General features: G+C 32.5%; 1 protein-coding gene across 2 annotated transcripts; it reads right to left on the reverse strand.

Moving 5' to 3' along the window:
• Window positions 1-25290: 25290 nt before the first annotated feature.
• On the reverse strand, window positions 25291-117391 carry LOC141491374 (ephrin type-A receptor 3). 2 transcript variants are annotated; one of them, XM_074192270.1, is made up of 12 exons: window positions 115732-117391; window positions 107830-107989; window positions 102364-102466; window positions 101708-101775; window positions 96700-96825; window positions 83515-83700; window positions 71987-72048; window positions 69215-69424; window positions 55978-56127; window positions 53360-53553; window positions 34014-34169; window positions 25291-28286 (listed from the first exon to the last, which is right to left on the reverse strand). In XM_074192270.1, the coding sequence occupies exons 3-12, from the start codon at window positions 102429-102431 to the stop codon at window positions 28181-28183; spliced, it is 1326 nt and encodes a 441-aa protein (XP_074048371.1). In that variant the 5' UTR covers window positions 102432-102466; window positions 107830-107989; window positions 115732-117391; the 3' UTR covers window positions 25291-28180. The 2 variants fall into 2 exon arrangements, with proteins under 2 accessions (XP_074048371.1, XP_074048370.1); XM_074192269.1 differs by having other exon boundaries at window positions 107830-107992.
• Window positions 117392-144179: the final 26788 nt, after the last annotated feature.

The raw sequence follows: 144179 nt of genomic DNA on the forward strand, positions 1-144179 counted from the left end.
GTATAGAGAGCATATACTGCTTCTCCAGATGAGCTTAGTACTAGGTCTTAAGTTCCTCTTGGTTAAGTCTTCTACTTCATGTTTGTTTTCCAATACACATGTGCCCGAATATCAATGTTGAGATAAATGTTTACAGCCTTGATACCACTAGAGTTCAGAATTCCAGTGTCTGGATGCTACTTTCCTAATAGGAGTTGAATTCCACAACAATCTCTCAGAAGTATGTAAACCACTAAGAGGATTATGCATACCTGCATTCTCGATACATATTTGAGGTGAAAATTAAATGTCCGGTCAATGGTTTCTACAAAGTTGTTTTGTGTTTTACTTTTTAAGTTTCAATTTTCTAAAACTATATAACAAAAATGACAACTTGCTATTCTATGCTTAATGTGTTTGTCAATGTACATTTGTGAATCTGCTGTATTTAATTGTGTCTTTGTTGTTTAGAGGGGGAAAAAACTGTTCAATATCTCATTTTTTGAACATTTGACACCTTTCTAATAAGAGGGCCTGTTAAACCTTTTAAAGACACGGCTATGAGTTATACATAGGTTTTTATTTATGGTTTTTTCAACATTCTACTTCGAGGTGTCAATATAATGAGACAGATCATGTAAAAAGGGCCTGATTCTCTTGCTTTGAATTTAGTCCACTTGAGTCACAAGTATGTGTCATTTGTTTGGAAAGACATAATTGTTAACTGCCAGGTTTTATTTTCCTATGGATCCTGATAGTAATCTTGAAATTTTATGGCAAATATATTTTTAAAGATTAAAACATGCAATCTGGTGATGATGATAGCAAAGTTTTATTAGAAACTTTAAATCAGCAATTCAAAATATAGGATAATTACCCTCTGAATCTGAAATTCATATGTATACTAAATTGTAAAGGCAGAAGTTGATAGATGAAATAAAGTCTATTTTAAATAAATACCTGCCTGTTAAGGCAACACGTATTTGAAATGAAAGCAAAATTACATTTTATTTATCCCACCCAAAAAGTGCTTCATCTTTTAATTATGAACCTCTTGGGAGACTCTAATAGGTGTTACATGACAGGAAGACATTTAGTCTAGAGCAAGTATGCAGTGGAATGATATGCGATTTAATGATAAAAGTGTAACTAGATATTATCACACTTAGAATCCACTATATACTAACCAGTTGATAGAAGCAGTTCATATATTGAAAGATGATCATTCCAGAGGAAGAAAAAAAAAGCAAAACAAAACACACAAAAAAACCAACCCTTCAGAATCTGATAAACATTTTATTAAAATTATCTCATATATCTCTTTCCCTTAATCCTAATTCCTCATACTGAAAATAACTAATCTGTAAACATGTTTATTAAAAATAAGTATGTACAATGTTAACCTGACTGTTCACTGCTGAGGGGATGGGGGTGGGAAGGGAGGGTTGAAGAAAATTTTTTAACTTAAAAAATATATATATATATATATATGCATTTCAGTGAAAACAAAGAAAGAGAAAAAAGTGGGAAAAAATGATGATGAAATTGCAAAGACTTCAAGATTCTAATTGCAAATAGCTCCTGAAAATTTACTATTATATGGATTATGGAAGTAAAGTAAGATGGTTCCACTGAAAATAGAATTTCAGAGCTTGGAAAATCTTTTTGACAGAAAAGACTGCTTACAAAACCATTTCTTTTGGACATATAAAGGAACAAGGGATAGGAAAAAATACAGGCTTGTTTAAAGCAATTATATCTGATGACCAATAAAAGAAACAAACATGTCTGCTAATGTATTTGTTATTTTGATGACTATATAAAATGTTGGTTGGATTTTCATGTGAAGAGAACATATTCCTATTTTTCTAGAAGCTAAAGTCTGCTGAGGCACCTTTGGGAAATAAAAAATGAGACAAGAGAAGGAATTTCCCCCAATTTCTCCCCAAAATGTAAATATGACATTACTGGGCAATAAATCAGAAGTTACCTTCATCCCACAATCCTATCAGAGATAGTTGAGGAAAATAAAGTCAATGAAAAGAATTGACATATTAAATGACAGACAATTAATATCTTGGATACATCAGGAAAAACATGATGTTTCTTGAGTGAGTTGTTTTGATCAACAAGAAGGTAGACATTATGACTCACATGCTCAAATATATCAACCATTCTTGGAGTGTCAGTCCTAATTAGAATCAATTTAGTTTGTTTAAAGTGCTAACATGCCTTTGCAAGCAACCAGATAGCATTCAGTATTTGAACATTTGTATTATTCATGCAAACAAATACCAGAGAATGGAGACCCTGATGGCAAATGATGTCAGTGAAAATTGTGAGGGCCCCACTTGTTAACCTTAGAAATAATTTTGAGAAATTTGATTCTCCAGTGCTATCAGAATGAAATAATTGATTGAGATTGGAAGCTCAGCATTAGGTTGGACATAGTTTCACTCTTTGGATTTGATGAAGAATTTGAGTATATGAATTGGATATAGAATATGCCTAATGAGAAATTCTTAGAATCTACATCATTGATTTATGACTATTCAAAAAATGATCTAGAAAAAACTTCTTTATCAGAAAACATCTCAAAGAATTTCTGGTCAATGGTGTTAGCAGAATCCAGAAGCTCATATGTATAACCTATAAAAGTGGTACATGAGAAGGGGGGGGGAGATGAATATAAGAGGATAAAATGGACCAGTATACTATGCAAAGAATTCATGACCTACATTGTTCATTATGCATCCAATTATTTTCTGTGTTACTTATAGTGACTAATCAAATTCTTATGTCAGAGGAGAATAAGATGCAAACTACTTTCATATGGCCAGTTGAATTTTATAATTTTGATTGCATGCACCAAATCAGAACAGAAGAACCTACCACTTTCTAATGAAAATGGAAGATTTTATTATACACATGAAATCCATGGAAGTGTTAGTTTCCTTTGATAGCCTTGTTTTCTTTAGGAAAACCCTGGGAGAATATGGGATGAGATTCATATAGTGTTAAGTTGCAATTTCCACTAGATATTATGATGTGAAAGTTTGCAGAGGAGTCCTATCTCCTATACACACTTTAGCAAAGATATAGAAGAGATAAGTCATTTGATGATCCACAAGTGAAAAAAGAAGCAATGCTAAGCTTCTGGATCTTTTCCAGGACTGTATAAGAATATAAGTAAAAGTCACTAATACTGGAATACTTTTCCTTATCAGGGCAAAAAAAATCCGAGTTTAGAAAAATCAGTCTTTATACTGCAAAAAGACTAGTCAAAGAATTCACAAGGTTTTAGAAACCCATAGTGAGCTAACAGGGGACATGGTATGGTGAATGAAAGTGTAATGTTATAGGAGGACAGAAAACTGTAAAGTTCTTATCTTGGACACTGAAGTCTATTAGTGCTCTGAAGCACAAGAGAAAGTAGAATTGAGGAGTAGGATTCCTCAGGAAATCTGGAATATGACCAAATTAATCATGACCATACTTTCTGTAAGACAAAATGGACTATTAAGCCAGGAACTTATGGAGATATGAATAAACAGAAGAAAATATCAAGTACAATATAGAAATTTAATGAGTCAAGAGATGCTCAAGGTGTTAACATAGAAGATGAAAGTCATTCCATAACAAGAGCAAGTAGAATATCAGAGGGAATAAAAGTTTGACCAAAAGAGGAAGAAGAGAGAAATATACTATAAATGATCCTGACTTTGAACAAGAAATGAATAGATGTGAGATGAATGTACCCAGCTGTAGGATGAGAAGACCAAAGGTCCTAACAGAAGTTGCTTTGTGAGATCGTAACTGAGGCATGTACTCAAAATCCAGAAAGACCAACAAAATATGTAAAGGTTAGTCAAATTGGGCACTCCACCCCCATCAAAATGAAGGCCTTAATTTACAAATGAAGAAACTGATATTCAGAGAGAGGAAATGAACTTTCTTAACGTCATTTTTAAGACTGGAACCAATGAAATTTGAATGAACCTCTGGATTATTTTTTCTATATTCTTTGACTTTAATCTAATATTCCACAAATCCTCCAACCTCCACTCAAAATATAACAAAAACATTTACTATAATTTTTATTTTAATGTTTAATTGATAGTATTGTACATTTTTATCCTTTCCTCGTGGATTTTCATGGATGCTTATTTTTTGCTGGTACCACTATGAATTAGAGAAGTTGTAACAAATGTTCTTTATCCTGTGTTCTTTTTTCTGAACTTCTCTATTATTTTTAGAGGTTACCACCATCCTTTTATTGATTGAGATTTCTAAGATCTGTGCCATTCTCATCTCCAAACTCATTTTTTTAAAGTTTTTGCAAGGCAAATAGAGTTAGTGGCTTGCCCAAGGTCACACAACTAGGTAATTATAGTGTCTGAGGCTGGATTTGAACTCTAGTACTCCTGACTCTAAGGCTTGTGCTCTATCCACTGCACCATCTAGGTTCCTCCATCTCTAAACTCTTATTCAGTTTAAATACCAAATCAATTTTCAAAATTTGTCATTTCTATCTCTGCAAAATTTCTCATTTTCACTTCCTTCTGATATTGACTGGAATTGCCCTTCATTCTTAAAATCCATGACATCAGGGAGATAAAGTCATAACAAACGAGTGAATTAGATTTGAATGATGGAGTGCTGGGCTAAGTCACCAGCCTCACTTTCTCTTCCAGAATCATCTGGGTCCAGTAGCCAGATATAAATCAGCATAATTGGAGATAGTCCTGGATGTGAAGTAATAAGGGTTAAATGACTTGCCCAAGGTAACAAACAAATATTAGGTGTCAAGTGTCTGAGTACAGATTTGAACTCAGGTCCTCCTGACTCCAGAGTGGGCACTCTATCCACCACATAACTGTCCTAAATCTCATTACTTAATTAATTTCGATGGCTTCCTACAATTAGATTAACTTGAATAAATTAAATAATCAAATACATTTACTTGATATAGAAAATCTATCATATTCATATATTTAAAAAATACTTTAATATCTAATAAATGCAATCACATGTTTTATATTATTTTGTGTTGAGTTCACAAAATGTTGACATATATCTTTAATTCTTCATACTGAATTCTCCTTACATAAGATAAGAAATATATCTTTTGTTCTTTTTCTCTATGGCATCTAACCTTTATGACTGAATGTTTCTTCAAATATGTTTCTTCAGGCACAGTTAGGTGGCATAGTGGATAGAGCACTGACCCTGGAGTCAGGAGGACCTGAGTTCAAATGTGACCTCAAGCAATAATTACCTAGCTGTGTGACTTGGGCAGGTCACTTTACACCATTGCCTTGAAGAACAAAAACAAAAACAAAAAATAAATGTTTGTTCAAAAAAGATAGATTATTTTACCAAACCATTAACAATTTGTTGTTTATATCTAAGAAATATCAGTATAAAAACTTCAAAAATATTTCCACAACTATGATTGAAAATTATTTCCACAATTATTACTATGGTTAAAAAAATTTGAAGAAGAAAATAATTGTGGGAAACAGTCATTCTTTGGCTCTTTAAGTTAAACTGGAAGGAGGAAGGTGAAAATAACTTGTAGCACTGAGCATGATAGGCTTTTTCCTTGATTATTCAGATCTTTGTTTGGAGTATGGTAGAATCCCTAGAAAAATTTTCTTTGGGCAGCTCTGTGGTGAAGACTATGCTATTAGTTGTCCCATTGAATAATATAGTGATTTCCTAAAGGCAAACCTAAGGGCATGGAACACATGAATTTAATCATAGGAGCTCATCGTGAAAATGCACACCACATGTCTCACGACATGCCACAATGTGTCCCAGCTGTCTGAAAAACCAAGAGCATATAACCAATGGTGACCAAGAGGTAGTGACACTAAATGGCATTGTACTGAGGGCAAATTTCTGGTCTAATGTTTGAGGGTGGCTCAAGTTTTGAATTGTTTTCACATGAAAGAAGTCATTCATCTGTTTATTACTCAGTCCGTATATGGTTGGAAGTTAAAGGGAAGAAGAGCTAGAATTCTGGAAACTATTGCAAATGTTAATGCAAATTTCCTGTTTGTTTTGTTTTGTTTTGTTTTGCATGCATGACTGGGTATAAGTGGGGGGGGTTAATATCTTTAACATATTTTTAAAAGATAATTATTTTCAGTCATTTGAACATGTTCATCATGTGAATGTCCAAACACAGAATAAATATGAGCCTTATAGGACAAACTCAAGAGGGCTTTCTGCAAAAGACATTTTAATCTATTTTTCCTAAAATAAGTAGGTATTTTGATAACTAATAAGAATGGTTTTTAGCCACAATTTATAAGAAGAGCTTCACTCTGTATAAACAAATAGTTATAAAGCTTAAAAAGGATTAAGGACTACATTCCAGTCACAAATCTTTAGTAACTATTTGGTATCAAATAGCCTGCCAATTCCTTTGCAAGCTTACTGTTTATGATCAAACAGTTCTTTCAATCAGACTATGAATTGACTTAAGTAATCAGTTTTTGCAAGAGCTTTGCCATTTTGCTTTTAATTATCAAGAGAAAAAACCTCTGGAAATATTTTGATACCTTTAGTTTACATTTAATAGTTTACTATCCTGCATTCCAGATAGGAAGCTCACTTTTCTGGAAAAATTTTATATAGACCCCTAAAAATGTTCACCACTTTACAGCTAGAGTTGTTCTTGCATAATTAAAGCTTGAAATCAGCAACTATATAAAAATTTTAATATAAACCTGCTATTTAAGAAAGAGAAAAATTAACTTCATCAATTTACTTTACTAAGAATCCACACTAAAGAAAATTGCATTCAAAAAAAATCAAAATGTTGGAATTTCATTGATGGAAACAACCAACTTTTCATAATTTTAATAATCCACATGCTTAAAAGCAAAAGGAAAGCATAGCAATTTTATTTTGTCTTCTTTTATTTGCTATTATAATGGGAGCAAATTTTGTTTAATGCAGTGAGCAATCTAAGAAAAATAATGACCAGTTTTAATGTAAAAAAACCAGTAATCTGGATTCATCATATTTTAATTTTCTGAATGATTAACCATTTTTGTCAACTTGAGAAATCATTCAATTATTTCTACATAGTCTAATCATGAAAAACCAAATAGAAAAGATAGTATTAAATGATTCTTAAAGAATAAATGAGAGATGGTGGGGGTGAGGGAGACAAAAGGTGGACAAGAAAGGAGGGGAAAGCATTCCAGTTGGAAAAGCAAATGTTTGACAGATGCCATTTGTCATTACTATTTCTTATATCTGCTTCCTGGTAATTCACACTTCACTTCAAGGTATTTCATTGAATAATTGATAGTGACAATCTTAGTTATGAACAACTTTCAGAAATACACTTCCATTTCAAAATAAGAAAAAAATGTTTATGTTCCTGAAGTTATCAATTTTTGTGAAGTCCTAAAACTGAAAGTCATCTATCCTTTCCTATTAAACTTCAAGATTGCAAAGTAGAAATTAAAAGACATAAGAAAATTCATTGACTTCATTAGGACCTGACTCTTCACTACCAATAATCAAGGATTCAAATTTTAACTTGAAATTCTTCATTCTGCTTCCATAGTTAATTTATTCATTTATTTGTTTGAAATAGAGAATGGATTATCATACTACCAAGTTTGTAATTTTTTTCATCTATTTAAGGTTTTATTTAATCTGTTTGTCTATATATCACAAGTATTTTTTAATATAATTTTCTCCCTTACTTTGCTTAGTTCACTTTCCCTTGTACTTTTAATTTATTTTTTTAATTATCAATCATGTATTTTCTCTCTTTCCCAATCTACTTCCCAATGTAAAAGAGAAAAAAAACTCTTGCCATCAATATGAAAAGTTAAGCAAAACAAAATTTTAAATTGTTTGAAAATAAAGAAATGCTATTTTGACAGTATCTTTTTCACCACAACAGATCTTAGGACAATTTGATAAAGATTATTATCTCCTTGTTTGTTAAAAAAATAAAGTGATAGAAGAAAATGTTGATATCTAGTTCTTGATCTTGAATTTATAGTAATTTCAAAGACAGGACAAAATTATTTCAAGAGGAGGAAATTGAAAATATAAAAAAAGTTCTTTTTAAAGTTAATCCTAGATACAGCACATCTCCTTGTAAATTTAGACTTTCCCAGTAATTTGGTGTCTTCTAATTAATCATAGAATTTTGAGCTAGAAGAATCTTAGAAGTATTCTAGTTTAGCATTGTAAAGCTCAAACATAGAGATTCCCATAGAGATCATATTGTTTTAGAAAATGATAAATTAAAATTATCTATGGTGTTATAATAAAATTTTTATCAACTAATTTTATTTAATTCAATTTTTCCTCTGGTTCCATGTAAAAACTAGTCTGAACATTCACTTCCAAAACCCTGAGCTGAAAATTCTTTTCCTTCTTCTCATCCTACTTCCCCTCATTGAGAAATCAAGTTGTTTTGTATAAGTTAAAAATGTGTTGTTATGAAAAACATTTTTATACTCGTCATGTTGTAAATGTAAACATAAACCTCTCTCCCCCCACAAGAAAGAGAAACCTCAAGAAAAATAAAATATGGTATGTTTCAGTTTATCTTCAGATACCATCAGTTCTATCTTTCAGATGGATAATTTTCTTTATCATAAGTTCTTCAGATTGCTCTTGGGTCACAGAATTGCTGAGAAAAGGTAGGTCATTAGTCATTCCTACCTTCATCCTCCAAGATTACTATTACTTTGTATAAAGTACATTTCCCTTTGCATTTATTTGTGTAAGTTTTTTTTTTTTACTGAGAGCATCCTGTTCATCATTTCCCATAACAGAACAGAATTTCATTTCAACCACATATCACAAATTGTTCAACTATTCTCCAACCACTGGGCATTTACTCATATTTGCTCATTCTCTAGGTGCATATTAACAGAAAAGAGTAGCTATAAACATCCCTATACATAGATATTTTTTTCTTCCCATAGTCCATCTCTTCTAAAATGGTTTTATAGCCCTTTAAGCATAATTCCAAAAGTACTCTACAGAATTGTTGAATTATTTCATAACATCTCCATGAGTGCATCAATGTCTCAATTTCCTTACATCCTTTCCAACATTTGTTATTTTCTCCTTCTGTGCTATTAGGCAATTCACTGGAAATAAGGTAGCACCTCAGAATTTTTCCAACCTTCACTTCTCCTATCAATAGTGAGGTAGGGCATTTAAAAGTGATTTAAATAGATTGCATTGATAACCTCCTCTGAAAACTGTTCGTATCTCTTGATCATTTATCAATTGAGGAATGGCTCTAATTTTTTATAAATTAGACTCAGTTCTCTATGTTAGATAAATGAGGTCTTTATCAGAGAAACATTTCAATATTTTTTCTCACAGTTGCTACTTCTAACTGCAATTTCCTCCATCTTATTCCCCCCGACCCCCTATTTATTCTATTCTCTCTCTCTCTCTCTCCTTTTACCCTGTCCCTCCTTGTTTTGCATCTGATTTCACCCTCCCAAAATCATCCCACTCCTTTATCACCTTCACTTCCCTGTCCCCTTTCTCTCATCCCTTTCCTCTCTTACTTTTCTCTGTGGTAAAATAGATTTCTATATCCAACTGAGGGTGTATGTTTTCCCCCTCTGAGCTAATTCCATTGAGAATAAGATTCACTCACTCCTCCTCAACTTCCCCGTCCTCCACTCCACTGCACAAGCTTTTACTTGCCTCTAATATGTGAAATAACTTACCACATTCTAGGTCTCATTTCACTTTCTTCCAGTTAGCTTTCTCCGATTAGCTACATTTTGAAAAATATTTTAAACCGTTAAATTTTTTAAAAAAAATTATTAAAGATATTATTTGAGTTTTACAGTTTTCCTCCAATCTTGCTTCCCTCCCCCTACTCCCACCCCACAGATAGCACTCCGTCAGTCTTTACTTTGTTTCCATGTTGTACCTCGATCCAAATTGGGTGTAATGAGAGAGAAATCATATCCTTAAATAGAACAGAATTCTCAGAGTAAACCTTTAAATTTAACTTCCACCTGTGCCTTGTCTAAATACGCTCCTTCTAATTACCTTAATAAATGAGAAAGTTCCTCTAAGTTATTAGTATCATTATTCCATACAGGAATATAAGCAGATCTATATCTTACAGTCCCTTATGATTTACCTTTCACCTCTACCTCTTTTTATGCTTCACTTGAGTCTTATATTTGAAGATCAAATTTTTTGTTCACTTCTGGTTGATTTATCAGGAAACTTTGAAAGTCTCCTACTTCATTGAATGGTCCATCTTTTCCCCTGGAAGAGTATATTCAGTTTTGCTGGGTAATTGAACCCAAGATCTTTTGCCTTCCAGAATATCATATCCAAATCCTTCAGTCCCTTAGTGTAGAAGTTGATAAATTTTGTGTTTATACAGACTATGACTCCATGATATTTGAATTGTTTCTGTCTGGTTACTTGCAATATTTTCTCCTTGACTTGGTAGTTCTGAAATTTGACTATAATATTCCTGTCAATTTTTATTTTGGGATCTCTTTCAGTACATAATCAATGGATCCTTTCAATTTCTCTTTTACACTCTGTTTCTAGGATATCAGGGCAGTTTTCCTGGAGAATTTATTGAAAAAGGATGTCCAGGCTCTTCTTTTTTATCATGGCTTGCAAGTAGTCCAATAATTTTAAATTATCTCTTCTGGATCTGTTTTCCAGATCAGTTGTTTTTCCAATGAGATATTTATTATTTTCTTCTAGTTTTTCATTCATTTGGTTTTGTTTCATTGTTTCTTGATTTCTCACAAAACCAGCAGCTTCCCTTAGCTACAGTCTATAATTTTAAGGAATTATTTTCTTCAGAGAACATTTGTATCTCCTTTTCCATTTTACCAATTCTGCTTTTTAAAGGCATTCTTCACTTCATTTGCCTTTTGGACTGCTTTTTCCATTTGGTCCAAGCTGGTTTTTAAGATCTTATTTTTTTTTTTTAGGTTTTTGCAAGGCAAATGGGTTAAGTGGCTTGCCCAAGGCCACAGAGCTAAGTAATTATTAAGTGTCTGAGACCTGATTTGAACCCAGGTACTCCTGACTCCAAGGCCAGTGTTTCATCCACTTCACCACCTAGCTGCCCCAAGATCTTATTTTCTTCAGTATTTTTTGTATCTCCTTCACCAAACTGCTGACTTGGTTTTCATGATTTTCCCTCATTGTTCTCATTCCTCTTCCCTTACCTCCCTTATTTGATTTTCAAAATCTATTTGACCTCTTTCATAGTCTAAGACAATTTCATGTTTTTCTTGGAGGCTTTGAGCATAGTAGACTTCAGTCTGTCTTCAGATCCCATCAGTTTTGTCTTTTGGGTGGATGATATTCTTTATTGTAAGTCCTTCAGAGTACTCTTGAGAAACAGAATTACTGAGAAAAGGTAGGTCATTCACAGTTTCATCCTGCAAGATTGCTGTTACTTTGACTTTGATGTCTTCTTCTGAGTGTGCGTTTTGATCCTCCAAATAATCAAAGTAATGTCTATGGTCAGATTTTCTTTTCTTCTGTTGTTTGCTAATTTCTTCAGTCTATGACTTGTTTTTGACACTTTCTTAAGGTGGAGTTATGCTTCCTGGGTGAATAATGCACTGTCCCAAACATTTGAGGGTTTTTGCAACTCTTTTCAGAAATACTCCCAGGGACCTGAAACCTCTAAAATCCTCCAAGATCTTATGAGAGCACAGTGCTACTCTCCTGACTTGTGCTCTAACTTGTGGGTTCCCACAAGCTCTCCTTTCTGCCCTAGAACTGTGCTGAGGGTCCCTGTTCCATTGCAGGCAGTAAAACTGTCATGCTTCTATTCCTTTTCCTGAGACTGGGGCCCCAGACTGCAATCTGGATCTGAGTATGGGTAAAGTAACCCTGTTTCAGGGATAGCAAAGAGACCTCTGAGATCTCCCCCAATCTCCTTAAAAAAAGATGGACCAAACCCTCTGGAAGTATATATTTGTCTCCAGAGGCTTGCTCTTGGTCCCCTAAGGTGGATCTGTACCTAGGTCCTAGCTGGACTGCTCACTCTGGTTCCCTCTCACTTGGGTATGATAGACTTTTCTTGCTGATCTTCCAGGTTGCCCTTGGTAATCCCTGGACTAGAGCTCTGAAACTGCCATTGTTGCCTCTGACCCAGGCTAATTGCCATATATTCCTGTATGGGTGGAATTGGTTCACTTAGGTGCAGCCAGGTTTCACAGTGAGTCCTTTCTAATCCCAGTTTAACAGATCCTTCCCACAGATCTTCTCAGTTGTCTTGGGCTGGAAAATTGTTTCACTCAGTCTTTTTGTGGGCTCTGTCACTCAAGAGTTTGTTTTGAACCATTATTTAAGGGTTTTTGGAGTGTTTTGTGGGAGAGCTCAGAAGAGTTCCTGCCTTTGCTCCGCCATCTTGATTCTGCCCCTACCATCTTTTTTAATATATGTTTTAAACATTTCCCTTTTTAAAGTTTCCATTTTAATCTGAAACCCCATGCATTCCAAAGACTTTTGTCTGTATGCTGCCAAAATGGCCATATCAATTCGATACCTTTTATCTAGTTCACATCCTTTAATTTATGGATTAAACATCTGAGGATGTGAGAAATAAATTGACTTGTTCAACATCAGAGTTAGTAAGAAGCAAAGCCAGCAAAGCCTAGGGTTTCTGGTTCTAAATAAGATAATTTTAAATCTTAAAACCCTAAATAAATATGAGCCAATTTATCCTGCCTATTCTTAAGTGAGTGTTTTAGTAATCTATCTGTGCAGATGCCAATGAAAATGTTATATTAACATCTAGCTTTGCCATTGAGAAATTTTCTTTACTATAGTTAGATTTAGCTAAACTATTCAAGTTGCAATGACATTTTAATATATTCTTTGTCATCTCAGAGTTAGAATATAACTTCATAAGCAAAACTGTTCAACAGTCTTGTTCAAACAATTCTTGCTAATATTTTTGCAATTAGAATTTTTTATTTTGTTGTTGTTATTGTTGCCATCTCCCCAACTCAATTAGATTGAAAGTGGAGCAGCCATTCATGAACTCAATACCACTACTGATTGGTAGAGTCCCACCAAATTCCTTTTATGACACAAAAATGGTGCTGATACCAATGCCAGGAAGAAACAAATTAGAGAAATAAAATTATAGAATAATCTCCTTAGTGAATATTAATCAAGAAATTAAATATAATACTAGCAAAGAAATTACAACAATATATCGCAAAGCTCACACACTATGACCAGGTGTAATTTATACCAGGAAAGCAAGTTCGATATCAGAAAAATTATGAATAAAATGGATCATATCAATAACAGAAATCATATGATGCTGAAAAAGCTTCAGACAAACTGTAAGACTCATTCCTATTTAAAAATAGGAAAAATCAATGATTGAGCCTTACCTTAGAATGATAAGTAATATTTATCCAAAATCATCATCAAGCATTACCTGTAGAGGTGATAAGCTAGAAACCTTCCCAATACAATCAGATATGAAGCATGGATGTCCATTATCACCTCTGGTATTTAATATTGTACTGGAAATGTTGCCTATAAGGAATTAGAATAATCAATGTGGAAACAAACTGTAGTTGATAAAATTTAGTCTTTTTTTCAATTACTCAAGTTTATTTACTTTCTAGGTTTCTCTTGACTCATATTTGCATTTCAAAGTATGAATTGAACTCTTTTTTAAATCAGGAATTGTTTAAAGTTCTTCTATTCTAGTTCATTTGAATCTCTGTAGTAATAGATCATAGTAACTGTTTTACAGGATAATTCTTTTTTATAACTCTTTATCTTCTCCAGTTGAGAGTTCAATTATTTTTTTCCCAGTGAGGCTTTGTATATTCTGATTTAAGTTATTTATTTTCTTTCTTTTTTTTCCTTCTAGAGTCTAATTTCATTTTATCCATTTCTCACTGTCACTTTTTTTAGTCCATTTGCCCCAGTCATTTTTTAAAACTTTATGACTCTGCTTGTACTGGTTGTGGAGATATTCTTTTATTCTGATTTTACCTTTTATGCTTCTTTTTTCTCATAATATTTCTTAATTATGCTTGCTGGCTTCTTTTGCTTACTCATATTTTCACCTTTGGTTCCTGTATTGGAAGATTATGTTCTTGATTTTTATCTGTCTTAGATGAGTTGCACAGGCCTAGTTTAATCTCATGTTCCTGTAGTCTAGATACCTCTGCCAATCTGAATGGCATAGCTGGTAATAAATTACACATTCTATCTCAATACTTGAATTCTGTTCCAGTAATCTGATGTTTTATAGAATATTTGGGCCTGTGAAAAGTACAACCATTCAGCAAAGCAATTTGGAATTATATACAAAGAAGTTATAACACAGTACATGTTTTTTGTCCCTCTACCATTAACCCTATAGCCAAAGGGCAAAAGAAAATGCCCTTTTTGCACAAAAATATTTATAGCAATTCTTTTTGTGATAGTAAGACAAACAAACAAAAAATACCAGAATGACTGAATAAGTGATGGTAAATGAATGTGATGAAAACTTAGTTTTAGATTAAAAATGAGGAAATATTTCCATTCAGGGATAGAATATATACTTAATAAAGGTGGAAATATTCAAATTATCTCATACAAAGTGAAGTAAACAGAATCAGGAGAACAATTTATACTTCTACTTCAATAATATAAAAATCAGCAATTTTCATGACTTTTATAAACTAATTAAGAGTTAAATCAGAACTAAGAGAATAATTTATATGATAGCAGTAAAACCAAAAATAGACTTTGAAGTTGTAAATATTATGCTATCTTCAACTGTTTTTGTATAATGCATTCACAGTGTACCTTTCCTTATTTAGTGAATTCATATTCATCTAAAAGCATCATCATATAGCATAACTCAATATTACCTCTACCATGATCTTTTTCTTATCAATAAATACCCTTCCCATTTGCTTTTCTCAAAGTGCCTTTTTTGTATCTAAGACACATGCATAACTTTATAGTTCTCTCAATATTCAGATAGCTCTGAATTAGTGTAAATAATGAATTTCATAAAATGTCTCCATTATTTCAATCTGCACTGCATATCCATATGCCATATTTTATGTATGTATAATTTTGAAGTGTAAATTCAAATATATGTGATCACTTCTTGGTATTATTTACACTGATTTAGATCTATCTATCTATCTATATATATATATATATCTCATATCCCCTTATCAGTTTATAAATTTCATCAAAGTGGCAGTGTTTGATCAAAATATATTACTTAAGTTGGTCTTGAATTGTGCTCTGCACAAAACAACATACTGCTGGGTGAACTGAATATAATTTGCAGTTATATTGAATAGATCCCTGACTTTCTTAAAATTCCAAAAATCAATTACCAAAATTACACATTGACATTTTATGTAAATGAATTATTTTGTTGCAAACTAGTTGATAACCACACTGTCCTCTTCAAAATGTTTTGTATTAATACATAAACTTTGTATTTTGTATTTACTAATCTGTGAACATATTTTATCTCCCCAGGAGAATGTAAGTTTCTTGGGTCTGGTTTTTTGCCTTCCCCTTTGCTGCCAATACCTAGATGGCAGAGCAAGATGTAGATGTAATAAATACTGGTTGAATTAAATTGTTAAACATTAGTACAGGTGCAGAAATCTATATGGAGAAAGAAGTGAAGATGCTATAAAACTGATGTAGAACTGGGATTGGTCAATGAGCAATGTAGGCCAAGACCAAAGTGATAAATAAATATATCTCATTCTGAAGACTGATTTTCTGTAAACCATTTTTGACATAGTTCTGGTAGGTTTTCTCCCTGTTCAAGATTTGGACTCCTATTAGTATTTGATTCTGGAGTATACCATTTCACTTTTAATAGTACTTTGGCTTATCTGGATATCAACCATCTATGACCTGGAGCATAAAATATCCTCAAGAGATTTGTGAACTTGAGCCTGATATTGAGGCTTGGTTCTGGCTTTTATATTTCCTGACTTGGTGATACTTGACAAGTCAGATGCTTTACTAATATCTACCTCATTGTCCCACAGTGATTTTTTTTATTAATGACAAATATATGCATTCTAAACTTTATATATTGGTAAGATACTAATTATTAGAGGCACTGGATCTGTATTTTCTACCCCTATCATTCAACTATATTGACTTGATATACTTCAGTAATTAAATCTCTTTCAGTAAGATAAAGTATAATAAATTGTAGACAATGCAGCTGACCATGTTCTGGTGTGTTCCAGACTATACAAAGGTTCTTAAGAATTTGCCACCTAAAAAAATTCCCTGAATTCAAAAACCCCTGAAAATAGCATTAATTCCCTCCATATGATCACTGTCAAATGTAAAATCTAGCAATTTCTTAAAAGAGATAGAAAATATTCATCATTGGCACAATGATGTACAATATGATTAAGTTTTCAATATTGCAGGTTCTACAAAGTAAGGAAATACCACAAAAAGGAAAGATCTATAAACGTAAACAAATTTATCTGGAGAGAGAACTGTGATGAAGCATTCCCAGGATTGAAGGAGAACATGAATCTGAAATGTGAGATAGTGGTGGTGAATTGAGAGATCCCCAAAGAGCAAGACCCATGTCTTTTTGCCATTCAGCAGTTTGTGTTGTAAAAAGAAATCTATTCTATAAAGTATACCTATGGCAATAGGAGTTAGATAGTGGTATCTATAGCAATTTGTATTGGCTTTTTCCCAAGGCTTTTGTCATATATGAGAATAAATGAAAACCATGTGAAAGTCAATAAGTTCTCAATTGGACATGACATTCTGTGCTCTCTCATCCTTAATTTTAGCTAACATTCCAAAGCTTTGGCTTCTATCATTTTGTACTATGAGTCTCAAACATTTTAAGGATTATTCTTTTCTTTAGATAAGAAACCAAAGCTTAGCACTTTTATATAAATCATTGGTGTGGAAAGAAGAAGAAAAATAGCATAAGAATATTCCTGCCTCTGATATTTTGGCAATTCTGAATTTTACTGTTGACAGTCTTAGGGAAAGTGCATGTTCTAGATTTTTGCTCCACCCCAATGACTCATATGGTTTTCATTCTTTAAAAGTTCACATTATTACGATTTATTCTACAAACCCAGATTCTTGTCACTGTCATTTATTAATCCTACAGGACATCTTCCCATATTTTTTCCAAGTCATCAACTCCTAGTCTTCCTTTCCAAATCATCCCAAATAATTTTTATGAGGCAATATGGTATAGAAAAACAATGACTGAATTTGGAATCAGAAGATATTGCTTCTAATTTTAGTCTTAGTATCTACTGTGAAAAAAGAGAAAATTGTTTAGCATTAATGAACATCAATTTTGTGTTTTGTAGAATGAAGATTAATCATACTTAAACTACTTTTCCAAAACAGATTTTTATATTGAAATGTTATAGAAATGTGAACTTTTGACAGTCACTTTTAACTTTTGTGATGACCTTACTTGGTCATCTTGACTCTGTCTCCTAAAAATTTCAGTCTTACAGAAGCTGTCTTGGTTCTGTTCACAAATGGTCTACAATATCTACATTCTGAACTGGCAGTCTTTTCAGTCTGCTGAAACCAGACTAGTGTTGAGTCAGGAAAAAGATCCTGTGTCTGCTTTCTCTCAATGTAGCTGGTAAGTAGACTTCTATTACCTCATTTGTTCCTGTCTTTTCAATCCCACTACTACTGCAAAATTAACTTTACATTACCCCTTAGAAGTAACTGTCAGTAGGATTAGAAAGGGATTGGAGATGAAAGATAGTGCTGATTAATGCAAGTAATAAAATCTTCTTCTATTCAGTGGGCACCTCTCATTTTTTCAGTGTCCATTGGTTCAACCTCTACTTTCCTCTACTGTAATTCTATAAAGGGAGAGGTGGGAGGGAAAAACCTTTCATTTGTTGTGTACTATGTGCCAGAAATTGTAATGCATTCCATTTTACAATACATTTTACAATCTATTTTACAATCACATTTTTAATTGATCTAAAATCTTAGTAACATTTGAATCATCAATTTGTAAATGTTGGATCATTCCATGGAGTTAACAGTGGAGTGTGGAAATGATTAAGAAGGGATTTATATCTGAAATGTGATTTGTTTTTCCCCAATAGTCATGACAAGATTAGATTTAGAATTTAGAATTCTCTCTCTGTTTATATATATATATATATATATATACATATATATAATATATATACATATATAATATATATTTATCACAACTTTGATCCTCTTTCATAACAATGATATGACAAGCTGACATTTTTGTGGCACATTAAGGTTTTCAATAGAAAGACCCTGAGGTTTGAGAGAATTTGAGTTACTTACATATACTTTTCAGTGCTTCATAATTTTTTTTCCAGATCATTACTCTCTGCTCCAAAAGTTTTCCTAATTTTACACATACTAGAAAGACAAAAAATAGTAACCCCCCCATCAAAAAAAAGGATGAGGCAATACTAATCAATCAACAGTAATCAATCCCACTAAACATCAATTTCCATTTTATTCAATTAAATAACTAAATTCCCTTAAAGGATTTTCAGAACTCTTCACATTGCTAACAATTTCATTTCCACGTTTTACTGACATGCCATTTCTTACTTTTCCAAGTCACACTAATAGAGGACATTGGCATCCACCTCCTTTATCCCGTACCAGGGGAGTAGTTTTCAATGGTCATATTAATCATATATGTACAGAATAAAAAAGGGGAAAGGATCAGAAAAATTGTGGTATTTGTCTTGCTAAACTTTTACAGAATAAGTCTTGGATCCAATAACTTAAATGCTCAAAGGAAAATGGGAGTTTTGAGACTAATGAAATGAATATCTGAAAGGACCAAGTAGCTGGATGAAAGTAAATCCTTTCAAAAAGAAATCTACAAGTTCAATAAAACCAGGTTAGACAACTGGAGTATTGAATTTGTTTTATTGACCCGAAAAGAAAGCTTCCTTCTTCATGGGAGTCAAATAATTAGGAACTCCTTTCTTGATCTATATCAACTGGTATAGTTTCAAAAATTTTAATGTACAACCCCTAGTTTTAAATTTATTTTCCCTAAGATTTGAAGAATAACATTCTATTATTTAGTCCTAACCATAAAGTGGACCCAGTTGTAAAGTGGAAGAAATTATTTATCATTAACTATGGCATGCCAGGATTTCCAAGTTAGATATATAATCACTGGACACACACTCAATAATACTGGAGTTAGATAGAACCAAGGTAAGCTGAAGTTTTCTCTGAGGTCTATCATAGCATGGAATTCTCTGTTAATCTTTCTTGTTTATATATACTTGATGTTTCTATGACCTCACTGAAAAAGATTTTACCTTCAGTTGTATAGTTATAAATGATACATGCCTTTTGATTCTGTGAGGATTTATCTAATTCAATAGAGGTCAAGTACTAAGTCTTTTAAGATGTGCACTAGTACAGTGCTTGCATTGCTACTCTGTTATCCTTTTCCCTTAACTTCATGACTTTTCCATCATTTTTTCAAGACACTTCTCACACACATCATTATTGGTAACATGCTGCAGCTTATTGATTACTACAATGAATTTGTCCATTATTTATTGCTATTGTCATTGTGGTTCAGTCATTTAGTCATATCTGACTCCACATCATCCTATAGACTTTGTCCATGGGGTTTTCTTGTCAAAGATGCTTGTGTAGTTCATTATTTCTTTCTCTAATGTATCCTCATTTTATAAATGAGGAACTGAAACTGATAGAGATTAAGTGACTTGCCCAGGGTCATATAACTGGTTTATTTGACCTCAGACCTCCCTGAGCCCAGTTCTTTATCTACCTGAACCACCTATCTGTTTTCTTTCTTTCTTTTATGTTTTGGCAAAGGGGTTAAGTGACTTGCCCAAGGTCTCAGTTAGATGATTATTAAGTGTCTGAGACTGAATTTGAGGTCAGGTCCTCCTGACTCCAGGACACCAATCCTATCCAACATCCCACCCAGCTGTACCTACCTTTCAGTTTTCAATACACACACAAATATATAATATATATATATATATATATATATATATATATATATATATACATACACACATACATATGAACACATACATGCATACACATGGGATGAGAGCTAGATATATGCATGAATTATATATTTATATATAATGCATTTATATATGTGAATATGCCTGTGTATGTATTTGTGTCTCTGTGTGTGTGTATATATATATATAATATATATACATAAACACAAATATATTTAATTGATATCCATTATTCACAGATTCTTTATTTTCCAATTTGCCTACTCACTAGAATATATTTGTGACCCCCAAATCAATACTTGAGGTACTTTTATGCTCTTTCATGAACATGTTCAGAGTTGCAAAAAATTTGTGTCACTACTGTCCAAATTCCCACATAAGGCTGAACAAAGCAATGCTGTATCCTTGTTTCATCTCTTACACTGAAAATAGATACTTCTTTTGAAGCCTATCAAGAGACATGGTTTTAACATTTTTGTGATTTTTGATGAGGATTTCACAATTTATAGTAACTCCCAAGTCTAGTGGTGAAATTCTGGCTTGTGTTCTTATGTTCAGCAAAGTAGTGATGTCCAGTCACACAGGGATATCCCTGGTATAAGGATCACCCTGATTCTCACATAGATGAGTTCCTCCTGAAGTCTCCATTTTGTGAAGGGGCCCAACCTGACCTGTCTTCATTCTCTTTCTGGCTCTGTTCCTAACTTCCTCTAGACTTCAAAAACCCCTTCTTCTCCCACCCCAACAAGTAGCTTTATTTCCCCCCAATCCCAATAAATTTTCAGCTTCCCTTTATGTAGTATCTTCTTACACTAAATTGAAAGCTCCTTGAGGGTAGAGACTTTCTTCTTTTTTGGTTATATTACTTATATCAAAGCATTTATTAAGTGCTTTCTATGTAAGAAGTGGGACAACCAGGTAGCCCAGTGAATAGAGTCAGGAAGACTCATCTCCTTGTGTTCAAATCTGACTTCAGACATTTAATAGTTGTGCAATATTGAGCAAATTGCTTAAGCCCATTTGTCTCAATTTCCACATTTCTAAAACAATCTGGACAAGGAAGTGGTGAGCCATTCCAGTAGTTTGCCAAGAAAGCCCCAAGTGGGGTTATAAAGAGTTGGACACTACTGAAACAATTGGACAATAAATGTGACAAAAACTCCACTGGGTGCTGAGGATAAAAATAAAGGCTTAACTATGCCTTGATCTCAAAGAGCTCACATTCAAATGAGCATGATAACATGTAAATAATGGTTAATAGGTTATATGAGAAGAAAAACATTTGTGTTGAGACACTAGGAAAGACTTCCTGAAGATGGTATTTTCAGAGTTTTTTGAAATTCAAAGGAAGTTAGGAGATAATTTTAAGGAGTGAAAGAATTTCTTTTTTTCATTATTAGCAGGTTGGATTTTTTTTTTAAAAGATTGTTTTTTTATTTTGAGTTTTACAATTTTTTCTCTAATCTTACTTCCCTCCCCCTCATAGAAGGCAATTTGTTAGTCTTTACAATATTTCCATGGTATGCAATGATCCAAATTGAATGTGATGAGAGAGAAATCATAGAGTAAAAGAATTTCAAAATAGTCAGTAAATATCTTCAGAATTGGAATATGGAGTGATGTTTTTGTGAGAAATATCAATGAGGTTAGCATCATTGACTTGTAGCAGTGGACAGAAAGTGTAAAAAGATTGGAAAGGTATAAAAGTTTAGTTTATAAATGACTTTTAAAAGCAAAATAGGATTTTATTTGATTCTGGAAATAATAGGAAGCCATTCTATTTAATTTAGTTCAGGGCTTGAGGATTACATCATGTAGTGACATCTATACTTTGGGAAGATAATTTTAGTATTTAAGAAGAGAACAGAGGAGAAACCTAAATTGAGAACTGCCCTGAATCAGCCTAGAAGACTTTGTAATAGTCCAGGTATGAGATGATGAGTGACTGAATCAAGGTGATAACAATGTCAAAGGAAGAAAAATCACATAAATGAGAGATATTGCAAAGGTAGCTACCAGATTTGAAAACAGTTTTATTGAGAAATAGTGGTGAGAAAGAGGAATCATTAATGACATGAAGGATATAAACTTGGATGGAACATCTATTTCAAGCTGTCTAAGAAGCAGAGAGATATATGAGACTGAAGGTTAACAGAGATAAAGGACCTGGATAAATATATCTGAAAATAATCTGCAAAAAGATGATAATTTCAACTATGGAAACTGATGATATAACCCAAGAGAAGAGATAATATATGCATGACATCTTCCATATTTATGATCTAAATAAAGATCCAATAAAGGAAATGATGGAGGAACAGTTCTATAGATAAGAGCAATGGCAGATAATAGTGTCATGAAAAGCTATAGATAAGAGAGTATTCAAAACAGATGATTTATATTATTAAAGTTTGCAGAGAATTTAAGGAGGATGAAGACAGAAAAAGCATTAGATTTTGGGAATTAAGGTAGGGACTATTATTACTTTGGAAAGCATAGTTTCAGTTGAATTATGAGATCAGAAACCAGATTATAGAGAGTTAAGAAGAGACTGAGAGGGAAAGGAGGAGGCACTGAACATAGCTAGTTTAGGAAGGAGGACTTGGGAAGGTAAGGGTTTTCCAGTAGTTTATCAAAAAAAAAATGAAGTTGGTGATAAGACTGATAAAGATTTAGAAAAGAGTTAAACAAATAGTTGGAGGATTGATGTATTATCTTTGTTGCTAATGGAGTATGGCAGGAGGCAAAAAAACAAAAAATAAAGCAAAACTAAAGTTATGTGCCAACTATAATCCTTAATATATATTTCACAATGGTTTAGTGCAGTGTGGTACTGTATACTGATGTGCTTGATTAAAGCAAAAATGAACCAGAAAAAAAAAAGTTGGTCTACAGTCCCAAAATGCTCTGACACATTCTTAGTAGCAGCATTGAATAAATTTATTTAGAAAAAATAAATAATATTGCTGCATTGGAAAAAGAATGAAAGGAAATGTACAAAGGTACTTTGATGATGAGTGACTAAATCAAGGTGATAACAATGTCAAAGGAAGCAAAATCGCATAAATGAGCGATGTTGCAAAGGTAGGCACCAGATTTGAAAACAGTTCTTTCTTTTTCCTTCCTTCCTTCCTTCCTTCCTTCCTTCCTTCCTTCCTTCCTTCCTTCCTTCCTTCCTTCCTTCCTTCCTTCCTTCCTACCTCCCTCCCTTCCTTCCTTTCTTCTCTTAGAAAGATGATATATTAGTGATGTACATGGCATAAATATGGAATAAATATGAACCTTTCCATAGATGTTTGCAAGTAAAGAATCATTTGGAATTCAGAAGGGGGATTCTTGTAAATTACATACTTAGTGAGATCAACAACAGCATGAATGGTAGACAGAACATATGTATGCATTTATATATGTTTGTGTATACATATACACCATGTAAATTTTCTTTTTAAAACATTCAGATTCCATATTTCAGATTTAATTGATTATAGAAAGAGGTTTGTTTTGGAGAGAAAGTCAAAAGCTTTCATGATGCAATATGCTAATTTATACAAGAAAAAATATGTTATTTTGGAATTAGCTAAGAAGTGTTAATACCATGTTACTTATGATTATTGGAGACATCCTACTAGTTTTTCATAGAATGCTATAGACACTTTCATATTAGTTTCTGATCAGCCAATACGTGACTTGTGAGTCTGATGTAGCCTTCAGGACCCTTTTAGCATTAACTGTTCTGCCTAGGTCACCTATATAAATTTGTAGGCCAAGAAGATCTAATCACACATTCGCAGCTATCTTTATAGTCAGGTGTGATGCTAGTAGGACCATTTAGTCCCTGTAGCTAAAGCAGAATGCATTTGATTATATGATTAAATTTTTGTGGTCCAAATGTATTTGAATCACACATGTGTCCTAATGTTGTATGTTATGGCTAATCCTATATTAGTTCTTTTCATAATTAGCTTCAATGATTAAGAATTTCAATAACAAATAGGTTATGAATTGTAAGGTATTTATTGCTGATCAGTTGTGTCCAATTCTTCATGACCCATTTTGGTATTTTCTTGGCAAAGATACTGGCACAGTGGACAGAGAACAGGTCAAAGACCAGTGGATGGGAGTTTGAATTCAGCCTCAGACACTTGCCATTGACTAGCTCTGTGACCTTGGACAAATCATTTAATCCTGACTGCCTTGCATCCAGGTCCATCTCCAGTTGTCCTGATTCATATCTGTCCACAGGACCCACATGTCTCTGGAGAAGAAAGTGAGGCTGATGACTTAGCACAGCACCCTCTCGCCTCACTCAAATTCAATTCACATGCATGTCATGGCATCACCTCCCTGATGTCATAGTTTTCTTCAAAAATAAAGGACAAAACATTATTATAACTGGAGTGACTCACCATTTCCTACTCGAGTTTATTTTACAGGTGAAGAAATTGAGGCATATAGGAGTAAGTTCTAATCCAGGGGTCTAATAACTAGTAAGTTTCTGAGGGTAGATTTTGATCTCAGAAAGACTGAATTTAAGTCCTGACTTGAGACCCAGCCCCTAACTCACTGTACCATCCAGGTGCTCTTCTAATGTATACTCACGTGTAATAGACTTCCTAGTTTGTAGATGGTTAGCTCTGTGAGTTGAAAGATTACACTATAGACCTGAAAGTCATAGATTGATTCCCTCTTTGAATTAGATGGCTTTATTTCAAGTCATGGCAACTTATCCTGAAGATTTTATATTTATGTTTGGAGGAGAGAGGAAGGTAAATTATACTGTAATAGAGTGACTGTCACATACATATTTACATGAATGCATCTATAATATTTGTTGATGTCTACATGTGCATATGAACATATACAGACATGTGTTCACACAGAGATTTGTATGTGCATAAGTTTACTGTGTGTTTCTACACCCATGAAAATATGCTACATATACATTAGGTGTATATTTTTATATATATATATATATATATATATATATATGTATATATATATATGTATACATACACATTAACTATTTGTGAGTCAAACTCCAGGCAAAACAACCCTACCTATATATCCTAAAGCTGGGAATCTTCTTTTAACACAAACGTATATTTTATATATATACACATATATGTGTGTGTGCATATATCAATGATATGAATGTACACATACATAAAAAAGAGAGTTTAAATTAGATAATGAAAGGAATCACTTCTGTATTACAATCTTTAAAAAATACTTTCATTATGTTTATTATAAAAATATAAATGTTTCCACTACAAATCATTTTACATTAGTAAGAGGCCATCTACAATTGCACAACATAAAACTAATTGAGTAATGCTTTGAAAATACAAGTTAAAGTAAATACAAATTGCCAATCAAAACACATTTATACATTGCTTATTGAATGCTAAGTATGGCACAAACTAGGTATGTTAACAGAAATAAATAACATATGTAAATTATATTTAAGATATAAAAAACAGATAATATGGTACATAACTTTGTGAATGGATTTCTCATCCTGTGTTTGCTGGAAATCAATGCAGTTGTGTACAAGGAGATGGCCACAAGCAGTCTAGTACCTCTACTCCACAGTTAAGAATTGTACACTGGTATGTTTACATATGTACAGGGAAGAATTGTGTAGAGTAATTTCATAAGAGTTCACTTACAAATAAAATGTAGAAAGGAATAGGAAGATCTTGTGTAAACAATTTCTACTTGGAATTATAAATCAAAGTCCACATAAATGAAATTAAATAATCATATGCCAATTTCTGAGACTCCATGAAATGAAACAATTTTTTCCTTTAATATGTCCATAACAATTTCTAAGAAAGGAAATATAAGGAATATGAGGTTTAGTACAAGTTTGGAAATCAAGCAGTCACCTGATAATAGAAAATGCTTTTTATCCTCTTTCAAAATACCTAAGAGAGCAATAAGCTGTTCCTCTTCCTAAGAACCTTAAAGAAGATTTAAGGTAATATTTTCAAGGTGTGGGGGGAACAATTGTTATATGCTCTCTTCCATCCAATAAAGCATTCTAATAAATTTAATAAATTACAAGTAACATTGACAGAATTTGAGTATTAATCTCAAAGCCAGAAATAATGGTAAATTGACCCAGCTCACACCAAAAGTAACACAAATCTGCATTTGTACATTTTGATCTAGGATTGTTTTCTTGTATGACATCAGTACATTTCCATTCTGCATAACATTATACTAAAGGACAGAGTTGTTGTTGTTGCTCCTGCTGCTCCTATTTCTTCTCTTGTTGGTGTTCAAGGGGCAGGAGTTTTTGCGTGCATTTTATTTATTGTAAAATAAGTGTTTCTTTACCCTTGACATGCTTAATATTTCAAGTTTAAAGCAGTTAAAAAATCACAGATATTAATATCATCTTTCAGGACATATTTTTAGTTTTTCACCAGTAAGTGTTCTCAAATACTTCTGAGTTCATAGTCACCCTTTATTGCAAATTTTAATATGTCTACAGGGAGTGGTGATTCTTAATTCTCTATGGATTTTGAGCCATTGGATAGAAGAATGAAAGATGGAGACTTAGATGTTGTTTTACCAAAAAAATCATTTTTGAAAAGCTTCTTTCAAGCTTGCTATTTATTTTTGGATCGTACAACTTATCAACATAACCACAGGGCTATATAGTGGAAGACACTTTACTGAAATAATATTTTGCAGTGATGTCAACACTGATGAATTAATTGACATAAAAGAAAAATGAACCATATTTGCTTAATTACTAGCATTTGCTGCTAACACATAAACTGAAGCAATGAGAGTAAATGATCTTTTCAAAGTTAGAATATTTTTGGCCAGTTTGGCCCATTGGTTTGTTGCCTTAAATTGGCATATGATAAAGCTCTATTATTTGGGAAGAAAGGTTGTAAATCATCATTATTATTGTGAAAGTCTATTTATGGACATAAAGACACTGTGTTTATAACTGGCAGATAGACTTTATGTAAGCAACTGTGACTTGAATTCCAATTCCAGTCCAATTCCAATGTCTACCCAGAGAACATGGACTCAGGGATTGTAACTTTAGCAATTAAGGGATTCAAAGGTCAGTGTTATTTAGTAGGAAATATACATATATATATATATATATATATGTATAATTACAAGCCTGTATAATGCACTGAGGAGCTAGGAGCTTAAAATATCTCATCAATAAATTGAGAGATAAAACTCTCAGAGATTATTTTAATGCATGAATTGGAAAATATTTTTTATTTTTCCTTCTTAATAAAGACATATATATATACATATATATGTATACACACACACACATACATATATGAATTAAGGAGAGGAGTGGATGTTCCATAAATTTAGAAATGAAATCATGGTACTATTTGCTTAGTTAAGAATGTTATTTAATACTGACTTTTTGAGGATGTTTTTGGCACTTGGCAATAACAATTCCAAATTTAAACATCAAAGCATAAATATTAAGCAACAAAAATGCAAAAGAAAATAAATACTTTTTTCCAAAAATTAAGACACTTTTTTATGAACATATTTTGGGAATCTAACATAAGGCCAAGAAAACATTTGTAAATTATTACTTAAAAGCACTACAAATTTTATTTCTGTATTTTTTTTAACAGCTGAAAGAGAGTAATAAAAGGGAAGATAGTCATTATGGTCAGGTTGAGGTATGGATTCCTCTATTTTGCTTGTTTTTGAGAAAACAAAATACCTGTTACAGTTCTCTTTTGTGTATAAAAATACTGAAAGTCTTTTTTCTTCAATTTTGACTGCTGTTTTCAAACACAGCCCATGTGTCCACTATGAATTTCACTTGTATATCTTTTACGGTGATCAGTTTGTTTTCAATGGCTCCTTGTTCAAAATTTTGTTCTGAGGACTTAAATGAATTTTTCTTAAGGAATCAGCACTCATTTACTATAAGGGGAAAAAATAATCCATCCAACCATCCACCAAATGTTAAAAAACAGTTTATCACTCCGATTTTAAGGCATTTTTTTTACTCATATTTGAGTGTCTTTGTGGGTATGGAACTTGCAACAATATTCTCAATGCTGAAATGTTAACTCCAAATGACACTGCACATTTGGCAGCAACCACTTTTGTCAGGGTCTCATCAATTTGTTGTTCTACACAGGAACAGGACCATTCTTGGTATGAGTTTCTAGGGCTTTAATACTACTGATGATTTTCTTCTGTGGCCCAACAACTGTGACACCAACTTTCTTCATGTCACTGTAAGAAAAGCAATAAATTCAGTGAATTCTTTGAGTGTCACAGACACACTCATACGATCCCTTATGCACACACATACACAGATACATATGAAATCGACAGAGTAGGTGACTGTAGAGGTCTTGGAATCAGACAGACCTGAGTTCAAATTCTGCCTTGTATATTTACAAGTAAGTGACTAGGGAAATTGTCTGTGAAATGGGATAATATAAACAACTACCTCTCAGGGTTCCTGTGAGTTCCAAATGAGATAATACTTATAAAACATTTCACAAATTTTTAAATTGGTATGTAAATGTTAGCTCTTAATCCAAGTAGGATTTAAAAAAAATAACTAATTCAAAATAGTACTGATTTAAACAGGTTATTTTCAAATTATGGTCCTTTAAAGTACTTAAAAGAAATATATCCACAAATTTCATTCACATCTCATGAACTGGAACAATAATATATATTGCTGTATCCATATGTGTCACTTCTAGTATGTTATCATTTTTCCAGTCAACTTTAGTCAAACATTTAGCATAATCAGGTGTCGTATAAATCATACCTCAAATAATTTATATGATCAATTAAATTTAAATATTTTAATGAACTGATATGTTCTGTGTTTGATTTGAATAAAATACTACTTTATGAATGCTTACATTACACAAGTAATTCATCTTGAGAAAGGTATTTGGTCAATAAAACCAAATTGGGTATTCATTTAAGACAGCAGCACAAAGGAAGGAATGTTTTACACTATTACACTATTAAATTCCATAGTCTAGAAACATAGATCAAAAAAACTTCTGGGTTCCCTGATAACACACTATAAATTCACAGATTCGTCTAAGTATATTTTGACTAGCATTATCAAGTTCATGTGTGTTATTGAAGATTTATTAATTCATCATTAATCTCCCCTCCTGTTTCAGGTGCAGAAACAACATGCACTCTTGGCTAATCCCTCAATTCTCAATTTCATGGGTGGGCAGGGTCCTAAGAAAAAGTACTACTTTGTCCTTTGGGATTTGCTGAGGAATGGGCTTGAGGCATATTTGCATAATTGCTCTTGAGATACCATCTTGTTTGCTCCTCATTAAATTAATCTGTTAACATCTTTCCAGTAGCAACCAATAAGTTAATATCAATTAGTTTTTTTTAAAGGGATATTACTGAATATAGAAAGAATAGGTGTTATAAAACATTGCCCTACTCCAAATGAAAAGTATGCTGTCCCATCTCTAACTATATTATCATTTCATTTATAAAGAGTGAAAGCATTTTTCTCATTGCCTATATCAATTACTTTTTAATTTTTCATCTCTTATTGCTAAAACTATCATTTCTAATACGACATTGAATAATAGTGGTGGTAATGGACATCCTTGATCATCCCCGATCTTATTGAGAAAGCTTCAAGCTTAACACCATTACATATAATGCTTCCTGATGTGTTAGACAGATACTACTTGTCATTTTAAGGAAAATAGCATGCATTCCTATGCTCTATAGTGCTTTCTTAAAAAGAGGAATGGATGAAGCATTTTGTCAAGAAGTTTTTTTTTTCTTTGCATTTATTGAACAATCATATGATTTCTGTTGCTTTTGTTATTGATGTGGTCAATTATGCTGATAACTTTCTTAATATGATACCAGCTCTGCATTCCTTATATGAATCCCACCTAGTCATAGTGTATAATCATTGTGATATATTGCTGTAATGTCTTTGATAGTGTTTTATTTAAAATTATTTCATTAATATTCATTAGGGGAATTGGTTTATAATTTTTCTTTCTCTGTTTTGGCTTTTCCTGATTTAGGTATCAGCACCATAAAATTAGGCCATAAAATCAGGCCATAAAATTAATCTTCTAAGCCTCTTCCTTAATCTAATTTTTTTCAAATATTCTATACAATATTTTAATTAATTTTTCTTCAAATGTTTGTTAGAACTCACTTGAAAATCTATCTGGCCTGGGAGAATTTTTCTTAGGGAGTTTACTTATGGCTTGTTCAATTTCTTTTTTTTCTGAAATGGAATAATTTAAGTATTTTATTTTGTTAATATGGGCAATTATATTTTTTATAAATATTCAAGTATTTCACTTACATTGTCAGACTTATTGTCATGTGTCTGGGCAATATAGCTCTGGATTATTACTTTAATATCCTTTTTCTTGGTGGTGAAATTATCCTTTTCATTTTTGATACTGATAATTTGATTTTCTTCTTTCTTAAAGAGAAATTGATCAATGGTTCATCTATTTTATTCATTTTACATAAATCCAGATCTTAGTTTTATCTTTTAGTTCAAAAGCCTTCTGACTTTCAATTCTATTAAGCTCTTCTTTGATTTTCAGAATTTCTAATTTGGTATTTAATTAAGGATTTTTAATTTGTTCTTTTTTCCTAACTTTTTTAATTTCATATTTATTTTATTCATCTCAGTCTTTAGAAATGTAAAATTTCCCCCTAAGAACTGTTAAATATTTGTATAGATTTTGGTATGTTATCTCTTTGATGAAATGATTGTTTCTACAAATTGCTATTTGATTCATTTATTATTCCATTATTAAGTTTCTAATTAATTTCAGTGTATCTTTCACGGCCCTTTATTATAAATAACTTTTATTTTGTCATGATCTGAAAGGAAGAATTTAATATTTTTTTACTTTCAGCATTTGATTATGAAGTTTCTATGATATACAGTCAATTTTTGTGTGGGTTCCATGTACCACTTAGAAAAATATATATTCCTTTATATCTCCATTCGATTTTCTCCAGAATTCTATCATATCTAACTTTTTGAAAATTCTATTTACCTCCTTAATTTCTTTCCTGTTTTTCTTTTTTTTTTTGTGGTTGAATTTATCTAATTCTGAGAGAGGCAGGGTGAGATCCCTATTAGTATAGGTTTGCTGTGAGTTTCTAAAATTTGAATCCTAAAATACTTGCTACATATATGTAAAGTATTGCTATTATTTCATTGTATATGGTACCTTTAAGGAAGACATAGTTTCCTCCTTTATTAGGCCCATTTTTGCTTTTAATTTGTCTGAGATGATAATTGATATCTCTCTCTCTCTCTCTTTTTTTTTTTTTAGGTTTTTGCAAGGCAAATAGGGTTAAATGGCTTGCCCAAGGCCACACAGCTAGGTAATTATTAAGTGTCTGAGACTGGATTTGAACCCAGGTACTCCTGACTCCAAGGCCAGTGCTTTATCTACTATGCCACCTAGCCGCCCCCGATATCTCTTTTTTTTAAAATATAGCTCAAGCATACATATTCTGTTTTAGACATTTACTTTTCCTTTTTAGGGTTTTGCAAGGCAATGAGGTTAAGTGGCTTGCCCAAGGCCACACAGCTAGGTAATTATTAAGTGTCTGAGGCTGGATTTGAACTCAGGTACTACTGACTCCAGGGCCAGTGCTCTATCCACTGTGCCAATAGACATTTACTTTTACTCTCCATTTGTCTCCTTTCATCTTGTCCTTGCTCATCAGTGTTTTTTATCTGACCACTGCCTTCCTCAATTTGACCTTCTTTTAATCAGCCCCTTCTCACTTTTTTTTCCTCTTTCCCCTCCTTCTTCCTATAAGGTAAGATAAATTTCTATATTCATTTGAGTGTGTATATTATTTTCTCTTCAAAACAAACCCAATCAGAGTAAAGTTCAAATAATGTTCACATCCTGCCTTCTTTCCCTTTACTGTACTAGAACTTTTGTGCCTCTTTAGGTACTGTAATTTACCCTCTTTTTCTTCCTTCTTTTATCCTAAGCCATTCATTTTTTTCTACCCTAAGACGAAAATCTTGAATGCATCCTTAAGGACAATCTGAGTTAATCATAAGATCAATCTTTTTTATTATATAAATAGAAAAAAAAATTGAGACCACCTATAACCGAGTCAAAATGTGTTTCTAGTTATTTTCCCTCACTTTGGAAATGTTTTCTTAGTTCAAAATGTGTTAGTTATGTATTTTGAAATCAATGGTAATGATAAGGAAGAAGGACAAAATGTGTACTTGATTTGTTATTTTTTTATGAAACATACAAGAAGGTTATATAAAGAATGAAAAATGAAGGTTTTTCTCTTTTTTTAACTTGAGTTTTGAATAATCATGGATTAGACTATACTCAGAGAGATAAATTCTCTGCTAAGTAAATCACACTCAGGATTTGTTTTTTCTAGTGTTATGCTGAAGGTGAGGGAAATTCAGAAACTACCACTTGAACTGGTTCCTTAAAGTAACCAATTCATTTCATATATTCCTATCACTTTATTTCCAAGATGATACCCTTATGGCTCTCAATTGAGAATGGTTCAGATGAAGTTTTGCATTTACAGTTTCTCCAAATGTTCCTTTTTAAATTCACGACCTTTCCCTTTATTTCTGCACTCTGAGTCCATTATCTCTTTATCAGGAAGTAGGAAGGTATGAATTCTCTAGAATTGTTAACCAATGAAGGTGCAATTAGCAATTATATTACTAAACAATTCTTATCAGGCATAACTTTGAATTAAATAAGATCTAATCATGAAACCCAACATGTTGTATCATCTAATATATAATGTTTATAATAATGGCACCTTACCTATTTAAAATATACTTCTACAATGCTCATTTAACCTTCTCAAGATTCCTATAGAGTAGACATTATTAATTAACTATTAATGTTTTGCTTTTTCAGATATAAACTAAGGTGTAAGAAGACTATACTCAAAGACACATTGCCAGAACTGGCAGAACTGGAAATCACTACATTTTTCTGACTTTTTTAATATGAATGGCTGGGTCCTTTTTTAGATTGCGTGTCATTGGAGGGCAAGGTCATATCTTATTTTTCAAATATATGCTATTTATCAAATAGATCTTATCAAATATATTTATTTACATACACAGCATCAGAAAATAGTTTTTAACAAATATTTATTCATATAGAATGTGTAGTGATTAATTGTGAATATTCAGAATAGATATGACCTTAAACTCTTGGGTATTTTTCCTTCTTTGCCTGAAACATCTCAGAGAAAATACTCCAAGCTGCCATGTTTAAAAAAACCTAGAGAATAAGATGACAATAACATTGGGGATGTTATATGAACAATTTTCAATTATCCTTAAATGTAGGAGGGAATATTCATGAAAATAATTGAAATAAGCAGAAGAAGGAGGATAAGATAGTATACTCAAGACCTGGCTGAGTCTCAAGGTTGATAAAGAGGGTATGTATATTGTTATTTATTTTCTGGATTGCAAATATGGAAGAAAGAATCTGGGACTAGTTCCCAAAAAGGAAGATGAATCATATATATGACTGGGTAAGAGATGTCTCATCTCAGTATATATACATCTATATATATATATGTGTGTGTGTGTGTATATACATATATAGAGAGAATAATAACAATAGCAACAACAACAATAATAACAATAATAGCAATTATATAGCATGTTAGCATCTGCAAATAACATTTTCAGGTATTATCTCAATTTTTTCCTCACAATGAGCTCCAGAAGGTGTGATTATTATTTCCATTTTACAGATGAGTCAAGTGAGGCAAAAACCTCCTGCCTAGGATCACACAGTTAGGATTTAAATTCTCATCTTCCCAGATTCTAAGTTCAGCACTCTGTCCATGATGTTGCTTTCTAATAATAAAAAGTTCACTATACTCAATAGAAAACATTCCACCAATTTTTCTGAATCTTTTTTAATAAAGATAGTTTCTTACTCTGTGGAAATCTTGGCAATGGTATCACAGGAACTGTATTCCACGCCTGTAAAGATGTCCTTGCACTGTCCTGTTCGGATGCCATTGAGCCAGTCACCCGTTGTGCGGAAGGTAGTGATGTCAACATTGCTTTGGTCCAAGAGAAGGTTTGATGGCCTGGAAGAAAAGAAACTCATAAAGTCTAGAGATATCACATCGTGTCTAAAAATTGACATCAGCATCAGCAGGGCTTCTAGGCTCCATGTGGCTTTGCTGCTCATTTGTGGAATTTATCTGCCACTTAGGCCTCATCTGTTCAAGCTGGCAGCTTGGAGGAATACTGTGTAATCATCTTGTCTAAGTAGTCTGACTACTCAGCTCACGCCTGCATTTTAAATCACTGAAGCTTTGCCAAAGCAGGATATATATGCTTATATTATAATTTAATTTGTTTAACCATTAGCAAAGATAATGCTAATTTAGAATATATTTATGTGAATAGACAAGAAGGATCAAATACTGGTCTGGTTGCTTAGGAGATAGGTACTCTTCTCATTTCATTTTCTGCCCACTAAATGTTCATTTGCAGATATTATTCACTTTGCTTTCTGAAGGGTTGTTTGAACATTCCAGACTGCACTTAAAGGAGAATGTAAAGTCAGCATAGACTGGTTGGTGTTGCTACAAATAATGTCACAAATTCCATTAAGGAATCTTACCACAAAGGGAATCAAAACTTAAATGTAAATAGTGTGATGTTAAAAATCTAGAAACCTGGAGCACATGAACGAAAGACATTTAGAGATACTTTTTAAAGTAATTTAGAGGTGAATATTTCAAAAGAATGGAAAAATGTTTGTTCTTCTAAAATAGCAAAATCTTTTACTTTAGCAAAAAATGAAAACAAACTAGTAACTCATTTACCTGCTTTTTCATCTCTATTAAATCCTTAAGAGAATGGTCTCTATCTAAATTATCAAAGGGTAATGATGAAAACATGGAAGGCAACAACAATCAGGTTTTCATGATAAGTTTTCTATGGTTACCTCCTCACTGATATGATTATAGATACCCACTGGTGCCAATTCTTGGTTGATTTGTTTAAAAAAGCTTTTGACTTCATGGAGTGAAATGATCTCAAAATGTAATAAGAACAGTAACAATCATAATATATTTAAATTATTTTTTGGTCTGGTAAAGTTACTACATATATTATCTATTTTGATACTTATAATAACCTTCTGACTGGTTATATCTCAATTTTGCAAATGAGGAAACAAAGGTGGAGAGAAGTTAAATAACTTAACGGGGGTCTTCATAGAATCTACAGCTTAAATCACTTTGGATTACATCTAGTCCAACTTCCTCATTTTACTGATGAGGAAACTTGAGTCCCAAAGAGTCAAACTAACTTGCCCAGAATAACATAGCTAGTAATGTTCTGAAGTAGATTTCAACTCAGCTCTTCTCGGCCCTAAATTCAGCACTCTATTCATCATTCATTTGGATTTATATGCTGTTCTTTTTTAAGGGGAATTTTTGTAATGAATTCTGAAAGTTTCACAAATGGCATGGTGGACAAAAGAAGTTGGTGGTATAATACTATTCTGATTTAAATATAAAAAAAAATTGCATAAGGGAAGCTGCCCAAGAAATTAAATAATCAAAAAATGAGGGGGATTACTCTTGAAGGTAGAGAGTAAGAGATGCCAGAGAGCCCCAAAAAATGATGCATTGGTACCTGTGAAATAATGAAATCTCCTAGGTTTGTGGCATGAATGAGGATGATAATTACACAGGATAAGCAATATAACTAAATCTATTTATGAGCTGTGATCTGCACTATTGGAGAGGGTATCCAATTCAATGATTTGGAAATCCACAAAAAGTCTAGAAAAATTATTGTCATAATGCCAACTCCTTGACTATTCCCAGGTTGAGAAATAAGTCAAATCAAAAGAACAGAAAAAAATAGCTTTAAATGTCTACCTTTCAGTCAAAGTGTAGTATATGAGTCTATTGGACATTGTGTGCTAAAGAGAATGACTATAACTCTCTGAGATGTTTTGGATGGGAAATTAAGCCAAACATCACTTCATAGGAAGCTCTCATTTATCAAGAAATGAAACATCATCCATTACTTCTTGGCGATATGCCTCCCCACCCATATACTCCCATCACCAACCAGGCCACAGCTCAGGGAATTATGAAGCTAAGTTCAGGGGTGTTTTTGTCTATCACTTTCCCACCATAGAAATGGAAATGGAATTAATCAATTCATAAGATTCTGCTGAACTGAGTCTGATGAACTATCCCAGTCCTATCCATATTTGTACTATCTTATGGGTGAGGCAAAATACAAATAAAAAAAAAAATCATTTTTTTTTTACTGAAATAAGCTGTTTTTAATATAAGTATAGATTTAAAGCTAAAAACGATCTTAAGTGGTATCTTGTTCAACCCTTTCAATTTATCAATAAAGAAATCACATCCATAAGTGGCAATACCTTGCCAAAATTTACAAAGGTACTAAGGAATATAACTATGATTTGAACCCATGTTCTCTAACTCCAAACCAGCACTTATTCTATTGCTATGTGTATTTTTTTTTTTTTTTAGATTTTTCAAGGCAATGGGGCTAAGTGGCTTACCTAAGGCCACACAGCTAGGTAATTATTAAGTGTCTGAGGTCAGATTTGAACCCAGGTACTCCTGACTCCAAGGCTGGTGCTCTAATCACTGCGCCACCTAGCCACCCTATTCACTGCGCCACCTAGCCACCCTACAATGTGTCTTTGATATCTTTTCTCAGAAAAGTATCTTCTTATTCATTGATTTTGCTTTTCTAATTTTTAGAACAAGACTATGCAAGTATGTATATATGTATAAATATAAGATATAGATACACATAATTTTTTACCCTTAATGAAACTAATTTGAAGAATTTCAGTTTCCATTTCATCTACACAAATGTTCTAAATTAATGGATATATAACATTCATGGATATTTGAAATAGGGGGGAAAAGGATCCTCTAGTGATTCCAAATGAAAATGTTGAGCAAAAGTGAGAAAAATAATGGTTACTATTTTAGAATTCCAGAAAAAAAAAAACAGAGTATTGAATCGATTGAAGGAAATTTATGAAAAGAAAATATTGTGAAAATTATGAAACATGACAGTTTTAAAAATCATCTAGACACACAATGCTCAGTATGTCCCAGAATACAAGATGATAGCGATAAACAGTAGTTGTGTAGCAACACCTCCCCTAGATCTTACTGTTTGTCCATGAATAACACTTAGTTTTTATTTATAGTCTTGCGGATGTGAAATATCAAACCTCAGAATATTTTTTCAGAATATTTATGAAGGATGCCTTATAGTAAAATGTGGGTAATTTCCCAATTCAAGATAGTTCATTCTTTCAAAGCAAACTTTAGTTAAAGCAAAGAGGGAAGGCTATCTCACTAACAGTTTAAAGGAAATTAGTATAAACAAGTTGAAATAGAACAGGATGCAGAGATTAGGGATTAGAGTGGCCCAACAGAGTTTTTATGTTTATAACTTGGATCAAAGCATCACCAAGAACAAAAAAAAATGACCTAATTTTAATGTAAGTGACCCTAGAATAACCAGCACTGTAAAGTATCATTTTTCTCCTCATAGGGTTTCTCTGAGGATTGCAAGCAAAAATTGGTTCCGTTCCTCCTCAGAGAGGACATCTGGATAGTTTATCAATGAATAGGAATTTGTCTCTCACTGTGAAGAGCCTGTGATGTCTCTTCACATGCAACAGGGGAATGTTGGGCTTTTTGAGCATCTGCATGGATAGGCATTTTTTTGGACCCATCCCCCAGACAGTGGTCTGACTGGGAAATTTATGGGTTGGATGATGTGCGCCATGAGCTCACACTTTTACTGGACAAATTAGATGGGTTTCAATCCGTGCAGCTGTAAACGATGTCCTGCAGAGTTCCACCTGATCTTTTACAGCTTTTCATAAATCAGTACCTACTAGTCACAGACTATGGTCATTAAAAAGAAATCATGGAAATTACATATTTGCTCAGGGGAAGCAAAAATATAATGTTCCTCTTATTTTCTCTCCTCCCTCCCTGTTAGTTTTATATATTTTTTTCCTTTTGCTGCTTTGCATAGTCTCTCCCCTCTAGAGTACAATAGAAATGGGCAGGGTCTGATTTTTCTTCCTCTTCTTGTTTTATCATTGTATGTAACTGATGCTTATTAATACAGAACACTCAAGGAATCTTTCCATCAGCAAATAGTTACAGATTCCAAGAATAAAAATATTGTCCTTGATGCAATATAATTTTTGCACATTAAAGAATTAAACTAACAAATGTTCTCAAACTTATACTAGAGTTCTAAAGGATGGAATCTAAGAGACACTTCAAAACAAAAAGTTTTCTGGGATACCAATCACTTCTAGTCCTTCTTTCTCTCCAAATGGGGAAAAAATACATCAACAATAAACAGTGAAGCTTTTTCTCTATATTTTCCACACCAGCAATAAACTTCATAATAGCAACAAACAATTAGTAAAATGGAGACCACAAAGCTATATATATATAAGGATCCCAGTGGGATACAAATTGACTTCTCTTAAATATTATATTATCTAGATTTTATTATATTTTCATTTATTTTATAAAATATTTCTCAATTACATTTTTATCTGATTCATGTCATACTTGGAAGATTTTCAGACCACAGGCACCTCTACTCCATATGACCCATGTTTGTATGTAGTATATGATTATATAATTGCTGTCAATAATACCACTACTAATAAAACTTCAAATAAATATTGCTGTTGCTTTTCAATTGTCTCAGCCATGTCTGATCCTTCACAACCTCATTTAGGGTTTTCTTGGCAAAGATATTGAAGTGGTTTTCTTCTCTAGTTCATTTTATAGATGCGGAAACTGAGGCAAACAGGTTGAAAAATGATAGTTTAAATGCATATTATTAATAATATCAATCACCATGATGATATTAATAATCATAACATTTATATAAGGTTTATTCCACACACACTATGTTAAGTGCTTTTAATTATTTTATGTAACTTGATCCCCACAAAAACCCTGGAAGGGGTTTTTATTCTTCATAATTTTCAGTTAAGGAAACTGATGCAAATGGAGGTTCAATGATCTGTCTGTGATCATATAACTAATAAGTATATGAAATTAGGTGACTCCAGTCACCCTGAGGCATTTAGCTATCCCAATACTATTTTAGTATAAAAATGATAGACAATTTAAAGAACTACACTTAATTGATACTTTTATATTATATTTTATGCTTTAATTATATTTAATTGCATCTAGCTTTTCTTACTTTATTCCACAGTATGTATATGAAGATAGTGTATATAATAAGTCTCTATCTGTTTCTATTTTTCAACACCATCTAGATATAGTACATACAAAGAGATTAAGTATTATCATATATTATATGAACTAATTGTTTTAAATTACAGATTAGTTCAACTTATTTGCTCCTAATATTAAAAATACAGATAGTATCACATAATTTTAATGTCATCTTTAGTTAAGAATAATTTTGAATGTCTTTCATTCCCACTATAACATTGGTAAATAAATGCCGCATTAAGAACAACTTTAGTCATTGTATTTATTTTCATTATCCCTAGACCTTCAGGACCAGAATCTTTGCAGTTATACCTATTATGGGTAGTTTAATACTTCCTAGTGGTAAAATGAACTATTTTGCTCTTTGAGGGGAAAGAAAATCAACTTGGGTTTCTGGCATATTTTCTTCCCTCTAAAATATTCCTAACCTATTTACTCAATGAAAAAGTTACCCTGTTATTGTTATTCTTTCTAATGGAGGTCAGATTTTTTTAAGCAACAAAAGTATATTTTTTTGGGGGGGATGAAAAGACAGTATTGTATCAGGTCTTCACTGAAGAACATTATCATTCCTTATCAATGCAAGGTTTGAGTGGTTTGGGTTTTAACTTTTCTGCAATGTGAACTTCACTGATACATTATGATTTCATTGGACCAAAATGTCAAATTCAGCTTACCCAATTGAATAATCATACTTTTATTACATTCTAAAAAGCATGTTTGTAATATATGTATATGTGGATATATACATATACATTTTATACACACACATATATATGTATATATGTGTATATATGTATATATATGTGTATGCATGTGTATGCATGTGTATATATATATATATATATATATATATATGTATATGTATATCAAAGAGTTCAACCAGGGATCTTCTACAAAAACAAAAACTGCCCAATATTTCCTCAAATAATCACTGGCATTATTGTAGAGCAAGTCAACTTTGGAACTATCCCAGGGAAGTTAAAACAAATTCAATGAGTTCCTTATATCCTAAGATGCAATTGAGAACCTTCCAAAACTACTTTGATTTCTCCAATAGTTGTGAAAGAGTAACTAGATCAAACAGTCATCATGTTTATGATGACTTACATTCATATAATATTTTATGATTGGTGAAGTATTTTCTTCACAAAATTTTGTTAGATAAAAGTATAATTCTTATATTCATTTTCACTCAATATAAGGAAAATTAAGTTTAAAAACGTTCAGTAACCGATTCTTGGTGCAAACAGATAACCGCAGGATGATGTCTGTCCTTCATTCTCTAGGAAGACATTGAGGAGGTGATGTCATGACAAGCAAGTGAAATGGATTTGAGTGAAAGGGGATTGTGCTAAATCACCAGCCTTACTTTCTCCTCTAGAACCATCTGGGTTCAATGGTCAAATAGGAATCAGGATGATTAGAGATGGCCCAGCATTTGAGGTTATCAGGGTTAAGTGACTTACCCAAGACCATACAGCTAGTAAATGTTAAGTGACCAAGAACATGGGTTAAGTAATCCAGAACATGGTTCCTGGATTAGAACTCAGATCCTCTGGACCTCAGGATCGAAACTATATCTGTTGCAACACCTAGCTGCCCCTATTATTCAAACATAATGGAACTGAGATTTAAATCTAGATTATTCAATCTAGTTTTCTTTCCTGTACAGGTGCCATGTGTCTGTTGAGCTCAAATTCTTATAAATAGGTCCAAACTACTAAAATTTCTGGCAGTTACAAACCACTGATAATAGTTTTTGGTAGTTCTTTGGTGTAATGAAAATAAAATGTAAGGACCTTGAGTGCAGAGATTGAAATATCTTTCTATCCACATTGTTTAATTTAACCCATTGTCCTGAAGCCTAGTAGTTTTTTTTTTAAAGAATTATTGAATAAATTAATGAATGGAACTTCCACTATTTTGGTTTTCAATCATGTATACACATACACATACATTATATGTGCATAAATACACAATCACATAAGAGAAGAGAGCCAGAACTCCTTCTTGGATTATGCTGATGTCACTCTTACCTTTTTTCTTGCTACTATCTGAGTTTTTTGGAATTAGAAAGAAGAAAATACTTTCAATGGAATATATAACCCTAAAAGTGAGTATAAAACTAGTCTTAGAATGACTAATCATATGGAAACAATATTTATCATAATTCAATTCAAGATAATGTTTCTAATGATAGAAGTATCATAATAAGCAATTTGGGGGACAAATTTATGGCCAAACAAGAATTAGAGTGCATTATAAACTGCAAAATGAATGATTTTAACTATATTAAATAAAAAGGGTTTTACACTAATACAGTCAACACTGACAAAATTAGAAGGAAAGTAGAAATCTGGGAAAGAATGCCCACAACTAGGAGTTCTGATAAAGGTCGGTCTAATTTCTAAAATATATAGAGAATTGAATTAAATTTATAAGGTTGCAAGTCATTTCCCAATTGATAAATGGTCATAGGATATAAATAGACAATTTTCAAATGAAGAAATTATAGTTATATATAATCATATGAAAAAATGCTACAAATAATTATTGGTTAGAAAATGCAAATTAAAACAACAATGAGGTATTATCTCACACCTATTTTGTGGAGGATTATACATAAATGCATTGTTAGTGGAATTATGAAGTAATCCAACCTTTCTGCAAAGCAATATGGATCTATACCCAAAAGCAGAAAAGACTGTTCAAATCCTTTTGACCCAGCAATTCCAATTCTAGGCCTAAATCCAGAAGAAATTGTAAAAAATGGGAAAAGTCCTACTTGTTCCAAAATATTTACAGCAGCTCTTTTTGTGGTGGCAAAGAACTGGAAATTTAAGTGATGCCCATCAAATGGCGAATGGCTAAGTAAGTTATGGTACATGAATACCATGGAATACTCTTGTTCTATAAGAAATCATAAGAACCATATTGTTCTATAAGAAGCTCACGAGAAGCATAGAAGGAATTATAGGCTCTGAAGCTGAGAGAAGGGAGCAGAACAATGACAACAATGTACACATTAGCATCAACACTGTGAGTTGATCAACCTAGATGGATGCAACTCCTCTCAGCAGTTCAGAGAGCTAGGACAACTGAATTAGACCAACTATGGACAATGTTATCTCAATTCAGAGGAAGAAAAAACAAAACTAAAAAAAAATCCTTTGGAATCTTAGGAACACTACATTTACTTTATAAAAAAATCTCATGTATTTCTTTCCCTTAATCTTAGTTCTTCATACCAACAATGACTAACCTGTAAACATACTTAACACAAATGTGTAAGTACAATATTAACCTGACTGTTTACCACTGAGGAGGGAGGGATGCGAAGGGAGGGTAGAAGGAAATTTTGTAACTTAATAATATACATATGTATATAAATAAATGTTGAAAAAACTTTTAGAATATGTATTTTGAAAAGTAAAATATCAATAAAAAATAAAAAAGAAATGAGCAATTTTTTAAAAAGGTGATGGTTTCAAAGTATAAATTGATAATCTTTATATTACAGATCTGTGATATCAGTGTCGCAACTCTATCTGCTGAAGTGGAATTTGCTTTTCTTGTTTATTTGATTGCTTCCAATCCATTGCAACTCCATTTGGGGTTTCCTTGGCAAAGATACTAGAGTGGTTTGCAATTTCCTTTTCCAGTTCATTTTTTATAGATGCTGAGGCAAACAGGGTTAAATGACTTGTCCAGGATCAGTTAGTAAGTGTCTAAGACTGAATTTGAACATGGGTTCTACTGACTCCAGGGGCAGCACTTGAATCACTGTGCTACAAAACTACATTCAGAAGCAAATTTTAGCATCCATAATTTAGCAGCTAAGTCTTAAAGAGTTTCCTGAGGCTCAGACAAGCAGAGAGGGATGATTTGGGTATGATCATTCAAAATTTTATGTCAGTACAATGACCAAAATTAAGTCTTTATGAGGCAATGTCCGGCACTCTGCTGGACTGGGCTAATGCTTCAAGTTGATACTCTTAACTCTTTTATATCAGAGATATATTAAATTTAAATAATTTATTTGTTTACTTTGCAGCCTTAACGATTCTGAAATCTAATATGTAAGATTTTTCACTTTAGCAAACTTTTTGTTGCTTCATTATTAACAAAGTTAAAGAGAAAACTTAAAGAAAAAGAAAAAGAATCAGAGCTTTAGAATAGTTTATGGGTTTCTATGGGAAATTAGTATGTTTTTCTTTATATATAGCATTAAATTTTAAATGCAATGACTATGAATGCACACATGTATACACACACACACACACACACACATATATATATATATATACAACTATATATATTTACAATCAAAATGTCTTGCAATACTTTAGTTACTATTTCACTTGCTTGACTTAAAACACATTTCTAGTTATGCTTTGTTTATTTAATATTGTTCAGGTAGTCAAAAAATGGCTATAAATTAGTACTTCAGAATATTTTAAATTACCACAATTTTCTACAGTGTACAGACAAGCAAGAGGAACTTTTACATTTTGTTTTTTTGAAGTATAAATCTACTTACACATCGCAGCACTTTTTATTCTATTGTATTGTCATAGAGACCTTTTACTTATTTATTTTTTCTGTTGTTGAATCTATTTTCAGTCATTTTTAGTTTTTTCATGACCCCATTTGGGGATCTCTGGGGAAGGATATTAGAGTGGTTTGCCATTTCTTCCTTCTGTTCAACTTATAGGTGAGGAATGGAAGCAAACAGGGAGAAGTGACTTGCCCAGGGTCACTTGACTAATAAATTTTTGACACCAGATTTGAACTCATAAAGAGGAATCTTGCTGACTCCAGATCTGGCCCTCTCTTCACTGTAATATTTATCTATCCCTTATTTTTTTTCTAAATAGAATCAAATCTTAAAAGATGTATATTTGTTACTTGCTCTCTTTTCCCTTTTAGAAGAAGAATCAAATTATTAGAAGGAAAGTTTACAACATGAATTTCATTAATAAAACAAAACAGTACCATCACCTAGTCTTGAGCTACTGAGAAATAAGCCAGATTTTATACCTACGCTTCTCTCTCTCTCTCTCTCTCTCTCTCTCTGTTTCTGTCTCTCTCACTCACTCTCTCTCTGTATATATACATATATATGTGTATACATATAGAAAGATAGATAAAAATATATGCGTTTATATTCTCTCTTTCTATATATATGTGTGTGTACATATAGAAAGATATATAAATATACATATATGTTTTTATTCTCTCTCTCTCTATATATATAATATATATATATATATATATATCGTAGGCTAGAAAAATCTATGTTTAGAATCACAACCTTGAAGCAGTAAAAACACAAATTGTATTTCTCAAAGAAAGTTATGCAATTATTCACTTTGCTATACTTCCAAAGTCAGAAAAATGAACCAATGTAGAGAGATATTTCACTAATAGAGCTTGAACTAATATTTCATAAATAGTTGAATACATAAAACTCAGCAAAGCCAGTATTCCTTCCCCATTTCAAAAGCATGTCAATTAATCAAGGATTCATTATAATCTAACAAGATTTTTAGTTTTGAAAAAGGTACTGGAATATACTGAATTGGGTTAAAAATTATGAAATATATATATATATATGCAATATAAATTTTTATATAAGTGAAAAAATAAAATTTGAAGGAGGGGGACAATGTGATATAGTAGAAATAAAATCAAACTTGGAATCAGAAGAGATTTTAATCCAAGATCTACTTCTAACTATTAATAACATAATTGGGGTAAGTAATATAGTATCTCTGAGTCTCAGTTTCTTTATTTGTAAAGTTCAGGTTAATAGAGAGGCAATGTTGAGTAGCATCTAGAGACTAACTTACAGTTAGGAAGAACTCCATTAATACCTGTCTCTGCTATATGCTAACTGCTTGACTCAAGACAAATTCCTTAACTTCTCAGTTCCCCAGGTAATTTTCCCAAATTCTGAATTATAGAATATTATTAGTCTGAAATGACAGAGGAAGATTCCTCACTGAAAAATTTTTATACTGATGAACTAAGTTATAATTTAAATATTTTAATTTAATCTAAATTCAAATTTTTAATTTAAAAAAATTTAAAGGTTATTTTATTTTAAAATATCAAAAGGACAAAATGAAAATCATAAAGTGCTATACAAGTGTTTTTATTTTCGTTAAAATCTTTAGAATAAACTATAAGCAAAACTGTTATGCAATCATTTTTATTGTGGATGAAAAAGATCTACACTACTAAGAAGAGCTTAGTATCTCAATGTGAGTCAACAATGTAATATGGTAAAGTAAGAAAGCACCTGAGACTACATTAAAAGAGGCATAGATTTGTGATAGCCCTGCTGTACTCAGGCTTTTTCAGATCATATCTGGAGTATTATATTTAGTTTTGGCAGTAACAAATTGGGAAAGATAATGATAAGCTGGAGAACAACCAGAGGAGTACAATCAGGATGTTTAAAAATCCTGGGTGTAGTCCATGTAAGGATTACTTGTAGGAACTAGAGCTATATAGCTTAGAAAATAAAATAAATAAAACTTGCTTGAGATATAAGAGCTATATTCAAATATTTAAAGGGTTGTCATGTGGAAAAACGATCTAAATTGTTATTTTTGCCCCATAGGTCAGAACTTGAAACAATGTGGAAAAGCTATGGAGAGGTAGAATAAGGTGATACTTTAAGGGAAAAAAATGCTAATGAGAGCTATTCAAAAAGTAAACTAGTTTGAATCAACATATAGCATGTCATGACTAAGAAGAGATCTTCAAACAAAGACTAGTTAATTATTTATTAGATACGTTGTAGGGCTTTATTTGTTTGTTTGATTTATTATCCAGGTCCTAGTCCTACCAGATGGTTCCTTAAGGTAATTTGCATCCCTGGAACTCTGTTTATATGAGTTACTACAGAGAGAATGAGAAGGTTTCTGGAATGCACAATGAGGTTATTTCTGGAATTATTAAATTATAGATATCTAATTTTTACTTAATGTTAGTAGCTAGGTGATACTTTGGAGAGTGTGCTTGAAAGACTTGAGTTCAAATCTGACATTAAACACTTAATAGCTATGTTTGAACCTGGGAAAGATAATTATTATCCCATTCTATCTCCCTCCAGTCCCAATTTCTTTATATTTAAAGTAGGGATAATAATAGCAACCTATATCATACATTATTGCTTTTTTGGTGAGGATAACTGAGTGAATATTTTTCTAAAACTTTTAGTAAAACATAAAGTCCTAAATAAATTCAATTTAATGATACTGCTGTTACTACTATTATTACTATTAACTACTACAGAATTTAAAGATATAAGATAATAGCAAATAAAATGTGATATATATATAAATATTGAAAGTGCGAATGTATGTATTTGTGTCTCCTGAAATCATACAAATATTCAAAACAACCTATTTTTGAACAAATATTTTACATAAATAAGAAAAATATCTTCCAAGTATATATTTTCAAAACTGAAAACTGAAGTAGAATTATTGCAGATTAAATAATATGCATTTATCAAAACAAAGTCAATAAATTTGTTAGACTGACTAAAACTAGGAAAATTTATTTTTCATAAAATTACAGGTATAATATAAAAGGCCTATTTCTTTTTAATCATGTATTAATTCAAGAGAGATTTAGTAATTATCTATGATATGTAAAGTACTCTGCTAGACAGACTTTAAATAAAGAATCTGTACTCAAAAAATTAGATTCTACAATTCTTGATAAAAGTAGGATAAATTAGTTTTAAAAATGTTAAAATATTTCTATTCCAATTTATTTCAATCTATTTATATTTTTCCTAGAAAATCTAAAAATTTGATCTTAGATCTATAATAAAAGAGATCATAAATTGCAAAGATAGGTATAGGTATAAAAAAAACATATAAAGTATCCCTGAATTCTTAGTACAATTTAAAGCTCTAGATGTAAAAGTGACAGAAACTTACCCAATACCCAGCATTTGAAACATTATGTGAAATATTATCATGTTTCTTTCTTTCTTTTCTTTCCTTTTTTTGTTTTTTGCAAAAAAAAAATAGGGTTAAATGACTTGTCGAAAGTCACACAGCTTTGTAATTATTACATTTCTGAGGTCAAATTTGAACTCAAGTCTTCCTGATTCCAGAGTCAGTGGGAGCCCTTAAGCAGATAATGGGAATAGAACTGAATCTTGAAGAAAAGCAGAGAAATCACATGGCAGAGGCTAAGGAGCAGAGCATTCCAGAAATGTAAGGAAAAAATTGCTGCAAATGTAAGAATGCATAGTATTGAGAGATGCAGTGTTCTATTTGAAGAATAGAAAGAAGACCAGTGCCACTGGATAACTTAGGAAACTAGGGGAATAAAGTATGTTAAAAGATAAGAGGCAGGAAGAAATCAGATTGTGAAGGACTTTAAAAGTCACAGAATTTGATATTTGATCCTTGAAGTAACTGGGAGTCATTGGAGATTGAATAGTGAGGGGGTTTGGGTGAGATCTATACATTAAGAAAATACACAAGCAAAACCATGACAATCTTATCATGGAAGGATTTGAATTAACTGGTCTTACTTCAAGGTAAGCTTGTAGCATATCATCTCTGAAGGTTCTTTGTAGCAAAGAGTCTATGGTTCTTAAACAATGACCTTTGCAATCTGTTTCATATATGCACTAGTGACCTACATTCCTACCTTATATTGAATTTTATTAATAACTCACTTTTAATATCTCCATTCTAAATTTAAAGAAATCTATGCTGTATTAAAAACTTCATTTCATTGTATAGAATCAAAATTTATGGTAATTATCAATATAATAGCAATTGATCGTTTGAATAACTATATTGAATCATCATTTTGTCCATTTATAGCTATTTTAAATTTAGTTCATAAATGGCACAGATCTGCTCAATTTCTAAATATATAGCTTATTCCTGAACAATTTTACATGCTACTAAGAACCTGAAACTTGAATATATCCCTTCTAGCATTTAGATAATTGAAACTATTCCTAATGTGCACGTTTATATTGGTACAAACATCTGCTGAGACTGGCCACACAGCTCCAGATGGATCTGAAGTTTAAAATTGTTAGCAGTTTTTTCTTCCTCTCTAAGCTAATAACAGCATGAAAATATATGATCAATGGGAATTTTTTAAAATCCCCCAAATCTTCAAAGTTTTCTTAAGACATTTATTCTAAAAAAAAGAATTTTTCTAAGAATTATTTTTTTTAATTTTAAGATTGAGGAAAATGGAAATGCTTAATTTAATACAAATGATTGCATTTTAAAATTTAATTGAGTTCCTCACTTATTAAGATCATAGCATTAAAAATTTATCAAAAATATCTAAATCTTGTTTAACAGACTTACATCCTAAATAGTTTGCATCTATTTCATAAATAAGCAAATATATTGAAATACGAAAGAATAGATATTAGACATCAAAATAATAGATGAATCTAGTAAATGAATAGAACTGAGCCCAAAGCATACCATTATCAATTCACCTCCTTTCTAAAACCAAACAAAAACTAATGTTCCAAATAATTAAGGTAGTCAATAAATGCAGGCATCAACATCACAAATTATCCATATTGGTTATAATCAAAGAAATCATTATGAGTTTAATTTTGACAAATCATCATAAAAGCTACAAAAGCTTTAGTTTCACCAAAGATGAGGGAATGCAAAGTAATGTAGATTATGGGCAAAGCTTATGGTCAAGAAGGTCTGGGTCCATGTTTTTTTTTCCCCTCTGGCACATAAAAGTTATGTTGCCTTAACCTCAAGTCACAATCACTTAGTGTCTAGGACTGGCAATTGGTAACTCTTTTGAAATATAGTCTTTAGAAACTAATATTAAAAAATTCTCTCATCTCACCTATAATTTAGATCATTTTAGATTGATAGAAGGATACCAGTCCTCAAAATATTATTAATCAAAAAAAAATAGGAGATTCGACATGAATAAAATTTGTCAACCATATTAAACATAATTTGTGGGAAGGCCAATAATAGCTCAAAGAGTATTAACAGAAACAAGAGGTAAGACAAAACAGATTTGAAATTGTGAAGCACTTGTGTAGAGCAAAATACATAGATATGTAACCTTGAGATTACCAAGAGTTCAAATAGCACATCATTCATCAAGATATTATTAGGTACAACTGTCCTAAAGATACTACATAGTCTCAAAGCCAGAAGAACTATATGGATTTTAAATCTTTTCTTGTGATAAGGGAAGGAATATTTTTAAAGGATGTATGATTTGTGCTAGCTTATATAACAATACATAACAAGTGATAAGGTTAAATAATTTCAATAATAAAAACAACCATCAGAATCTAATGGTATTAAGAAGCTTTCCTAATTCTTAAAATAAGAATTTCAAGCATTACTCAAGATGAATGGCCATTTCCTCCATTTTAAATAATATGTACAAAAATAAAAAAATGCTTATTTTTAAATAAAATATATAAATGATCTCTCTGTACTTCTAAATACATTGAACAAACATTTATCTAAGATATTTGTTCACATTATCTAAATTAAAATATGCTTAATTACAAATAATTTCCTAAATGATTCTTGATCTAATTGAGAGAATCAACATTGTATTTTTATAAAGTACTCAACTTTAGAAATTGAATTAATAAATTATACTCATATATTTTGAGCAATGCAATAGGTTGACTTTTATTGTTACCACAATCAGTAAACCATAACTGCTTTAAGAAGACTGTATATAAAATATTTTAAAATGTTTAATACATTTAAAAATTTTCTATTGTTCACAAGTTTTATGTTCTTTCTTAAGATAATGAGTCGGTTAAGAAAGTTGTTCATATTTCATATTTTCATCTTTTATCTTCTTCTTCTTCTTTGTCTTCTTCTTCTTCCTTTTCCCTCTCTGTCTCTCTCTCTCTGTCTCTCTCTGTCTCTCTCTCTCTCTCATCTCTCTGTTTCTCTTCCCCATTCCCTCCTTCTCTCTTCCTTCCTTCCTTCCTTCCTTCCTTCCTTCCCTCCCTCCCTCCCTCCCTCCCTCCTTCCTTCCTTCCTTCCTTCCTTCCTTCCTTCCTTCCTTCCTTCCTTCCTTCTTTCCTTCCTTCCTTCCTTCCTTCCTTCCTTCCTTCCTTCCTTCCTTCCTATATATCACATCTAATCATATGGAAATCAATAGCATTTAATCCCACTTTAGGAACAGGCAGAAAAATTGAAAGCACAAAGAAAAAAATGACAATAGCAGCAACAAATAATGCTATAGAGAACATTTCAAGAAACAAACACAAAACAAGAGGGAAAAGAATCATATCATCTACTTGAAATTTCTCAAATAAAACCAATGGGAATTCCTGGGAAGAATGAATCAAGATTTTTTTTAAAATTACTATATAAATAAATTGAGAGATTTAGATAAGGAATTGAAAAAAGAATAATCAGCTTAGTAGAGGAGGTACAAAACTCAGCATACAGAATCTTTGAAAATTAGATTGAACTAGTTCAGTGATTCTGAGAACTTAATTGAAAAGACTTTAATTGAAAGACTGAAAAATCAGAAAGATGTAGCATATTTGTTATCAAAAAAGAGTAAAGATAAAAACAAAAAGGTAAATACATTTGAACAACTGGACATATATAGGATGATGAAATGCTTACATCGGAATGGGAGAGAAAAAAATGAATGCCCCTTTTAGAACCACAATGCCTTCAAGAGTCAAAGAGGGTAATTTGACTCTATTTTAATATTCTTAGGAGATAAAAGAAAAGGGAAGAAAAAAGTAATTCAATAGGGAAAAAAGATGAAGAAAGGGTACAATTTAAATGTAATAAACAAGAAGCTACAAAGTTCTCACTTAAGAGCTCTAAGTAAAGGGATTTTTCATATCGCATGAATTTGCTGTAGGAGAAAAGTGAACATTCCCATACTTCAAGAACACATAGGGGTGGCGTAGTGGATAAAGCACCGGCCTTGGAGTCAGGAGTACCTGGGTTCAAATCCGGTCTCAGACACTTAATAATTACCTAGCTGTGTGGCCTTGGGCAAGCCACTTAACCCCATTTGCCTTGCAAAAACATAAAAAGAAAAAAAGAACACACGGGGGCTGGAGTCGGAGAAGTGAGAATAGTAGGAGGAAGACACAAATGTAAGGACAGAAACAAGTACCCTAGAAATAAATGGAAGAGAGACTAGCTTGGGCTGAATAGGCAGACAGGCAGGTAGGTGGAGTGTGGCCATGGTCTCCTCTCTAGATTCCAGAGGTCTCAACCTAAGCCCTATTTCTGGTGGTGGTGGTGGTGGTGGTAGCAGTTTCTTTGTGCTCTTCTGCTTTGATTTTGAGGGTTTTTGAAGGAGGTGGCGGTGGTGGTGGGAAATGGAGAATGGGAGTGAGAGGCCTCCTGTAGTGAAAGAAGAAGAGTTAGCTGGAGAAAGAGAATAGCATACTGGACAGTTAAGTTAGCAAATGCAGGGCTTTCTTTTTGGAATGTATATTTCCTTCAGAATTATTTACCTAAAGTAGAATTTACATAACGCAAATTTATGTAAAGCAAAAAACTATAAGAAAGTTTAAAATTGAAGGAATGAATGAGTGGAATGGGTTGCTGGAGAATCTATGTTTTATCTGAACCAGACACAGTAGTATTGAAAACATAATGAATCTGCTATAAAAATACTTTAGGTTCAATAGGGGAATCAGGTTAGAATAAAGAGTGACTGATCAAAAGAGAGGGTAGATTCAGGGAGGGTTTAATCATAATCTGAAAAAGCTCCATCTTTGGAAGGTACAGGGTGAAGGAGAGGGAAAGGGAATAAAAAGAAAGGTATATGAAGATTATAGGTAGAACTATGAATTATTCCAACTATTTTGGAAAAAGAATTTGGAATTATGCCACAAAATGGATAAAATATTCATTAATTTGATCTAGAGATTCTATTGCTAGATACATAACCAAAGATTGAGATTCCTCATATTTAACAAACTATTTATAACTATACTTTTTGAAGTTTGAAGAAACAAAATAGATGTCCATCAACTGATAAATGGCTAAACAAATTACATTAGAAAAAAAGGACTGAAATATTGCAATGGCAAAAAGAAACAATATAAAGAATATGTAGAAGAATGAAGAGTCTTATATGAATTTGGGAAAAGGGAAAATTAGCAGAATTAAGTAACAGACACAAACACAAAAACAGTACAACAAAGTAAATGGAAACAACAAAACCAAAATGTTTTGGGTAACAACAGTCTTTTAGGAAGGGCTCCTTGAAAGAGGGATTGTATTGCTATTGAGTGGACACTTTACACTCTATTTCTTCTCAAAGAGGAAAGGATACCATGCAAGACCTGGATGGGGGCATAGTTTTTCCCATGAAACTGAAGTTTTAAGACTCTCTTTCCAGAAAGCGAATAGGAAGAGAAGAGGATGATAGGGGGCGGGGGGGGGGGGTCCTTCAGCAAACAGCAAAATGATTGTGGTCCTTGGTAGTTGGCAGGCTTTCTCTTGATCAAACACAAGTCTATTTTAGGAACTCTAACAGGTAATAGTAAGTGTAGCAGCAGGTTTGTTAAAATGTGTTTTGTGAGTCTTAAAAGTATAATAGAGTGAGTCATTATCATCATCATTATGAAGAGGGATGACTTTTTGGCAACTGATCTATGCCACCTTTAGGATCAATTCAAATTTTTTGGAGGTGCACAAATTTCTCATCTTGCAGTCTCAATATGGGTTCATCATCCCTCTGAACCCCACCTTTTAATCACTGATAGCAAATGTCCAGTAAATTGAATGGATTTATCTGCAGGAAAAACAATTATCAAGCTCTTTCTAGCCCTGAGGAATGAGAATCACAATGAATACATTTGAGAAAGTGGGTGGGAAAATGAACACATTTTAATCACTGTAGGTGGAAAAAGCAAATGCATTAATTTTCAGTATGAGTGCATAAGGAAGAATATGATGTGTCACCTTGCTGCGGCATTGGTAATGATTTTCAGACTGCTGGGATTCCTTATAAGCTTGTCCAGAATGCTGACAATCTGCTCAAACTTGGGTCTGTTGTTTCTGTCCTTCTGCCAACAGTCCAGCATCAGCTGATATAAGGCAGCTGGGCAGTCCATGGGAGGTGGCAGTCGGTAGCCTTCATCCACAGCTTTAATTACCTGTGCAAAGAGAGTAAAGTTTTAGAAAACAGAAAAGGGCAATTAAACTTATTTTACTCCATCCCTGCAGCAGAGTCCATTAACATGGAGAGTATAATGTTTAAACAAAATGCTCCCATTCTCTAATTGCTTGCAAGGGTAACCCCTCCAGTTTATCAATAAAGTAAATGATGCAGCAAATTAGAGAGTAAGGAAAAGGGTACATAATGGAAGGTCAAAGCAAGTAGGTTATTCTGCATCCGAAGAGCTTACCCAAATGTCTGAACTTGATGAAATTCCAATCAAAAGAAATATTAGGGGAGATGGAGATAGTTATGATGATGAAGTTCAAGACAATCTACAGTTATTCAATCAAAATATGAAAAATTTAGGTAGAAACCCTCTATAACCTGATGCCATAGAAATAAGGAATGTTGGACTTAGAACTGGAGTCACAGCTTTGCTGTTTACTACTATTGTGACTTTAGGAAGGTCATTAAATTTTGCTGGTTCTTTTCTTCACCTGGAAAATGAAGAAATTGGACTACATGAAATGTTTTTAATATTACCCATACTTAGGTATTCTATGAGTGAAAGCATACTTTTCAAAACATAACAATTTAATTCTAAAGTCTTTGAGTTCAAATCCAGTCTCAAACACTTGCTAGCTGAGTGATCCTAGGCAGGTAACAGTGCTGTTTGTCCAAGTTTCCTCATCTGTAAAATGATCTGGAGAAAGAAATGAAAAACCACTCCAGTATCTTTGTCAAGAAAACTCCAAATGAGGTCATGAAAAGTTGTACATAACTGAAAAACAACTGACCAACAACACAATAGTCACATTTTAAAGCTAGAATAGTCATTTTGCATTTTAAGTTAGAAAGAATGTATTGATTATCTAGTCCAATACTCTTACTAAACTAATTAGCAAATCGAGGCTCAAAGAAACCTCAAAAAAAGCAGTGAATGATAAAGCTAGAATTTGAACCCTATATCTCTGATGCAAATCAGTACTCATTCGATTGTGTCCAATTTCTTTATTTAATCAATTAAAAAGTAAGATCCAGAGATCTTGAGGGTCTTGACCTAGACAAATGAGTCATGCAAGACTTTAATGACTCCATGCCATAAACATATACTTTCCTAGTATTTTCACAGAAATGATGATAACATTTCATACAAAGATACTTGTGCATTATAACATTTGTGAATGTACTATTTGTATGAATAAAAAGGAAGGAAAAGTACAATAACTGACTTTTAGATTACACTTTCAACAGGGGATTACTTTGATACTAAATGAAATGATTATATAATTCTTAATTTGGCATGCAGGATTTTTCTTTAATGTAATTCAGCTTTGCATATGAACTAGAATACACCTACATTTAGAGTAAAAAAAAAATCAGGGTTTTATGTGGTCAGCTATCAAAGGACAGAATGTAAAATACAGTTTAGGAGAATAAAAAAAACAAAATCTTGTTTTAAAAATAAGGCTGATTTGAACAGCATGGACAAGGTATAGAAGCAAAGAAAAAGACAAATTTGAATTTCTTTTTACTATGGATAACCAAAATGCAACACACTGGAAAAAAAGTAAGCTTGATGCAAGACTATTTTGAAAAAAGTAGTGAAAATGTTATACATCAACTGTCTATTAAATATATCTCAGGCTAAAAGTAACAAAAGCACTAAGATATTTTTGGAAACAATTACAGTTTTGATAGGAGGCTACTACTTTATTTTTGCTCTATTTAGAGAAGAGATTCATAACTTAGGGTCACTAATACCATCATTATCTTTTTGTTTACTGAATTTTATTATGATTACTTTCCTTTACAACTTTATTATAACTTAAAATATTATTTTGAAAAGAGGTCTATAGGTTTAACCAGAGAATCAAAAAGTTTATGATACAAAAAAGTTAAGAATCTATGATTTGGAAACTTCAATTTATAAATGACTCATGTGAAATAAATTTAAGTTTAATATTTCAAGGGAAACAAAATGGGATATTTTTTTAAATTTTACTTTGGGAAATGTTATACTTCAGTAAACAAAAATATTGGCATAGATATATTAATTATATCTACAAAGGATAATGTTGCCCAGAAACAATTCCCTGGCAAAAATATTTCAAACAAATCAAACTGTATTTCAATGCCTGCTATCTATCGACTTTCTAAATGGGTATTATTTCATTAAAATCCTAGTACAAATACTTTCATTTGTGTTTCATCAGTAAATTTTGTCATGAGGTGGGGGGAAATCCTCTTGAAGTAATTTAACTTATTCCTTTGTGTAACATGGAAGCATTTTCATTTCTTCTACTTATTTTGCTTCAATGTCAAAAACAAGAAGCCACCTGGTTTTACTATGCTCCACTTCCTTGCACAGTTTGATTCTTTACCTGAGCACATAACTTAGAGACTACAATATACTCACATCCTGATTGGACATCTCCCAGTATGGTCTCTCTCCATAGGACATCACCTCCCAGAGTACAATTCCGTAACTCCATACGTCACTGGCTGATGTAAACTTGCGATATGCAATTGCTTCTGGAGATGTCCATCGAATTGGGATCTTTCCTCCCTTTGAAACAATTTTAAAGCACAGAAATTAAATGTCTATCAATAACTTCCTTTTGATGAAAATACACATAATTTAACAAAATATTAATTTATAAGAAAAGGAAGTTGCAATGTCTATAATGTAGTGGGTTGGACATATGATTATATTAATATTTGTTTTCCCTTTTTTGTCATCAAATAAGGTGATTCAAAATGGTATGAAATTAATTTAAAGAAATGAAATTTTTACCTTCTCTATTAAAAGACATAGTTTCTCCCAAATCTTACAAGGTATTGTTACACACATTCATACTAAAATGTATATTTTATTTCTTTGTATTTTTGCAATATTATTTATTTTTCTAAGGTAGTATATTTCTTCATATGACTCAAACAAAATTCAGTCCCAGTCATTTTCAGCATGCTAATTTGATAATACATACTTTGATGCTTTTAACTAAGATTTTTATACTATACCCAAGAACATCATTAAAGGTCTAGATACATAATATGAATATCTACCCTCAATAGAATAATGGGTTAATAAATTCATCACCCAGCAAGTATTTATCAAAACAATCAACAAGCCTTTATTAAGCATTTACCAGGACACAGTCACTGTACTAAGTACTGAAATGCAAATACAAAAAAATGAATCAATTCCTACTCATAAGAATCTTACATTCTATTCTTACTGGGTATACAATACCGAATTAGTGATAAAAGAAAGTCTTAGACACAGTCTACCTTTAAGAAGGTGAAGGGATATAGAGAGGAAAAGAGTGAAGCAATGATATCATCTAGTAAGTAGTTTATTCATAACATATTCTCATCAGTTAAAACTTTTAGAGATAAGACATTTTTCTTAAAAATAAAAATATTCAAGAAACAAAGACCTGGAATTTTCCATTCTACCATCTCAACAGTGCTAATATGTTAAAATTATACTATCTCAACTGCCCTTTCCCACCTTGACATTGAAAAATAAAACTATATATATTATAGTTAATTCCACATTCTTGCCCAATTATATAAAAACATTAAAAATCTTTAGTTTTTAATCTTTGCTGTTATCATGCCTAGTTCTATCCTACAGACTACTGCACAGATTAATGCAACTACTGGCATGATTCCTATTTTTATGAATTTCTATTTGAACTGTAAATGAAATGGAATACTGACAATATTTCATATACTTTGGATGTCTTCATTTTATTTTGTTATATTGCTTAAGCAATGGTGAAATGGTGAGCACATCCTAATTGAATTTCTTTTTTTTATTTTAATTTTTTTATATTTTAAGGCAATGGGGTTAAGTGACTTGCCTAAGGTCACACAGCTAGGCAATTATTAAGTGTCTGAGGTCAGATTTGAACTCAGGTTCTCTTGACTCCAGGGCCTGTACTTTATCCACTCTGCCACCTAGTTGCCCCCAATTGAATTTCTAAAGGAAGGCAAAGTTCTGGGCAGCAATCCCTTTTGAAAGGACACAATCCCAACTTCGTAAGGGTATCTTGCATTTGACATTTTGAATAGGGATGTAACTTCTTTCAAGAGGAACTCTATGGGGATTATACCCTTAATCTCTTCAAAGAACATTTAAGTCTCATGAATTTTATTGATTTCACGGGAAATTTTGCAGTGTGTCCATGAATGTTGCAAACAGTTGCATGGTCAAATGAGTTGATGATGATAATGATGATGATGATGTCTGTCCTTCATTCTTGTAGACCATGACATCAGGGTCATGCCATTACAAACAGATGAATTGGATTTGCATGAGGGCGTACTGTGCCAAGTCACCAGACTCACTTTCTCTTTTGGAATCAACTAGGTCTAGTGGCCAGATATGAATCAGAACAGATGGAGATGGCCCCAGATGCGAGGCAATCAGAGTCAAGTGACTTGCCCATGGTCACACAATTAGTAAAATATTAAGTTAGTACCAGGTAAGTTATTCTTCTAAAGTAGCCCCAAATGTTCACCCAAATGATGAATAAATCATCAAGTACTTAACTGAGATTTGTGAATTGTTATTTTTTTCTCTTTGTTCAGTGTAAAGATTTAATACATATGATTGATATTTGTTGATTAGCTTATTGAAATCTTGTCCAGTGACCTCTAATCTTAAATTAAAACATAGTATTTATTTATCTTTGGATTTTTTCAAGGCAATGTGTCAAGTGACTTGACCAAGGTTGCACAGCTAAGTAATATTAAGTGTCTAAGGTTGGATTTGAACTCAAGTCCCCCTGATTCCAGGATTTGTGCTCTCTCCACTGCACCACCTTGCTGCCTCACAAAGTTGTTATTTATTAAACTCCAGGAAATTATATTTGCATTTTTGGATAGGTTTAAACCTGGCTGGCCTAATTCTGATACTATAGTCAAGTAAAAAGAATTGGATTTCATTCAGTCAATCAATAAACATTTATTAAATACCTACTAAGTGACAGTTACAGTGGTTTATCTGTCTAGAGGAACCGGTTTCATTCTTTCCCATATATATTGCTATATTTCTCCCATTGAGTCATTTGTCTTGTAAGTTTGGCATTAGTCATAAAGGGGATGGTGGGGGATCATAAGGATGGTTCAATATAATCCATTATTATTTTTGGAAAACAAATTTTGACTTTTCTACTAATAGGCATTCAATATTATCAACCTCGCATATGCATAGTGTGAAAAATCATTTAATGGAAAGGCTCCTAGAAATTATCTAATTTAACCTAAGAAGGAAAAAGGTTGTGTTAGGTTGTGATTTACCTGAGGATATATGGCTAGTTAATTACTTTCTATAGCATTTAAAACCCTTTATTACCTGGTCCCAACCTACCTTTCTAGATTTTATTATATATATTACTCTCATTCCCATACTTTACAAGCAGAAAAAAATTACTCTCTTGCTGTTTTAAATATAAGACACTCCTGGTACATCCTGGTATGTTTGCACTGTGTGGCCCCTGTTCCTTAAAGGTATTTTCCTCATTTTTACTTCCTAGATTCCTTTGTTTCCCCCAAAACAGTTCAAGAATCCCTGTTTATATAAAATCTTTCCTGTTATCCCTAGGTAGAAGAGTCTCCTTCTCCTTCCTCGAGGAAGGGAGGAGGTGAGAAGTGGGGAATATTACTTTGCATTGATTTTTAAGATATATCTGTTACATACTTGCATTATATTTTATCTCTTGAAACAGAATGTAAGTACCTGGTGCTCATAAACTATGTATTTTAAAATCCATAGTACTTTAGCACAATTTCTGAACATACTAAATATTTAGTAAATACTTATTGACTGATAGATTTATTAATAGCAAACTACTATATATACATATATCTATTTTGCATTGGTGTGTATATATATGAATATCTAATATGTCAAAGTACTATGTAACACAAATTAAGTGAATTGTTTTATTCTTTCCCTTTGTAGTTGCAGATGTATCAATTTATTTTATTATAGATAGTAAAGAAACTTGGAAAAGCCCTCAAATTCAAGGTTGAACTTTTTTTCAACAAAAGAAGTTTACTTGAAGCCATAAATTCTAGGATCGTGCATGATTCCTGGGAATCAAAATTTAAGAAATAAAATGAGACTTTACAATGAACTAAGATAGTCACAAATGCCCATTTCAGGGACACTTAATACTTCCCTAGTGAGCAGACATTTTTGAGAAATTCTAAAAATATAGTCATATGGATTCTATTCTGAGAAAAATAATTTCATTTTTAATAGAATGATATCATTTTATTTCTTGCTCTTAATCTCTCCTTAAAAGTATTATTAGTGTTATAGAATCTAATGCTTGGATAACAAAGAGGCACCTGATCTCTCTATAGATACTTGCACAAAAGACCTAAAAAATATTTATAGATGGAAATCCTTGACCATTGTGTAAGGTAGATATTGCTTAAGTTGAATGAGAATGTTTGTTTCATATTTATCTGGTAAGGGATGAACTCATTTCAATGACAGCTAACCTTACATCATAAAAAATAAAATTATATGGTTAACATAACCTTAATTCTTAGACTGTCCATGGTCTTTCTTTTTCTCCAAAAATGTGTTTTAAAGCTAAACAAAAAAGGCAATGTATTAAAAATATTGTCTATACATATTTTCTACAAAGACATTCATACACTTATACACACATACACACACATGGATCTGTCTCAAGTTGAGATTTCCCCAACTTTTATATGTATATGTATTATATATACATATAATGCATATATACATTATATATATATATATATAATGGCATGTCTGCATGGTCTTAAACAGTCTGAATATTGCCCACCATCATTATTATTTTAAAAGATATTTTCTGAAGGATTTTCTTGGTCTCTGCAGTTCCCTTTTGAAGTCACACAGTTCTAGAAATGATGAGAACATTTCCTGAGAACATTGTAAGTGGGAGTAAATCAGCTTAGATGTGTTCCCAAAGACTCTGTATTCTTTAATTTTTTTCTTGTGCATAATGAAACTCTTTGGAATTCTTCATTATGAACTCCTGTAATTCCTTTAGCTGGAAGTTGTCATGAAAACACCCAAGTCTGCCTCTCCAATTTTTAAATGAGAAAACCAATTCCCATGAGGGTCAAAGTAAGTTGAGAGAGCTCAACAACCATTTTGAGATTCCTGGAATGTGTGGGGAAAATAATATTCCATTAATTATTACTTTGTAAAATCCTTTTCTGTGAAATATGAGAGATCTTTTCTAATTGCTATTTTATTTTTCCTATGGAAGTTTTTTCAACATTCATCCATTTGAATATGTATATTTTTAAGCAACAAAATTTCCTTCCACCCTCCCTTCCCACCCACTTCCCCTCAACTGTGAACATTCATATTAACATTGCACATACATATTTTTGATAAACATATTTACAGATTAGTCATTTTCATATGAGAAATTAGGATTAAGGGAAGGAGATATTTAATAGATTCTGAAGGGTTTTTTTGTTTTTGCTTTGTTTTGTTTTTCTTCATGAGATACAATTCTAATGAAACTGTGAATTAGTTATCAAATTTATAATTTTATTTATAAAGACATTAACATCAAAGCAAACTAAAGGGATAACATTATTCACTATTGTGCAAATTTAAATCCCAATAACATGACAGAAGTTGGATATGAGTCCTTGAAGACAAAATTGTATAGCTGAAAAATAAGTCATAGGAGAAGCTGGTCTAAATATTTTAATTTGCTCAAAATTCAAAATACGACTTTCAGCTTCATTGTGAGACATAGCTAATTTTGAGAGAATCAAGTGGACACAAATTAAATATGTAAAACCCAGACTGTCAAGTTCCCCTCTGATTCATTTTAGACCTATGCATACTTTTACTCTTAATTGTGGCTACACACATATGCATATACATGCAGACACTTTTTTTAATCTCCCCTTTCCTATCCCACAAAATATCCTGGGATATGTTGCCTGGGATATATATTAAGGCACAGAAACTTCATTTCAATGTTCAGTGGAGGTCTCTAAGAATAAGATTAACTTTTAGCTATAAAATGCATACTTTAATATATTGGTAGAAAAACATCTTTGATGCAGCCAAGAAAATATTATCTGCTATCACTGATGATAGCTTCTTATTCCCCAATATTATGCTTACATTTTTTAAAAAAGACTTTACTTTGATAAAGGATGAGGTGTTAAATCTCTTGTTGACTTCATTTTGGGTGAGTAAAATGACTTCGGGGTTTTCAGCAAATTGTACATGTAAATAAGTTCATTTTTAAACTGTTTTACAGACCATTGTACAGCATTATTTTAAAAATTGTATAAATAAATAATTATTTGAGGTGGTATATGCTAGCGTATACAGAGTCCTCACAGAGCATTTTTTTAAATTGAATATTTATGAAACTATATATGGGGTATGACTAAAAAGAGAACTGTAATATTTTCTACTAATTTAAACATAATAGAGCAAAATTTGAATCAGTTTTGCTTTTCCTTTTGTCAATCAGAGGTTTGTCAATTAGATCACTGTCAACCCTAAGGTCTAATACCAATTTCTCTTTAAGTACAAAATAATCAGAGAAGAGATTTTGACCTCTTTTTTCTCTTAGAATTTAGATTATGAACTTTGTTCCTTTTTGCTAGGATCAAAAACAGGCAAAATATTTAGCTATTTCTGATGTTTTAACCTTTTACACTTCTTTATTGCTAATTTAATCATTTCCTTCATAGGGAGGTAAAAGGTATATTAAGAATGATAAATGGCAGGTGTATAAATAAGCTTTTTGGTCTGTGAAGGTGCTCTAGAATATTGAAATTCACCTCCAAGGTTAGTTGATATGATCCCAAACTTTTCTCATTCTGGCTAGCAATAGTACATGGTACTTATTGAGTATAGGAATCATAATGAAAATCTGTTTTTGAAAAATTTATAACACAAGTTTATAGACCTGATTGATTTGAATTGAATTTCTGGATAAAGTGCCCAAATTTTTCAAGAATTGAAATGAATTCTGCTCCTTCTATTTGTTTGAGGGTATCGGGGGCAAGGAACAAAAGGAGGTATGGTTTCTCAAAGGAAAAAACTAATTGATGAAATCTTTGGTGATATAGAGATAATTTTCCCATTTCTATCTGGGTTTCCTTAGGTGTTTAACTCTCTACTAAGTTAGAAGAATCTTTTCCTAACTAAAACTTACATTTCCTAATTTTGAGCAGTGCATGTACTTAAGGAACTTGATTTACTGAAGCTTGCATTAAGAAAACATAGCATTTCCCCATTACTGGGGGATAATTGAAGAAGGAGAAAAAAAGACTGGATTGTTCATCCAAGGTCTACAAATTTTAGAAATCATCAGGAATCTAGATATCATCTGATGACCCATGAAGTAGACAGTAAGATGAAGGGGAATCCAAAGAAGACTTCTCTGGGGAATCATCTTTTCTAATCTTCAGTAGTTCAAATCTAGAGTCCACTAGCAGAATGGATCCAACAGACATTGATTCCCCAAGGAATTAGAGATAAAGAGATTTACTCAAAGGCAGCAAAGATACAAACCTCAGAACTTTGAAGATTCTTCTCATTGTTTGGAATGCATGGGATTTCCTGAAAGGTAGGACAATTTTGTTTCATTGTACTATGTCATGACATTCTGATCCAGGAAATGAAATGCAAAGAAATGACTTTCCAATAACTTTTGTGGACAGATATAATGTGAACATCTGGAAATTTTAAATATTATATGCTCTCTGGAATTCCATTGTATATTTCACTGCAAAAGAGCAGCATAATTTTAACAACTATGGGTCACTCTGAGCACATTTGTTGTTACTGTCCTTTTAAATGTCCAAATTTCAGATATTTCTTTTAAAAATAGCATATTAATTTACAAATGTATTACATTTCAAAATGTCCAGGTAAATCAATTGTTTGGAACTTGGAAGAATTTTTCCAAAGACATAAATAAACAGATGTATATATTACGATAGACCTTCATCTTCCAGAATGACCTATAAAATATATTTAATTAAAAAAAATTTATAGATATGCATTAGAATCAATTCTATCTAAGAAACCAGTGCCCAAACAATTTTAACTGCTATAGTTGGATATGACTTCTTAAAAGATTTGAGGAAAGGGAATGGATTGAGGGGAGATGACTGTCCAGGAGAATAAGGCAAAACTCCAGAATCTGACAGAAAAAGTAGGAAGAAAAAAAACAATTAATTATTCCCTTGCTAGAAGGGAGAAGAGTAAAAACTGAAGGCCTAGTCAATTTTTTGTACAACAGAGATACCTATTGTTGTGTGTGTGTGTGTGTGTGTGTGTGTGTGTGTGTATCCATGCATACATACAAAAGGAAATATTAATATATAGAAATTTTCCTCAAGGAATTTATAAATTATTAGGGAGATAAAACATGTGAATAAGCAACTTCAAGTTGAAGTTCAATATATGGACAACCCAAATTAAATGCAGAAGGAGGGAACATTTCTGGCTGAGGGAAAGCCCAAAATGACTCATGAGAAGCTTCAAAGAAGCAGAGGAATCTGAGAACAGTCTTTATAAAAATTAGTTTCATAGGTAAAAATGTGGAGCATGGCACCTCTAGACAAAGGAGACAAATTATGCAAGTATGTGGAAGTATTAGTTAGTATTAGTGTTATTTGTCTGGAAGATGAATCGCTTTCAAGGTACTCACACTGCAAATTGGAGGTAATGTCAATGGAATGGTACTGAGGAGGAGGGAAAGACTCCTGAAGAAAGTGTGATTTGAGATGAAGGTTAAAGGAAGCCAAGAGAAATAGGAGACCCAGGGTGAGGAAGAGAAACATTCAAGGTACACTAGATGACTTATAAAAAGTCACATAATAGGGATATGGAGTTAATGTATGGCAAACATGAAAGAACTCAGTATCAGCTGACCATAGAGTATATAGAAGGGAGTAAAGAATAATGGAATGAATATTTTATGCTTGATTCTCTAGATATTATGGATCCACTGAAGTTTATTGAGTATGGAGGCTTTATGGTCAGACTTTGGCTATAAGAAAATCACTCTGACAGCTGAATAGTGGAAGGATTCAAGTAGGGAAACATTTGAGGTAGGGAGAATAATCATTTGATTATTGCAATAGTCCAAGTGGAATGTCATGACAACAAATTGGACATACAAACTGAATGTGGGCAATGAGTAAGGATGACAATGAGGATGTAAATCTAGCTACTTTGGAGAATGGTAGCTACCCTTGACAATAATAGGGAAATTGGAAAGAATAGAGACTTTTTGGAAGGAAAAGAAGAGTATGAGTTCTCTATAGGACGTGTTAAGTTCAAGATGTTTATGGGACATCTAGTTTGAAACATCCAAGAAACATTTGACAATTTGATACTGAAAGTCAGGAGGTAGGTTAGGACTCAGTAGATAAATCTGGGAATCATCTGAATAGAGAGCATAATTAAATTCATAGACACTGCTGAGTTCACCGAGGAACATGATATAGAGGCTGAGAGTGCAGTACCTAGGACTTGGGGGATAACACTTAGTGAATTTGACTTGAGTGAAAAGCTATCAAAGGAATAAAAAGGAAATTTTCACAAACAGGATTTTTTAATAGAAGAGTTTCTACACAGTCACAAAATAGGGAGGTCAAGAGTCTACAATAAGGGGAAAAACACAAAACAGAATGTGTGAAGACTATACAAGATTCCTTGATAGCTGCTGCTACTATGTTCAATGATATAGTGATTATCAGTAACAAAAGTAGCAGATAATGGAGAGTCATATGCTCAACAAAGTTCTTTTCTAGAGTCATGATGAATATTCCGAGCAGAAGGCAAACAGAATAGAGAATGGAGACCTCCCAGGTATTTTACTTGAAGATGACATTGACTTGTTTGTACATAAAATGACAAAGTCAAGGCTTCATCTAACATTCTCAATTCAATGAATTCAATTCAAAAAGCATCTAATAAGCACTTACTATGTTATGGTAGGTTTTAACGACCTAAGTCCATTCTCAAGGAACTTACAGGTTTTACTGGAGAATAAAACATGAAAGGTTTTCCATGGAAAAGAGAACAGAGGTTGAATTCTTCTTCTGTGAAGTGAATAGCAAACTGGAAACTCAAAGTTGTGGACCAAATAATTCACATGGTAAAATGGATTAAAAGATGTGATTATGCATAAATCATATCATCATTTAACCTCATAAGTAACATGAAGACTATCCTTATTTTAAATAAATCCTGTGTTATTGAGTTAGCTCTTGAAAAGTGAAAATAATGAATCCTAAAAAGTGGTGACACTATTCAAATTAGCATTGTATACTTTTAGTAAGCTATAGCAAATTATGATAGCTTATATAATCGTAACTTCAATAAGTGAAAATTCACATATAATGGAGACTACTTCATTGAACTTACTATTGTTGTATTTGACTGTTCATGATCCCATTTCAGATTTTCTTAGTAAAGATATTGGAGTAGTTGCCATTTCTTTCTCCAGTTCATTTTTACAAATGAAGATACTGAGAGGAGCAGGATTAGGTGTCTTTCCTAGGGTCACAGAGCTGGTAAGTTTATGAGATCAGATGTGAACTCAGGAAAATGACTCTTCCTGGCTCCAGGTCCAGGACACTAACTATGGTGTCATCTAGTTGCCCTTCACACTGTAGACAATGCCTAATGAGATCTCATCTTTGGGGGAAATATATTTCAATCTTTAAATCTTTAATTCAGTGTAATGATTAGGTAATTGATAGTTCTTCATTCAAGTCAAATTCACTAAGTGTCATCCCCCAAACCTCTGTCATAGGTACTGCACCCTCATCCTCTATGTCATGTCCCTTGTGAACTCAGCAGTATCTATGAATTAATTATGTTCTCTATTCAGATGATTCCCAGATCTATCAATTGAGTCCTAACCTCTCTCTTGACTTCCAGCAGCCTACTTGAATTTGATACAATATCATTTAAATGGCCTTCATGCTAACTTAATCAAACCATGAATCTCCTTATTCTTTTCATCCAGAATCTCTTCCAATAAGGAAAAGGTTTTTAAAATTTAATTAAATTAGCTCACAGAATTCTAATTTCTAAATCTTATTCCTTTAATATACCACATAAAAAGTGTTAGCTGTGAATTGAGATACGTATAAAAACCTTGCAACTGTTTCATTGATAAATCAATGTTGAGAAATTAGAATTCAAATATCCAATTGATTTTCTGCTTCCACATTCCTTGAAGCATGGTGGAATGGGGGAATGCTTTCATTCACTGAAGAAGAATTTAATTTTTGACAAAAGACAAAAAGAATCCATAGTCAAGTTCAGTGACTAAATTAGATGATCAAGCCTAGGTAAAATAATTCGATACTGCTCCCAAAGAGGAAGGGTTATGACATCTTGCAAGTGATAAGTGACCCTTAAGCCACACTTGAAAAAAATTTCCACTGGAGAGTTTATTTGAGTAATAAAAATATCAGTGGAATAAGTGAATGTTCTCCAAAGATGACTAAAATAAAGGATGAATGTCAACAATCAGATAAGTACTTATATTCTTGAATATGTGTGTGTGTGTGTATATGTGTGTTGTGTATGTATTTTAAGTCACATTATTCCATGATGATACCTTGTATTTAGGAGAATTTTTTTCATGAGTTCACATTAACAATGGTTTAGTAAAGTATTTTTTAAATATCTAATTATTTAAAATGTCTAAATCCAGTAAGACATTTCACTGTTAGGCAATGGGGTTAAGGGACTTGTCCAAGATCACACAACTAGGTAAGTATTAAGTATCTGAGGCTTAATTGGAACTCAGGCCCTCCTGACTCCAGGGATGGTGGTTTATCCACTGTCCCATATTTCACTGTTTCTTAAACTAAGAAATGATGCCTTCATAAGAACTATGGGAGTGTTCCAGGAATATCCTGCATTATCAGTATTAAATATCTTTGAATATATATTTGATCATATTTTCTGGTGGAGTATTTGAAAATCCTACACCCAATCCCCCCCCCCCCCCCAATATCCAACAGCAACATGCTGGACATATTTTTGCTTTAGCAAAACTAAAGAAATATAATGAAATACCAATAAGAACAATAAGATACTCTATTGCTTTTCTCTTCCTAAGGCCAAAGTACTTTAGGTATTTGTTTCACCTACTCTCACAAAAACCCTAATAGAATAGTGGGGCAACTATAAATTATTCTGTTAGAAAATAAAATCAAAGTGGTTTCTGTAGTGTTGGGGCTCCAGAATGAGATCACTGTTTCAAAGTGATTTTCTGAAGAATAGCCTTTTCTAATGTCCCCTGTAGTTGAAATTGATTAACTATGAACATGGGAGACTTTGTCCTTTAATTAGCAAGGATCTGATTTCAAATGGAAGGCAAATTTAAGATACACGGAATTTTTAAATTCTAAGAAAATGACCTGAAATCAAAAAATTTTATTGTAAGATATTACTTGTCAGGATAATATCATAAGGAATATATAGTAAACATATACTTTTCTAGGACTATTTTAGTAACTTATCTGATAGCAAAAAGTTATGAGTATCTTCCAAGAGTAGAGATATAAATGAAATAAAAAACACTCCTGTAAAATAAATCTATCAGTTTTCAATTTATTATCTTGTAGCATCAGATGTTAGTTTAGTTATTTAGTAAATTATATTGTGCTACAAAATAGTGGCTGATTGATTTAGATTTTCTATCTAATCAGTCTGGATTGACTTCCCATTGCTCTCTATTGTATTTGATTAGGCTGCTGGATATTAATATGTCTTTTGCTTTCTACTTAATGAAGTTTGCGAGCAGGCATGAGAGCATTAATATGCAAGTAAGAAAATAAAACCATTCTTTAACATCTATGTTTATATAAAGAAAAACAAATTCAGTTCATGATGTAACTGAAAATCATGAAAATATAACACTATTTTGAGAATACCAACTTCTAAATTATATAACAATGTATTATATTCTTAGGAATGTATCTGTTAATGCTGCATAATTGTATTTTCTTGCCTCTGCTGCCATTATTTGAGAAGTAAGCTGAACCCAGGACTAGGATTTTTAAAGTTTTAGTTGACACTTTCATAGACATTATGAAATATTTGAGGTCTTTAGTTGGGTAATCAAAGTGTGACTCTGCCCCCAAAATTAAGCCTTTGTACAATGGCCCATGAAAAAGGAAAAAAAATAGTGTTTCTAGAATTTAGGCAATTGAAAAAATTAATGTACTGACTTTCTACTATAAAGCTTCCTGGTATTTTAAGAGTTTGTCAAACCTTCAGTGTGCAGTCAGAACATATGTTAAGGCAGCCTAAGGAATTGTGAAAATTTCAAATCAGCAAACACTTGTTTGTTTTAAGGAAAGAAGAGGCCTTTAAATTATAGTGGTGTTATATTCCAAACTACATTCAAATTTGTAAAGAAAAATGTCTATTAAACTTGTGAGGAAAAATTAATTAATTTTCCTACATATTTCTAAGAAAATTAAGAAACTCCTAAAGTCAGGAAAAGAAAGAACGACAACAGTTCTTTGGTTTGGTTGCCATGTGTCTTAGTTTTCTTACTGCAAATCAGCATTACATGAAACAAAGGATAAAAAACAAAACTTACTCTTGTAGTATAAGCAGCCTCTGGGTCATCCTCTAGAACTCTTGAGAGTCCAAAATCAGATACCTTGCACACCAGGTTACTGTTGATAAGGATGTTGCGGGCAGCAAGATCACGATGAACATAGCCCATATCTGACAAATACTTCATTCCAGAGGCTATCCCTCGAAGCATCCCTACTAGTTGGATGACTGTAAATTGAGCATCGTGTTTCTGAGAAATATTTGAAATTTGAGATTAATAAATGTAAGCTTTTCCTCAAAATTTTCTGGTTCTATTACTGAACATCAATTCTTTTTTTATTTTATTATAGGTTTTATTTATTTTGAGTTTTACAATTTTTCCTCTAATCTTGCTTCCAACTCTTAATCAAATGCATTTAGACCAACTATTCAATGTCATAGGCTAAAAGCAATGATAACATCAGCAACAAAAGAGAATTGTAGAATCATTATATGTAATGAGTAAGTTCTTTGGAAAGTATGTAAACAAGTACCCATTCTTCCTCCAAGTTTTTCATGCCAACATGAGACTTTTTTCATGTGGCACTCACAATTACAAGTCAAAAACCTTTCATTTACATTAAGAAACAACTGGAAAAGTACTTTGTGAGTGTCTTTCTTGGAATCACATAATCATAGAATGTGAGTTTTGGAAAGGATACTACTGAAGATTATTTAATTCAATTCCCTCTCCCATTTTACACATGAAGAAACTGAGGTTCAACGATGTGAAATGGTCATGGTCACATTGTAAGAGAGTTGAAATTATAATCTAAGAAATTTTTCCTAGCAAACAGGCATCTCATCCTAAATCAATGTAAAATACCCACTTTGCATGCTAATTTATAAATCATTTTAATCAGGCAAACTTTAAAACTTCTTGATTTTCAAGATTTAATAACTAGAAGAGAAGTCAATTAATTGCAAAGTTCTTATTGCATACCTTTTTATCCAAACTAAAGAAACTGTTCAGTAATAATAAAAAACCCCCAACAAAAATCCCCACCAGTTTTAGGGTTAGAAGACTTGCCTTGGTTCCTGAAAAAACTCAGAAAAGTCATTTTATCTACATTGACCTCAGTTTTCTCATTTGTAAGATGGAGTTAGATTAGATTAGATTCTAGGTGTGTATATACTTAGAGTTTGAAGGAACCATAATGAGCATGCAGTATGAACCTCTTGAATCACAGAGGAAGAAATTCTAAAGCTAAGAGGACAAATGAATTACCTAAGGTTGCATAGGTTTCAAGATACTAGACACAAGGTTTGACTGTTGGTTCTTTAAATTCAATGCCATTCTATCCTGCTGGTGTTAATTAAATCTAAAGAACACAGTTCTTTTTAAACATATTCATAAACATATACAAACATACCTCTATGTCTTGATAAAAAAACTTTACTATGGAATAAGAATGTAGGGTTCTTGGGGTTTTTTGAAAATGCAGTTACCATTTAAATTTGTTTTCTTTACTTCTTGTAAGTTTATGGTATTTAACATCAATTTGCCAGTAGAAATAGCATGTGAAATTATGTATATAAACACTACAGGTAACATGCATAGATTTTTAGAACTATCACAGGAAAATTGTGAAATTATTTATCTCAACATTTAAATGCAGTCATATATGCCTATATATAAATATTTTATGGTAGATGAATCTTTCATGAGATTATTTTGCATGGCTAGTATTATAAACATATATATATATATATATATATATATATATATATATATATATAAATTGGGGTATTCCAAATAATTGTAGAACATCAACTATTGATTATTAATCTTTGTATTCTCTGCAAGTGTCTAATGCAATATTTTCAAGGTAGTATATGGTCAAGACATATCTATTAAATGAATAGATTTGCAGGCCTTATATACTTGGGTAACTAGATTGATTTCTGAAACCACACTTCACTTATTGGATAACCTAACAGTTGTACTGAACCATAGTGATATTCCTGTAAAGAAAGAATATGTCACCTTCCAATAGTGTGATTAGAGGGCCCATGCTTGTTTGTTAAAGAGACAGAACCATTTAAGAGATGGATGGGTTTCTAATAAGCAGCAGAGACTGCCATAAAGATGGAAACTAAAGGGGCATTTCTATTCTAGGTGGATGTTATTTATGACCTTTCTCTATAATGCTTCTTATTTATTGTTTTATCTCACATATATCTTGAGGTAGCATACAAAGTGTAAGGGAGTTGTTCAAGTTTAGGTTTGAGGAAAATAAATCTGAAAATATTAACATTCAGTTGCTTGAAGAAGAGGGCATAATTTTATAGTTTTCTCTTTACCACTTTGTGCCAGGAAATTTCAGAATAAAAGTTTGCTTTTAAAAACAAAAAAACCCTAAAAGTTTGGAACAATATAAGAGATTGTTTATAATAGTATGAACAATTCATTCCATTTGTATTGGGCAAGGAAAAAATCGGACAATACTCTATTTATTTTTATTTGATGGACATGTCACAATATTAAACTTTTAATTTAGCCCAGATGATTTCAATTTACAAAAGTAATTTCTAATCCATCAGATTAATTGTTCTGAAGAAGGAATACAATTAATAAAGCTTATGTGCTATTCAAGATTTTTTTTTAATGTGAGCATAGAGAAAGATGTCAAATTGCAATTGAGTAAATCACAATAAATACTATGGAGATATTGTAAAAAACATGAATGAGATTTTTATCAATAAAATTTAAAAACAAGAATAATCACTGAAAGAATGGAAATCCTTATTCATTAGTAATTCTTGTACATACTCGTAAGAAGCTGTCCAAGGACCCATTCTCCATGTATTCTGTCACAATCATGACTGGTTTACCTGAAATATATATAAAAAAACATTAAATATTTTTCTCAGATGTCAAAGGCATAACAGTATTAAAGTGTCCATATATTTTTGAAAAATATATCTGAAAAAACTTATGGGTTCACAGGATGGAAATTTGGAGTCATCTAATCAGCACCTCCTCCACCCTACCCACATTTTACAATAGAAAAATGGATACCCAAAGACATTAGTTAACTTGCCCAAGGTCACAGATATGACAGAGGTGGGATTTGAACTCTAGTATTCTCATTTCCCAGTGATGTTTGGTATAAGTCATTACCCGACTAGAAATGTTAATAGCATCAATGATAATATAAATTACAGAAATATACAATAATCCAAGGTCTCAAATGTATTTCATATCTTCTGAATTAGATATTATAAAATCTGTTAGCATTTCAAAAGAATAAAAAAATGAAGATTGAAGTGGGTAACGGATTTGAGCTTCATTTCTTTTTCTTTCCTCTATAGAGAGGTGTTAATGAGCCTTGGAATGATCAGAAGGAAGTCTTGAGAAGGGACATAAGAAGAATAGGGATTATTACCACAAGCTCCAGGATGATTATCAGTCTCTGAATTAAAAAGACTAGCTTAGACTTATAAAAATATTTTTAAAGCACTTTATAAAGTCTGACTTTCATTTGCTTGATCTCATGTAATTATAGTGTAAGAGGTAGTAGCTTTAGAAGACTACTAACCCAACGCTTTTATTTTGAAGCTAAGAAAACTGAGACCTAGAGATAGATACTACCAGAGACATGATTCAAACAAGAGTCCTTTGTCTTTAAATTAAGAATTCTCCACATATGCATATAAACATACACATACATACACACATGTCTATATACATACATGTATATATCATAATGATTTATATATATATATATGATCTATATTCTAGTGATTTGGTACTTATATACATAAACATGCATATATTTTTGTCATTCCTTTCTTTTCAATCATATCTAACTCTTCATGATTTCATTTGGGGTGTCATGAAAAAAAGATACTAAAGTGGTTTTTCTCTAGCTCATTTACAACTGAAGAAACTGAGCCAAATAGGGTTAAGTGATTTGCATATGTTCACATGGCGAGTGTCTGTGAGGCCAGACTTGAACTCTGGAGATACAGATTTCTTAACTTCGGATCTCTATCAACTGCACCATCTAAATGCCTCGATGTGTGTGTGTGTGTGTGTGTGTGTGTGTGTGTGTGTGTGTGTGTGCGTGTGTGTATTTTTTACAGGTAATCCAAAAATCAATGGAAAGCCACATACTCGGTATAAACAGATTATATGATATCTTGCTCACTACACATCAATAGGTATCTAGAAAAGAGGTGAAGTTGGTCTTGAATGAGAGTGACAAATAAAAAATAGTCTGCTATTACATTATAGCTATTAAATTTTAGTTTTAGTTTTTAGTTTTTTGGTTTTTTTTTTTTTTGCAAGGCAATGGGGTTAAGTGACTTGCCCAAAGCCATGCAGCTAGGTAATTATTAAGTGTCTGAGGCCTGATTTGAACTCAGGTACTCCTGACTCCAGGGCCAGTGCTCTATTCACTGTGCCACCTAGCCACCCCATAGCTATTAAATTTTAAAAGAAACATAGGAAGACTTTTAGCATATTGAGTAGATATAGGAAGGACAGTAATAACTACACTAATGAAATCAGATTCAAAGAAATTCAGAAATATACGATTAAAGGTTTTAGCTGATTAGTTATATTTATAAATGAACAAACATAATGATAATATTAATATTTGTCCTTCATTCTTTTAGAAGAACATTACTTCAGGGAAGTGATACTATGACAAGCACATGAATTTTATTTAAGTGAGGTAATGCTGTACTAAGTCACTGACCTCACTTTCTCCTCCAGAACCATGTGGCCAGATATGAATCAGGACAACTAGAAATGGCCCTGGATGCCAAGCAATCAGGGTGAAGTAACTTGCTCAAGGTCACCCAGCTAGTATGAGTCAAGTTTCTGAGGTTGGATTTGAACTCCAGTCCTCTTGACTCCAAAGCCAGTGCCCTAATCACTGTGCCACCTAGCTGCCATTTATATATATATATATATATATATATATATATATATATATATATAGTAACACTGAAGTTTTTGCAGATGTTATCTAACACTTAGAGAAGGTTTTTAGAAAAAATTTCTATCTATAGCATCACTGTTAGATAACATCATTGTTCAATTAATGTATCCAAAGACATCAGGGGATTTAGACAAACTGTCAAGCCAATAATGATGATGAGGATGATGATAATAATAAAAAACATTTATATAGCATCTAATATGTTTTAGCAATGTATTAAGTGTTTTACAGATATATCGTTTGATCCTCATAATAATCTTGGGAGGTATTATTATTATCCTCATTTTACCACTGAGGAAACTGAGGGCAGATGGAACTTAAGTGACTTGTCTTGACAAGATCATATTTCCAATAAGTTTAAGGCCAAGGTAAGAAACAAAATATGAAGTGAGGGACCTGAATAAGGAAATAATTTTTTTTGCCTACTCTTTCCATTCCCTGCCCCAAACCAAGTATATACCTTATTTGAGAATGAAATAAATGAAAAACAATAAAACAGAGGAGAAGAAGACAAAGAGAAAAGGAAGCCTTAGTACTTTTGCTTGAATAATGGCTAGTCCTTGTCCTTTGTCTAAACTACTGTTTAAAACTACAGGGTGTCTCAGAATTCCATCAGATAATATTATCATATTTGTCGTGCACAATTTAGAACCTGATTGTCCTATCATAACAGATAAGAACTAGATGATCTTTTAGTGAGAGACCAAACAGAATTTCTTTTCTTTAGAAGTATTGAATTCATCTGAGATTCAGGAGAATGAACTCTAGTCTTGCTACTAATAATGTCTGTCTGACCTAGATAAATCACTTAACCTCTCTAGGCTTCTTGATTCTAACCTATAAAATGAAGAAATTACATTATATGATCTCCAAAGACTATTTCTAATCTAAGCCTCTAGTTATTTAAAGAATTTGGCTATAATTCCTTCTGTTCACTTTCAGAAAGTAGTCAGATCATGTCTGCATAGAAGATAAGGAAGAAACAAAGGAGTTAAATAATCATTATTTCATAATCTATGGTGGTTTCCCCCAAAATTTCAAGATTCTATAATAAAGGAAAAACAAATTAAAACAGATTTGCTCTTTTGTTAGTTCACAGAATTGAAAATTGGAAACCCATTGAAATGGTATACTTCTCCCAATGTTTTTATTTCTTGACAAATCTTGAATTGCTGTTCTGCTACTTCATCTTTGCTTTTTATATTTTTAATCCTCATAAGTGACAGTGGTCACGAATGAGATGAATTATAGACTTAGAACCTCAAAGGTTAGACTTAATTCATTTAGTAAACTGAATCTTTCCCAAGAGAGAGGAAACAGACTCCTTTTTCTCATTCTATAAAAATTCTCCATCTGACTTAATCAATTCAGCAATCAACGAATGTATCCACATAAATTACAGTAAGGAAACAGAATTACTCATAATTGTTTTACAGTCACAAAAATCTGACAAGTCTATTTCAACTGGTAAGATCTAAAAGATCTTTTAAAGCCCTGAAACTAGGGAATTCCTGTCCCCTGGAATTGCAACTGACCTCATAATATTTAGGATTCAGGAAGAATGTTAAAATTTATATCTTCCTCTTGGTCTTTGATCTCTCTTAAATCGTTTAATCAATCCTGGTAGATTGATCCCTGAGGAAGATAATAGCTAATGTATACATAGGCATGTATATTATACACACACATTACATATATATACATAAATAAAAATGTAATACATGCATGCATGTTTTGTACATATTTATACATAATTGCAATATATTAGATGAAATATTTTATTAAGAAAGAATCCATAAATTCAAAGAATAAGTTGAATATTATATAGATATGATGATGATGTTTGTCTTTTGTTCTTGAAGAAGACCATGACATCAGGGAAATAATGTACATGAATTGGATTTGAGTGAAGGATTGCTATGCTAAGTCACCAGCCTCACTTTATTCTCCAGAGTTATCTGTGTCCAGTGGTCAGATACAAATCAAGACAACTAAAAATGGCCCTGAGTTTGTGACTTGACCAAGGTCATACAGCTCGTAAGGAACAGAGATAAGATTTGAACTCAGGTGTTCTTGACTTCAGGGCCAGCACTCTACCCACTGAGTTATCTAGTTGCCCCATACAGATATAAATATGTGTATGTATACAAATATGCATTTGTGCATGTGTGTGTTTGTTCTTGCTCAACTACCAATTTTCTATATTCTTCCTTTGCTAATAAAATGGTTGAGCTATTGACATGCTTTACAAATTGAAACCTATGCAGAAAATAGATATTTGCCTTATACAATCAATATTCAAGTATATTTAGGTCATTATTGAGTTTGTACATTATCTGAAATCTGTTATTTGAACAAATGTGTGTGTGTGTGTGTGTGTGTGTGTGTGTGTGTGTGTGTGAGTGTGTTTATTTCCTCTTGGATCTGAGATTTTTGATTTTTTTCATTTCATATTAGCATTTCCACATCAGTGTAATATAACTTCTGAACCTAGAAGGTTTTTATTCACTGTTGTCTAAGAATGTATTTTTGGCCATTGTCTAAGAATCAGCAACCAGGTTCCAATAGAAATGGGAAGGAAGAAAATTATATGGAATCTATCTTTAGTTTCAAGACATTAATTGTTCTCATGAACTTTATTGTTTTTTAGATTTTTGCAAGGCAAATGGGGTTAAGTGGCTTGCCCAAGGCCACACAGCTAGATAATTATTAAGTGTCTGAGGTCTGATTTGAACTCAGGGCTGATGCTCTATCCACTGCACCACCTAGCTGCCCTCTCATAAACTTCTTAAGGAAATCAATTAAGTTTTGGGAAAGATTAGATTTCTTAAAAAAAACTATGGAAATTGCTTGAAAAAATTCTCTATTTGAAATCACCCCTTTCCATAAAACGATGCCCTTTCTTGTTTTCCCTCAGCTAGTTCATGAAGTTCTTTTGAACTCTTGTCACCTCTCACCCTAATTTTAAGATTACCTATTACACAACATATTTGGGTTTGATTGCTCTTGTCCTTTCTTTTTTTTTAGTGTTATTTAAGCCTTTTGAGAGAAGGAGTTATGTCTTCCCTTGATAGTACTACTACTACTACTACCATTTAATCAATGTTGTATGTTGACTTTGATCCCAATCAACAGAAATGTTCAGTGATAAATTTGGAACATAAATCCCTAATTTTTCTTCACATTGATGTTTAGAGATAAGTCATTAAACTTTTATAATTAAGGATAAAATAATATTACTCTATTTAATTGATTCAGTGACTTATTAAAGATTACTGATCATGGAAGTCTCTTCTAAATCTAGGTAGGTCTGAAAGAATAAAATAGTTTTTAAAAAAGTCAAGAGATTTCATATGCAGCATGAGATATTTATTCTCAATCTTCTCCATCATCTTTTTTGCCCCAAAACAAGGAAGTTTAATGCAAAATAACTGTTGAGGTCAGAAAGAATGAAAGGTTTTCCAATGTTAGGGATTGCCACTTATTGCTTAATAAATTTTGCTAATTAGCATATATAAAATTATTTTCATTTAGTTATTTAAAAGTACTTTATAAATTTTTACATACCATTTCAAAATTCCAATTGGGAAGTATGACTACTTTTAACATCAAAAATCATGTCTTTCTCTCTCTTACCCCCAAATTTAGAAAATCTAATTTTCCAAATCATAAAAAGCAGAATAATGCAAGTGAATACTAGAAGGAAAAAGGGAAAAATAAATCTTAGTAATGTCAGACAGTTGAATATTATCATGTTGTAATAAAGCTGATGATGGTATCAAAAATTCACAAATAGTAATGAAGCTGAAAAAAGTCAATTAAAAGAGAACAATTCAGAAACACATCTCCTCATTCACCATGAAGGTGATTATACGAACCTCCTACTGTATTTTGCTTTGAAATATTTTTACTGATATATTGTATAGGAAGACTGTGATTTACCAAACTTGATTCTCATTCTGTAAGCATATAATAAATCATGGTAAAACATGATGGTAATTTTCCCCAAGCTTTGTTTTTCTTAAACCATTCTCCCTCCTATAGTGATTGTATTAATGATTGGATCGAATATGTAATAATCAACTTAGAATATGAAATAATCAACTTGGTTATGATTACCACATCTTTCAAAATTTAGTGCAAGACCGAATAACATCAACAAACCAATTACTCATTCTTCCTCCATCACTTTACTTACAGAGAGGTATTAGGGGGGTAATACTACTATTTATAAAATCATTTTTATATTTGAGTAAATTGAGATTCAAAAGATTTTTCTTTCCCATTGTCAGAAAACTAAGTGTTAGAGGCAGGAGCATATTGAATAACTACAGAGCTTCTTTCTCTTACACACAACATCTCTCTAATATTAGATGCCATTTTATTTTACGTATATACTTGAGGATCTTTGATGCCATGAAATGATTCTTTCTATCCTTTCTATGCTATTCTCAGCTCCACTTATTAATACTGAAGTTTTGATATATGTAGGTAGTTTATGTCTGATAAATGCTTAGGAAACCAAGATGCCATGGAAATGAGCACTGGGTCTGGAATTCAAGGGATTTTTGTTTGAATCTTTGCTCTACTACATGCTGAATCCCTTGCTACTGATGTGGTCTTGAGGGAATCATATTATCACTGGACCTTAGTGTCCACATTTGTAAATGAAAGGGTGGGCAATTAGGTAGCACAGTAGATAGTGTCATGCCTAGTAAGAAAGACTTGAACATCATTCTGAGTTCAAATCTGACCTCAGACCCTAGACTTAAACTTGCTTGCCTCAGTTTCTCCATCTGCAAATGAACTGGAGCAGGAAATAGAAAATCCACTGCAAGATCTTTGCTAAGAAAAACCCAGTTGGAGTTAAGAAACATTGTACTCAACTTCTATCACTGAACAACAACGCACACATATTTCTACTCACATAGATACATGTATGTATATATATATATATATACATATACACATATAATTTGTATGTAGATATATATCTATTTGAAAATAGTCCTCAAAAGGCCTCAAAGAACATTAAGTGTGTACAAAGGCTTCAGTGTAAAACATTCTCATTTTTTGTTTAGCACTTATGTCTAGCCCTTTATCTTCATTGTGTATCCTCCAAAATTGTGTTTTCTTTCTGTGTGAAAGAAATGTTTCAAATGCACATAACAAAACTATTCTTTCAGGGAATGAATTACTACCACTTACATTGTAGAAAAAGGGAATAAAATCTTCCAACATTAAAAAAATAATCACCTCTGTCTTATTTGTCCTCAGATATGCAGAATGAATTTTATTCATTAAATTAAAATGTACATTGTAAGAAACACATGTTCGATACAACTTTAAAGAAACATTCTATACTCATTCATCAAAAATGCAACCATTAATACATGATAACAACTTATGTCAACGGTGTTTCAAAAATTTATTATACTAACAAGCTACACATTTCTGTAAATTATTAGTGAACTAAGCAGCACATGTGTGTTAGCTATTAAGAGTACTGCCTGGAAAGCCCCCTTGAGACCCATGTAGAAGACAAGTTTAGAAAGGAAGAAATATGAAACAAGGGACTTAATGTAGCACTGGAACAAAAGAATGATATCTTATTCAAGTAATGTACCCCATTACATCTGCAGTAAGTAGTATAAGGTAAGTTCAACCAACCCCATGTCCAGGCCTCTGATGGAAAAAAATGTACTTAAGAAGCTTGGGCAAAATATGTTACACAAGGTTCCTAAACCCCTCATGAGAGGAAGTACCTTGAAAACTTTGAGAACATTAAGTTACTGTCAAGCAACCCATCCTTTTATTTCCCCCAATAAAAATGTAACGATTAAAATCCCCAGTAACCGATTTCAAAGTAGTGCCTTAAATTTATTTGATGAAAAAATAAGTAGATTCTACAATTGGGAAATCATTCAAATCAGAGAGGAACAAAACTGTTGGAATAACAATTTAAAGGGAAATATATATATACATATATATATATGCTTGTATTTATATACATGTGTACATAATCATACATATACACAAACAAACCGTATAAGGGATTATTATATGTATTGTTATATTTTGGAGGTTGATTTAGAGAAGACAATATGTCTCCTACTATTTAATGTTTCTGAAGGTCAGACAGTGTTTCTGCCTTCCCTTGTAACAAGGTAACATGAACATTTATATTGAAGACCTTTGGGACAGAAACTCCACTATTAAAATTGTTAATAGCCCAGTTGGAAATAAGCCAAGAATATAATGATTGAATAGAGCACTTGCTTATACTGACTTGCAAAAGAGACATGATTAGACTTAGTGTCTCAAAGCATATTTTTTTATGTATTCAATTAAGAACATGATGAGCAGAACTGTCCTTGCTGAAAGACCATGTTGGAGAGTCTGAGAAAGTGAGTCACTAAATAGTGAGAGTTATAAAAAGAGACAGAGAGAGATAGTAAGAGGCGCAGAGGGTAAAGTAAAAGTGAGAGTCAAAAGCCAGAGACAAAAACAGAGACAGAGATCACTCACTCATGAATTAGAGATTGTGCGCTTAAAATAATCCAAATAAAAAGACATTTTCATTCCCCAATTCTTGTGATATCCCTTCCTTGTGTAGTAAGAGCACTGTATTTTGTGTCAGAGGGTCTATGTTTGAAATTTTGGTTTCTTCATTGCCTAGTCCTGGCTAGTCCTCATCGGTAAAATGAATATGATGATACTTGTATTATCTGTATGCTATCCTCCAAAGGTTGTCACAAAAAATTGTTTATAAGTTTTAAAGTGAAATATGGATGCAAATAATCAGTACTTATTTATTCATGCCCTTTATCATTTTTGCTTTTGTGTTTTTTTAGATTACTATATAGCTCTCAAATAGGATGTGCTCCTTTCAGCTTTCTATTAGTGACACCATGGTCTTTGTAAAGAAAGAAAAAGTTAGGGTTGGATAAAAGAATGTGCTTTGATTATAAAGCATTACTTTTCCTTACTATTCAATGTACCATGCTAGTTTCATTCTAACTCATTTCTTTTTACTCCCAGATGTCATAATGTGCCAGACTAATAGCTCTTAAATCCTCCTCTAAGAGAATTCACAATATAATCCTGGGTCTGGAACCCTATTATGTTTGTAACATATAAGATTGCTGGGATTTATATAGACAGATTTGGCAGACCTTACATACTTCCTTGGCCAGGGAGATATATCAAATGCAGGATTCTCAGCCTAAGAATAAGCCATTTGTAATCTATATGAGTATGTTACAAGATCAGACATGAAGATGGTGTTTTTTACATAGGCTACTTACGATTTATATCACTTTTTTCTCCACCCCCCACCCTTCGATCATTTGAGGTTGCTTTTAAGAATTTCTTTGACTGCATATTAGCATTCTAGTATGATCCATTTATTTTTCCTAGAAAGGTCACTTCAGAAGAAGATCAAGTTCCTTAGACACCGAGTTTCTGCCCAGGCTTGCTTATACCATTCTGAGGACATTTAGTTTAGAGGAAATGGAAATCCACCCATGATAGCATGTTTTCAGTAATACATTATTCCAGAAAGAAAGAACTCTATTGTCTAATTAAATTTAACAGCTTAAGTGAATTTGCCAGTGAAATCGATCTTATATCTATAGAAACCTTTAAAAATAGTGCCCAGCTCTAGCAAGAGGTGAATCACCCATGGCAAGAAAACCCTTAAAATAAGTTTTGGTACCACAGGTGGTAATAGAAGTGAAATTTGACCTTATTCTTCCTAGATCATTTCAATAAGGTGTGTAACTGCTGCTCTGGAATATAAAAGAAATTCAAAACTAAACCTTTAACATTATGCTCAGTATCACAATTCTTAGGGCATGGTTTGATCAGAGCATTTCTGCCCAAGAAAGTAGCTTCACATTGTTGATGTCCGTTTTCCTTATAGACTGGGTAAAATGTAAAAAAAAATTCAATAACAGTGATGCAAGTCAAACTTTGAATATCCAATTGAATTCCTGAATATATAATAATCTACTCACACTGTCATAAAGGGAAATGAAAAGACTGCAAGGCCCTAAAGAATTTCTGGTAAGAAAACAAAATCCATTTAAATTTGACACTTCACTTAGGAGCAAAGGATTGTCTTTAAAGGGGAATAAAAATGAAAATGGGTCAATTATAACATATTGCAAACAATGTAAATATACACACAAATATAAACATTTGCATGATTAAGATAATCTGTAATATCCACTGACAATATCTGTAGAACCAATTAATTATTCCCTAAAGGGTATCAAAGTCTTTGCTAGTCTCTCTTTCAATGGAGGATGTTTTCTACTAATGCATCTTATCTAGAGGGTTGCTAGGTGGCACAGTGGACAGAATGCCAAGTCTCAATTTAGGAAGATTCATCTTTCCTAAGTTCAATTCTGGTCTCACTAGTGTCCCTAGGCAAATCAATTAAGTCTGTTTGCCTCAATTCCTCAATTTGTAAAATGAACTTGTGAAGGAAATGGCAAACTACTCCAGTGTCTTTGCCAAGAGAACCCCAAATGGGATCATGCAGATTTGGACATTACTGAAACAACTGAATACCAACAACTTGCTTAGAAATCTGATGTTTTAAACTGAGGACAAACCTCGAATTTTTAGGCAACTATAATATGTATCCTGAATATTTTGACTGCAACTAGAACCAGTCTAGTATTCCCACAATCACCTCAAAGTCATCTCTCTGAGTCAGGTTATGCAAGAAGGACATTTTGGAAAGTGTGGAAAACAGTCAGTGCTTCTGAAAGATGTCCTTAAACATTTTCTTGAACCTTAAAAATTTTCTCTCATATTAGTTCCCACCTTGGGTTTTAGATTTCCAGAGTAGTTTGAATATTGAGGATGTTATATATAAGAACAAGTTCTAGATCCATTCTGATCTTGACCTTCAAAAGCTCTGAAGTGATTCTAGAACCTTTAAAGTATTTCCAAGTCTCAAATATGTGAATTTAAGTCCCTAGAATCCTAGATCAAAATGGGACCAATTCAGAAAAGTGACTAACTGGGAATCAAGCCAAATGGATTAGAAACACTAATCTTAGCTTTCACTTATAAGTACCTTTCATAGCTGCTTTTCGTTAATTCTCTTCTTTCCTACAATTCCCTATCTCTATTTTATCTACAGTATTTAATTTATTTCTTCTGTTCTATGTTCCCCTTTTAATATGTAATGTTTTCATTTTGAAATCTGTTAAACCTAAAATTGATAGTTCTTGTTTGAATGAATTCCTACCTGATAAAATATTCCATGATATTTATGAATGGATGATTAAAAGGGAATATTGTTAAGTGAGAATAAACTAAACCAGGGTCTTACTTTTGGTAACAACTCCTTCAAGTCGAATGATATTGGGGTGATCAAACTGTCCCATGATGCTTGCTTCCCCCAAGAAATCTCTCCTCTGCTTTTCAGTGTAGCCTACTTTCAGGGTTTTGATGGCTACAGAAATTTCTTTTTTTGAAGGAAGCTTTAAACGACCGCTGCATACTTCTCCAAATTCACCTGGAAGAAAAGAGAAGTGGGAAAAGTTATGTAAATTCTATGAATCATACCACTATGGAGTAATAATTTTCCTTTAATCCACTGTTGTATGGTTCATAGTAAGTACTTTAATTATAGTTGAAGACAGTCTGTGAGAATATCTAGGAAATCCCAGGATAGACTAAGGGACAAAAAGACATGTTAGAGACTTCCAAATATCTTTTATTTCTCTACTCTCCTAGTTGCTCTATAATACATTCATTCAGAGATAGGGCAAAAAAACAGGAAGGTGGAAGGCTGAACTAGACTTCTCTTCTTCTGCTATGGCAATTGCCAGTGTCTCTGGAGATATTTCCTATTTACCAGTTGTATCATGGATTGAGTTCACATCAGTATTTCAGATATTCAGTTGATAATTTCCATGTAGATGGGCACTTGGACTTGTCACTGAACCTCTCTGGAAAATGAGGAGGATTAGCATCAGCTACTGATTTACTTTATGGGAGTTTTGGAGTATTACTGAGATACTAGTTATAAAATCCTCTGAGATCTAGGTAGAAATGTGATATAATGTTATGAAATATAGTTTATCATATATGGGAATGTAGAGAAGTATAGAACAACTCCATATTTTCATGTCTGCATTGAAAATACAAAGATTAATAACATTAAACAAATGCTATAAATAATCATGTACTGATTAACTAAGGTACAATATTATCTTTTAAATATTCCCATCAATAATTATTAATCTTTTTGCAATATATGTCATACTCACTGTGAGAAATAGTGCCTATTGATTTTTATTTTAAATATTCTAAGTAAAATCATCAGATTTTAGGATCAGAGATTTCAATAATTTACTGAAAAGCTAAAATTTGGAGTATATATGTAACTGATATATGATACAAATGATTACATTTTACAAGCTTTCTACAGATTAGAAGCCATTTCTAATAGAATGGTATCTAATACTTTTTCCTCTAATAGACACTTAAAATAATGTAAAAATATAGATTATTTTGTTTTGAAATAATTTCACATTAAAAATAATACATTTTAAAAATGCAAAATTCTTATGTTATCTTTGAATGGATACCTTTGCAGTATTTTTACTGGAATATTGTATAGAAAGACTATGAATTACCAAGTCAGATTCTCATTCTGTGAGCATATAATAAATCACTGTAAAATATGATGGTAATTTTTGTCAAGCTATGTTTTTCTAAGATCTCTTCAGATCCTATAGTTACAGTATTAGTGACTGGATAGAATATGAAATAATCAATTTGGAACATGAAATAATCAACTTGTTAATGATTTCAGAACATAGTGCAAGACTGAATAACAACAACAAACACAGTACTCTTCTATCACTTTAGTTTAATTTATCAATATTTATTTCTACATCGTACCATAATAAATAATATCTTAATCTGTATATAGCATTTTGAGGTTGACAAAGTAATTTAATGATATTTGGTCACATCTGTATCAATAAAAGATAAATTTGAATTTTAGTTACATATTATATATTATGCATTATATATTATCTAAGATATAATACATTATATATATACTTAGTTTTCCATCCTTGAATGGCTATCTTTAGAATAATTAAAATAAAAGTACTTTTATATACTTAACCTCCTGTAGCTAATTTCAGAATAAGAAGAGAGCCAATATGTCATTCTATCTAGTTTTTGTTTCTCTTTTAACTATAATGATCAAGGTGGCTTTTTTTTCCTCCCCAGATATAAAAACTTTTTTATCATCAAATAGTTGAGAGAAACATTCAGAGACTAGTGAATGAGCAAATGGGACAAGTTCTCTCTACCTGAGTTTGTGATTAATGCAAGTTCTTGCTGGTTCCCTTCAGCTTTATCTTCTCATTCAGTTGCACCTTCTAGATGTTTGTACTTTGCCTTTGGCCAAGAGGCATAGAGTTATACATATCCTACCCCCACTCCTCTTTTCTCTCTCTCTCCAAAAAAATGAATGACAATTCTCCATGATGCATCTAACAAAATATACCTTTATGTCTTTCTAGATACCCTTAAATTTCTGACATTTATTTATCATCAGCTCTGCCTTTGTAATTTTTTACTTTTTAATTATACAATCTAATATTCAAGGGGGTAGAAGAGTAGAAAATGTAAGTGGAAGGTGAACTTTTTTTTAATGAGAAGAGGAAGAAGGATAAACCAGAAAATTTTGAACTAGATCAAGGAAAAAACATATTGCTTCTGAATAGTATCAGGTGGAACTGTGTAGAATGTTTCAACTAGGGAGAAAAAAGTAGAAAGTTCTGTCCAAAAGAAATACTAATTACCCACTAACCATATGTACCATCTCTAAACATAGGGCTGCTCTGTCTGCAACAATATCCTTTATTTGTTCCATTTTTTTTCCCTGAAGGAATAGAGCTCACTATACATGAAGGGTATGAGTGAGTTAATGGGGGGAGGCAGAAAGGGGAGAAATGAAAACATGGGATTTTGGTGCAAGAAGGGAATTAAGAATTCCCTACTAAGGTTGTGGAGCTCTGCTTTTGTCTCAGAAAAAATATTCAGGGAAAGATGCTTTTCTACCTTAGAGAATGAGAAGTAATGGAAATATCTGCTGAGTTTGTGACCATGAGAAATGAAGAGCTAAAAGAGGAACTGTGCCAAAGACCAGGGGCAGCTGGAAGATCAACAAATAGTGCCTGAGGAAAGCCGAGCTAGAAACTGACAGTTATGCTAGAGACCAGAGATGAAAAGTGGAGTGCAGCTACTGGCAGGAGCCATTTTATGTAATTTGAAGAGGAAATGATCCTCTCATTTTGGCTAATGAGACAGAGAACCTAAGCTGGAGTTGGTCATGTGAGAGGAGTTTATTTCCAATATGCTTTGCAGAGGAAGAAGTAGAAATATATTGTGTACTTTTAGAAATATGTACTGAAATTTATATTATTTTATTATTTATTTGTATCTTGATTGAATGTTTTCTTATTTCAGTATTGTATCCCTCCTGGGGCTGAAATCATGGTGAGCACAGAATACCTGAGACTGAAGTCAGTTTCATGTACTCTCAATTTTTAAACTGGGATTATTAAACATCCAAACTATTCATATTCACAAACTTGGTTCTGTTCTAAGTTGTAAAGAACAAAGGAATGCAGACTTATGTTTTAGGGTTTTGTTTTTTTTTTGCAAGGCAAGGGGGTTAAGTGGCTTGCCCAAGGCCACACGGCTAGGTAATTATTAAGTGTCTGAGACCAGATTTGAACCCAGGTACTCCTGACTCCAGGGCCGGTACTTTATCCACTGCGCCACCTAGCCATCCCCAGACTTTTTTTTAAATGCACCTATTTAAGTTGAATATAGAAATCATAACTATGTTGAAAAATAATAAACTCAAGGATTAGTACAATTCCTTTTGTAAAAGGGACTACCTTACACATTTATCAGTAGTTTTTGCTTTTTATGCCTATAAGGTTCCCTTCCCCAACCCAATAAGAAGGGACAAGGCTTAACCATCCTGAAACAACTTCTAGCAATAGGGAAGTGATAGCTTTAATCTTCTCTGTGAGGTTTCAACTTGAATGTTGAATTCAGTTCTAGGCCTTGATTTAAGAACATTAATAAGCTGAAGAGTATTGAGAGGAGGGCAAGTGAGGTGTAGTTCATGACACAGTATAATCATTTGAAGTAACTGAGACTTGGAAAAGAGAAGACGTGGCGGGACATGATGAATGTATTCAAGTTTTTAAAGGACCATTATGAAATGGAGGTGGAAGATTTATTCTTCTATACCCTAGATGTGAAACAGAGACAAATTTAAACTTGATGCCAAGAAAAATTGGCTGACAATTAAAGCTGTCTAAAAGTGGAATTGTCTATCCCAGTTCTCTCTCCTTGGAAATTTTCAAATAGAAGTTGAATGATTGCTTATTTTTTGTTATAATGAATCTTTCTTTTCATGTATGAATTAAACATGATAATAATTGAAGTCCCCTCTAATTTTCAAATGCTATAATTTGGTGAGTTAATCATTTTTAGCAAATTATAAAAGAACTTATGAGTTCCTTGAAGTATGGACTTTACCTAATAAAATCTTTGTATCTCTAAAACCTGGCATAGTACTTAATATATGATAGGTACTTAATAAATTTTTGTTGAATTGGAAATATTGATTTAAAATATGCTTGTTAATATTTTCACTTCAGAACAAACCTATGTTTTTATTTATTTAGAGAAATATGGTAATGCATCTTCAAAAACATGATTTTAAATATAAAATATTAACTAAAATATTTGCTATTTTCTAATTTCAATATTTTTTTCATCACTGCAGACCACAACCCTCCCTAATCTCTCCTTTGATAATCAGAAATCACAAAGACTCATGCCCTTCATGCCACAAAGAAGCATCAAAGGAGGGTTTTAGTGACGGTCACAATTTAAAAGTTGTTCAGAAAATATCAATGAGGGGAAATATACTTAAATTCATTTCCCAATAAAGTTGGAATATTTATTTATAAGAAAAAGAGCAGTAAATGGTATAAATAAATGGTATCATTCTTTTAAATGATCTTCAAGGATAGTTCTCTTTCTATTATTTAAAAATGCCTTTTTAAAAACTGATCATATAATTAATCTTTTAAAAAGACAGAGCATGCTTTAATTGGTTTAAAAAATATGAACTTAAAAATTCCTCCTTTAATATTTGTCACTACTTTTAAAGAATTTATCTCTGAAAAGAAATTATCATACTAAGATGTAAAACTAACAGAATTTAAGATGGATATATTTTCAAAGATTACTGCTGATTTCATGCATTTCTGAAGACCACACCTCAATTAAGATATATAAGAACTGAGAAAAGGTTCAGAGAAAGACAAATAAAATTATGAAGGGTGAGAGAGCTTAAAAGCATAAAGACTTGGAAGATATGGGTAGGATGAACAAAGATTTGTTTACCATTTCAGAATGATACGGCTAGGGAAACAGGCAACCTTGAAGGCATGGATGTAATAACTTTAAAATTCAGAAATTGCATCACTTTTTTTTTTCCTTGAAGGGAAGTAAATATAAAGAAATTCTCATCTTAAGAGGAAGTATATACATAACAAATTTGCTATCCAAAAATGGAATGCATTTTGGTCATTTTCATTTACTGACTCTCAGGCCTGCAAGGTTTTGTCTTATCTCTGTCTCATGGCTTCCTTCAGGTCTCAGGTAAAGTCTCACCTTCTTCAACAAAACCTTTCCAGGCCTCATTAATCTTTGTGCCTGCTCTCTGAGATTATTCCTAATTTATCTTTTTTGGGTATGTGTATCTTATTTGAACGTAACTGTCTGTATATTGTCTTTCACATTAATTTGTGAGCTCCTCAAGACTGAAAAATGCTTTAAATTTATTTTTTGTTTTGTATTTTTAGGAGGGGAAATTCCTAGTGTTTAGTACAATAGCTGATCTAAAGTAGGCACTTAAAAAATGCTTCTTGAGTAACTGATTTAGTAGGTAACTTGTTTCTTTTTAAAGAAATTCAAGCAGAGAAAAGATAATAAATGTTATGCAAAGGATTTATAATCCAAAGTGATATGAAAAAAGAACTACAGGTTTCAAAGTACTGTACACTCTATGTAGTCTTAATATTATATAGTCAACCACCAAAGGAAATTAAATGATGGAGCATAGTTTCATAACAGAGTATCTGAAATGGAGGAAAACATAATCTCATTGAATTCCAAATTCTGCCAAACCCTAAGAATAATACTGTGTTCAATTCTTAATGCCACGTTTTGGAAATAATATTGATAAACTGATGCATATTAATTTAAGGTTGTCCAGGATGATGAGAGGAACTTATTATCATTCCATATGAGAATTTGTTAAAGGATTTTCAGATGTTCAACTTGGAAAATTCATGATAGCTGTTTGCAGGATCCGGTGGACTGACAATGGAATGAAGAATTATACATAATTTTCATGTACTTGAAACAAATGAGATCTAATAGGTTGAAGTTTCAGAAAGACATACTTGTTTCAATATAAGCAAAGCAATTTATCCAAAAATAGAATTGCCTTCTCTGATAGGTAGGAAGTTATTTATCAGTGAATGTCTTAAAGTTGAAGCTGGCTTATTATTTATCTATGAGTTTTAGAGGAGATTACTGCTAAGGTTAGGGTAAATTAAATTACATTTTAAATAATTTCCAATTATGATATTCTAGTATTCTAAATGACCTCTCAAATCTATTATAAGCTTTATTTCCCAAAGTATGAACCTTTGTATCTCTGGAGCATTCCAGGCATGGAGACAATCAGATGTCATTATTCAGTCATTTCAGTCAAGTTTGTGGCTTTATGATCCCATTTATTTGCTTGGTTTTTGTTTTGTTTTTTAAAGCAAAGACAGAGAAATGTTTGCCATTTATTTTTCCAGCTCATTTTACAGATGAGGAAACTGAGGCAAATGGGATTAAGAGCTAGTAAGTGTCTGTGACTAATTTTGAACTAAGATCTTCTTAAGGCCTAGAGCTCTATCCACTGTGGTGCATGGTTGGCATGAGACAGCCAGTGAAAATGTCTAAAGATGAGAGGAAAGTATCTTCTTTTTGGAATAGTTGAGAGGCTAATAATACTGGATCAAACAGTATATTGTAAAGAGCTTGCTATAAAGAGACTAGGAAGGTAAATTGTGACAAAGTTATAAAGGTCTTAAATGCCAAATTGTATTTTGTATCCTATCCTAAAGGTGTTAGGGAGATGTTGAAGTTGAGCAGTGGTGGGAGGGATGATATGGGAGGACCTGAATTTGAGAAAAAAATAAATCACTTCATTAGATTATTGGAAAAGATATTTAAATGGGGAGAGAGTTGAAGCAGACAGAGTAATTGTTATTGAAATTACTATATTAGGGAAGGTTGGAGATGGGAAGTGTTTAAGGTGAGTGGAATACAATGAACTCATTTTGGACATACTGAATTTTTAAAAAGAGAGATAATGTAGAATAGTGCAAGAGTGGTGGTTCTGCAATCCAGAAATATCTGGATTTATTTCCTCTCTCTGACACCCACTGGTCATGAGATCCTAGAAAAGTTAGTTAATTTTGAAGTGCCACCCGTATTGTTCTAAGATCATAAATTGCAGAGAAGTTGCTGATCTGAATTGGTAAAGGAAGATTTATATATTCATAGTGCATCCTACTCCAAGGATACACAAGGCAGGTAATTCAAGTGAAACTGGTCTCTCCAGTCATTAGTGATTACTTAATTGCAGAATCTAATGCCTTTCTTCATCTTTATCCTTCCTGCTCTCTCTGCCATCTTTAAATGGTCAACTTCTCTTTTATTCTCTTTTCTCTTGAGGTTTTCATGATACTACTCTCTCCTGGTTCTCTTTCTATTTGCTGGACCACTCTTTAGGTTGCTTTTCCCCCCTCTAAATTATTTTACTTTGTGATCTCATCAGCTCCCATTCCCAAGTCATCTCTATGTATGTGATTCTCAGATCTCTCTGTCCAGCCTTAACCTTCTCCTGATCTCTAGTCAACTTTAATTGCCTATTGAACACTCTGTCTTTTCCCTAAAACCTTCCCTCTTTCCTCATTTCATTAATACTGTTGAGTATTCAGCTTTCTTCTTTGTCATCCGGAATTGAAATAATAATCATCCTCAACTTAATGTTTTCTCTCTTCTATTCCTTATATTCCATCAGTGGTCTTACTGTTGTTACCTTCAGAATGTCTTTCCCTCCTCTGACACTGCCATCATCCCAGTGTCTGATCTTCATCAGCTCGGATATGGACTATTGTAAAAGATTGCTGGTTGGTTGCTTTGCCTCAAGTCTTTCCACACTCTAGTCCAAGCAATACTCAGTTGTAAACACTGTAAACAGTTCTCTGTTACACATGTCTAGCCAAATCTCTCTCTCTCTCCTCTCTCTCTCTCTCTCTCTCTCTCTCACACACACACACACACACACACACACAGAGTACAAATCCTATTAATCAATTTTATTGACTTTCTATTACCTCTAGAACCTAATATAAAATACTCCATTCTATTTGCCAGTTAAAACCCTTAATTAACTACTTCTACCTTTCCAATCTTTCTATACCTTACTCTCTTCTCTGTTCTCTGGTATTCAGTGACACTTGACTCCTTGTTGTATATCAATCTAATTCCTGACTCTGGACATTTGCATTGGCTCTCTATGTCTACTTCTTGGCATCCTTCCATTCTCATCTATTGTCCTTCATTTTTTTTTAATTTTCTTTATTTACATATTACTAAAATATTCTTGTTGCAAGAGTAAACATAATACCCCTCCTACCACAAAAACATAAAACTTCATGAGAAATAAATTGAAAGAAAGAGGAAAAAAATATCTTTCAGTTTATGTTCTGATACTATCATCTCTGTCTCGAGTGGATCGTATTCTTTATCATAAGTGCATCATAGAAGTTACTTCCATATTTTTCCACATTTGCTGTTGCTGATTATAATTCCCTCCATCCATTCCTCCCCACTGCCATCTATAATATTTTCTCTCTTCTGTCACTCTGTCCCTCTTCTAAAATATGCTATGGGGGCAGCTGGGTGCTGCAGGAGAAAGAGCACTGGCCCTGGGGTCAAGAGGCCCCAGGCCTACATCCCACCCCAGAGACCCAGCAACCACCTGGCCCTGTGTCCTGGACAGGGCACCGAATCCCACCACCTTGCAAAAAGTGGAAATAAAAATGTGTTATATCTGACAATCCTCTCCCATGATACCCTCTCCTCTATCATCCACATTGCCCCTCCCTCCCCCATCCCTTCTCTACTTTTTCTTCTACATTTCCATACCCTATTTAGTGTGTATGCTGTTTTCTCTGAGCCATTTCTGATGAGAATGAAGCCTCCCTCCACCTTCCCCCTTTCATACCATTGCAAAAGTTATTTCATGACTCTTTAACATGAAATATCTTAGCCTATTCTACCTCTCCTTTCTCTTGCTCCCACTACATTTCCCTTTCACTCATTCACTCTATTTTTATAATATATTATACCTTCAAATTCAGCTCTCTCCTGTGCCTCATCTATAAAGTCTCCTTTGACTGCTCTTCCTTGGGCTGAACATTCAAGAAGCATCTGCTGGACAGCTCCCCTTCTTTTGCTTTTGAAGAGGACCAATAAAATTATGGGATGTTGCAAGTAAAATGGATTTAAATGAGGCAGAGTTTCACAAAATTATCAGCCTTACTCTCTTTCAGAGCCATTAAAGTCCAGTCGCAAGAAAAAAAGGTCAACATGGTGATGGCCCAAGAAGCACTAGCTGACCTTGATTTTGGCATCTTAGATAGCTGCCTTCATGACTTTTGCAATAAATTGTTATCAATTGTCCATTCCTTCAGAGGACATCTTCTCATGCTTTGAGGCAACTATCATCCTAACACATCAACTGGTTTGAGGACTGCTATTTATCTTCAACCTAGTTTATACAGAGGGCAATAGATTATGAGTTTCTTGAGGCATTACATTTTTTTGGTTTAGTTTTATATAGTTTCACCATTCTTCATCTTCTTTTAGAAAGAAAGAAAGGAATGAAGAAAGGAACAAAGGAAGGAAAGAAGGAAGAAAAGGAAGGAAGGAAAGAAGGAAGAAAGGAAGGGAGGAAGGAAGGAAGGAAGGAAGAAAGGAAGGAAGGAAGGAAGGAAGGAAGGAAGGAAGGAAGGAAGGGAAAGTTTTTTAAGAGTTAATCTTATGCAAAGTACTCAGTCTTTCTTTGGAACAAGGAATCTCCAATGAAGAAACTATGTATGATTTTTCTGCATGAAATTTCCAGTCAAGTGGTTAATTGTCCAGGTATGTTTTTTAATAATTAGAACTTGAAAATAAATTTGCCACAGTGTTGAATCTCTTCCAGAAGATCTGTATTGAAGTCATGGAAGAATTCCTCCTTGTTTTAATGTATTTTAAAGAGGATATTATATATAATTTGGATAGAAAGTCAGTATATATATATATTTACAATGTTTTATGATTTTAACTTGACAGTTTGGGAGTGGGGAGGGATATAAGGAAAACTAGATAGTCTGGATTTATTTTTCTGTTAATATGCAATCCCTCAGCAAAATACAATTTACTGAGAATACACATAAACTGAGATACAAAAAAAGTGCCTCTTACAAAACAAAAGTCCTAATTTATCCTAGAACTCAGCTTGTATTTTGGGACTGAACATTATATTTAATCTAACAACTTAATATTTTAGCAGAAAGCCATACAAATATATACCAAATACTAAATATAACTTGGAAGAGTAAGGAAAAAAACAACCAAACTTCAAATTTAGGCTATAATAACAAAAGAATGTCAGTAAATCTTTTAGTAAATCCTACTTCAAAATTGAGTAAGACTTCTGGAATTGACCTCCCACATCTATACTTTTCCAGCCAAAATTTTTTTTAACAGGTATGATTTTTTTTAACATCTCCATTTCATAAAGTATTTTAAAGATAGATAATTTATAAAATTCAGCTTCTACCATTGTTGTTAGAGTCACAAGGTCACCTAAACCAAAGGCCATAAAAGAATAGTCTCAAGACTCAAAGAGTGCACACCTGTAGATTTGGGTGTTATTTCTATTAAGTCTCTTTTTCCTTTTTTCCTCATCCCATCAAGCTCCCAAATTCAATATGCAAAGTCTTTGGGCAGTAAGTTACTATTTCCACTGAAGATGGTGGAGAACAGTGCACTCTTGTGGGGCAATGTAAAAACCATCAATAAATAAAATTTCATGAGGAAGAATAATTAATGAATATCAATAACCTTGGCGAAAGAAAAAAAAAGAATTTTAATCAGCTATGTTTTGACTCTGCAATGAAGGGGAGTTTCAAAATAAATTCATTAATCATGAAGCCCTCTCAAAGTCTGAATTGAAAAAAAAAGAAAACATAAATGGAACTAGCTTCCTTTAAGAATAACCAACTCATACTTTGAATAACAATACTAAATGTCAAATGTTAAGCTTGACCCAAGAGTAAGAGTTAAGAAAATACATATCCCACCCTTTGCAGCAGAGATGGAATACAGATATGCACTATTAAAAACAGTGTTACATACAGTTGATGTATTGGTTGGATTTGTTGCATTTTCTCTTTCTTTTTCTTTACAAGGTTTGGTTTCTGACATGAGTGGGAGAGTATGGATTGTATTTACAAATGAATGCAATAAAAAAAAACAAAAGCTATCCTCATAATACTTTAAAAACATTGGGAGAAAAGCAAAGAAAAAATGTAAAATGTTTCAAAAAAGAAACATAAGCCCTTGAACTAGCTCTCTTTCCACATAAATAGATATATGAATATATGTACATATATTTGCATAGATAATACATATATGCATGTATGCAAATGAACACCTATACATGTAAGATATGGTTATATATCTGTGTATATACACGTTTATGTGTGTGCATACACATAACTATTTCAATTTGTGCTTCCTTTGTAATTCTATACATGTTATTTTATGCATTTGAAAATATTATTCTCAGAAGGGATTCTTAGGTTTACTAGACTGCGAAATATATAAAAGATACATAAACAAATGCAAAGGATCTCTCTCTCTCTCTTGAAGAGTTTTCTAGGATACTGTGACTTTGAGGGACATCCTAGGTCACATGTGTCAGAAGCAGGACTTGATCCTAGACTTTCCCAATTCTAAGACAAAGTTCTTTATTTCTGTATTTCTGTATTTCTGATTCATGTGTTAAGAATAAGATGCTCACATAAACACCTATATATCTATACACACACACACACACACACACACCCATATATCTATACACACACATACACACACACACACACACACACACACACACACACACATATATATAATATAGTATCTGGATCTATATCTTCACTATGAGCTCACATGGGAAAATAGTTTTCTCTTATTGACTTGTCTTCCTAATTCTTAAGTCTCTGAAGGAAATTAGTTTTTGTGGATTCTAACTCAATTTTTCTTATTTAATGTATAGTAGATGCTTTTCTAAATTGTACATACTCCTCCATTTTTGATTGTCACACTTTAAATGAACTAGAGAAACAAAGTTTTAAAAGAAATCTAATTGATGATAATTTTCTAAAGCACAACATAAGTGTTTAAGTAGATTTTCACATATTTGGTTTGTTTAGAACACAGTAAAACTGTACTTTAATATACCTAGAAACAGTCTTTTTGATACATCATCACAGTGACATTGGTAAGGTTTTGCTTTTCTTGCTGTCTGAACAGCTGAATAGATTCTAAGTATGAATGTTGTGGTTTACAGGTCTATAAGTCTGGCACCTTTGAAATCATTGAATTCCATTAAGTACACCTCCATTATTTTCAGATTTGAACCTTTCACCTTCAGAAGAGAAAACTTCTTCTAATACTGTATTCAGAAAAAGGAAAATGAATGGGCTTAGCTAACTTTCTTGCTCACCATTTATAATTACTATTTTTACACAGAAAACATATAAGATATATTCATAGATAATATTGATGATGATGTTGGCCAGCAGTTTTAGCACTCTGTTTTGCAAAGATATTTACAAATATTATTTCGTTTGATCTTTGTCACAACTCTGTTTTTATTATCTTCATTTTGCAGATGAAAAATGAGATAGGCCAGGTGACTTGCTAATTAGTGTCTGGATAGGATTGGAATTCATATATTTCTGAGTTCAAGTCCAGCACTCAACACTTAAGACACTCATAGTTAGATGGGGAGATGGACAGGATAATGATGGTGATGATGACTATGATATAGATGTAAATATTGTTTTGATCATAATATCATTTTTTTAGGTTTTTGCAAGGCAAATGGGGTTAAGTGGCTTGCCAAGGCTACACAGCTAGGCAATCATTAAGTGTCTGAGGCCGGATTTGAACTCAGATACTCCTGACTCCAGGACAGTTGCTTTATCCACTGTGCCACCTAGCCGCCCCTATCTTGTTCACTACTTTAAGCGAAGAATTTTGTCATTGTGTTTACCTGCTCCAACAACTTTGTCAATGGATATACTGGTAGCATCCAATTCCTTGGCAAATTCATGTACAGCCTGGTTAGGATCCTCATATGTATGGGGATCTACATAAGTTCTGAGACCTGGTAGCTTTACTGTAAAAGAAAGGGACAGGACAAGGATATATTATTATAGCTGGATTTGCAGTACCAAGAAAATACATGGCACAAATAAAATAGTAATGAATTACTGATAAAGGAAAAAGATCTTACATTTGTGCAATGAAAGAATCATTTACCTTTTTTTTCTTGTATCCCAGATACAGACAGACATAGAATCATGTATTATAAGCATTACTAAAAAAATCATAGCAATTTGAAGTTGAACAGGACTATTCCTGTCATCAATGAAGGCAAGGTAGAAGAATAGGTTAATGTTAAAAAATGCTTTGAGTATCTTACAAAGTAGAATTCATCTCCTTTTATTTTCATTTGTGGCCCAAGCTATACAGCCCCAGTTACTCATTTATTTGAGATCAAAGAGACAAAAAACCATTATTTTCTTTATTACAATTAATTAGTCAATTCAATTAATTATAAGGCATAATATTAATAAATCCCAGTCAAATAAATCTTGCTACAGGGCTGCAAACATTATAATCTACTCCTATTCCTTCAAGGAAAACATTCTAAATGCAAAGTTATATAGAGTCATAAAATAATATAAAATTTCCTAAGAACATACTAAATTTTGAAATTATATCTTTATAATTTTGTTTGTAAAATATTTCAATAAGGACTTAGTAATTTAAGTGAACATGAATAACAAAAGTAAATTCTTCTGTTTTATATTTGTTTGTGTGTGTGTGTGTGTGTGTGTGTGAAAAAGGATTATAAAAAGAATCTAAAATTCTTAAGTTAACAGAAAGAAATAACTTTGGCTGCTCAGTGACTTAAATTAATCCTCAAAGGAATAATGTAGCATTATCACCAGAACATTGATTATTATTAGAAATATTGTATAAATGTAACTTCCTCATTTTATAGATGAAGAGTTAGAAAGTCAGAGAATTGATTTTACTTGTACAGGGTAACACAGGTAACATTAATTGGATGAACAACATTTTTTAACTGAAAAAATATTATTAATACGTAATAATTGCAAACCATTTCCTAATTTCATTAATAAGCAACCTCAAAAGTTTTAGGAATGAATATAATAAGAATCATTAAGTTTTATTTCTACTATTGCTTAGGAGGCAGGCTGAGTATCTTACTGTTATTATTTCATTATTCAAAAATAGAAATGGTTAGCCCAATAATAACTTGCTTGATGGGGATTTTGGCTTATTTTTCTTCTCTTTCAGATTTCAGATAGCAGAAATACCCCCCTTCAAATCAGCAATTCTTTTTTTTTTATAGTCTAATAGGATTATGACTTACCCATGGTCATAAAGTATTTGTCAGACAGCTGTTGTTCCTGATCTAAAGCTGTCTTCCTATTCACTCCATTGAGCTGTTTCTTAAACATATATGTTCATAATAAAATGTGTTAAGCTTTACAGAATATTTAAAGATAGCTAGTACTGTCAATGCCCATTTTAAAGATGAGGAAAGTGAGTCCCAGAGAGATTGAGTGGTTTGCACCAGTGTCAAACTAGTCCCTTAGTGCCATTTTGCAATAGATATCAAATTACAGGCAAGAGGGTAATTGAGAATTTCAATGAAATGTCAAATTTCTTCATATATAATGTGGATTATAGACAATCCACAAATATAGAATAAACATTTCCATTATTTACCTTGAATTTAGTGACCTTGAACACTTAAGGAACTACTGTATTGGAAATCCTTCACAGTAGTGGCACTTAGTACTCTTGAAAATAGTTTTCTAGCACTGAAACTCATACCAGATTAGGTAGACTGAGATATATCGGTGAGTTAACATTACTCAATCATTTCCTTCCTCAAATGTTGTGAGACAAGGGAATGAGAGAATACACGGTAAAAGAAAAGAGATCAGCTCTGCTAATTCCACACCTGCTTCATTTGGCAGCTGCTTTTCACATTGCTCCAACTTTGAAAAAAGGTTGGGTGCTCTCTCTGCTTCCCATGTAACTTCCAAGGACATTAGAAGCTCAGGGTTGGACTGAAGGACAGATGATAGAACTTCAAAGTCAAGGGCCTGGCTGGACAACTTCCAGTTGTAATAGAAGATGCTAAAGTTACAGGATTTCTTTGTTTTTGTTTTATTTTATCTTGTTTTGTTTTAAACTTAAAAAAAAATAAAAACCTAAAATGGATCCCAAGAAAGCTTTTAAAAATGTGATTGTCATTGCTTTGGATTAGAATATGCAACAATTCTCATGAAACTTCAATGACATCTCTCATTCTGTTGTTCCCCTCTCTTCTCGCTATTAGGGTCCCACTTCAATAAATTGAATGGCTATAGCTCCGGCCCACATTAGCTACAACTAGAATTGAGCTTATAATCTCTATTTTTAACTAAAATCTTGATGTTAACAAAAGAATATCAGTATTTATTACTAAAAGAAAAAATGCTTTCAACCCTCAGGTAGATGGTATCATTTTAGCAAATAATCACAGGCTTGTTTCTTTCCCTTGAAGAGATTAAGAAAATCAATTTTATGGAGCCTGACTGCCATCAGAGTTTACTGAGGTTATAAAATGAACTGCCAGGAAATTGTCTCAAAATTTTTTTTCAAAGTTGCTAAAATAAAAACAAGAGTTTGTGGGAGTGGTTTTTTTCCATAAATTCACTAGCAAAAACACTAATGGAAAAATATGATATTAAAAAGACTAATGATTATTCCTAAATAAAATGTAAAAAAGCATTTACATTCAGTAAATGACTTCTTCATCCACATTAAATTTAAGTTACAATTTTCCTCATTATATTAAATTTTTAACAAAAAAACCACCATCAACAATAAGAACCTGCCACAGACAACAAAAATAGAAGACAGTTCCCTGATGGGATTTCTGCTGCTGATTTTTAAATGGTGACCCCAGAAGGTCTAGAGATCAGGAGATCCAGGCTGCAAGGAGAATAATCCCTTCACACCAATAATTAAGGGCAGCACACAGAGTAACTGGGTTCTGTCATGAAAAACAGATAATAAACACATGCACATGTGTTAAGCTGTACTACTTTACAGTTCATTCTGTGCAAACACAATCATTTATATTTACATTTTATCATCACGAGCTGCCCTAAGGGTAGCACAAGGTTAAAAAAAAAAGCTTCAGCCAGAGAGGGCAAAGGGATAGGATCTGAGGAGGTGAACATTTCTGTTCCTTTGAAGCATTATTATAGGATTTGTAATAAGGCTGGAGGGAATAGTTCCTAGCTGGAGCTTTTTTAAAAGTAATACAGAATAAATGAACTGAAATAAACCATCTGTGGTTTTTAAATGCAGAAAGTTTATGACAGACATGGAAGTTACTTTATACTCTTGCAGCCAGAGTAAAGCGAACTTTCTGTGTCTTTTAAGGACATTGTGAAATCGAAAAAAAGTTCAAGTTTTAACAAATGCCACTATAGACCCTGACAGCTATAGCAGGTCTTTATAATACAGTAAATGCATGCTTATAAAAAAAGGCATCAAAGGCTCAAATTCATTAGTTTTATAATTCTAATAAAATGTACAAAATCAGCATGGTAAAACTCTAAAAACAATATTTACTCTCAATTGTCTAGTTCAAATAAAAAAAACCCTTAATCCATAGGAATTTAACTTCTCTAACTAATTTATGTATGGCTATTGCTTCATGGTGTCAGACAGCCTGAGAAAAAAACAAACTATGACCTGCAATTCATCTATGGCACTTTTTAAATGAATGCTTTTATTTTATAACCTAATTAACTTTGAATCATGAAGCATTAATGATATGGGGCACACATAAATATTGAGTTGTTTGTGTCCATTTCATTAATTGTTCGTTAATTGTCAGTAGTAGTATAATGATCCTGGGAACTATTATAACTATCATGTTCCACTCAGAAATGAAACAGAAGGAAAATACATTAGACAAAAAGAACAATGTAATCTGGCAACTGGTGCCATTTCTGTCCCATTGCAATTAAATTCTGGAATACATTCTTTCTCCAAGCTACTGTACATACATATACTTTATGTTGCCAATTATTAATAAAGTTTTCACCTGAGATATAGCTAATATTATAGTTCTACCAAGTAAATTCAGGAGGGCAATTTCACTGACATGAATATTTGTTTTAGCAAATACATATAAGAAAACAAAAGTTGAACATATTTTTATAGATAGGTAAGTAGTATTTAAAAATGCATCTTTAAACATCTCACTGCTTCTTTTATGGAATCAATTATTGTTTGCCACTTTTAAATGACTTATATTTTTGAAAAATGAACAAATTTGTAGACTCCAAAAACAGCTGGGACAATTTGCCTCACCAAAACTAAAACCAGAAAGTCTTTTCATCCCAAAAAAACACTTTCCTTTCCAGAGAAGTTTTACTTTTGAAGAAATTAGAAGAAGCTCAGTTTGTAGTATTAAAATGAGAAATATATAGGCTTAGTTAATTATTGATTATCAAGTATAAAAACGGATATTTGGAAGCTTCCTATTAATAGGCAAATATGGAACAGGACATTGTAGAGGCTGAAGTCTTTTACATTATTTTCTCCCAAGGACATAGACAATAAGTTTCTATTTACATTTCATCAGAGAGATTTGAAATGAGAAAGCTGATGATCTGTTTTGCATTTTAATAATGCATAGCAAAAAACATTGACTTAATACCCATATTTGGACATAATCCATAGGTTCCCATTTAATTTAATTTTGAAATGCAGTCTCTTTAAGATTATTTAATGTTGAGGATTAAAATTTCTTTTTCGTTTGGAAATCAATTTCATGTAACTCATTGTTCCTCTTGAAAATGTTATTGTTTATTATGTCTATGGTATAAAAATATGATTTTATAAATTAACACATGCTAAAATTAAAATGTTGAAATCAAAATGCAGAAACTTACAATGCCCATTCCCAAAGTGAAGTCTTTTTTCCTCTGCACCATGCTTTGATTTGTTATAGCCACAAAATCTAGGAATAAAGAGAGGAAGGAACATTGGAAAGGAAATTTGAAATCATTATATATTTATAGTATGTGAAAGGAGCATGAGAATAGAGTGTTTTCCCTAAACAATTAAATGCTCTAGTGAAAGTTTAATGATGTTCACATTTTCTATGGTCTCTACAGGAAAGCTGAAATCTCAGAAGACTCAGAAACCTGACTAATGAGAGGCTTTTTGGAATTTACTAAACCCCATAATACTGTCTCTCCAGTTGAATTTTACGATGACCTTAGAATCTTTCTACTTCAGATTTTTCTAAACTATTGAATGAATGAATCATTATAGCTGCATAATGTTGCTATGGACTTCTAGAGGAAGAAAAGGAAGGAAAAAACAGAAGAGAAGTAGATAGAACAGGAGAAATAAAAAAACAGAGAACAGGTAGATAAGATATGATGAGGTGGGAAGGAAAAGAAAAAGGTAGAAGAAAGAAAAGACAGTATTATTTCAAGTCCAAGCAACTCTTCAACCTGGAAATCCTGATTGACTTTTCTCATCAAATTCTGGCATCAGTTAAGAGAAGAAAGCAAATGTATAAGATAGATCATGAACTCACCTCCCGATCAGGACATACACCACAACTGTCAGAAGAATAATTGCTACTGCAGCTGAAATGGCTATCATGACAACCTGGCTATTCTCGCTGGAGATGGAGAAAGCTGTAAGGTCAAAGAAAAGAAGACATTAACACATCACTACTGACACCCACATGGGGAGCTGATAAATTAAGCCATCTCTATTCTGCTTTGTGCTTTACCTGCAAATGACTTAACGCTCAGTACCTGCTCTAAGAAGAAATTCATCTTTGCCCAACATTTACCCATCATTAAAAAAAAGACAAGATTCCTATTATATAGTATTTTCTCTCTAAGTGCTTGGTAACACAAAGTTAACTGCTTACAGTTAAGTAAAATTTGAGGAGAAAATCATTGAATAGTTTAAAATGAATAAGCATTTTTTCCTCACAAAATTTATAAAATCAATCAATAAATGTTTATTGAATACAGACTGTCTAGTTTTCCTTATCATTTTCAAATAAGAAATCAGGTGAAATAATTTATTCACTGAAACAGGAATTGCCAGAGAAGGAATGAGAGAGGAACGCAAAATATCTAAGATTAAAGATATCATGCATAATTCAATTTATTCAATAATTATTAAATTTAAAGTGAAATGTAATTCATTAAAATTATGCATCTGGATTTTACCCAGTAACTACTGTGGGCTTATGTCATATGCAGTGTTTGAAGATAAAGTTTCAATTTTTGTTATCATCATCATAATCACTTTTACCACCATTCCAATAGCAAATATTTATATCTTTGGGGTGACTAAAAATAATCTTTTATCTATTGCTTTACTTCTTGAATGATATTTTGCAAGCATCATCCCATTTGAAACTTAAAACTATTAAGTAAAATTGTTATCATGGATATTACTATCCACATTTTACTAGTAGGAAATCCAAGTTCTGAAAGAATGTGTCTTATTCATAGTCATATAGGATCAGAGGTCTTGTTGGCTACAGCCTGGCACTTTTTTTCCACTATCCCATACTGTTTTATATAAAGATCAAAGAAGATAATACCTATAAAGTGTTTAGCATAATGTTTTACTTAGATGGCATTTAATAAATTCTTATTCCATGCATAAAAATATGTTAATGTACTCAGAAAGTATTTAAGTAGATAACCCACATAATTTGCTTCAGATTATGTCAAATTTCAAAAGCAATAAAACAAAGCACTTGATTATGTTTCTTTAGAAGCATATTTAGGATGCTTTTGGATAATTTTTTTAAGAATCAGAAAATTTTCAGAAAAATCAGCTAGGGGGTTGGAAAAAACAAGGCTATTCGATAATGTTCAGTATATTAGTAATTTAAAGAAATCTTAAAATATATATGAGAGAGTTAAATTATAGATAAAGGTACAAAAATGATTTTTGTTTTCACAAAAGTTACTTAATAGTCCAGCATCCAGAACAATGGAAGTGGTTCATCAATATTTGTCAAACTAATTTTAATTGCATTGTGCTTTAAAAAATGATGACTCAGCCTCCTTGACTTACAATGTACCATATACCAATGTATGTTCTTTTACTTTGAGACCCTACTCTATTAAAATATTTCTCTTGTCTTTTGAAACATAATCATTACATAAATATGACTATTTTTTACTGAATTGTTTTTAAGTTTTTCATTTGAAATATAGAATGTTTTCTTTATTAAGTTCACACTATGGGGAATAGGAATTTACTAACTAGTGGACTGAGGTATTTGAACATCATCAAACCCCATGTCTAGGTTGCAAAGGTTTTCTGTAATATAGTAGTTCTCAATATGTGATATGCAGACTCATGGGCTTCCCTTCAATTTTTTCAAAAAGTATGCAATGTCAGAATTTTTCAAAATAATACTATTATATTATAGTCATCAACATGGAAAAAATATCGATGGATATATCATATATAACAAATATATATTAAAATGTTTTTAATGGTGGAAAGAATTTTGAGAACAAAATGCATAAGAACCACTACTGTAAGACATGGGATTTTATGAGTACATAGCTGAGGAAAGGCAGGGACAGCTGGTAGAGAGGTGATACTCCCTACCCCTATCAACTCTGCCCCATTTGAAATAAGAATCTAAAGTGGGCAAAATGTCATTATCTTATTTTTAAAATAGTGGTTGTGTTGGGTAGAAGGATAATTCACATTTGAGACTTAATGGAAGAAGTCTCCCAGTAAAGAAACTTATTCTATCAATTTAAATCAGCACCTGTTCTAAAATTCTTAATTTTAGAAAGATGCTTGGGGCAACTTAACACTTCTTGCATAAAGTCACACAGCAAGCATATTTCAGAGAAAGAATTCAAACCCAGCTCTTCCTGACTTGCCAGGTTGGCTCTCTATTCACTAAGCCATGATGCCTCATATTATAAAATGTTATTCTTTCTTCATTAAGGCAACGAAGAAACACATTCAATATAAACTCAATTAAGATGATAAAGATTCACAAGTGCATATGATATACTGTGATATGGCATATTATTTAAATTGCAACACCATACATTATTATCTATCAGCTTTCTTTGAAAGACTTCACAAAAGAGTTATATTCTAACTCAGTGTCGTCTTTGGGTTTTTTCCAATGTGTTTGACAAATAAAATGAGATTATAGATTCTTTTGATTATCTTGATTATGTCATGTCATGTTGTGTTATAATGGACTATAGTTTTAAAGGATTATATTTATTATCAGATTTTTATTTTAGGGGTACACATTTATAGAAAGAGATAGATTTTAAACTCTCAAATGAGTTTTTATTAGCCACCATACATAGCATCTCTCAAGGGGGACTCAAGAGGGAAAGAAACTTCCAAAAAAAGAATCACAATTCGTTTATTTACAAATGGATAGAGAGTGAATTAAATCATTTCTAAAACACAACTTCTAAAATTTCATAATTCACTGTATTCTGCAAAGTATTAAAGAAAAACAATGATACTCTCATCAAAAATTAGAAAATTTTGGATGTAAATGTTAAAATATTTTAATAATAATAGCTAGCAATGATGTATTTTTTTAAGGTTTACAAAGGACTTTGCAAAGATTATCTCAATAGATTCGCATTATCACCTCAGGAGGTGGGTGCTATTTTTATACTAATTTTACAGATAATGAAAGGGAGGCAGATAGAGGTTAAAGGACTTGCCCAAGGTCACATTGTTATTAAGTGTCTGAATTCAAATTTGAATTCAGAACTTCTTATTTCCAGATCCACTCTATCCACTCTATCATCTTACTCCCTAAAAAAATTTTGGCAACTATAATTCATTGGTCAAATTACAAGATGAAGAGTCATAATTGCTAGTTTCAAATAATTACATTTGTTAACTTGAGTCAAATTTTTTAACAGATAATTTCTTCATTCATAAAATATGAGAGGGCATAAACTAGATGGTTTCCTTCTGTAAAATATTTTACTATTTCTAGCTAATTTCTAGCTAAATTTTTAGAATTTGCATGATATATTTTAAAAAGATAATCTACTGTTATTCATTATATCTTCTAATGAATGTTTTCATAACAAATTTAGTTTTTATATATTAATAAGCCAAATAACAAATATTTTAATGTGTTTTTTTATTGAAAGTGATTTTTCTTGGACTTTTATGTCTAAGGCAGATGATACTTTCTTTTGATTTTTAATACTGGAAATAAAGTACATTAATAGTGAACTGATCTTTTTAAAATCACACTTCTTAACCATAATACTGTCTAAAATGGGAATGGAGAAAAAAATTAGTTCACATGCCCCTCTCTCTCCCTACCTCTCCTCTCTGTTCAGACATTCCAATTGTAAAACATTTGGCTTGTATTGCAAAATTTCATTGTTTATTTTTAAGACATTGTAGTCTTTAAACAGAACATTTTTTAAACTTCAGACACTCAAGCCTTATTAGTAGTTCATGAGTAAAACTTACCACAGCAGTATCTGTGGTATAATCTTGAATTACATTAGACTCTTGGAATTTTTTTGTTGTTGTTCTTGCAAATTCACATATATGTCAGATTAATCAGAGCTAAATGTGGGCTAGGATGGTGAAGTATTACATGAGTTTTCAATGAACTGCCTCTGCAAAATATATTTCCTTCTTTATTTGGAAATGAAGTGGTTCACTTCTTCCATAATCTAAAATAATAATAGTGTTTACATTTTCATGTTTATACTTGTGATTAATGACCATTCTTTTAAAATATTTTATTAATATATTTTAAACTTAAATGGTCTTTTTAGAAGTTAAAAAAGTCAAATGTAAAAAGAGTTGCCAAGGGAACCTCTATATAATATATTCAAAATGCAAATATCCTAAGTATAACTACTCTTATAAAGTAATAGAATTATACTTTCTCAAATAATTTAATTTCTCTTAAACATTATGCAGAAGAGGGTTTTGTTTTTTATCATTTAAGTTTAGCATATGAAATGTGAGCCATTTTACAATTTTGCAGATTTTCAATAAGCTGATTTTATCATTGGAGATTGAGAAGAAAGTTTTGGAAGAAGGGTAAATTAATTGAATGCTTTGAGGATAAGACCTACTTGCTAGTTGAACAAATGAAAGACACATTATTGGGTAGTTTTAGGTGAAAGCAGTTAAATATTGTCATTGTCTTTTAGGATTGTATAAACTGTAGAGGCAAAAGTATGTTTTTATTTTTTAATATGACAATAACATGTCTCTTAAGGAAATTAAAATATCTCTTAGGAACACATTTACTCCATTCTAACAGCCAAGTTACTTTGGCAAATTTACTGCATTTTCTTACTTAGAAAAAAAAAGTAGGATTTTTTAAAATTACAATAAAATTATTCCATTAAAATCAAGAAAATAGAAAATAAAATTTTCCATTGGGGAAAATTGGGGATTGGTTTTAATGTATCAAATACTGAAATTATTTAATTTAGAAAATGCTTGCCAACATAGAGGAATTCTAAATTTCAGATTCAAATAATGATTAAACAGGTGTGGGAAAAAAGCAATCTATAATCTTTAAAGGATATAAACATATATGTTCTGACTACCGTATTGATTAAAACAAAATCAAAGTCCTCATTAATAAGTAATTTTCTAGTATTCAGCTAACTGAATCAAGTAAAAAATCTGAAATATCTGAAATAAAAACCGTTAAGATTCTGTTACTTTATCACACACCTTTCTTTAACACAAGTTTCTGGCTAACCAAGAAACACATTTATTCCAGCAGTGGAAATATGATCAGATAGAAAAAGAATGGAAAAACATACCTGTTTGGTTTTCCATATATCCCTCAGAAAATTTTAATTGAACATATGAAGTATAAAATTCCATACTAATATTACAGTAAATGACAGATCATAAATAGCTATTGTACATCACATTTACTGAAGTCTGGAAGGGAATGAAAATAACCATTCCAGTTGGTTTAAAACTACACACACAGACACTTAAAATCAGTTGAAATGATACATACAATCTGGACTAGTTTCAAACTCAAACTTGCGACTGTTGGTTCCATATCCAGCGGCTGTTCGGGCTCGGATTTGGAATATGTAAGTGGTCTCAGGTTTTAGGCCATTGATGGTAACATTTGTGCCTCTTGCCCTCAAAATGGTATAACTTGTCTCTTGCTCCTGCTTTGAGGTAAGAAAGAATTGTGTTAAAATCTAATCTTTGCAATTATAAGAAATTGTAAAAAGAAAAAAAAGTCTTGTTTCTTACTTAGATGGAAACAGTCAATATGATCTATTCTCAATTGATAAATGATCAAGATATGAACAGGCAGATTTCAGGGGAAGAAATTGATCTATGGATAGCCATATAAAATGGTTTAAATCATTATTATTAGAAAAAATAAAATTAAAAAAATTCTGATGTATCACCTCATACCCATAAGACAAAAAAGATTAAAAGAAAAAAAATGAAAATGACAGATTCTCAAGGAGATGAGGGGAAATAGGCACACCAATTCATTGTTGGCAAATCTATGAACTAGTTCAACTGTTCTGAATTTAGAGTTTTGCTTAAAAGGCTATTAAACTGTGGATTTGACCCAGCAAGTAACACTGAGTAGTGCAAAGAAAAAAGGGAAAGAAGCAATAAACACAAAAACATTTATAGTATTTCTTTTTGTGGTAACTTTTGTTGTTGCTATTCAGTCATTTCAGATGTGTTTAGCTCTTTGTGATCCCATTTGAGGTTTCCTTGGCAAAGATACTTGAGTGGTTTAACATTCCCTTCTTCAGCTCATGTTAGAGATGAGGATACTGAGGCAAACAGGTTTAAGTGACTAGTTCAGTACCACAGTGCTAGCAAATCTGAGTTATATTGGAACTCAGGTCTTTTTGACTTCAGGTCGAGCACTCTGTCCACTGTGCCACCTTTTGGAGATAGGAAAGAATTGCAAACTGATGACATTAAATGGTGAATAGTTGAACAAGTTGTGGGACATAAATGTGATGGAATACCATTGTGTGGAAAGTAATGGTGAAGGGAATGATTTCAGAAAAAAAACTAGGAATACACGTATGAACTGATAATTTATACAGTAAAAGCAATATTATGAAGACATTCAATTTTGGAAGACTTAGATCTGATCAACACATCAACCAATCATAATTCCGAAGAATTCATAATGAAGAATACTATCTATCTCTTGATAGAGAAATGATGGACCCAGAATGCTGACTCACATCCCCTCCCTTTCTTTCTCTTGTGTTTTTTTTAAAATGTGTCTAATGCTCAAATTTGTTTTCCATGAATATACCTATTCTCAATGAATTTTGTTTTGCTTGTCTTCTCATTCAGTGAGGGAATGGTATGGAAGAGAATGTGGAATTAAAAAAAAAGTCTCAACTTTAAAAAGTAAAAGTAAGATTGGACAAGTCATTTAACCCTCTGTAAGTTACAGTTTCCTGAGGAAAGGACTATGCAAACCAAGTTTTGAGTTTGCAAAAGAGAAGGCAGGAAATTGAACTAATATAATTTATGCAGCATCACAGAAAGAGTTAGAATAAGCTCCATTGAAGGCTATATGTTTTTATACTGTTGAAACATGCTAACTCAGATTCTAGAACAGTTCTTTAAAGCTGAGAAAAATCATCTATAGAAAGCCATATGTTAAATTCATACTTACCATTTCTTCAAATTCAAAGACTATAATTGGCACAATCATTATATTTTTTCATCAATTTTTAAAATAATCTGGTAAACAAACAAATAATTATGTGTTGGAAAATTCATTCCTGGATGTGGATTAAAGTTTTCTTTGAATCCTAACCTGTTTTAAAATATGCTCAGAGGAATGTAAAGAAGTCATTATTTTTTTAAGGTTTTTATTTTCAAGGCAAATGGGGTTAAAGTGGCTTGCCAAAGGCCACACAGCTAGGTAATTATTAAGTGTCTGAGACTGGATTTGAACCCAGGTACTCCTGACTCTAGGGACAATGCTTTATCCACTGTGCCACCTAACCACTCCAATAAGTCATTGTTTTTTAAATGCTTTTAATTTTTTTAGAGCTGAGGAGAGGATCAGAGTTTCTTAAAATGAAGCAAACTACCAAACTTAGTTGGAGAACTGAGACAATGTAACACAGTCAAATACTAAGTGCTTCACAAATATTATTTCATTTGATCTTTTTAACTACTCTAGCAGGTAGGAGATATTATTATTCTCATTTTACAGTTGAAGAAACTGAGACAGAGGTTAAGTGACTTGCCTGATATCACACAATTAGTAAGTGTCTGAAATTAAATTTGAATTCAGGTCTTTTTGATTCCAGGCTCAGAATTATAACCACAGTCCCAATTATTTTTCAATGGGAAGACTCCAATATTTTGGACTCAGAGAAACTGTATTCAGATTCTAGCTTTACCAATTTAAGAACTGTGTAATCTTGGATAATTTCCTTAACCTTTTTTTGACTAATTATTCTCATTTACTTAAAAGTTTTTTATATTGCTAAATATATTATTCTATATTTGTACTGTTATTATAGGATGGCTGACACCATGCATATAGTACTAGACCTGGAGTCAAGAGAACCTGAGTTCAAATTCAGCTTCAAACTGTGAAACCCTGGGCAATTCACTTACCCATTTGTCTCAATTTTCTTATTTATAAAGTGAACTGAGGAAGAAAATAACAAACTACTCTAGTACCTTTGCCAAGAAAAGCCCAAATTGTGTCACAAGTAATCAATTAAAGAGCAGCAGTATTATAACAAAGATAGAGCTGAGCTAGTATTCTTGTTTTTTTTTCTAGTGGGTACCATTCTTATACCAATTCCATTGTCCCTTGCTAAAGCGCACCAACAATTACAGACTCTTAGTGAGCCATTGGTCCCTTAGATAAGGTCTGTGTGGAGAAGACCATCTCAAAAGTGATGAGCTGCTCAGCTGGAAAAGTTCCTACTCAAATGACTTTAAAAAAGAAACTATTTCTGTTCTTGCTGTCTCTTGCATTCTTTCAAGTATTCCAAGACATTTCAACAATTATGGGGGTTCCATATATATGGCAGCTAACACTTGTGTTTTATCTTTGAGTTTAGCATGGTTCACAAATTTCTAGGGTCTCTTCATTTATTTTTCTTTCCTGGAACCTTGGTGGCTTCCTTGAGAGTTCAAAACACTAATGTAATCAAGTTTTGAATTCTAGTTGCTCAGTAGAATATATTTCACATCAGAGATACCCTTTTAGGTGTGATGACGACCATGAAGGAGATATATTATGTATTCTTGCTAGCCAGAAATAATGACTTTGCTGCTCAGATAATGCATATAGAGAATATAATGAAGTAATCTTTAACCATCCTGTGAAATTCCATTACCCCTTCTTACACTACAAAGATGTCAGAAAAATTCATAGGATAAGAATCATGCAGGGTTGCCTCATCCACTTGCATTACCTCTTCATGTCTTTTGGAAACTAGGACAAGATGCCTGTTGCTAGAAAACTGACTGCTCCATTTCTTCTGCTTAACCTATTTTTGATTAACTTATTCCATTTGCCCAAATCAAAAGAAAGGGAGCACCATGAGGAGAGGAACATATGTATGTACCTAACAAGATGGCTTCCTACATTAATCTTTTCCTCTCTAGACAATGGAAAGTAGAGAAAACAGTTCTTTTAATTCAGTGATTAATAACTTACATAAAAAATGACCATAGATTTTGGGATTTCAGTAAAATGACTAAAGTCAAGGTCATTAGATTGGAGATAGGCCTCCAAACTTGGATAACATTTAATTCTGAGGATATTCAATCAAAGCTTGTCCAGGGGAGAGGGGTAATGTTTGGTAAATAACTGTATTGTCCTTTTGAAATATTTAAAAGTAGCAGTATTCTTAGAAATATGTGTTAAAAGTTTTCTTTTAAAAAGACATTTAAAACTATTTTATTTTAATATTTAAATGAATGAAAATAATAGATTTAATTATCTTTCAAATGAAAGACAGAATTTAGGAGGGTTTATTGAAAGTCAAAACACGTGAAAACAAAAATGTTTGGGAATCCTTGGATATTATAGTCTATTAGAGCCATCTTAATCTTTGAAATCAGTAATTATTTATTCAGCATCTATTATGGGTAAGGTATTATCTGGAAACTGTATGTAATATGATTGAATTAGGTTCTTTCTTGCATGGAAATTTGCTAAATTAAACAACTTTCTTAGGGCATCAAAAAGATTTTGCCCAACAAACTTTTTTTTATAATTTCAAATATGTCAATTGATACTTGGCAATGGAAAGCAAATAATTTACTGGAAGAATATATACATATTATATTTGCATATATATAAATATATGCATATGTATACATTCATATGCATATGCATACACACCTGTTGTGAAAAATCACCTCTGGGTCTCTTTCCTCATATGTCAAGGCAAATTTTCCACATTTGGACTTCATCAAGAAAACAAACAAGACCCACACCAGTTTAGTTGAGCTAAGTTCATATCTTAGTTCTACCAGCTTTGTGTCCTCGGGCAGTAAGTTCTTCAAGTTCTCTGGATCTCACCTGTTTCACCATCTCTAAACTAAGAGGATCAAGTTAGTGTATTACTCAATTTGTTCTTTACTCTGAAATTTTATAATTCTGTTGCCATGACTCTGTGGATTCTGAGTAGAGGAATCAACAGTTGATAGCTAGTGACTTGAGAAGACATACCAGAAATGATTCGCTGCCAACAGAGCTGAGAACTCTGGGGAATTTGGTTTTGTTAATTGGAACATATGTTTCTAAACTGTTTATTTAACATATATGCAAACATCGAAATAAACAAGTGTATTGAATACCATCGATTTAAAAGCTCAATTTTTTGAAAGAAAAAAATAAGAAAAGTTGGCCCTTGAAATCTAATGAATAGCCCTAAGAATTTGAGAGGTTGGAAACATCATGGTAACCATATAATGAGGTCAGAAATTGTGAAACAGTTTTCCACTGACTCAGTAGTTCTCCAATGAGTTGCATACTACCTTGCAAACTAAGCAATGAAAACAAAAATAAAGTAGTTGGAGGGGAAAAAAAAACCTAGGGATTCAAATATTTGTCATTTTCACATATATCGCACTGTATATATTCATCCAGAAACCTCATAAAATTTTCTGGGAATGTAACCATTTCTATATGGTATAGTCAAGAAATTAAGCTTATGATTTTATTCTAGGAAGAGTGAAAAGTAAAAAATTAAATTTCATTTCTCTTTAGGTGAAATTTGATAAAGCTATTTTTAAATGTTTAAGATTACATTTATGATATAGTAGTAAAAGAACACAAGTTTCTTATTTTAAGAGTCAGGTGAACCCAGTTCTAATGTTAACTTTTCATCCTTTAAATACGCCGCTTTGCCTCTCTGTTTCTCCATTTAGAAAATTATTTTTTATTGACAATAAAATTAGAATATGCCTTGAAAGTTCTTTTTTAAAAATCACTAAGAAAACATAATGCGATTTTGACATTTGGCAGAGTAAAAAGTGCTGATCTGAAAGTCAGGAGATTGTGGTTCTAATTCTAGTCCCAGTGCAAATTAGGTGTGATTTTCAATAAGTGACTTACTCTTTGAACTTGAGGATATTGGGCTAGATGATGTCCAAAGTCCTTTCCTATTCAATGATTCTAAGGCAACAATTCACTTGCAAAATCATTGAAATTATGACTGAAACTATGTTTTTGAATTTGCTAATATTATTGGACTTCTTTATATTTTTGTATAATTTCTCCACCCATCTTCCACATAACAAAATGATACTTAAAGGCATATAGAAATATAGGAATGGTCTGTGGTTCATCAATGTTGGGCAACAGTGTGACTGTTTCTTCTATTAGTTCAGATCAAAGATTGAAGGTTTAAGAAAATTCCAGACCATATGACTCAGTAGATAAGTCCAGGGAAAGTGATTAAAGCACAAGAAAGTTAAATGATGTGTCCAAAGTTACATATCTAGTAAAGTGTCAGAGCTGGGAAATGAAAACAACTTTTTCTGATGTCAAACCCAAGACTCTAGTCATGATATCACAAGTAACATCTTTGAAATAACTTGAAACTTTCCAGAAAAGTCCTTGTAAATTCTGAAATACATGATTGTATCACCAAATCACAAATTTAGACAATGTTCTATTTTTTTTTTTTGCAAGGCATATGGGGTTAAGTGACTTGCCCAAGGCCAAACAGCTAGGTAATTATTTTAGTGTCTGAGACTGGATTTGAACCCAGGTACTCCTGACTCCAGGGCTAGTCCTCTATCCACTATGCCACCTAGCCATCCCTAGATAATGTTCTAAACAGGGAAAATATATCTTGTAAATGATCAACATATCTATGAGAACATTTGAAAAGACTTGGTGTTGTTTCAACAGTCTTATCCATAACATTTAAAATAATTTCAAATCTTAAAGAATCATTTGCTTTATACAGTAATGAAGTGTATACATATTTTGTCTAGGCAAGCATGTCTATGTTTCTATATTGATATTATCATTATACCATAAAGACATAGAAGTCAATGAATCTGAGTTGAAAGAATCATTCAGGTTCATAACTCTACACCTGAAAGAACTTCAGAGGCCATTTTATCTCCCTTGTGCTGCAGATGAGAAAGCTAGGGCCAAGTGAGATTAGCCCACTTAACTAGAGTCATTGTTGTTGCTGTTTGGTCATTTCAGTCCTGTATTATTCTTCCTGACCCTATTTGGAGTTTTCTTAGAAAAGATACTGGAATGTATGTCTTTTCCTTCCTTAGTGCATTTTATAAAAGAGGCAACTGAGAGAAATGGGGTTAAGTGACTTGTCCAGAGGCACATAGCTAGTAAGTATCTAAGATCAGATTTGAACTCAGGAAGATGAGTCTGAGTCCTAGTCTGGCACTCAATCTTCTGCTGCCACAGGTAAACATTATTAGAAAATAGGACTGTAATGTAGATCCCTTGATTAGAGAGGCAGACCTCTTTCCCTGCCAAAAGAGCTCACTTAATCTGAGCCATTTTTTTAATAGATGAAGAAAGTGATGTTCAGAAAAGGTATATTTCTTGCACAATTAGTTGGTAACGATTACTAGGCTTCAGGTCTTCAAGTCATTATTCTTTCCATTATTTATCACATTGCTTGATTTTGTCTTATATCTTAAATGGAAAAAAATATCCCCTCTAATGTTAAAGCTGCACTGAAGGATAAAATTAAGAAAAATAATTATCTTCTGCCATTACAGGATTTCAATCACATGACAACTTCTATTTGAACAATGTATTCTATAGTTTTCTGAAATATGTAGATTAAGCATTCATATATATATATATATATATATATATATAGGAACAACTCATCCCCCTGAATTCAAATCCAACATCAGATATTTACTATCTGTGTGACCCTAGAGAAGTCACTCAATTCACCTCAGTTTCTCATCTATAAAATGAGTTGGACCAGGAAATGTCAAACCACATCTTTGCCAAGAAAATTCCCAAAGGAAGACATGAAAGTTGAACATGACTGAAACTACTCAAGAACAACAAATACATTTATAGATAGATAGATATGAATGCATTATATATGCATGCACATGGATATATGTTGGAATAGAGATCTATTGTAATCCAGATGTTGACAACTACAATAGTATACTGTGACAAAATGGACAAAAAGGCAGATGAATTGGAAGCACTCAGTAGCTAAAGCTCTGAGGCTGTAAATGAAGGATTAAATTTAGATAATCCAAAAAATCCCTATGATTCTAAAATGAAAACTTTTTTCCCAGTAAAAAATTTTCAATATACCTTCATTTTACATCACTGTGCTAGTAGCCTTCATTGCAAAGGTGTGGAGTCTAAGAGAGTAGCCAGTCCCCTTCCCTTTGCCATTAACCTTTTATCTCTCACCTTTTCATAGTACTTGACCTCATAGTCCAGGATGATCCCATTAGGATGTTCAGGTTCTTGCCAAGATAACGAGATACCATTTCTAGATGTCCGGTCCTTTCTAATTATTGTGACAGGTGATGGAGCTGCAAAGGGAGGTTGGAGGAAAGGGGAGGGGAGGGGAAGAGGAGGGGGAAAGGAGGAGAATAAAGCAAATGGAGTTTATCACTGTCCTAATCCTTGGCAAGGAGGCATTGTTTCCATTTAAAAGACTCTTGAGTATAAATCTGGCCCCATATCAAAACTCAGCAGCTGGATTCTGGTCCTGGTACAAATGCCTTGAAGCAAGCTGGCCTGAAGGAAAATGAGCTGAAATTTTCTGTTACTGGTGGACTAGTGGCAAGTGAGCAGATGTTTTCAATCTGCTACTATAATGTAAGCAATGAAATACATTTGATATATTAAAAAAGAAGAAAACAACAGGACTACCTATTTGTTATAATGTTGCAACATTATTATTACCAGATTCCCTACTTCATTGATAACATTTTCATATGCAACTTTACAACAGAACTGGAATAAATTATGTATAAGAAGTCCCATGATATTCATAGCTAATAATAATATTTAGTATAATGTAGAAAATAAATGATTCATGACTTGATCTGGTAAATCCTTATTTATGATGCAAATTTGTCATATGTAAAATTATAGATTACAACATAGAAAGAGAAACCTCTACTGTAGAACTAATCTGCCTCATCCATGGCATGGAAATGGCTCTTGGTTTTTGAAGACAAACAGGTTTCAAACTCTGGTAGAGTCTATGAAGCTGAAAAGGCAAAAATATTTATCTGCCAACAGTCTTTGCTGAGAAATAACCTAATACAATCCATAAAGGGTCAACATAAAAAAGTTGGATAAAATGTAATTTCCATTTATTTTTGTTGCCCAAAACAGTTCAAAAATATTGTATACACTAAGGCATAGAAATGTTGTGACTCACATCTGTGAAAAGAATAGACAACACCAAGGTGACTGGTGAATGGAAGACTGAAGACTCAAAGCAAATTTTGGAACCTTCGATTTCAGATAATCTATTTTGATAAACTGTTGTGTGCCATGATATTAGTAGAACTTGGCAGATGTCAGTTAATCTTCTACACCTTCACAACTTCAGCCAAGACTGTGACAAACAAGGAAGCTGTAGTGTAGACTTAGAGCAGTCTGAATCAACTTTGGTCCCAGATGAATGGATCTGGGATTCAGTTGTAGGTCCTTTAGACAAGAGGAGTATAAAAAAATAATTTTTGAGACACTGGGAAATAGCTCTTGAGTCACCAGAGAACTCCTTTTTCTATTTTTAATCTTTTATGCTAGTGGTTCTATATATTTCAATGCTCTGGATGACTTTTAAGTCACCCTGAGAATTACTTCTACCTGAGATTATTGGAATATAATTTTTGTAAAAGGACTATTATTTTAAACTCACTAGCTCTGTGTAATCCATTGTACTATGTACAGAATAGCTACCAAAACAGAAGCAATGAAGCAATAAATGCTGCAAGAGTAACAATTTGTTTTGTAGAAGTTTATAGGTTAACCTTCTTATTTCATGATTTTATAGCATTGCCCAGAAAGAAGTCAGAGGATAACCCATCTCCACATGATGAAAAATATAGCATATAAAAAAGAATAAATAGTGAGTTAGACTCTGAACAAGTCAAATTTTAAATTTATTTTGCAAATTTTAGTTTTAATATTTCTATTTTTAAAAAATACATTTTTGAATTGTAAATATTTATTCCTTAAATTGGGAAGTAAAAATGTATATTTGAAAATGCCTTTATATTCTAGAGGACATCAAGCCCTGACCATATTATTTTCCTCTTTCCTTAAGAAAGATAAAAGGGTTTAAAAAGTCTTTTAGCTGCATTATCTTTTGTTTTATTTTTGAGTGTCAAAGATATCCTGACATTTTGATATATTCCTCAGATCAAGTCTCTTGAAATACTTAAGACTGAACTAACCCCTCAGGATAAGAACCCTAGAGATCTCAATAAGGTTTATAATTATTTTTTCCCTATGGCATCAAAGTATATGTTCAAAATAATGATAGCTAAGTATTTATGCATTAGTTTAAGTATTCATATATATTATAACATGACTTATTGTATTTGGAAGCAATTCTAAGTTCTGAAAGGCTATTACAGGTGCTATCATGTTGAAAAGGCTTTAAGTCTGAGTCGGGTCTCAAGGCTGCATATTTTCTGAAGACCATTATGGTGATAGATAAATGATGAATGAATGAATGAATGAATGAATGAATGAATGATTAAATAATTTAGCCCTAAATATATACCAAAGACTTTGATTTGCACTTGAAATTCAAAATAATTCAAGATATGAAGGAACTCACATTTTAATAGAAGACAACATATGCTGAGGAGTTCAGCAATGGTTTTGAAGGCTCACTATTGGCAGGTCTAAAGACAAAGTCTAGGAATGTAAAGGATATAGTAGAAGGTAACTACTAAAGTCCAGTAGGATGGAGAAGGTGATGTCTGGAAAGGTAAGTCATGATAAACCCTAGTGATTAATAATAGGGTGAATGGTAAAATGTGGAGATTCACTATCTTATCAGAAGGGTTGCAGGTGGTGATTTCCTATTCAGTTTTGAGGTATATGATCATTATTCACAGTGTAGAATATCTTTAGGAAAGGAAGAATGAGCCTGAGAGTTGGAGTAGAGTGGAGACTCAGGTTCCCTGATGCAGGGTAGAGTTGGGGAAAGGTGGGAAATGTTTAGTTAGGAAATATTGCCAAAAAACAATGTCTGTAGCAAGGACTCCTTACAGTTTGGGCACTCTGAATTAGATCTAGCTGTAGGGTCATGGACAATGAAAGGGGAGGGAAGGGTCCTTTTGCTATGATGAATTTTAATTCCAAAGCAATTAACAAGAAGTGACTTTTTCTGGTAGGAAGTTTAGGTAGATAGAGTGCTTTACTTTAAAGTCAGGAAGCTGGCTTAAATTTGGCCTTAAATACTTGCTATCTGTGTGACCCTGGGGAAGTCACTTAACAACTTTCCTCAATGCCTTACCTGCAAAATGAGCTGGAGAAGGAAATGGCAAAGCACTCCAAATATCTTGGTTAATAAAAACCTAAAGTGGGTTCACAAAGAGTCAAACATGACTAAAAAATAATTAACAATATTAAGAGATATAGCCCAAAGTCTCCCATACAATTTGGCTACCTTTTCTTTTAAAGAAATGAACATCTGAACTTCTTCAGGAAACTTAAGACCCAGGCTGTAGAAAACATTTTCTAGTAGTCTGACTGCAAAACAGTCATGAAGAACTCTTTACCCTTGCATGCTTGGAAGATAGATCAAAATGGGCAACTCAAGAAAGGAAGCTTTGCTTAACCTTTAACAATGCAGGATGTCCTCATTACCTATACTTGTTGAATTTACTTCTCTTATTGTGTTTAAGTAAGTCTCCTTTTGTTACTTGTTGAACAATTAGCAAGTATCTCATGTTGTCCTAATATCAAACCTAAACTACCAGGATACTGGCCTGCTCTGGGGGAATCCCAGAAGAGAGGGATTGCAATTTATTATTATACACTAAAAATGACATTTCATCCAATCAATCATTTAAGGATTTATTAAGTACTTTGTGTGAGACATTTATATTATGTAATAAGGACATAAAAACCAAAAAGAAACCATCCATATCCTCAAGGAGCCATACAGTTTTCTAGTGTTAAAGACAATATGTGAAAACCAGAATATATATATATATATATATATATATATATATATATGTATTGAATATGATAGTTTTGGGAAGGAGGGCACTAGCAACTGTGCATATCAGGAAAGACTTCACAATGGAGATGGTGTTTAAAGTAGATATTACGAGATATAAATAATTCTGAGAGGCATAAGTTAAGAAGAATGTATTATGGACATAATGGAAGATATATGCAGGATAGATGCAAAGTGATGTTAAATGGAGTGTTCAGTGTGAGTAAAAACAAAAAGTTAAGTTTTTCTGGATTGTAAAGTATGTAAAGGGGAATAACTATAATAAAGCAATGAAGATAGGTTGGGACCAGGCTGTAAAGGGCTTTAAGACCCCAAAAGAAAAGTTAATAGTTAATCATTGAAGCAATAGGGAACCACTGGAGTTTTCTAAGTAGCAGAATGGAATGATAAGATCTAGTATTTTAAAGTAAATCAGCTGTGTGGCAGATGAGCTAAAGAGTTTGGAGACGAGGCAAGGAGACCAAATAAGTAACCTATTTGCAATAATTCAGGTAAGAGGTTATAAAAGCCTGCAACTAAGGTGGTAGACATTTTTGTAGACAGAAGGACTAAAGTTCAAGGGATGTTACAAAAAGAAAAGGAAAATTTTGTAATTTATTGGACATTTAGTATAAGAGTGAGGATTTGGGGCTACTCTGTTGATTGTAAAACAGAGAATAGAATTGTGGTATGCCTTTTACACAAACAGAAAAGTAAAAAACAGGAATTAATTTAGGGGGTAGAATAATGAATTCTGATTTTAATGTATTTATCCTGAAAGATTTCCAGGATGTCCAGTTTAAAAAGTCCAATGTTCAATATGCGATGTGAGAATGGAGCAAAAGAGAAAGACAGAAGTTTTTATATAGACATTGGTGCTGTTTATGTAGGATAGTGCATAGAAAATATATACTTTAAACCTTTGGAAACAATAAGGACATGAAGAGAAAGAAGGTACAGAGAGAATACAAGAGAACCCAGGATGATGTCCCAGCAAAACAGACTGAGGATTTTTTATACATGAAGAAGGAAAAGTAGAAAGCAACGTAATAAAAGCCTAGAAAAGAGAGTATCCAAGAGAGCTGGTCAATAGGGTCAAAGGTTACAGAGTTCAAACTGAGAAAAGTCAGCATATTTGGCAGATGTTATTAGGAATTGTTAAGGGAAGCTTCCATTCAGTGATGTACTCTAAATTCAAATCCCAAGGTGTTTAAAAGTTTGTAAGAGGAATGGAGGGTGTTTAGAGTTTGGTGTAGGAGTTCAGCTATAAGAGAGAAGGTAGATAAAGAAAGAGCTTAAGGAAATAGGAGCTGGGAGGAGATGTGATCAAGAAGATATATATATATATATATGTATGTATGTATATATATCTTTGATACATATACATATATATCCTTGACCATATCTCCCAACTCTAATTTCCTCAGACTCTTTCTGTATATAGAAAAGTTATCTTTGATGAGAATGATTAGCAATTCAGCAGAGAATGGAGTAAAGGAAGAAAGAAAGATTCTTTTGAGTTGGGGGGGAGCTTTCTCAGTACACTAAGAAGAGAGGCCCTCAGATGAGAGAATGGGGCCAAGTAGAGAGTGAGGAGATAGGAAGTTTTAGGGGAAAAGAAAAGGTTTGGGATAGTTATCTAGCTTCTAAAAAAGACTGAGATAAAGAATCAATTAGTCACCCAGATTGTACAATGAATAGAATGCTGGGCCTAGAATCAGGAAGGCCAAAATTCAAGTCCAGACTCATACAGTTAGTTGTATGATTATGAACAAATCACTTCACATCTGGCTACCTCAGTTACCATAGTTGCAAAATGAGGATCATAGTATCTGAGTTGTAAGGATCAAATATATTAATATTTAGAAAGTACGTAACTAAGTAAACACTCAATAAATGTATCTTATGAATAAAAAGATAGTCTTGATACAATGAGGGTCTAAAATGTTATGTTTTTATATTTTCTCCTCAATTAGACTGTAAGTTCCTTTAAATCAGAGATCTTTATTTATTTATTTGTTTTTCTATTTATTTATGAATTCCTTCACCACTTAAATGTAAAGGTCTGCACATAGTAGACATTCAATACATGTTGTGTTTAGAAGATAATTGCTATATTTTTAAATCCCTGGCATCTAGTAATTGCTAATATTGTACCAATAAATAAATCATGTGATTTCTCTGAAATTTAAACACTTCAACTTCAAAAGAGAAATAATATCTATCTTTCCAATACCATGGAATTATGTGAATGTTACACTTCAATATTTTGTGATATTCATGATATCACTGATGATGCTGTTTTATCCACTGCTAAAGAACAGATTTAACATAATTTTTTCTCATTATTTCATAGATGCTCCAAAGAATATCCCATCTAGTATATTAGTGGCCTTCCCGTAGGTCTCTTTACTTTTGAGGTACTGAATAGCATTTTGACTATATTTCTGTTATCCTTTTCTCATAATACCCAATTGTCCAGTTTCCTTTTTAAGAATACATTTCCTCTCTAACCTCCTTACCATAGAGGTAATCATTGCATAGTGGATAGAGATCTGGCATAGAAGTCAGAAAGTCCTGGGTTTAAGCTTTATCTCTGATACATCCAGCCTTTAAGTTCCTCATACCCAAGGAAATCTTTAATATAGCTATCTTTAAATAGTACTTAAAGATTTGCCAAGGATTGTATACACATTAGCTCATCTGATCTTCAAAACAATCTAATGGGGAAAGTATTATTATTATTATTCAATTTTAAAGGGATTCATGTATAAAGCAAGGTAATGCAATGTAATGCAATATTTCATAAAACATCATATATCACATTATATCTTCTCAATTCATCTGGTTACAAGTTGCATAGTGGATGCTATTACATTGGTAGAGGAAGTTTCCTCACTGAGACTTCCATTTACCAATGTAATCTCAGGTCTAGTCAGAAAAAGAAAAGAAGAAAAAGAGAGAAAAACAAAAAAACAGAAACAAAAAAGGAAAGAAAGCAAAGGAAAAGAAGAGAAAAGATATCATTGGAAATATACAGCAGCTTATCTGCTAATGTCATGTCACTCATTTCTTCAATGCATTTTGGATAGGACAAAGCTCTAATTTCTTAGACATTGTGCCCCTATATGATTTGTAACTCATAGAGGAGAGATAATTTGTGTTGAAAGGTAGATCTGTGCACTAGGGAGCATTTTAAGATAATTAACAACACTGAACAATTTCCCAAATGCAATCTAGCAGAGTCTTTTCCTCTTACTCATTTCTGGTCCTAACTCATAATCTACTTGCATTCCCTCTTCTGAATAGATGAAAATTGTCATCAAACTTACTTTCTTGCTGTTTCTTGTACTTTTCATTTTGTACATTTCCCTCACACCCCTTTATCTTTGTACATTCCTAGAATTCTCTCCTTACCTCTTTTAATCTCAACTAAGGTTCATCTCAAGTGACATCTCCTATGTAATAAACTATCCTTTTCCCAATTGATGATGACCCCCCAAAACAAATTTATTTATTTCAAAAGGTTTTTTATTGAGTGAAGGAAGTCCCGATCAATTTTCTGAGTTTCTCAATCAATTTTATGAAATTTGTAGTCGGGATCTTTGTTTGAAAGTAATCAAGGGGCTATGGATGACCATGATTCAATGAACAAATAAGAGTGACTCCCAATTTTATCAAAATTACTTTTACACCTTATATCCCCAAATCTAGTATACTTAGCATTTCTCCTTATTTTTGAGAGAGAACAACCAACTTTACTATATAATTTTTCTGAGAATAAAAGTTAAGATCTTTGAGGTCTTAATTCTTGTTTTGTTTCTTACTGGTAATATCTTCTGGAACCAATTGCTTAGAACTCATCTTTTCCTCCTGGACAAATTAGGGGTTTTTGACAAGATAATTTCAAAGATCCTATGTGTTCTTCAGATAACAGTAGATCAAATACATGTGAATGGGTATGGATTGTTGTGAAGGACAGGTGAAGAGAACAAGCACTTTACATATATTATTTCATTTTATATTTACAACAAACTTGGTAAATTAATTTATTATCCCAATTTTATAGTTGAGGAAACTGAGACAGTTTATTGAATAGCCTAGGGTCAAAGAGATAAATATCTAGACCCTTTCTGAATTCAGTTCTTCCTGATTCTAAACCTCTATGGAAACAATGAATAGTTGAATTCTCTGAGATTTAATTTTAATAGTAGGATAGAGCTCATTATCTAGAATAGTGATCTCAAAAAGAAAAAAATTAATCACACATCCTCATCAGTAAAATAAATAAATTTTAAAAATGAACTCAGAATCTATAATATGGCATGTTTATTTATAAAGCGTTTACATATACTACCAAACATAGAATTATACTGTTGTATGTTTTATATATATATATATATATATGTTATGTATACTAGAACATATAAAAATATTAATTTTAACAGAATGAGAAAAACATCAGATATTTGATTCTAAAATCAATGGAAATTCTTGAGAAGAGTGAAAGAGTCAGAGATTAAACTTTAGGAAAAATCACATTGTTGTTAGAAGATGAATTAGAAAGGCGAGAAGCTTGAGGCATGTAGATCAATTATAGACTGGAGAAGTTAAGTGCTAAATCTAGGGTGGTTGTTGTTTAAATGATATAAGGGGACATAGGCATTGTTATGAAAGGCTAGCAGAAGGAGAAAGAGAATTAGAGATGATTGTTGAAATACTGGATAGGGCGATGGTATAATTGTAATTCAGATTTTCTATGGTGGGGAGTATGGTAGCCCTTGGTTATTCTGGTAAAACCTATAGATCCCCTTCTCAGAATAATATTTTAAATTACATAAAAGGTGAAGGATTATAAAGAAAGAACATTTCATTGAAGTATGTTATATATATATATATATATGTATATATATATATATTTATACCAAATATGTGTGTACATTTATATGTAAATGTGTATACATTTATATGTAAACCCCAGATTAAAAAATACTGGTGATTATGATTTTCTTCTCTATTTCTAAAACAAAAATAATCTTTCTAAATCATACCATGGAAATCAAAATTAGCTGAATCCATTCATTTCACAGAGATCATTCCAGAAGTATTTTATGTATAGATAACACTTGTAGTCATAACATTTGAACTAAAGTCAAGTTCTGGACACACATCCACAGTTTTAAAAGACTCTTGTGTCCAGTTATCTGGAAAGAAAACAGATTTTTCCTCCTATATAAGAGTAACCTGAACCATTTACTTGCCTAATGAAATAACAAAGGGAAAAAATTAACAAGGGAAAACTAAAGCAGTTAGGTAAAACCAAACAATCTTTTCATATGACATGACTGGGGCAGGAGTGAGGTCTCTGCCTCACATTTTTGCATTAGAATTATAGAGGTGACATTTCTACTCTACAGCTCAGACCCAGGAAAAAGTCATCACTATATTCCCTATAGTTTTTTTTTTATTATTCTATACATAAAATACAGCCCATCTTTGTAAACAGGATATCAGTACTTCAAATTTTGAATCCTAAAAGAAATGGTTTGTTTTATTTTTAATAGATTCCCTCCATTTTAAGTTTAGGGAATTTATAATGAGTCTCTGAGGTATCACTGTGGTTTAAGGACTGGGAAAAAAATCAAAGAAAAATTGAAAAGGGTTCCGTATTTCTTTTATAAGTGGACGAAAGATATTTTTATTTTCTCAGTGGGAAATTCATATATGGTAAACTAGTGGCAGCTTTAATTTTTGAATTATATGCTTCTTTAAATGAAAATTTCTCTTCTTTTTTCATGTCATTAACAATTCCCTTCCAGGACCATTTGTTTTCTAACTTTCTTACTTTTTCCTCAAACCACCATTCCATGTTTCTAATGGAATGTAAATCAATCATAAAATTGATGTAATATCATCATTCGTAAAGTAAGAAACAGATCAGTAATGCTGATTACAGTCTAGTCACAATGGTAGGTTGATTTGTAACCCCATTAATTCTAAAATTTAAGTCTATGAAAAAACAACATTGAATGCAACTCAAAATGGTTTCATAATGACAGGATAGTAAAATTAAAACCAAAGCATGGATATTGATATAACACTTCTCATAGTTAAACTTTATTAATTCATCATTGAACTCATGAGGATAAAAGTTTTTTTTTCAGATGACTGTCTTCAGTTGAAAGAATAGTCATTTTGAGTTTCCAGTCTATAAATGATCATATCATCCTGAGATTTTTTAAAATATTCATAGTCATCTCAATGAGATATTTATTTTCTATGTGTGCTTTCAGTGACACATGATTATTTGCTCACTGTTAGGAAAAACCTCCCCTTTGACTGAACAAGCTTTGGTTTCAATTTTATTACTTGATCATCATGTAATAAACCAAGCTGTTTTTTGATAGATGTACTATCTTATTGCTTTTTAGCTTTAAAACAGAATAAAAATTAACACCATACCATGACTTGCCTTATCCCAGTATGATAATTCAATCCTTTTGAATTAGAAAATTAAACAAATTTCATGATTAATTGAAGTTCTATTGGAAGAAATGTCATATTGGTCTGAGAAAACATTTTACTCTACGATCACGGGCTAGAAACTTAAGATAGGCTAGATAATTACTGATCTACATATCTGCTTATAATTTTTTAAGAACAATATGTATTTTCCAATACTGAAAAAATTTGAATAAATATCTTGAGTGTATATTTTTCAAAGTTCCAAATCACTATTATTTATTAGAGAAGATAAAGTCATGAAAATTTCTTCATGCAAGCTTTTCACTGATTGTCTTTTATTAATTTTATCTTCATTTTCTGCTAGTACAAAAGAATTTAAAAAGTAACAGTACTGGGAAAAATTTATATTTGTTATGTGAATTTAAATTTTTGTGTGTTTTGTTTTGTTGTGGGGGTGTGAGTCTAAACCTTTGATTTCTTGTACTCTGTGAGATAACTCTCTTATAACATAGGTTATATATATTCTGCTACTATGTTCTTAATGATTTCATTGGGCCACTGAGAATTTAAATAACTTGCTGAGAGCCACATAATCAGTGTGTGATAGAAGTAATATCTAAACCTAGGTCTGATTTGCAGCTAGCTTTCTAACTACCACATTACATGCCCTTAGTTTTAGTTCACCTCTTCATCAAAACACAATCCTATTGGGTACTTTTCTCAATTGTTTATATATATATATATGCATATATCTTTTGTCCATTCTATCCTTTCTTTTTTCTTTTTTATATAACTAGCATAATCTACAATAAAGTAACAGTAATTCCTCCAAAGGAAATAACATATAACATACAATCCCATTGTGGTACAAATAGTTCTCGAATTATATTTCTTCAATGAAAAACATGATGCCTCCAAATAAGATGCAAACTTCTTTAATTAGCATGTTTAATCCTACTATGGCAATTTTTTTTGGGGGGGGAGGTTAAAACAAGTGAACATGAGGATACTCATGAAAGTGAAACACATGTGGAATAGAAAGTCTAGAAAAGAAAGAAGAATCTCAAAAGTTATTATGAAAATAATGGTTAAAATGAAAGCTAAACATTTTCATAACTACTTCATCATTTATTTTTACCTATTGTCAACCTGGGAAAGAAGCAAGATTTGTAGATACAGCTAAAATTTTGAAGACTGAGGGAAAAAGAAAGTAAAACCCTCATCCCCCAAATTTTCTTGAAATCTAAATTTCCACTTTGGGAATAAAAAGAAAAAGAAATCATTGAAACATAACAGATTGGCATTAAGTTTTGATTATATGTTTGTTACGAAACTTCCCCCACCCTTCCTAAAAATCTTTGAAATAGTCTATGCAGGCAGAACCAATGTATTCCTGAGGGTGGGTCTGGTTGTTTTGTGGTTTCAACATGAACTGAAAGTAGCCCAGAGTCAGTTAATTCAACTTTCTTTCTGTACTTCACCCAAATCATTCCCACAAAACAATACATTTGCCAGATAGGCATTTGGTATGCATTTATCATGTTTAAATGCAATTTTCCTCACTTGGTTTCTGAAACTATTGTGACTTGTTATACAACACTGAACATTTTCCCAGATTTAAACTCAGGGATAAACATCCTTCAGAGACAGGAAAAAAAGTAATTATTAGGGAAAAGGTCAAACTAGATTCATGTAGATTAAAGAAAAAGTTTTTTTTGTTCCATTGGAGAATTCTTATGGTGATCTTTGCAATATGTCTGAATACTATCTCAAAGAATTAAAGTATAGACCAAATTTAGCTAAATCAAGAGCATCTTCTACAACGTTCCTGGCACATGATAGTTTAGTCTTTGCTCAAAGATTTCCAATAGGAAGTAATTCACAATTACTCCTGGCACTTTATTCCATTTCCAGTAATTCTATGTGTTTCTTCATACTAAGCTGAAAACTTCCTCTCTGTAACTTTCATCCACCATTTTTAGTTCTGTCTTTTGCAATTGAATAGAATAAACTCAATGCTTCACTCACATGATTATAGTCTTCAAAGATGTGAAGGGCTGCCATGTCTACCCCGAGTCTTCTTTTCTCCAGGTTTAAACATCATCTGCATATTTACAGAATCACCATATTGATATGGTTTTAAATCATTCACTCTCCCATTCTCTCTTTATCAGCCTCCCTCAACTGGGGCATGTTTCAGCTTCTCAGTGTTCTTGGCAACATAACTAGAGATAATTCTCCATAAAAAATTTCTGTTCAGGACAAAATATACTCCCTTACTCCATATACTACACACTTCTGTAAATGCTTTTAAAACCACATCAGATTGTTTGGCTGCCATACCATGCTTTTCATGGGAGTATAAGATTGCAAATGTAGGGGTTATAGAGACATCATCTTATCCAACCTTTTCATTTTACAAATGAAGTACTAAGGGGACTTTGTAAAATTAAGTAAATTTTATACTAGTGTTATATGGGTTAGTAGTAAATTCAGGGATTCAAAACTAGGACCACTGACACTAATTGCAGTTGTTGCTTTCAATTATACAAAAGCTGCCATAATAGATTAATGTTGAATTTAAAGTTCACTAAAAACCTCATCTCCTTTTTATATAAACACTTTTCAGTCATATTCCCTCCTATATACTATGTCAAATCACTCAAATTAGTTTCTATTGTAATCCAAGTGTGGATTACATTATTTATCTCAATTAACTTTCATTTTATTGACATAATTATATCATTTATATTAGTACTAAAATAATTTTCTCATTTACATTATTTTTATACTTACAGTATTTTTACTGTATATTGTTGCCTTGACTTATTTTCCTTTGCATGAGTTCATATAAGTCCCATCAAGTTTTTATGTACATTACATTCATTATTTTGCATACAATTATATACTTCCACCACACTTTTTCAACCGTTTTCCAATCTGTGAGAACCTATTTTGTTTCTAGTTCTGTTCTATAAATATGAGGCCTTAATTTTTATCACTGATTATATTGGGGTATATGTCTAGCTTTAAAATCTCTGAGTCAAGTCTTTTGACCAATTTATTCACATTCTCAGCATAATTCCAAATTGATATTCAGAATTTCTGAATCAATCCATAATCACATCAGAGTGCTTGACTGTCCATAACCCCTTTAACATTGATTAAAGACCAAGATCAGTAATGAATCTTGATTCAAAAAATAAAATAAAATCAGGATAAAAAATTAGCACAAGTTATCTCAAAGAATCATTTACTATAATGAACTTGGATTGGGGGCAAGCAATGATGTTTTAACATTAAAATTAATTTGATATAAGTATATTTTTAAAAAACCCAAAGGTCACAATTATATTCTGAAGGTCATAACAACATTCCTCTCTTATTTATTCAGGGGAGAAAATCATCTATAAAACAAATGTATACTTAAAAAATACTTTAGTATTCTAACATTTTCTAATAGGTAGCTAAGGAGCAGTGAACAGAGTGTCAGTCCTAGAGTCAAGAAGATTCTTTCAAATCTAACCTCAGATACTTACTAGTTGTGTGACCCTAGGAAAATCACTTTCCCCTGTTTGCCTCAATTTCTTCATCTGTAAAATGAGCTGGAGTAAAAATAACAAACACTCTCATATCTTTTGAAGAAAATCCTAAATGGAGTCTTGAAGAATTGCATATGACAGAATCAACTGAAAACAACAGTAAAATTATCTAAAACTAATGTTATGTGCAATAGGAAAAGAATAGAAACATTTTTCAATAAATGTAGGAGTAAAGAAAAATTCAGTCTTTCTCACTGTAATTTGACATTGGTTAGTAAATGCTAGCAATAACAAAAAGGCAATGTAAAAAACTAAAGGCATCAACATTCACTATTATAAAGATTAACTTAGAAAAACCTAGTAATTAAAACAATAAATTCACACAATAACATCAGTAAAATAATCAGAATACAAAGTAAATCAAATAAAATCAACAACATTTCTATGTAGTAATAATTGAACCCATAAGGAAATCCTATCAAAGGAAGTTCCATTCAAAATAACAGTAAATGTGGCATAAAGGTTAAAAATAATATTGGTTATATAAACTTAAAAAAATCTTTTGCATGACTACAATTAATATTAAAGATAAAAGTTACCTAGTTAAAAATATATATTTCAAATGTCCCCAATAAGGCTCTGATATCCAAGAAAAATAGGCAATGAATGAAAATACATAAGACCAAAAGTCAAATGAGTAGAGATGAGAGGATATGAGCAAATAATTCTCTAAAGAAGAATTACAAACTCTTTAAAAATTAATGAATGCTCCAATTCACAAATGTCCATTATTATGATATATTCTTTCTTTGCAGCTCAAATTGGGAGTGGAAAGGTGGGTATGCTGATATCAAAAGTGTACTTATAATGATTTGATAATGGTTCTGATCAAACTATTTATATGAGAGTTTCATTTTGTATCCACAATATCTAGTATGGTACCTTGCAAACAGTAGACACTAAATGTTGGTTTAATTAGTTGTTGAACTTTCAGGCAGCATTGGTCAGTGAAAAATCTAAAAATAATTAAAAAGATTATATTCTGCTATGACGTTTTACAAATCCAAGTCTCAATTTCATTCTCTTCCATAAAGTTCTCATGTAAAATTGCTAGCAAAGGCAAGAATGTATGAAAAATAATATGATATTTTTGTTCATTGTATTGTTGTGTAGTCTAATATAGATACAAATATTTTAATCTGTCAGCTATTCCTTAAATATGAAAACTTTCCTGATCCCTGAAATGCAAATATTACAAAATACTTTTAAAGTCATCAAAGGCAAAATTTGCTTTTATCTTATGAAATCATCGTTGGACAAATGATTTACAAACATTATAAATATATTCTGAATTTCCTTTTCGTGTGGTTTTCTTTCTATAGCTTTTAATAACAAATTTATTTGAAATAAATAATTAAGCTCTCCCCACAATGCATAGTCTCAGGAAAAATGCAAAAACCAAAAAAAAAATGGGTCCTTTACTAAAATTATTATGATCCTTGCTTAATTTATTTTAGGACTTGTGTCAGAATCAGAAATTCATTATTGTAATAATTTTTGTCAAAAGATTTTAAATCTAATTATTTTTGACTTTCAAATTCCAAGAAAATAATGGAGAATTATTATTACATACCATAAAATTCATTAGAAGGATAATAGATTATTTTTATATGCTCTAAAACATTTCTATATAACAGGTAAATTATATTAAATTGTGTCACTTTGGAATCTATATATAAAAGAAAGTTAAGAAATTGAGCATAAAAATAAAAGTAATACTTATTTTCTTTTTAGTGTTAATTTTTTAATTCCATATACTTATTCGCATGCATATCTAATTGCATTTCTGTTGTTGTATCTTCAGTCTGTCCAAAATTATAGTCAGGAGAAAACAGACTTGATTTTTAATGGTGAGACACAAGGCTACCGAAAATTTGGACCAATTCCAAACACTCGCTTCAAACTTGTGAGTAGAAGTATAATGTCACTGTTGAATCTTATTTATAAGGCAAAAAAATTCATTTTAAAGATTTTTGAGCTGGTATTTATAAAAATTCTTGTAGTTGAAATATACTACGAGTTCTTCATTGTTCCTTATTATAGTTTTTTCTGCCAGAATTTTATTGAGTGACTGAAATAATTGTATAGCCTTGAATTATTGGGAGCATTTTTCTATACTATTCCATATGCTGTTTTAATTTTCAAAGGCATTTGCTGCAAATAAAATCCTGGTGAAAACAGTAGTCTTAGTATTCCAACTTTTAGCTAGTCTGTTCAATAAGTTATCTTCCAGAACAGGAAAACAATAAGCCAACAATCATTATTATTCACATAGCATAGTCTGTGGTTCAGCTTTAGAAACATGCTTCTCAAGTTAAATTTCCTTCAAAATGCACTTAACTGGGGGGAAAATAAGGGGAAAATGCTTTAGGCAAAACAAATTTAAAGTTTGAAAAGCCTGGCAATTGAATCCCCAAACATGACAGGGTTTCCTCATCCCTATTAAATTTTGAAGAGGCTTGCAACAGTTATGCTATGTGATTATATAAATACATATTTATGCATATCTTCCATATACTTTTTCTTTGACTGTATAACTATACATACACATAGTATAGAATTATATAGAAAATAACACATAGGGGCAACTAGGTGGTGCACTGGCTCTGGACTCAGGAGGACCTGAATTCAAATCTGACCTCAGACATGTAATAATTACCTAGCTGTGTGACCTCGGATAAGTCACTTAACTCATTGCCTTAAATAAATAAAAAGAAAATAACATGTATATCTATCTATCCAGTTGTAGATATAGATGTTCATATAAACATATGAAGCTTGTTGAATTCTTCAAATTGTGTCTAACTCTTTGTGACCCTATTTGGAGTTTCCTTGGGAAAGATCCTAGAGTGATTTGCTGTTTTCTTCTCCAGGTCATTTTACAGATCAGGAATCTGAGACAAACAGGGTTAACTGAATTGCCCAGGGTCACAGAATCAGTAAATGTCTGAGGCCAAATTTGAACTCAGGAATATAAGTTTTCCTGACTCCAGTTCCAGGATGCTTTCTACTCTAACATCTCATGTATATGTATATATAGACAATACAAATACATGCTTATATATGTACATTTTATATACGTATATTAACTGTGCATATTCATATGTGTAGATATATAGGTATATAATGTAGTGAAGGTTAGTATATCATATTTGATATTTAGCTAGCCCTGGAGCCAGCAATACTTGGGTCCTCCCTATGGACAATTCATTCCTATAATACATATTGGTTGAGTGTCAATGAACAAATTACCTAACCTCCCTTTGCCCAAAGTAGCTGAGCACTATTATAAGTTGCAAATTAGTTGCTGATTTACAGAGTTAGAATGAGTTTATTCATTGTATATTTCCTAAAGTGATAAAAATCACATCTGACTAGACACAGAGAAAAATAAACAACAATAATAAACAAACAAATAGGCATGAGATTAAACTCATCATGAAGTATAATAATAATAATAATAATAATAATAATAATAATAATAATAATAATAATAATGATATAGGAACCATATTAGTGTTATAACTGTGAGAAGAATGTTTCCTGAAAAGTCAGAAGGTATTTACAGGGAACAGTTAAAATAACTAAATAGAAAAGACGTGTACAACGACAATTCTATTAACCTCTGTAATTTAACAAAATATCCTGTTCAAAGTTACTTTTGGAGATAGAAGGTTCTCATGAATTGTTAACTACTAATTAATAATGTTCTTTTAAGAAAATAAGTAAAAACATATTGATCAATAACAATTTCAAATGAGTTGTCTTTGAGAATTGAAATAAATGGAATGATTTTCTTATCTTCAAATCTTAAAAATATTTCTATATGTAATATGAACTACATTTTGTGCTGATGGGGGAGATATAAAAAATGCTATATATGTTTGCTGAGTCATTGTCAGAGATATTGTGAGGTTGTGGAGAATTAGAGGGGTACCACAAGTCTGTATGTTTGCAACAATTTTTACAAAAATATATCAGCAAAGAATGGAAGAGTTTGAAAATTTTGGTTTAGTGAATTTGATTTCAATTTCAGGAGGAGATTATAGAATATATTAGTGAAAAAATAGTTGATGAACATTTAGAAAAGAAAATGGTGATCATACACAGACACAGACACAGACACACACACACACACACACACACAAACACAGGTATACAACTTAATATGGTATCATCAAGAACATCTCAATCTAGACAGCTAGATGTTGCCTGGATTCAGGAGGATGTGGGTTCAAATCCAGTCTCAGACATTTGACACTTAATTACTATGTGACCTTGGGCAAATCACAACTTCATGATCCACAAAAACAAAACAAAAAAAAGAACATCATTCCAGGTTCTTTATTTTCTTTTTAAAAAATTATTTCACTGGTAGATCAATAAAATCTTATAGAAACAGGTTAGCTATTGAAAAAATTGAGAATAACATGAGAATAAGAGTTCTCATTTTAATCTTGCAAAAATTATAGATATTTTCTAGATTATGATACAAATTAGATGGATCAAGAAATAATTGAATGAGCAGACTCAAATAGTAGTCATTTATGGATCAATATCATCTAGGAAGGAGGTTTCTAGTAGAGTAGTCCAGAAATCTGCCCTTGGCCCTATTTTTTATTAATGACAAAAAATTTATTAGAATATTTATGAGAGTACAGAAATACAAAGTTGGGAAGAGTGGCTAACATACTGAAAAACAGAATGACAGGCTTAAATAATGGATCAAATCTAATATAATGAAATTCTGTAATGATAAGTGGAAATTATGCTTAAGTTTAAAAAAGTACTTTCACAAACACAAGATAAGGAGGCATAATGAAACAGCAGTTGGGTCAAAACATGTAATGAGTGAAAAGGTTGATAAAGCACTCAAAACTACCAATATGATCTGTAGCAATACTGAGGAAGCCAGGATTTCACAAAATATCCTGATAAGATCATATTTATAATTACCAGTTCATTATTAACCCCTGTGTTTAAAGAAAGACATCCACAAGTTTGAGAATTTTATAAGGAGGAAAATAGGTACAATAAAGAGACAAGATTCCTGTCATGTAGAGGGATTGAAGGAATTAAGGCTGTTTAACGTGGAGAAAAGAAACATTTGGAGGACAGATTTTTCTATCAGATTCTTTCTATCTCACCTCACTCAAAGAGCAAACTAAGAACAATGAGTGAGGTTGCAAAATTAGATTTGATACAGGGAGAAACTTCATAACAATCAGATCAATTCCAAAGAGATTTGATTATCCCCAGAAGACACTTCTTCTTTTCATTGGAAATCATCAAGAAAAAGAGGTTTAAGTGCCACTTGTCAAGTATGACAATAGTGATGAGCAACAACTGCACTAAACTGGTCATTGATATAGAGACAAATGATGCTGCCAATGTTGCTAGAGATTATGAAATCCTTGGCACAGAACTAAAGCTCTATGGATGATAGGTGACATTCATCACTGTTGACAATTAAGAGTGCTTCAGTGGAGAAAGGAACTTTTGGAGGGGGAGAAATAAAAACAATTAAAAAGAAAATATTTGGGAAAGAAATGGATTTTTATACCATGATTTAAGAAGGAATCTTGGACAATGAGACAACTATTTAATGAAGACAATTAAATCTGATCAAGATGACTTTAAATTTGAAACAAAGGCACAAGAAGCCAATTATTTACATTTTTCTATGAAGTTAGAAATCAAAGAAAGCAACATAAATGATAGAATAAAAAGAATATCCAAGAGAGTTAATACAAGAAGTCTTTATTTCTTCATTCATTAAGATATTTATTGAATGCATATATTTAAAAAAGTTTGTGCTTCCAAAGACAATGCGTATTTCCATCACCATATGCTAATCAAGAGTCATAACTCATAAAATCCCAGTGATGTGTTTGAAGGCAAATTTATCTTCTTGCTTTGTAATCTTTAGTTTACTATGCTGATAAGAATATCTTAATGAATGAAGAAATAAACACTTCTTGGATTAACTCTCTTCTATCTTCTATTACCTCAACTGTTGAATTCAAACAGGAAGTAGACAAAGGAGAAAAAAGAAGAGGTCTACTTTTAGGAATGGCAAAATTTATAGTAGCATCCTACTGATAACCAGACTTTATTCCCCTAGGAAAAGGGTATTATTACAGAGAAACAGGGAAAGAAGTACACTGTATTCCTCCAATATGATGCATTTCTTGAGAGTCAAGACAGGTTTGCCCTTTCTTTAAATCACCACTGTGTCTGTCATATGGAAAAATTTGATAAATGTTTGTTGAATGTTAAAAAGATGAATAATAAAATATAAATCACCATGTGAAACAAAATACTACTAGTAAGAGAAATGCATATTCAAACAATTGTTAAAAAACTTTCATTTCATATCATTTAAATTGACAAACAACAAAGAATGAGAATAAGTAATACTGAGAGGAATCTAAGAAGATAGACTCATAGATACATTACCTCTAGATGTGTGAAGGAGAAAAATAGTTATGTATAACAATTTGGAATTATGCATACTTATGGATCAAGCAATCCCACAATTGGGAATAAATCCAGAACATTAAAAACACAAACAATGCCCAAAATGTATCAAAAACTTTATAAAAATATTTTTGTGTTTTTAAAAGATTGGTAGAAAACTGGGACTGCATCAACTGGGTTTTTAAAACTATAAAAGATAAAATATCATTGTTTAATAAGGAATGACATAGCATTTAAAGAATCATGAGATTTACAGCAAAAACTAATCAAAATGACTACAAAAATGAAAAGATCACTGGTAATCATAACCATAGCTATAGCTAGTATTTATATGGCACTTTGAGGTTTGTAAAGCTTTCATGCATACCATATTATCTCATTTTTATCCTTGTAATAATATCCCCTGGGAGAAATGTGCATTTATGATGCCCATTTTACAGATGAAGGAACTAAAGTAAATAGAAATCAAGTGACTTGCCCAGGAGCACATAGCAAGTGTCTTATGCTAGATTTGAACTTGTGAACCTTCAGATTGCCACTTTCTCACAAAACTTTTGGTAAACAAAAAGACAATTAAATTCTGGGAGAGAAAAAACAAAAAGACAAACAGATAATGAAAGTTACACCCCCCCCTTCACAAACAGATAATGAAAGTTACACCCCCCCTTCTGACCACTAGAACACAATATTTTATACATTTTCATATGTTGTCACTATAGCAAATAATTTTTGCTGAATAGTTTCCATTCTTATTATTCAATCATATAAGTATTCATTCTGATAGAAGATTGAATTTACTGTGATATAAAGACAAAACATAACAAAATATATTATTTAAAAATATTAGGACAGAAAAGAGTCAAAAATAAAAGATACTATAATTCATATGTAATACTTTTACATATCAAACTTTCCCCTTTGATTATCTCATCTGATACAACAGTTTGCTTAGGAAGAAAACAAATTATGATTTCCATTTTATAAAGAAAGAAAATTGTGTCTTTTTAAAATTTTTTTAATTTTTATTTTTTTAAATTTATTTTTTATTCTCATTTTATACAAATGTTTTTCTTTACATTAATAAAATATACTTGTTTACAAGTAAACAAAATACCCCTACCCCCATGAATATAGATAGACTTGCTTGGGCAAAAAAGTAAAGGGGGGGGAAATTAAAATAAAAAAAATAATAGTAATAATTGTAGGTATGGCCAAGTGGTGCAATGGACGAAGCACCAGCCCTGGAGCCATGAGCACCCGAGTCCACATCCAGCATCGTAAACCCAATAATCACCCAGCCATGTGACATGCAAGCCCCCCCCCCATCCTCACTGCCCTGCAAAAACAAAAAAGAAGAAAAAAAAAGACCCAAAATAAAATAAAATAGTAATAATAGTAGGGGTGGCTGGGTGGCAGACAGAGCATTGGCCCTTGAGCCAGGAGCACCTGGGTCCAAATCCGGCCCCAGACACCCAATGATCACCCTGTTATGTGGCCCTAGGCAGGCCACCCAGCCCCACTTGCCCTGCACCCTCCCCCAAATAATAATAACAAAAATTGTGTTTCAGTCTTTGTTCCAACACCATCAACTCTGTCGTGAGTGGATTACATTCCTTATGATAAGTCAATCACAAAAGTTACTTCCATATTTTTCCAACATTGGCATTGCTGATCGCAACTCCCTCCTTTCTTATTTCTCCACTACCATGTACTATATTTTCTCTCTCCTTTCACTCTGACTGCTGTAGGGTCGCTGAGTGGCGCAGCAGACAGATCCCTGGTCCTGGGGCCAAGAAGCCCTGAGCCCCCATACCACCCCTAAGGCCCAGCATCCACCTGGCCCCAGGATCCTGGGCAGGCCATCCAATCCCAGCCCCTTGCAAGAAGTAAAAAAAGAAAATGTGTTATATCTGACCACTGTCCCCCCATGGTCCATCCTCTTCTTTATTCACATCCCCACCCCTTCTCCCTGCTCCCCCCTCCTTCTTACTCCAGTTGTCTATACCCCATTGAGTATATTTGCTGTTTCCTCTCCTAGACATCTCTGATGAGAGCAAAGGTTCCCTCATTGCCCCTTGCCTCCCCCCTTCCATATCATTGCAATAGCTCATTGTAATAAAAAATCTTATTATGTGAAATAGCTTGGACTATTCCCCCTCTCCTTTTTCTTTCTCCCATTCCATTTCCCTTTTTTTCTTATTGACTCCATTTTTACACCATATTTTATCTTCGACTTCAGGTTTCTCCTGTGCTTCAACTATAAAAGCTCTCTCTACCTGCTCTATTAACTGAGAAGGTTCATATCAGTATTATCAGAGTCATTTTTCTATGCAGGAATACATGAAGTTCATCCTCATTAAGTCCCTCATATTTCCCCCCTCTCCTCCAATCTCCATGCTTCACCCGAGTCCTGTATCTGAAGATCAAACCTTCTGTTCAGCTCTGGCCATTCCAAAAGGAACATTTGAAATTCCCCTGGTTCATTGAAAGTCCATCTTTTTCCCTGGAAGAGGACATTCAGCCTTGCTAGGTAGTTCATTCTTGGCTGCATTCTAAGCTCTTTTGCCTTCTGGTATATTGTATTCCAAGCCCTACGAGCTTCCAGTGTAGCTGCTGCTAAGTCCTGTGTGATCCTGACTGCAGCTCCATGATATTTGAACTGTGTCCTTCTGGCTGCTTGTAATATTTTCTCTTTGACTTGGGAGTTCTGGAACTTGGCTATAATATTCCTGGGGGTTGGTTTTTTGGGATCTCTTTCTCGGGGGAATCGGTGGATTCTCTCCATTTCTATTTTGCCCTCTTTGAAAATGATGTCAAGGCTCTTTTCCTGATCATGACTTTCAGGTATTCCAATAATTTTCAAATTATCTTTCCTAAGTCTGTTTTCCATATCAATTGTTTTTTCAATGAGATATTTCACATTTTCTTCCAATTTTTCATTTTTTTTGGTTTTGAAGTATTGATTCCTGATTTCTGGTAAATTCATCAATCTCCCTGAATTCTATTCTTTGTCTGAAGGATTTATTTTCCTCAGAGAGTTTTCTTATCTCTTTTTCCATCTGGCCAATCTTGCTTTTTAAAGCATTCTTCTCCTCAATAACTTTTTGAACTGTTTTATCAATTTGACCTAAGCTGTTTTTTAGCATGCTATTTTCTTCAGCATTTTTTTGGATTTCCTTGACTAAGCTGCTGACTTCATTTTCATGTTTTTCCTGCATCTCTCTCCTTTCTTTTCCCAGTTTTTCTTCCAATTCCCTCATTTGATGTTCAAAGTCTTTTCTGAGCTCTATCATAGCCTGAGCCCAATTTCTGTTTTTTCTTGGAGTCCTTAGATGGAGGAGCTTGTGCTTCCTCATCTTCAGACTGAGTATTTTGATCTTTCTTGGGGTCATTTGCAAAATATTTCTCAATGGTCTTCCTCTTGTTTCTTTGTTCATTTTCCCAGACTAAGCCTGTTTTTGGGGGTGCTTCCTGAGGTTTTGGGACACTCCCACAAGGGTCGCAGTGTGTGAGGCTCTGTCCTCCCTCCTGGTCTGTGAATGACCATATGTGCCCCCCTCTGACATGGGGCTGAGGTGGCGGGGCCCTGCTGTTCTGTGGGGGGGCCTAGACTGCGATTAGGATCTGAATGTGGTCAGAGCCCCAGAGTCCTAGAGTCCTGTTCCGGGGTCAGAGGACAGAGCTCTGCAAGTCTCTCTTCACTCCCCTCCCTCAGCTCAGTGGGCTCATGCCCTGGGGGATCCTGCTTACAGGCTCCACCTGCTTCTGTTTCAGGGTCTAGGCTGCAGAAAGACCTGGTTGCTGGCTGTGTGCCCTGAGGGCTGAGCTCCACGTGCTCGCTCTGGCAGAGGTCCCCCCATGTTCCCCCACTTTGTGTCAGTGCTCCCTGGGGTGCAGCTGAGGCAACTCCCCCTCCTGTGAGCTGAGGCTCCCAGTGCCCTAGGGCTGCCTTGGGTAGGCTGAAGTTCTTTGGCTGTGGCGGGCCACCCCTCTGGCGGGCTGCCCCTCTGGCCCAGGGGAGCAGAGCCTTTCTGCTCTTTTCCAGGTTACCTTGAGTAGGAGAACTGCCTCACTGGGTCCCTTTGTGGGTTCTGTTAGTTAGAGTCCTTAGTCTATGAGTTTTTATCAGAGAGCTCCTAGGACTCGATCCCTTCATGTCGCCATCTTGGCTCCGCCCCCCAAAATTGTGTCTTTCAAAGGTCATAACTGACCCAAGGTTGCACAGATATCAAGCAGAAAAGGGATAGTCTTGATTTCTGGCACAATGCCTTTTTTTGCCTATCATAGTACACACAAATGCAGAAGAAACAAGTACATATTACTGTGAAAGTACTGTGTCCTGCTTTTTGAGTCATTTTGCATAAATAAGACTTAGGAAACCTAATAGCAATCCAAGTTCTTCCCTAAGATATGAAGATTCACCAAGATTAACAAAAAAAATTTGACATAATTTATCACAGAAAGATTACTTTAAGAATTATCCTTATAATGATATTTCCAGAATAAACAGGAAATTCCACAGCCCAATTTCTTTCCAATTCCAAAACCCCTTAAACAATTTTGCAAGTCAAAAGATAGAGGAGTTCAAAATATGACATTTTATGAACTGAAAAGAGCACAAAAGCAGAGTAATAAAATATATGGGTGGCCACATAAATTATAAATAGAGAGATATGCTTGACCAAATTATGCCTCTTTAAATTCTCAATTTCTATCTATTATAAACATATTCCTTTGGAAATAGTTATGATTATTATTTAAATTGATAATTTACATTTAATAATTTAAAATCTTTATTTGCCATGTTCTTGACAAAAAAATACTAATGAGGAAGTCATTTCTTATGCCTACTGACCAGATTCAAATATTTAGATTTTTTATTTGGTATATTAATAATTTAGAATCATAGATATGGAGTTTGAGGGGACTTCAGGGGATTGTCATTTACCTTTCAATTACCAATGTGTAACTGGGAGTGACTTGTCTCTGTGACACACATCAGAGGTAGAGAATCAAACTCAGGATCTTTGTCTCTAGAGCCAGTACTCCATACTGTCTCCTCTAACTTCAATTTGTTTTTATTAAAGTTCTTTTGAGATGTCTTTTCTGTGGGAAGGAGGTCACTCTCAGCCTTTGAAGGCTACATCATGGTGAGCAGGATGTACCAAGCTGTAAGATCACATAGTTTGTGTGTTTCTCAGCAGAAGACTAACCTCCTGAGTAGGATCTGAAAGATTCCCCACAAGACAACTGACCACCACTATTTTTTGGTGAGAATTGTCACAGCAACTTGTGAAATCTTTAACTACTCAACAAATAAATTTATAACTTAACTATCTCAACCATCAAAAATAATGCTGACCATAGTCTACATGAGACAGACTGTCACTCAAATGAATGAGTACAAACTGAGTAGTTTATGCCAGGAGATGATTCACTTGATGTAAAATGCATTTGTGGAACTGGTTTATTGAAGTGATGGAAGACTTCAACTGTTTAAATATCTATTAGGCCTCTCTGCTAAAAGCAGAGCATCTGATAAATGATTAATCTGCCTTAATAATAATATCCTATTTTAAAAGGTAAGTAATAAGAGAAAGTGCTATTTTGGATATGATTCTGACCATTGGAAAAGAACAAACTGCTAAACCACAAATCAAGGAATCTTTTATGGTAGCTACCTTCTTGAGATCAATGAGTTCAGGAGCGAAACAAAAAAGAAAATATTTCATGCTTTCTAGGTTTCTGGAATGCCACTTCAAATAAAAAGAGAAATGATAAGGTTGACTCCAATACTTTAATATATTCTAACTAGCCCAAGGAAAATGTGAATCTATGACGAAGAAATTCTGAGGACTCAAGAAGAAATGATTCATATTAGGAAAAGCAGTAGAAGATGCCTAAAGAGATTGACATGGATAAGAAAGTCATCTTCCAATCTAATCTTTAAAGATTTGTATAGAAGAGTAAAAAAAATGGGAATTCAAGTAATAGATCAGAGGAATGCTGCAGCTGCAGAATACTCAAGATTTCATTTTATCCATATGTCACAATGAAAAACTATGTGTTTCTAGGCAAATTTGTATGCCCTAGGCTACTCTCTAAGATTTTTTGATTGCAGGGGAAAGATTGATTTTCTCTGGTAGGAGTTATCTCAGTAAGAATTACAAGGAAGGGAGGAAGGAAGGAAGGAAGGAAGGAAGGAAGGAAGGAAGGAAGGAAGGAAGGAAGGAAGGAAGGGTGGAAGGAAAGAAGGGAGGGAGGAAGGATTCTGACCAATGTTCTACAACTACAAATTTACATTATTCAAGGCTAGGTTAAGGGAAGATTATATTCAGAATAATTTTATCTTAATTCCAGCATTTACTGAGTCAGATTCCCAGTAGGTGCAAGTACAAACCTCTGAGTAGACAAACATAATTCTCTAAAACCATTCATTTCGTCATTCAGCCTTAAGTAACTTTATGAAAAAGGTGTTTTCCAAGGAGGTACAAAAGAACAGTTAATATGAAATACCCTACCAAAAGTCTGTGATAGGCTTTCTGACAAGTACATAAAGTTCAGGAAAACTGGGACTCAGGCTTAGCCAATGTTCACATGTGGCAAGGAAGTGAATCATAGTTCCTGTTTACTCCAAATAATTTCTATCAGTTCTGGGGGGATCAGAGGTTTTACTCAGTCTTTTAACAGTCTCCTTATATATTCATGAATCTAGAACGTTCTTGGCTCCTGAAGTAGACACTTCCATCAACTGGTGGGAACACTGATGTGAAGGATATGGGGCTACATACTAGGACACTGATGGGAAGATAAGAAGACCAAAATATTCCAGACCTTTTTAAATTTTCAAGTTCTTCCTTCAGTTAAAGGGAGTGGAAAGAAATAGGCCAGGTCAAGGCCAAGGCCTGGCAGGCATTTTCTTTCTAGGAGTATGAGAAGGACCTCCATGCACTAAAGTTTCTAGAAAAAAAATTGTTGGAAGGAAAATCTTGGTTATGGCTTCATTCATCAAGTAAGCTCAGGAAAATGAGGCAAAAAGGAGTTATGGGACAGGCCCTGAGATCCAGTCTCTGGATTCTTTTAAAGACAAAATTTTATAACAAGAGAAGACAATACTGATAAGTCCAAATTTCTGAAAGAGAATAGGCTTAAGCTGTTTAAAAGCCAAATGGCTAATCCAGGTAGGATGCTGATTTCTAAAAGGAATAAAAATGATTATGGCCCCTCTTTTCTATTCTGTTCTTAATGCTTTCCTAAGAGAGGACTGTCATGAATACCTATACAGGCCCACTCTATAAGAGAGCTGTCATGGACTTCCAGTCAATATGGCAGAGAGAAGACAGGCACAGTGCTAGTCTCCTGATCTTCTCTCCTGATCTTCCCTCATATATAATATGAAACAAAACTCTTAATAGAAATCTGATCTACAAAATCTAGAAAGAGAAATGAGGAGAAGTTCTACCTCAAGGTTAAGGGAACGGGCTTCAAATTAAGGTCACAGATACTCCAGAGAAAGCAACCAACACAGCCTACTGACCAATCCACTTGGATTTACTAAACCTAGTGAGTAAAGCCTCTAGGGATCTCAACACCAAAGCTCTGTGAATCAGCCCCTCAGCAACATAAGGTCTTAGGAAAATTAAGAAAGGTCAGAGAAAGGAGGGTCCATAGAAAAAAATTCCTAGAAGGAAAAGACCCTAACTCAGAGAGACCTAGAACCTCTGAGGAGTATATGACCTGGTCTCCAGTACAGAAAGACTTCCTTGAAGAAATCAGGAAGAAGTTTAAAAATCAATGGGAAAATTTGGGAAAGGCAATTAACACCTTGCAACAAGAAATCAATCATTGGAAAATACAATTGGACAAATACAAAAAGAAAATAATTCTCTCAAAACCTCAATTGGTAAAATGGAAAACTCTTTCAAAAATAGAATTGACCAATTGTAAAAGGAGCTGAAAAAGGTAAATGAAGAAAATTCTTTTCTAAAAAAAAGAATGAAGTCTGTGGAAACCAATGACTACATGATACAGCAAGAGTCTGTTAAACAAAAGAAAAAAATAAAAAAATAGAAGAAAATGTAAAATACCTCATCATCAAAACCAGTGACCTT

Source organism: Macrotis lagotis, chromosome 6 (assembly GCF_037893015.1).
Source record: "Macrotis lagotis isolate mMagLag1 chromosome 6, bilby.v1.9.chrom.fasta, whole genome shotgun sequence".
In the NCBI taxonomy this organism is placed as follows: Eukaryota; Metazoa; Chordata; class Mammalia; order Peramelemorphia; family Peramelidae; genus Macrotis; species Macrotis lagotis.

What these genes read in the sequence shown, in the direction of transcription:
- LOC141491374 (XM_074192270.1), bottom strand. Translation starts at nt 102,431, where the DNA reads ATGATAGCCATTTCAGCTGCAGTAGCAATTATTCTTCTGACAGTTGTG. An exon ending in GTGTATGTCCTGATCGGGAG is followed by an intron (nt 101,776 to 102,363) that starts GTGAGTTCATGA and finishes CTTTATTCCTAG; the next exon opens with ATTTTGTGGCTATAACAAAT. An exon ending in AGGCTGCTTATACTACAAGA is followed by an intron (nt 56,128 to 69,214) that starts GTAAGTTTTGTT and finishes ATTGTTTCAAAG; the next exon opens with GGAGGAAAGATCCCAATTCG.